The 144179-nt window shown below is 38.3% G+C and overlaps 1 protein-coding gene across 1 annotated transcript; it reads left to right on the top strand.

Annotated features, from left to right (window-relative positions):
- The first annotated feature begins 25807 nt into the window (after positions 1 to 25807).
- Positions 25808 to 26983, top strand: LOC149188420 (uncharacterized). The gene has a single exon (XM_089409946.1). The coding sequence runs from the start codon at positions 25808 to 25810 to the stop codon at positions 26981 to 26983; it is 1176 nt and encodes a 391-aa protein (XP_089266072.1).
- The last annotated feature ends 117196 nt before the right edge of the window (positions 26984 to 144179 follow it).

Raw genomic sequence — 144179 nt, 5'->3', positions numbered from 1 at the left:
GAAGTTCATTGATGTATACCTTTCGCCGGAAGTGAGAAACTTGCCATTGAGGCATGCAAGCTTCAAAGTACTGAAGGGGGTGTTCCTAAATCAACTTCTTGGATAATGAGCTGATGTCGACAAGAAGCGATCCATCAAAGGAGGGCCTTGATGTATCCCACATCAATGACACGGAACAGAGCAAATGATTTTGATGGAGATGAAAACGATCTGATGATATATGGTTCAGGGTGGCGGTCATGAAAGAATGAAGTATAATGTATGGCAGTGGATGGGACACGGGTGACTTCTCTGGATGACTTCTCTTGAACATATCGGCGACACTTATATGATGGATTGGTAGCATTTACCCCAAAGGTGGATGGTATGGCGAGACCATGGTGATGTGACCAGTGAATGAAACAACCCAACCCGACTCAGGCACGGAGTGGAAGTGTCATGTTCAAGAGCGACCTGCTACCAATAAAGGTTCTTTGAGTTTCTTCCCAATTTTTCCCCAGTCATTGCTGACCAGTACCTCTTTATTTTTGTCAAGCTTGAGGAGGATAACATATGCTTGTTCTATAATTTGCCCTTCGGGCAAACCCATCGCTATGTTTTAACGAGCCTAGCGATAGTGAAACTTGTTCTCGTCTAAAGACAAGTTTGTCGCTATTAATGTTTTTAACGAGTTTAACGACAAAGATAACTCGGTCCTTTTCCTTTTTAGGGAGTCTGAAAAGGAACGTAAAGTTAACTCCGAAATTCCTTTTTTGTCATCTAATCCCTTAAGTCCGAAAAAGTATAAAACAATACAGAAGGGGTGAATTTTCGATAGTTTTAATGAGCCGAACAAAACAAGCGCTCGATCTTTTTGTGCAATAATCCCTCAGGTCCAAAAAGATTAAAATCTAGAGGAGGGATAGCACTTCCTGTCGCTTTAACGTGCTAGAAGGCCAAAACTCGGCAATCTTTTCATATTTTACGAGTCAGATGAAAAGAGCTTAAAGAAGACTTGTCTTTTGAGGAACGAGTGATCAAACGGGTAGTAGCTGATTCCAGGTAAGGGTTGGAATTTTCCAAGCACGGCAGTGTCACAAGGATGGCTAGTGAAATCACTCTTCGCAGTTGTTCCTCAAAATGGGTAAACAATCAAATGGAGGTGAATGATTGGCCAATGGAAAAGTGGAGGTGATGGTGCAAACACGACCAAGGCTTTAATGGTTGATAATGTTACATTCACGGTGGTTATTTACCGGAGGATAGTTCATTTTTTAACGAGCTTAAACGCGGGTTGAAACACTTGCTCGATATTATGTTTATTTTTTAACGAGCATGAACTATGTGCTAAAACTGCTTGATAATCCAGTCATATGATAAGAATGTCTCATATAAAACGGTAACATTTAGATTTTTGCCCCACTTCCATTCTTTATGCAAGTTAGGAAACGACTAATCCAAAAAACAGATAAATAATCACTCTTTGCTTGCACTCCAACAAGGTTTGCATGCCCCCGGGTATAAAATAGAGTTTCAAGGTTACCTCTACTTCACTTCCGCCAAAACAATTGTTTTACCGAGAGAGGCCTACCTCTTACAGGTCACCCAAAGATTGTTCCATTAATCTTTCAAACAAAACACTTCTTCGGCGATGTCTACCGAGATAAACAAAGGTGAGCGACGATGCCCGCCAACTCACATAACTTTGACAAAAGAATCTTATTCTAGAATAACCCCTATCTCAATCACGGACGGGGTATAGACTAGTCATATTCTCTCGCGGAAACCTACCCTATACCCGAATTTTTCCTGCCGAAGCAGACCAGGACGCATGCCCCCTGGGTTCCAGTCATATCCCTCCGAATTACTTGTGCTCATAGGGAGGGTGGACCGTGGGTTGAGACATTTCTTGCATGAAGAGACCATTTAGGGATGGTATATGACTATTTGTGATGCATGATCCGGGAAATGAAAGCTGGTCCACGAGCTTGACCACTCTTCCTTCGTGCGGAAAACAAATTACTCTAAAGAGTGAGGAGACGATGGCTCCCATGCAATAAATATAGTCTCGTCCAAGGAGTAGGTTATAATCCAAGGGTCCTTGAACGACCATCACGTTCATTTGAACGGTCTTCCCTTTCAATGTTATGGGCACATTAGGGAGGATCCCTAAAGGTCGACTGGTTCCTTTATCAAAGCCTGTCAGATTTCTCATCTCAGGCAAAAGTGATGGCGAACCAAGCGCTTTCCAAGCAGTAGAGGAAAGGATCTCATAGAAGCCCCCTCATCTATGATGGTACCAACCATGACCATTCTATATATTTGGATGATAATTCTGAATGGTATGCTTGCTGGTAAACGAGGTCTGCCTAGTTGATTCTAGTCGAAGGAGACAACTACGTTGCTTGGAGGTGGGACCGAGTAGACGGCCGGGTACCGCTCTGACGAACTTCCTTCCTGCAATAAAGGAATGGGTAGGTTGCCCCCATGTTCATCGGAGTCTGTGTTGATGAAGAGAATTTGGACAGTGTCATCCTCATTCTCCTCAGTGACTGTATCATTCGAAGATAAAACCTCTGAAGGCAAGACCGAGTCAACTGCCGCCTCGACCTTTTGACTTTCATCGGGTATGGATTCAGCTGGTTCATCTTCAATGACCGGCGCTTCAGCTCACCACTTGAGCGGGCCAGCTGGATTTTCAACTAACGAAGGACTCGGCAAGAGTTTTTTATATCCAGGAGGAAGTCGTAACGGTGAAACCGGACGATCATCCAAAACTCTTTTAGCTTCATCTAAGAAGGGACAACGGTGGATGGCGTGATTGCCTTCGCACAGTTTACAAGGAGATATAGCTCTCCCTTTTTGTCCTGGGACTTCACTTTCGCTAGTTGACGGTGTGTTTTCAACATGGCTATCAGAGGTTGACGCCACCGGATTGTGCAAACGGGGAGACTAGTCCCTTAGTATCCGAGGGAGGCAGGGACAATCTCTGTGAAAGTGATCTCCCTTGCAAATGACACATGGCGATTTAGGCCTGGTTAGTGCAGTGTGTGGATTTTCATTAGACGACACTTGTTTTCCCTTATTTGCCTTTGGCTCCTTCTTCTTTTTCTCTTTCTTCTTCTTTTCCTTCTTCTCCTTAGGAACTTGGTTTTTAGCTTTACCTATCCCGTCAAGCGAAGAGGAAGGAAGAGAGGATGAATTAGAGGAAGTAGAAGGTTGGTGGGAAACTCTGGACTCGTTTAATTGCTGATTTGACTGTTCAGGAATAGTGGTGTTCTGAACGACATTGGTTGAGAAGAGCCAGACTGGCAAACCAATTGTCAGTCCTGGAAGCGAGAATGTGGCCATATGGGGCACACCAACATCTCCCCAAGAGGAGAAGGGACTAGGATTTCCACCAAGGGGAATTCCTTGGTTGGTAGGCTCCATTTTCTCAACCTAAAGATCAATGCAGGGAAAAGGGTATGAATATTCCATTTAAAATAAATTTTAATGACTCTTGGACACAACTTGCTTTTTCAATTTTAAAGAGTCGAGAAAAAGCAAAAGATGACTCTAGTCTCCTTCGATTTTTAATGAGCCTGAAGTGACAAGTGCTCAGATGGACCTTTTCCGTTAAGGAGTTTGAAAAGGAACGAAAGGGACTGCTCTGGAGTTCTAGGTAGAGGGTGTGCCAAACCAATCACAAAACCGCAGAATACTTTTTAGGGTATGGGCGGTCAATCTTCCCGAATGTTGTGTTCAGTGCATTGCGATCAGTAGGGCGGCCGACACGGCTTCCTATGGATAAAGGTTTTATGCCTATAGGGGTCTCCCAATATATACTCAACGGTACGTGGGAGCACAATCCGTACTGGCACTTATCGTCTCACAGTGGAGGAATCACCCAACCAACAGTGAGGACAACAGTTACCAGGCTTTACGACGTCGGAACACGTCTTTAGCCTAGACCACTATGTTGTGCGTTAAGTTACAAAGTGTTGTTAAGTTCATTCAATTTATTTTAGGTTGATATTTCTTAGAATTTTTCCTTTTTGGATCACCACGAGATGTAGATACAATTCCTAAATGCAGTCTAAAGATGATAAGCAAGCTTTTATCTTTGTTCAACAATGAAAATCCTAGCTACAAGGGGGAAAGAAAGACACAATCTTTTCTCAAAGAGCATAGAGCACACTCTAAATGCACTTTTCCTAAATCAAACCATACAAACTGTCAAAATGAAAATGCACTTGTGCATGTATTTGTTTTTCACTTTCTTAATATTGATGCCTAAAAAGAAAGTTGTTGTACAAACTTGAATTCGATTTCAAGTGAAAAACACAAACAAGATTCTTTTCGAAATCAAAAAGACGATTACGACACTTTATGATTTTGAAGTAAACACTTGTTTCAACACTAGAAATTCACAAATTCAAACCAAAAGACAAAAGTAAAAGCGCAATCAACTGTCAACAGCAAACAAATTTACTCCTAAGATCAAAACGACACTTACGACAGGTCTAGATCTAAGGGCGACAGTATGACTAGTTTACTTTTGTAATGGGAAATTGCAAATGATTTAACAAATACACAAAAACAAATACAGTTTCTTTTATACAACTGAGGCGGAATTAAGGAAAAGAAAAGGGGTTTTCAGATAGGTACACACATTGATAACAGGCTGCAAAAATCAGAGATAAAACTGAACAAAATGAAGCAAAGAACCACAGCTACACAGGGCAAAGGCTGATCAGCGCACCTGTTCCACAGAGAAACTGAATTGCAGCGCAGGTAGCCCTCTTGGGACCTACATTGAAATGCAGAACCTCTTCACAGAGCCTGCGCTGAAGCAGAAACGAGAATTTTCTCTGGGTTCTAGGTCACGGTTTGCAGTCTAATCTATGGTTTTTGGCCGGATAAAAGCTATCAGTAAGGTACAATTAGAGGGATGATTTAAAGGAGGACTAAGAGCTATCACAAAGGGAAATTAGAGCATTTGTGGATCAGCTGTTCAGATCATAAATAGGCCCAGTGAATGGACTAGAGTAGCAGATCTCTACTTTGCATTTGTAAATGGCAAATGCAGTTCAATTCGCCACTCCTAAGTTTATGAGAAGAACAAAAATAGAAACACAAATAAACTAACTAGATACGATCCCCAGTGGAGTTGCCAATTTGTTGTTGGGAAAGGTGTTGGCATTATGGCTAAAGTGTTGTCCTTGATGGCAACCCATTCAGGTGATAGATCACAGTACTTCAAGTCAGCAGCAGAGATTGATGATCAGCTATCAAATATTGAAGAAAATAAGGGGTACGTAGGTACACCTTACATAAGGTGCGTACACACAGTTCGGTGTTACATAAAGTGCGTACATACCCACAGTTATCCCGTTCAGGAGGTGCGTACCCCCAGTGCACACATTTCAAGGCAAAGAAAAGCACACGTAGGGTTTCTTATGTTTAACCTTTGGTATTTAGCCGACGGTTTTGTGTTATTATGGTGTCGGCCCATGGTATTGATCCATGATTTAAGGAAGAGCTTTCCTATATAAAGAAAAGGATATCATTTGGCTTGAGCATGTTTTGTGTTGAATATCTTATGAGGGCTAGATCTGAAATATTATGATCTCTTCGGCGCATGTTCAGATCTGTAGATCTGACTGTCTGGGTTATTTATGAAGTCTTGAAATCATCTATGCCCGAAGGTACACAGGTACAGTGAAAGAAAAGTGCGTACATACGCAGGAACGAAGCGTTTCAGGTGCGTCGGTACGCAGGCACAGAAGGGTTGCAGGTGCGGAGGTCCGCAGGCAGTTCAATGGATACAGTGCGTATGTAAGTAGGCGAGCAGTTGAGCAGGGTGCGTACGTAAGCAGGCGAACAGTTGAGCAGGGTGCGTACGTAAGTAGGTGAGCAGTTGAGCAGGGTGCTTACTGTAAGCAGGCAGTACATGGGTGAAGCTGCTTACTTCTCTTAAAATCTTTGTTTATCGTTGTTGTGTTCTGGGTTTGGTTCTATTATTGTTGATCTGGTTACTACAGTTGACTGGGTGATTCTCTTATACTTGATGATCATTTGATGCTTATGGATCCAGTTTGAAAATTTATGAAAAGTGGTCCTCGTAAGAAAAGAAGTAGGGGGTTGTAGCTCCCTTCCAGGAGAGACTGGAAAACGAGAGAGAGTTATAGCTCTCTGTAGGTTGCAGCCTGCGTACTGGTAAAGGACTGCACCAGTACAAAACCATTGTAAAAGGAGTTTCTAATTTGAAAGAAGATAGAGACATATTGCAGCAGGTGGTTTTCACCCACATTGGGTTTCCACCTTACATCTTGTGTTCTTTGGTGTGACTATCTGTTTTCTTTGTTCATGCTCATTATTTTATGGTACTGACATGAAAAACTAATTCAAAGAACAAATAAGGAAGATTTATTAAAAAGAATTAGATAATACTGATTCATCCCCCCCTCTCAGTATTATTTCCAACAATTGGTATCAGAGCAGGTCCTTCAGAGAAGCTTGATCGCTTGAAGGTAGATCGTTCATCATGAGCAACTACGAGAGAGAAGCATCAATCAGGCCACCGGTTTTTGATGGGACAAACTTCAATTATTGGAAGGTAAGAGTTACTGCCTATCTTCAATCTCTTGGTACAGAAGTTTGGGACATCGTAGAGACAGGCTACACCTTTCCTTTAGCTACTCCTACAGATGCAGCCGAGAAAAAGAAGTATGAAACAAATGCGAAAGCAGTCAGTACTCTATTAGGATGTATATCTCAATCAGAATTCATGAAGGTAATGCACTATAAATCCGCAAAAGAGATATGGGACAAAATTGTCACGAGCTATGAAGGAGATGAACAGGTAAAGCATGCTAAACTTCAAACTCTCAGAATTCAGTATGAGACTCTCAAAATGTATAATGATGAAAGTGTGACTAACTATTTTCTTCGGGTAGATGAGGTTGTTAATTGTATGAAAAATTTGGGTGAAGAAATAAAAGAGGCTATTGTGGTTGAAAAGGTTCTAAGATCATTGTCCCCCAAGTTTGAATCTAAAGTATCTGCAATAGAAGAAAAGGAAAATCTACGAATTCTTACTATGTCTCAGCTACATGGAATTCTAACTGCTTATGAAATGAGAAAGGGAGGTCCATCATACAGAAGAGAAGCTGCTTTCAAGGCATCAGGCAAAGGAGATTATTATGAAGCAAGCCACGTCCCAGAAGAAGAGGAAGAAGAATCAAATTTTGTCAGAAATCTTCAAAGGGGTTCTGGAACATTCAAAGGTAAGTTACCTTTTAAATGCTTTGCTTGTGGAAGAGTAGGTCATTATGCTGCAAAATGTCCTTATAAGGATAAAGGAAAGGAACCTACTAGATGGAACAAGAAACAGAACACAAATAAGAAAAGCTACTACACTCATGAAGATAGTGATGGTCTATCAAACAGTGATGAAGATGAACAAGGTAATGAATATAAGTTGTTAATGGAATTTGAAGATGATGATTATATGGATGCTATAGATGTGGATAACCTTTATGATGAAATTACTAGACTCAAGAGATGTATAGAAGAAAAGAACATGATCATTGATACTCTACAATTTCAAATTGATGAAAAGGAAAAACATCTTGAAAAATTAGAAGGTGAAATTGTTGGTCTTAGAAAAGAGATTGAGAAAACAAAAGCTATTAATCTCAATTTATTCAAAGGATCTGAAACTTTGGATGAGATTATCAATGTGCAGCGGTCTCCACTAAACAAGACAGGTCTCGGCTATAATGGAGAAACTTCTCAAGCATCCACCTCAAAAAGTTATCTTGATGCAGCAAGAAGAAATGAGCAAAAGCACAATGAAGATCATCAGGTAAAGCAGGGACGAATTACAAACAGAAACTATCAGGGGCAATCCATCTTAAGGGTGAACAAAAGCTACAACCAGCCACAGGTAAAATCTTCTCAATTTGGTTCAAGAATAGATGACAATAGAAATTACAATCAATTGGCTGGTAGATTCGATAACCGCAGAAGTTTCTTCAATTGACAATGCTTTTCTTGCCATAACTTTGGTCACAAAGCAGCTCAATGTGTTGCATATAAAACAATCATGACTAGGGAAGCTCAAAAACAAAGAAGTATGACCGGGATTACAAAAAGGACCTATAACAACTTTTCGGTTCTTGAAAATGAAGTTGAATGTTCTATTTGCAATAACTTTGGTCATGAAGACTCTGAATGCAGGAGCAGGTTTCAGCAGAAAAAGGAACAAGCCTCAAGCACCAAAACATGGAGAATAAAGGAACCACAAACAGAAAGATGTGTGATAGCATTTTATGCAGAGGGACAGGAAAATCTATGGTACATTGACAGTGGATGTTCGAAGCATATGACAGGTGATAAAGAAAAACTTGAGTCATATTCTGCTCTAGAAAAAGGAAAGAAAGTCTCTTTTGGAAATGATACTCCTGCAACTATAAAAGGAAAAGGCATTGCTCAGTTAAAATAAAAGGTCAAGGCCGGAAATGTTTTGTATGTTGATGGATTGAAGCATAATCTTCTAAGTGTCAGCCAGATGTGTGATCAAAGAACGAGGTTATATTCAGATCAAATGGATGTCTTGTTCGTGATCTTGATACAGGTAAAACAGTGATCAAAGGCAAAAGAACTCCAAATAATCTGTACATTTTTGAAGAAGGACAACAACAATGCTATCTGAGCAAGGATGATGAGCACTGGTTATGGCATCAGAGGTTGGGACATCTAAGCTTTTCACAAATAAGGAAAGCATGCAAATATCAGGCAGTTCGCGATCTTCCAGATATCAAAATTCCTGACAACACCATATGCAAATCATGTCAGTTTGGAAAACAAACCAGAACTAACTTTCCAGAGAAAGAAGGTTCAGCTAGCATGCCTCTTGAGCTAGTACATACATACATGCGGTCCTTTCAGGAAAAGAACACCTCGAGGAGAAGAATACTTGATATTATTCATTGACGATTTCTCCAGGTTTGTCTGGTTAGGACTTATGAAGCACAAAGATGAAGCATTCGAAAAATTCAAATCCTTCAAAGCCTTGGTTGAAAATGAATCAGGTCACAAAATTAAGTGCCTCAAATCCGACAGAGGTGGGGAATTTACTTCAAATGAATTTTTCGATTTCTGTGAAGAACATGGGATAAGAAGAGAATTCTCTACAGCAAGAACTCCTCAGCAAAATGGAGTTGTGGAAAGAATGAACAGAACAGCCCAACAAATGGCTCGTGCTATGCTTGATGAGTCAGGAACTCCCGCAACTTTCTGGGGTGAAGCTGCACATGCTTCAGTTGTTATTCTCAACAAAACAAATGTCTGGGTGAACAGCACTCAAACTCCTCATGAGCTCTGGAGTGGTAGGACTCCTTCGGTAAAGCACTTCAAAATCTTTGGGAGCAAATGCTATATCAAGAATACTGATGAGCAGCTTGGCAAACTTGAACCTAGAGCAGATGAAGGCATTCTTCTTGGTTACTCTCCACATAGCAAAGCATACAAATGCTACAATAAAAGACTTGGCAGAATTGTTGACAACATTGATGTAGTGGTTGATGAGAAGGGATACATTCCTAGGCAAGTACATCATGAAGACATCGAAGAAGATGAAGGCTACCCCCAACGACAAAATGATGAAGAAGAAGAACCTCAAGAAGAACCTCAAGAAGAACCAGAGGAGCAAACAAGAATAGAAGAAAAGACTCCATCCAGATATGTTCAGAAGAATCATCCAGAATCTCAGATTATCAGTTGCAGAAGCTTCAAGCTATATGGCATTACTCTCCTCTACTGAACCACAAAATGTGAAAGAGGCATGCAAAGATGAATGTTGGGTGAAAGCAATGGATGAAGAACTTGAGCAGATCGAAAAGAACAACACTTGGGAGCTGTTTCCTAGACCAAAGGATAAGAATGTTATCGAAACAAAATGGGTCTTCAAAAATAAATTGAATGAAAATGGAGAAGTAATTAGAAACAAAGCCAGACTTGTTTGCAAAGGGTATGCGCAGCAAGAAGGAATAGACTTTGAAGAAACCTTTGCTCCTGTTGCAAGACTTGAGGCCATCCGAATGTTCCTTGCTCTCTCAAGTTTTCAAAACATCAAAGTATTTCAAATGGACGTGAAATCAGCCTTTCTGAATGGAGACTTGGAAGAAGAAGTATACATTGAACAGCCAGATGGGTTTATTCTTGGAAATGATCCAAATCTTGTATGTAGATTGAAAAAGGCTCTCTATGGTCTCAAACAAGCTCCAAGGGCTTGGTACTACCATTTTAACAAATATCTTCATCAACAAGGTTTTTCAAAAGGATCAGCAGATAGCAATCTTTATATAAAAGTTGAAAATGACAAATTGCTAATACTTGTTGTGTATGTAGATGACATTATTTTTGGGAGCAATGAAGAAGCTATGAGTCAAAGCTTTGCCTTGGTCATGCAGAAAGAATTTGAAATGTCCTTGCTAGGAGAACTGACATATTTCCTTGGTTTGCAAATCCAACAAAAAGAAGGAGGAATCTTTTTGTCTCAAACCAAGTATCTCAAACAGATTTTGAAGAAATATGGTATGGAAGATGCAAAACCAGTATGTACACCCATGGTCACAGGATGTAGCCTTAGTGCAAATGATGAATCTGCAGCAGTACATCAACCAACCTACAGATCTATGATTGGAAGTTTACTTTATTTGACAGGTACCCGACCGGAAATCATGCATGCAGTTGGAATAGTTGGAAGATTTCAGGCAAATCCGAAGGAGACTCATCTTCAGGCGGTGAAGAGAATTTTCAAATATCTTCAAGGGACTCAAAATTATGGCTTATGGTATCCTAGAGATACAGATCTTACACTTCATGCTTATACAGATGCAGATTGGGCTGGAAGCGTGGATGACAGGAAAAGCACAAGTGGTGGTGCGTTCTTTATGGGTTCCAGACTAGTATCTTGGTTCAGCAAGAAACAGAGTTCAATTGCCTTGTCTACAGTTGAAGCGGAATATGTTGCTACTGCATCTTGTTGCACCCAACTCCTTTGGATGATGCAGACTTTGCAGGATTTTCAAATCACTTGTACACCACCAATCCCCATCTTATGTGATAACACAAGTGCAATCAGCATCCCAAAGAATCTTGTTATGCATTCAAAAACCAAGCACATAACAATCAAGTACCATTTTCTCCGGGAACAAGTTCTTGAACAGAAGGTCAAGTTGGAGTATGTTCTTTCTAAGGAACAAGTTGTTGATATTCTCACCAAACCATTGCCCAGGGACACTTTTGAATACCTCAGGCAAAAGCTGGGGGTTGTTGATGCATCATCTTATTGTTGAACCTCTTCTGATTGATGGTACAGGTTCAGGGGGAGCATATAATGCATTGTTGGCATTATGGAGGATGTGCAAAAGGAGATCTTGGAAGTAGCTGCAATATGTCTCTATCTCTTTCATGGTGGATTATGGTTCTTTGTTGCAGATTTGGTTCATATTCAGGGGGAGCATGTTCTTAGGGGGAGCATAACCCTTTGCCCTTGATGTCAAAGGGGGAGAATGAAGCTGAAGTTTTGAGGTTGCCATCAAGTCCAAAGGGGGAGATTGTTGGCATTATGGCTAAAGTGTTGTCCTTGATGGCAACCCATTTAGGTGATAGATCACAGTACTTCAAGTCAGCAGCAGAGATTGATGATCAGCTATCAAATATTGAAGAAAATAAGGGGTACGCAGGTACACCTTACATAAGGTGCGTACACGCAGGTCGGTGTTACATAAAGTGCATACATACCCACAGTTATCCCGTTCAGGAGGTGCGTACCCCCAGTGCACACATTTCAAGGCAGAGAAAAGCACACGTGGGGTTTCTTATGTTTAACCTTTGGTATTTAGCCGACGGTTTTGTGTTATTATGGTGTCGGCCCGTGGTATTGATCCATGATTTAAGGAAGAGCTTTCCTATATAAAGCAAAGGAGATCATTTGGCTTGAGCATGTTTTGTGTTGAATATCTTATGAGGGCTAGATCTGAAATATTATGATCTCTTCGACGCATGTTCAGATCTGTAGATCTGATTGTCTAGGTTATTTTTGAAGTCTTGAAATCATCTATGCCCGAAGGTACGTAGGTACAGTGAAAGAAAAGTGCGTACATATGCAGGAACGAAGCGTTTCAGGTGCGCCGGTACGCAGGCACAGAAGGATTGCAGGTGTGGAGGTCCGCAGGCAGTTCAATGGATACAGTGCGTATGTAAGCAGGCGAGCAGTTGAGCAGGGTGCGTACGTAAGCAGGCGAACAGTTGAGCAGGGTGCGTACGTAAGCAGGCGAGCAGTTGAGTAGGGTGCTTACTGTAAGCAAGAAGTACATGGGTGAAGCTGCTTACTTCTCTTAAAATCTCTGTTTATCATTGCTGTGTTCTGGGTTTGGTTCTATTATTGTTGATCTGGTTACTAAAGTTGACTGGGTGATTCTCTTATACTTGATGATCATTTGATGCTTATGGATCCAGTTTGAAAATTTATGAAAAGTGGTCCTTGTAAGAAAAGAAGTAGGAGGTTGTAGCTCCCTTCCAGGAGAGACTGGAAAACGAGAGAGAGTTGTAGCTCTCTGCAGGTTGCAGCCTGCGTACTGGTAAAGGACTGCACCAGTACAAAACCATTGTAAAAGGAGTTTCTAATTTGAAAGAAGATAGAGACATATTGCAGCAGGTGGTTTTCACCCACATTGGGTTTCCACCTTACATCTTGTGTTCTTTGGTGTGACTATCTGTTTTCTTTGTCCATGCTCATTATTTTATGGTACTGACATGAAAAACTAATTCAAATAACAAATAAGGAAGATTTATTAAAAAGAATTAGAAAATACTGATTCACCCCCCCTCTCAGTATTATTTCCAACAAAAAGTATCTATTCAGAACGCCCCTATCCCACTCTAAGGTGTGACAGTGCCTTAGCAACAAACAAGGAAAACTACTTGAGTATTCTTCTTTATGAAATGTAAACGAAGAGGAAGGATAAACTAACCTGTATCTTGTGCTAGTTTGTTGATCCAATCGCTCCTCTCTTCAATAGCTCCCAGCTCCCTGCTCCCTTACTGGCCCAGCTTCACCAAATTCCTGCAAGATCACAGAAGAGAGAAACTACACGAAGATATAGATTTACATTCATAAAAAGCTTAGGATCAGATTAAGCTAAACATGCAAATATAACAAAACATCATTGATACACAGCATGTAGGAGAAACTCAAATGATTTTATTGATGTGATAAGGAAGTCCAAGAGGAGATACAACCAAGTGAGTCCCAATCCAGCATCTACCTCCCAGCAAAGGAATCCCTTCTTCACCTCCAACAAAGCATAAATCACCCAATGCACTAACCTTAATCTCAAACCAACAGCAATTCTCTGCAAAGTACAAAATTCCAGCCTCTGGATCTCTGGGATGAGGGATCCATATATAGATGTAACCAGAGAGGATGAGTCAGCTTATGTTTTGACTTGTGGCTTCTCTATGTCAGTTCTTGCTTCCACTTGGAGGCTGAGAGCCTCTTTCTCATCTTTGGTCGAACTCAGTGAGGCAAGTGTCATTGAGGAAGATTCTGGAAGCTTCCATTGTCTTTACACCTCGCGGAATGACACTCCCATTTGGGATTTCTCGCTCAGCGCACCCTGGTAGTGCATTTAGGTGCGTTGCAACGCACATAGCTAGTGTACTGGGGTGCTTTGCAACGCAAGTAGCTAGTGGAGCACTTGAATTGATCCTGATTTGACTGATTCTGAGTAGTTTTTGGTGGAGAACTTCTGGGAGAAGCTGTCATTGGTTGACCTTGTTCCTTTAGGGGCAGGAACAACACTTTTAGGGACTTTGGATCCCTTGGATTATGGACATTTCATGCTCAAAGCTGTAAGGCACAAAAATGTCTATAACAAAAACCCTTATAGAAGAGGAACATTTTTTTTCAATGGTAAACCATAGAGAACCCAAAGGCCTGCAATAATAACACCAACCGAATGGCTTAGAGCATATGAGATAGAGAAGAAAGAGTTTGTGGAAATGTTAGATTCAAATGGGGAGCCTATGTTCGATGATCCATAATTATTCGACACCTACGTTAAGAAGTTTCCCATTGGGATGAAAAGGAAATTTGTCTTTTATGAGCTCCCATATTGGAAGCATCTTAATATTTCCCACTTACTATATCCCTTGCATATATTTAAAAATGTTTCATCTTCTTTATGGAGGCACATATCATCGAAATAAAGTGACACATTGATTGTTAGGAGATATATTTTTTCTTCAAAAATTAAAAAGAAACATTGGCCAAGACAAGAAACTAGAGGAGAGGCTGGATCCTTTTGGTCTTTCAAAGAAGGTGATGTCTCGTGGATTTTAAAGAAAGTTGATATTTCTTTGGTAAATGAAGTCATAATGAGTGTGGGGGATCCTTATTTATATGGTTATTCACTACGACATTGCTTCACTGTGGAAGAGCATTTGTTGGTATTGAAATTACATGACCATTTGAACCTTCTAAGAGTATGTATGTCAAGAACACGATTCTATTATTTTTTTATTTTTATGTAATGGGATATTTTATAATTAATTTTTGTATAATGTACTATTTACTATGTAGTGTCATTATCCTTTGATCGTGTATAGGTGTGTGAAACATGATTTCCTCCCAGACCTACAATGTGCCATATCTAAATTATATGCATTTGTACATTGGATCACATCAGAGGATATTCATATGGCTAGATTTCCATGGTGTCATCAAGAGATAGATGAAATTGGTTGAATGTTTGAGAAGGAGCTACCAATGAGTTTCATGGACTTGTAGGTTTATCTTCTAATTCACCTAGTAGATGAGGTTGAATTAGTTCGGGTCGTTTCTTCTAGTTGGATTCTTTTCTTAGAGAGGTACATGAAGAAATTGAAAGGTTTTGTTCGACAAAGAGAAAAACATGAGTCTTCTATTATGAGAGTGAGTACATCAAGTAGATGAAAACACACTAGGTGTGATGATTTGGGATGACAAAAGGGATGAAGACAAAAGAGAAGGGGAGCTTCTTGAAATGAATGGAAAGAGGTGCATGATAAAGAGTAAGTGCAGGCTTATCATTTGTCAAATTACTACATAGTAACTATTCACACTGAACTTCATATTAATGCATATTTTGATCTCATATCTATATATCTATATATATATATATATATATATATATATATATATATATATATATATATATATATATATATATATATATATATATATTGGTTTGATATTATCGTCAACGAATTCAGAAATTGAAGGCATTAACAAATTCTTTCTTTACAATATGGAAGTGACACAACCGTGGGTCGCATTGCACAAGAGAAGAGGAGGAAATGAGAGAGTGAAAGGAAATAACTCAAATGGTTTAATGGTAGAAGCATGTCTTATCCTGATCATTTAAAAAAATATATTCAAATTTTCTCTAATAGTTGGGTTGTTGATCAAGTCGAAGAGAAATATGGTGCATATAATCATTACCTACGTGTTGAAAAGGATGTGCTAAACATAGGGATTGGCTGTAATAACTCATTAATTATATTCTCTTTCTCTATAGTTTTAACTTCATAGTGCACCTTTGAATTATAACATTTATATACAATTTTTATTTTAAAATATGTTCAGCTTATTAGGCACAAGCCACTATAATTTTTTCACTTTTTTATAGGTGCATTTGTTCCCATATATGTGGGCATATGGACATCATTTTCACATGGAGGATGTTGATGATGGATGCATGACACAATACTATGGATTCGAAGTTGAGCTCAACCACTCTAGTCATGCTAGCCACCACAAACAAAACCGAATGCAGGGGACATTAGGTTACATCAGAAAGATACGAGAGATCATTCAAGTGGAATTCTCTTCATTCTAATGTGTTATTTTTAGGTGCAAGTGGTGGGACACCTTTGATCAAAATAATGGAAAGGAATAACGTGATAGTGGGCTGATATATATCAACTATATAAAGATGTGGAATGAAGTTAGGGGGGATTATAGCAAATCCCAACTAATACTAACTTCACTTGAAGCTTTATGTTACATTTCTAATAGAGCAAATCCCAACTAAAACTAACTTCACTTGAAGCTTTATGTTACATTTCTTTATCCTCATATTTAGAGAGAGAAATTTATAATTGGTAAGAGTTTCTATAATTAATAAATTTAAATTGCCTAAAATATCATAGCTTTAGTTATAAATTAAATTTTATTAAAATAGAAATTTTTAAGTTATATTAAATCTAAATTAATTGCGCTGAGAGGCGCTATATAGATCAGTATGGGAGAGATGTTGTCGCATAGCATTATATTTAAAAATAGTAAAATAATATTTTAAATTAAAAAAACAAAAATAGTAATAACAAAAGAAATTAATGTCAACCATAATTACAATACTTAAATTTACACTTTAATCTTATATAACTTTATATACAGATATAAAGTAACCAAAAGTTAACAAAAAAAAAAAAATAGCTTTTATTATGAGGAAGAAATGTAATGAGTAAAAGAATATAATTTACTTTTTATTACAAGGAAGAAATGTAATTTTTTCACATGAGAAGAAATAGTATTATTGATATTACATTATGTGTAATTCATTCTATGTTCCATTTACATGTGATATTTAAAACAAAAATATATTTATAACCAAAAATATTTTACGAATAAGTAAAATATTTCAATGTCCATATTAAATAACATAATTCTATAGATACTTTATATAGAGAAAAGTAAAGTAATCTAAATTGAAATTTTTCTTATATTCTCATTTTAGTGAGAAAGATTGAGAGAATTATTATTCCAGTAATAGTTTCTTTCTAATACAATGTATGAGGGACATTTGTAAATATTTCAATGTTTAATATGGATTTGATATGCTTAGAAAATATTAATAATAAAAATAATTAAATGTATACATAAAGGAAAAAATTATGAGGAAGCATATTTTAACATTTTAATATGGAGAACATGAATTATAAATAAAATATTTCATTGTCCATTACATATATATTATACCAGCCTAGATCTGTCTTAACTCCGGATCTACCAAGCACCTAGAGGGATCAAATCTCTGTTCGCTCTAAAATATGTTTGCATCTCAAGATAAGATTTGATCCCTCTCAACGTTCGGTAGCTCATGAGTTGAGATGGATCTAGGTTGCAGGTTAAATTAAATATGACTTAAGTTTTTTCAATTTAACAATAGATTGAATTTCATAAACCAATATTAAATTAGTTAAATTTTATTTTGAATAATTTGATTAATAATATTTTATATTAAAAATTTAATGAGTTACACATTTTCATCTTATTAAGAACTAACTAAATTATTTTACCTTTAATTATTTTTTCCTCGTTAGTATTGAAATAATTTACTAATTATGTTAGATTGAATATCAATGAACTATCGAAGCAATAGAAAAATATTTATCGTAATTCTAAAATCATAGTTTCAACCATACTAAGCATTGTAATTTATAAAAATATCTTTGTATTTTTTTAAAGTAAGTCATTTTGCATGTGTTAAACACACATGGACAGCAAGAGAGATATGAAAGATAAAACATGCAATACAATTTTTATTGACAAATGATATACATTTATAGTACAATACGTGACTCTTGGGTTTCAGATCCCAAGGTCTCTTGGACTGCTTTGGTCTATTCAGCTTCCACACTAACCCATTTAGGATTAGGTTTCCAACATTCCGCCCCTTAATCCGAAGGGTTATGTATGAGTCCAAGAAGAGCGTTGTAATACAAAATGTGCAAAAAATGCATGGCAACACTAGGTTGAATGTGCTCTATGAAATGTTGGTAAAAAGGGCGGTGGTTTAAGGATGACCACCAACACTGGAACGCTTAGTGCAGTTCTCGGAACTCTTCCAAAACTGGCAAGAAACTGAATTTTTCTGCTAGAGGAAGTGATCCTATTGTTTTAAAGAGGGAAACTTTCAACCATAAAAGGGAGGTCTCACCCCACATAAAAGGTAAAGCTTCAAACTGAAAAGGGAAGTCTCAACCTGTGATGGTTTAAGGATAACCAACAACTCTGGAATGCTTAATGCAATTCCTGGAACTCTTCCAAAACTGGCAAGAAGCTGGAGTCTTCTGCTAGAGGAAGTGTTCTCAATTTTGTTACTAGAATTCTTCCAAAGCTGGCAAGAAGCTGAAGTCTTCTGCTAGAGGAAGTGTCCCAGATTGCCAACTGAAGGCATGTTCACGGGCATCTTTGTCTCTGGCTACAACTCTTAAACTGGTGTGGCAGGTTGTGGCTCAGGCTCGCTTGATGTGACTTTGAAGCTTGTAGATGACCATCATTTCCCCCCCTGTCAGATACAAGGTGAGATGATGGAGGAAACTCAACTGCAAGACTGTTCAATATTCTGGAACAAGTTTTGACATGTGTTTGGAATATCTTCTTGGTTGTTGATGTCCATTGCCAAGAAGCGATCCATCGAAGATGAATCTTTATTCTTGCAGGACGTTTGTTTCTGAAGCATCTGTGTGAAGGATGGCTAGTTTTATGACAGTGCTTACATGGATGAAGATCAAAACAGTGATCTTTCAGATGGCCAACTCGATCACAGTGTTGGCATTTCACAATCTGTTGTTGTTGTTGTTGCAGTGGAAGAGGAGTAGAATCTGGAACAGCTGAAGCTGAACTGTCATGAGGAGTAGGTGCACTGTCATGACGAGCAGGTGAACTGTCATGAATGAATCCAGCACTCTGAAACTGAATGGGCTTGGCATAGTCTGGAATATGAAAGGACAAGTCCTTGTCATATCCAAGACCAGTTCTATGCTTGTTGTGGACAAGTTGTTCCCAAGGTCTGATGATGGGCTTGGGAAGTGCAGACTGAGTTTCTGCATCTGCATGTACAATTGCTGCTTTATTTGAATGAACTGTAACATTATTGTCTTGCTGTTTATGGGAGTCTGTTTCAATCTTCTGAACAGAAACAGGTTCAGAATGATGACTCCACTTGTGTAATTCTTCCTGTTGTAGCTTTGTCTCAAGCTGCAAAAACTCTATCTTTTCTTGTGCATTTTGTATACATTCTTGAATGTCAACAATAATGTCTTTATTGATTATGATTGCACTGTCAGCAGTGGATACGATTAGAGTTCTCAATAACTCTAATATTCTTTCAAGCTTAGCCATTTTTCTTAGCAGTGGGCAAATAAAGAATGTGAGCAATTATGCAATATCTTCTTCTACAAACAATATCAAGCCTTAATGGTAGGCTTTGGAGCAACCGTTAAGACCAACTTTCAACATATACCACTTAAAAATTTGGCTAAAAATAGTGAGCTTAAACTGTTGAAGAGAAACTCAAAAGGTAGATTCCCAATGCAAAATGGTGCATGTAAAGACATAAATAAATACTACCTCAACCTGTTTAAAAAATTGAATTCATGTCCTGTTCATGAGAACCTCAACTGGAGCTAATCCTTCCTCGCCCACAAGGCGCAACTAGTATTTTCAGTGCCTTGTTTTTAATTTCTGTCAATCTACAACACTACCTTCTTGGAGCCAGATGCCATCTGTTCTCAGCTGGGTTCATAAAATATTTCAGGGAACACTTACAAATGAAACAAGATGCTTGTGATGTGAAATTGTAACTACTAGGGACGAAACATTTTTGGATCTTAGTCTCGACATAGAACAAAACAGTTCCATCACAAGCTGTACATGCTTAATGCTGACGACAAGTTCTTTTTGTGACAAGTGTTGCAGTTTACAAGAAGCACAAAAAATAATGAAAATTAAGATCCCTCCTCGTATTCTTGTTATCCACTTGAAGCGCTTCAAATACATTGAACAACTTGGGCGATACAAAAAGCTCTCTTATCGTGTGGTCTTCCCCATGGAGCTGAAGTTATGCAATACAACCGATGATGCACCAGGTTCAGATCCAGAGTATTCACTATTTGCAGTCGTTGTTCATGTTGGCAGTGGTCCAAATCATGGGCACTAAGTTCAACAATACATAATCTATAAGAAATATTATTTCATAAAAATAAGCATGATGATGATAACCATATAACAATCATAAACATCATCTAAGATACACATTTGAATTCAGTACCATCATCTAATTATATACACCTCTAGCACATATAAATGCCATTAACTAGTACATAAATCTAATAAGATAACAAGGCATCATCATAATGATAACATCTAAGAAAACACAAACATTTTAATCTAACATCATCACCACAAACATCCTCAAATTAATAAAAATCTCATGTCAAATAATTGATATCACATACACATCTATCTGCAAGCACATTAAATGAACATGTCTAACATGACATAACAATATACACCTCGGAGAAAATACGATGGCTCCGCTAGGGTTTGATCCGGGAACCCTAGGCCTAGGGCCTAGGTGATGCAGCAGGCGCAGGGAGGTCAGCAGGTGTACAGGTACAGGTTTAGCTGGCTTCTCCACCGAGGATAGAGCAGGTGGACTTTTGGAGCAGGTGACAGCTGGTGAACAGGACGGGAAGCGGTTTTGCGTTTCGACAAACGGGGTTCCGCTGCCTTTAGACGTAATACGGGTTCCCTTTCCGTGGCGGATCGTTGTTAGGCAAAAGCCTCAAGACGGTAATCCTTTTTACGGTTTCTTGAAACGGACAACTGAGGCGGTCTTAGTTGTTTCCTATTCGGGCTCTGGAGGAAGGCGGTTGCTGTTGGTTCTTTTTACGGGGAGATAAACTATGGTAAATCACAATGAAACGGTTGATCTGGAGCCCGCCCCTGAGGATATCCTTACTGTCTGGGGAAAGGAGGTCACGGAGAAAAACATAAGTGAGATCATCGCGCACACAAACAGTTTTTCGCCTGCGTTTTTTCCGGGTGGAGTGTCATGGCGCCAGAATCCGGCAAAGGGGCTTTTGGAAGAAAGTCTGGAACTTGCTAGTGGTTTCGGAGGCAGAGGAAGGGCGCTGGAGGTTAAAAGTCCCTTTTCTTTCCCAAGCACGTTGTATAACAAGGTGTGTACTCAACCTGTTGGTAAGTCGCTCTCTCCTGTTAAAAATTTCGTCTCCTCGGGAGGTCTTGAGGAAATCATTCATTTCCCACAATCTCACGGAGTATGGAGGTCTGTGGGCGGAGCTCAGGGTGGTGGGAAAGAAGTGGGAGAGTGGTGCACTCAGCCGGAAAGTCTCGGGAGACCCTCTTCAAATGACATTGAGCAGAATACTTCCAATCGGGTCGAGGGTTTTGGGGGTTTTTGCGATTTTCCGTCCGCGGGGGTTTCTAAAAATTCCCAGGGCATTGTGGATCCGGTGAAAGGCGGCCTTTTAGCTGTGGGAGAGGTGGACAGTCTTGTGGAGGGTTTGGTTGAAACCCCGCCAGCAAAAGATTTTCATAACTGTGTAAATGATGGGAATTTTCATGAGAGGGAAGATGGAGACCCGGCCCAAATCTCAGAAGGAAATGATCCGAAGGCGGCATCATAAAAGTAGGAGACAAAAGGAAGAAGGCGAAGTTGTGGAAGAAGAAGCGGGCCACAAACCTGGTTCTAGGTATGGATGTTCAAGTCGACGAGGCATTGGATGTTGCAGAATGCACACTAGTTGGCAGAGTTAGAGGGAGATATGTTTCCGGGAAATTTCTGAGGCAGTGGGCTGAAGGCCAGTGGTCGGATACTCCGGTAAAGTCTTTCAGAACGGACAGACTGGTTAAAGGATGGTTTATGGTAAAATTTGACTCTAAGGAAGCAATGGAATGGATGGAGGCGAGGAACTGGGCGTTCGGGAGCAGACCTGTATTCTTCAAACGATGGTCGCCTTTGTTCGATGCTTCAAAGGAGAAAGTGGACAAAATCCCTGTCTGGGTCAGGGCACCAAACCTCCTGCCATTCCTCTGGGTGGACTCGGTATTCAAATCCATTGGGAACCATTTGGGCACCTTCCTGGATGTGGATAGATCCTACTTACATACTTATGAGAAAACGGTTGCAAGGATACTGGTAAGACTCAACCCATCGGATGGACTCGTGGAATCTTTTACTTTGCAGTACAGGGACTATGCTTATGAGCAGGCGTTAGACTATGAGCTTTTCCCTTTTAGATGCCACTGCTGCCATGAATACGGGCATTTAGCGAGGGATTGCCCATTGGGGAAAAGAAGAAGGTGGGCACAGCAGAAGGAGGAGGAGTGGGAGATTCGGTCGGCTTTACCCGATACTCAGGAAAAGGATGAGGGCGTGCAGGTTGATACCAAGGACGAGAACTTAAATCCCCAGCCGGAAGATGGATTTCAGCAAAAGGAAGAGACACCGGTACAAGTAGCTGAGGACCAGCCATGCCGGGATGATACTGAAGCAGCGGCCGCCGTCCACTCGGAGGATCCCACTTCTGGTATGCAGTCCTCTCCATTACTATATCAAAAAAATTCTGTACCAATGAATGATGCAATTGAGTCGGATGCTGTTATGATGTCAAATCTAGAAGATCCCATTCAATCTATAGAGTCCCTTTCTGAAGCCATTCCGTCCTTAAATCTGAACTGTGAGGAGGCCCTTAAAAAAGATCAGGGTTCGGGTAGCCTGTCTGTTGCCCGTCATTATAACTTAAGATCCCTCCATAAACAACTTGCTCCCACAATTGATTCCCAGGGTTCGGTGGGCAGACTCAGCCCTGAGACTTCAAAGGGCTTATCTAAGAAGGGTAGAGGTAGGAAATCACTGCTGTCGAAAGCACAAGTCAAGGCAATATTTGATGTGGCAGACGGGAAACAGATGTCGATCCACGGGGCATTTAGAGCTGTGAAAGCCCCTGAGTCGGTTATCAAATGATCTGTATGTCTTGGAATTGCAGGGGGTTAGCTAGTAAACCCAAAAAACTAGCCTTAAAAGACTTCATCTCTCGCCATCATCCGGATGTTGTTTTTCTTCAGGAAACATTGGGAAATAGTATTGAAGTTGAATCGGCCTTGCGAACTATGTTTCCGGGCTGGGTTTTCTTTGCATTGGACGCTGCTGGTCATTCTGGAGGCTTAGCCATAGGTTTCAAGGATGGGAGATTTAAGGTGCAAAGTTGTTGGGGATCATCTCATGCTCTCGGTTTGGAGGTTCTATCGACTGAGTTTGACCAATCTCTGTTGTTTGTCAATGTATATGGTCCTTGTCATGACAGGGTTCCTTTTTGGAATGACCTTCTGACAAAAGAGCTCTTACATAACAAAAACCTCATTCTAGGGGGGGATTTAAATTTCTCTCTGGGGACGGCTGAGGCATGGGGTCCCTCTGCGAGGGAAGATCCTTTGACAGAATACTTCTCAAAAGCCCTCCAGAATGCAAAATTGATTGATGTAAACATTATAAAAGAAAAGCCGACATGGAGGAACCGAAGAGTGGTAGAGGGGAGAATTGCAAAGAGGCTGGACCGCTTCCTCATAAATGAAATTCTAGCGACATATATCCCTCTGTTCCGACAGTGGGTGGGGGATGGGGGAAACTCGGACCATTTCCCAATCTTCCTTGAATTTTCCAAGCCTCCAGCTAAACCGGCCTCGCCCTTTAAATTCAATGCTACTTGGCTACAGGAGGAGTCTTATCAACATCTTTTCAGGAGTACCTGGAGACATATTGGTCCAAATTCTCCGGTAAACAAAGGAGGTCACTTTATGGAGAACCTGAAAAGACTTAAGAAAGCAACCATTGAATGGGCTGCTGAAAGGAGAAGGAAACAATTCGAGGAGCTGGTAGAGATCGAGGAAGCTCTTAGGCTTTTGGAAGATCCAGAAGCGGATGCATATGTCTCTCAGGAATCGAAAGAGAAAATTTTGGCTTTGGAAAAGAAAAAAGCAAAGATTTTGTTGGACAAAGAAGAGGAGTGGAGGCTGAAAAGCAGGGCCATTTGGCTGAGAGCTGGGGATGAAAATACAAAATTTTTCCATAATTTCGCCAAAGGCCGGAAAAATGCAAACACCATTTGGAAGATGAATGATCTTGAAGGTAGGGAGGTGTCATCCTTTGAAGCAATTTCTACTTTGGGGAAGAACCATTTCCAATCCCTCTTTTTGGATCCCGGGGGGATCTCTTTACCTGAAATTATTAGAACAACACAAGCTTTTCCTAGATTCGTGGAAGAGGAGGCTGCAGAATTGTTATTTAGGGAAGTGGGAAAGGCGGAAGTGGAGAGTGTTATAAAGGCAATGCCAAGGGACAAAAGCCTGGGGCCAGATGGATGGACTATTGAGCTCTTTACCCATTTTTTTGAACTTATTGGTGATGAGCTCACTGAGGTGGTGGAGGAATCCAGAAAGAAAGGTGAAATTTTCAGCTCCTTCAATGCTACTTTTATCGCTCTCATCCCAAAGACTGAGAATCCTGTCTCCTTTGAAGACTTTAGGCCTATTTCCCTTTGCAATACAATCTATAAGATTATAGCAAAAATCATAGCGGTGCGGTTGAAGCCTATTCTATCTGAATATATCTCAAATGAGCAATTTGGGTTTCTGGATGGCCGACAAATACATGAAGCAATTGGTGTAGCTCAGGAAACTATCCACAGCATCAGGCTAGCAAAGAAGAAAGGGGCCGTCTTAAAAATTGATCTCTCCAAGGCCTATGATAGGATTAGCTGGTCGTACCTTAGATTACTGCTGACCCATCTTGGTTTTAAAGTGGAATTCATAAACTGGATAATGGGGTGCATTACAAATGTTAGTTTTGCGGTGTTGATAAACGAGGCTGCTTCTCAATTCTTCAAAGGACAACGAGGACTGAGACAAGGATGCCCCTTGTCCCCCCTGCTCTTCCTGCTGGCAGCTGAGGGACTCAGCCGACTGATTCTCAAAGCAAAGCTCTCTGGTTTATTCTCAGGTTTGGAGGTTGCTGTAAACCTGTTTATATCTCACCTTCTCTTTGTAGATGACATTTTGTTATTTTTAAATGGAAATTTAAATGAAGTCAAAGTTCTCAAAGATATTATTGACCTGTTTCTAAAAGCTACAGGACTTCAAATAAATTCCAGAAAGTCTCATTTTATCATGGAGGGTTTCACCAGGCAAGAGGAAGGTGCAATCACATCCATCTTGCCTTTTGAAACTTACCAGATGGACATGCCATTTAAATACTTGGGATTCTGGTTAAAGCCATCCTCTTACAGAAAACAAGATTGGCTTTGGCTAGTGGCAAAAATTGAGCAGCGGATATCGCACTGGAGCTTCAAATGGCTATCAAGAGCTGGGAGATTGACACTGATCAATTCAGTCCTGCAAGCCATTCCGGTCTTTTGGGCAGCACTGACCTGGATCCCCAAAGGGATTATTCATAAAATTAAACAAATCTGTAGCAGATTCTTGTGGTCAGGATCAAAGGAACATTCAGTGCTTCCCTGGGTCGCTTGGGAAAAGATTGCTAGACCAAAGGATTGGGGTGGCTGGGGGGTGAAACAACTATTGGATTTCTGTCAATCGTTGGCGGCAAAATTGGGTTGGCGAATAGTTGTTGCTGAGAACCTGTGGACAAGGGTGGTAAGAAGAAAATATATTGACCCTATTACCCTGGAAGAATGGATTAGGAGCCCAAACAAAAAAGGCAGGAACTACTCGGTTATCTGGAAGGCAACTATTGATGCATTTTACATAATAGAACAAGGCTTAGCTTGGCAAGTAGGGAATGGTGAATGTCTGCGGATTGGTAAAGATCCTTGGGTGGGGTGAAATGAGCGGTACGCTTTATCTCCTGGTCTGATTGAGCATCTTGATTCAAAAGGTATAAAACATCTGCACCAGATAGCAAACATGGGTGGGTCAACCATTTGGGGGCAGGGCTGGAAAACAGCAGTTGATTTGGACCTGGATCTTGCTTGGAGAGATGAATGGGCAGTCTATATTCAGGAACTTGGACGCACAAATGTTAGGATTAAGGACTCACCAGATTCTCTGGTTTGGGCTCATGCGGAAACAGGTCGTTATTCTCCAAAGGCCGGATATGATTTTTTGATTAACAGAAAGGGGTGGGAGTCGCCGGTATGGTGGACGAAGCCACTCTTCAAGCTAAAATGTCCCAAAAAAGCCAGACTCTTTCTTTGGTGCGCTTTAAAAAACAAAATACCAACGTGGGATGTACTTCAAGCTCATTTCCAGCTGGGGCCGAGCAGATGTGTCCTATGCAATTCTGACTCTGAATCTATTTCGCATCTGCTTGTGGGATGTCCTTTCACAAAATCTGTATGGGAGGAAACTAAAAAACTCCTGAATTTTACTGGTAACTGGGAAGGGGTGAATTTATCGGCAGCTTGGGAATATTGGTGGAATCACTATCATGAGAAAAATATGAGAAATCTTCCCCCTATTGTCTGTTGGGGTATATGGTTAGCTCGAAACGAAGGCATCTTTAATGAAAAATTCACTCCTGTGAATGTAATAGCAGTACAAGTTTCAGCCATTCTAGCAAGTATTCCTGAACCGGAGGGACCTCAGTCTTTAAACCAGAGGGTGGATGTTGTAATCAGAGAGGGCACCCCTTGGGCTTTCTTTGATAGGGCAGCCCAAAACAATATAACTGGGGCCGGAATTATTATTTACCTTAACCCCTCGCACTCCCTAAAAGCTTCAGTTGGTCTTGGGTCGGGCACAAATAACTTCGCTGAATTAACAGCTCTAAAACTCCTCCTCTGCTGGCTCATCCACAGGGAAATCTGCATAGTTCAGATTTTTGGCGACTCAGCAAATGTGGTTAATTGGGTTAATGAAAAATTTGTCTGCAGAAATTACATGCTGCTGCCTCTGTTAGATGAAGTTATAAGATTAAAATCACTTTTTAATTCCTTATCCATTGCACATATCTACAGGGATAAAAATGAAGAAGCCGACAGGTTTTCTAAAACAGGTTTGCAGCAGAATTTGGGAATTTGGAGGATAACGGAGCAGATGCATGATCAGATCCGTGTGTCAGATCTGCCTCCATATATATAATATACTTCTCTATATTTTGTTGTTTCTTTTATCAGCTGGATGATCCTGTTTACTCCTGGTATAGGAGAGATATTATGTTTTTATCTTTTTGCATAAAATGACATGGTTTGTATTAGGCTGTTTTCCGTTTAAAAAAGGAGGCCCTGAACGTTTGGTGACTGTTTTGATCTTTAAAATTTTTTGAGGTTGGGCTATTGCTGGCCGTTAACGGGGGAGCTTCCACAGTCCCCTGTATACTAGACTTCGGTAAAAGCGATGCTACAGAGGAGAGCTTCCTATTGGCTTGTGAAAACTCAGTTGAATGTTGACTCATTCATTTTTGTAGCTTTTTTATTCTCTCGTTTAATAGAAAAGCGCGGTATTTTTTCCTCGGAAAAAAAATAACAATATACACCTCAACACCAACATATAAATTAAGTACATAAACATGAACCAAAAAAATGCACCATATATATACAAACAGGTCAAATAACTACATCAAGTCAAACAAGTGCAATCAAATATCCGATAAAACAAACGTAGTGTCGAGCTGATCTATAATAGAAAGTGATGGATGGTCAACTATAGTATGATCAATGTCTAACAAACTCAGCTTAGGTGGAGGAGGAGGTGGTTGGTATGCTTAAGTAGAAGAAAATGGATGGTCAACTATGTTTGCGTCCTCAAAGTGGTCTAGCGAACTTTGAGGTGGAGAAGGAGGTGGTTACTCTACTCTATAAGGAGAAACATGAGGCACATCATCTAGATCTGGAATCTCTTCATTAGGTGACTGAGAAGGTGTGCTTCCAAATGGATTATCGACACCCTAACATCCATGATCTAATGGGGTGGTACTACCAGAAGCATCATGATCGCCACCTTCATCATCATGATCATGATCATCACCACCCTCATCTAATGTATTTTTCGTTGCATGATTCTTGCCTACATCCCTCATTGTTGTCAGTATCCTACTATCTTTGATGATATGCCACATAAGAGGCATCATCTCCTACAGAAAATCCCTATACAAACCCACGAAACTAGGATCGTGATTATATCTCGAGCCCTCGCAAGGCGAACTCACGCATCAAACAAAACTCTGACCAATCTATTGGAGTAGTCCTTCTGAACTTAGAGACCAGCCCTGTGGCCCCAGACACCCACACGCCCCTGAGGATGTGCCCCACCCTCTTGTCGCTTACCCATTCCTCATATCCTCCCACATCAGGTGGGGTAGGAGGAATTTTCGCATCAAATGTGCCAATGTATCCAAAATATATACTATTGAAAAATAATTAGACAATTTCATTAAACTATCTAATAAAACAAGTTAAAGAACGTGGTAGAATAAATTTTATTCCAATTTATTAAAACAATAAAATGAAACTACATTAATTTAAATAAAACACTAATATTACGGTGGTAAAATCATGTTAATGTGTATCACTTTTTCCCTTTTTGTGGCAAAGAAGTTTTATAAAAATAAATGGAGTTGGAATGTTTACTCTTAAAATTACAAAATCATCAGAAACTAGATGGTGGTAAAAGAAGAAAAAACATGTCAATTTAAATTCAATTTCATGTCATATTTTTTCGAAAATTTAATATATAATTTTTATGTAATTCATTCATTTTCTTTAAAAGGTATCATTAATATTATACATAAATTTTTAAGTAGTGACAAAACCGCGACCCCCCATTTCTCTATTGATTTATGTTTTTTAATTCCAATTTCTTTAAGAGATGTGTTGTAAACATTCTAAAGATTGCTAAACAAATTTAAAAATAAAAAATAAGCATATTTTTTAATTATTATTAAAATACTAGTAAAAATGATCATATTTTCGTATATATAAAACCGCGACCCAAGAAACTACCCTTTCAAGTTTATAAAATCAATTTTTTTTAATAGAAATTTGAAAATAACATATAACAAAATGTTAAGATTAGTTTTTGAAAAATTTTAAAATATATTTTATATTTTTTTTAATAAAATTTTTAATTATGATTATAATAACGTATTTTATATTATTCAAAATATAATATAGAAAATTATTTGTTTAGAAATTCTACTTCTATTTTTAAACATATTTTTAAAGAGTTTTAGCATTTCATTAACTTTACATAAAGTTATTTATATTTTGTGAGTGATTAACCATAGTTTTTACCAATATTTACTATCAATTGACTTAGTTGCAAATTTAGTATTTACTTTTTATAACATTATTTATATTTTATAAACCCATTAAATAGGTTCACTATAGCTTTTACCAAAATTTATTGTGAGTTAGCTTTGTTACAAATTTAGCATTTATTTTTTATAATTAACAAGTATGAAACTCAACTCATTTAATTGATATTTTTATATTATTTTTTTATCCTTTTTCATTTGAGTACTTTTTTGCTTTTGCCATATAATGAGACACATTAACATGCTTTTATCATGTGGAGGCTTAGCTACTATGAAGAAGATATTCGGACACCCTGCCTAATAAATCCTGCATACAGAAATGCAAATGTGACAAACGCATAGTCATCCTCACTGCCTAGTAGCACCAGTGCCTCGGGAGAAATCTTGGCCAAAAACTTCCACAAGCCCCTTTTGGGCATCGTCTGCCCCACATACCTATCCAGAACATAGGGATCGTCCTGTTATCACTCAGGTTGTCCTCTTGGTCAGCTCAAAAGGGTACGGCCGAGGTAACCACAGACCAATCTTTGGACTGCAGGTTCTAGCCCACCTGCAATCAGAGAGGGCTCTCTCTTTCTAATTTAGCTTTGTTGACAAGGTTTTTAGGCTAGTTATTGAGTTCAAGGGGTTTTGTTTTGATTTTTGGTGGGAAGGATGATGCTTTCAAGTAAAGAGACAGGAATAGAATGAAAGTTCTAGAACCATTGGGCGTGGAGTCAAGGAGTAGGACTGCTGGTACATTTTCTTGGTCACAAGAAGGAATATGGAGCAAGCTAGTTGCACATGAAACAATGATTCAAGCTTTAAAGGATGGAATGAGGGCTAAGGACTGAGAGGAAATTAAGAATCTCTCGTTCAACTTAGCAGAGGGAAGGTGAATTAGCTCTATCTAGGAGCAATGTAGAATCCCTAGATAACTGTCAAACATGAGTGAATTAGGGGAAACATGAGCCACAGGGAATTCATATTCATTACTAATCCAGATGAAAACATAAGGAAACAACAGAAATTGAGCATAGAGGGCAATTAAACCAGTTCTAAGCTAATCTTTCTTTCTGCTATTTAGACGGTGATACAAGTATGATAAAAAGATATATGAAATTGACACAAAGGTAAGAGACACTTATTGCATCATATTGCAGCACAAGAATTCCACACTCAATTCTTCAAACCATTAGTACACAGCACACAGTCATTCCTCCAAGATTTTCAGCCGTCTTTGATTAAGTAAAACATCAAGTATACAGAGCGAGTCTCTCTTGCTATAAAATCAACCAACCAATGCATTTTACAGTGAATTAGGGTTGCTTTTATAAGTAAAATATCTACAAAAATCAGATCTTAGACAGATCTATTGTAATAAATGTATTTAACCTAACACATGTCTGAAATAAATGCGGGAAAATATCCTCGAGCTGCGCTGGGGCAGTTATATCAAAAAAAGAATTAATGCATTGCCTTTCTGGCTCTGTGCTGATCACTTAGCCATAACTATGCTTTGGGTTCTGATCCATTGTTGTTCGGTGGCTTTAAATGCTTTTAACTATGATGGGAGAGCCTCGATATAACTCCATCATTTTCTTTGACTTTGTTGGAGGCCATTCAATGTTCACCTGCTTAGGGAAATAAAGATTTTCATTTAAAACTTTCAACTGATACTTTTTTCCGCTTCCTTGATCTGCTTTGGCACTGAATGTGTGTCTTTTCTCCACTGCTGATACTCTTTAAAGTGTCCCATCGATCTCTTATGGTTGTTGTTCGGCCCTCTGCTGCTTTAAAAACTATGTCTGCCCTTTTCTGAATGCTTCACAAAGAAATTCATGTCAGTGTGCGCCTTTCGGGCCTGCTGGAGGCCGAGCTATGAAGGGCTTTCCATTTTGGCCTATTTCCTGTAGCCATGCGCTAATCGCGCATGAAAAACTGCCTCAGATTCTGATTCCGGGATTCCTAGGCTGCGATTTGCTCCTTTCGCACTTTTTGACGGTGACGTCAGCATGACATCAGCGGTTGGTCCCAGTACGTCAGTGACGTGGCAGGGTGATGTCATAAGGGTGATGTCAGCAATACGGTGGGTGACGTGGCAGTACGGTGGAGGAGGTGACGTGGCAGTGATATGGCAAGGACACGGTGGCAGGAGGCCGACACAGCATGGTGACGTCAGCATGACGTGGCGCTGACGCAAGAGGGGGGAAGGCGGTATCTAGTTTCGGGCGCACCGCTTTTGAGCAGAAGTCGTTTCAGCAGAGGGGGCTCCGCCACAGTCGAGAGGGTGATGCGTGGCGGGAGTACGACAGGAAAACCACCCATCTCCTGGGCGCTAACCCTCAACGGCTTCGGAGATGACAAGACCCGCCCACCGTAGATCTTGGGCGCGCCAGATCTGACAGCCGACAGGACGGGTAAGGTGGCGGAGGGTTAAAAACGGGGCTCGCGCGCTTTGTATTAATTTTTTTATTCGTACGGCGGGGGGGGGGGAACTTTAGGAAAGTGGGTTTTTGGGTTATTTATAAGCAGGGGAAAAATATTTACAAGTATGACTTTAGGATAAGGGCGGGAAATAAGTGTTGTAGGGTTAGGACTTGGGGGAAATGGTTGTTAGGGTGACCAGATGTCAGACGAACCCTAGGTTAGGACACGGAAGGGTTAGTAGTAGCCCCAAATGGACTGTTATTTCCCTGACTTGATAAATATGGCTATAATGCCAGGGGAGGGGAATATGTATATAGGGTAGTTGTTAACATAGATTTAGTAGGGGAAGGGGAGACAGATAGGGAGCTATATAGTAAAATTAGTAGTTAATATGATAAGTGATAACAAAGCGCCAAGTATGTGAATCTTAGGCTATTTAGGGGGAAAATGATTCATAGAGGAAGTATTAACATTCCTTGAGTAAAGCAGATCTTTACCAAGGAAAATAATATGGAAAATGATGAAACTAAGAGGTATCAAGCAGATCTTGACCTCTTCAGGGAATTTAGTGAGTGACTTTGGAGAATAAGAAGAAGGGGGAGTTAGACACGCCTCGCTTGAGCTCCTCCAAATGAAAACTTCCTTGTACCTATAACCTGAAGTACAATATCACTTTGAAACACAAAATTGATCACAAATCAACATTTTGCAACCTCAAAACTACCTACCCAGCCTACTTACCTAACATTTTTTCTTCTTTTTGGTTTGGGTGCACTTAGACTTGCAGACCCTGCTTTACAATTTTTATTATTTTTTTACTGCCCTCCTATCTAAATCTATTCTTATTTCTGCCAAGGGCCCAGATTAAGCAGTTGGGCTCCTCTGTTTCTCTACCTATCTACAAATCTGCCAAGATTAAGCTGTTTGGACAGATATCAATTCTCTATATTCTAAAACAAGAAATTGAAACCTAGGGAAGCCAAGATTAATTTGTTTGGACTTCCCTTAATAGAACATTCTTCAAAAATGGTTAAGTCATCAAAATTGGAATACAGCGGTGGCATTTAGACTGGCACACTTTCATGTCCTCTTCTTTGGCCTCTTTAGGAAATATGGAGCATTGCAACATGCAAAGTATGACATATTTGGCATGTAAAAATGTCAATCATGAAAGATGAACACCTATTGCAACAGGAGGCTAACAGTTGCTCCACTTGGGGATGGATTTTCCTTGTGAAAAGCCAAGAACAGTAGGTCAGACTGCCTTGATCTTCTGTTGTTGCTGTAGATTGAAAAACTTCTTTATGCTGGCTGCTAAGAGTGTGAAACTTTGAAACATGAACAACCCTCTCCTCAACTGAAATATTGTGAAATACATAGCACTGCCTGATTTCTTCTGCGTGCTTGATATTATATACAATGTTGCTTGAGCATTGCCTTTGAAAATAGATCCAAAATATGGATCAAAACTGATGTATTTCTCTTAGCCTTGATCCAGAAATAGTTGCTGATGTGAAACTAAAAATTGCTCCTCTCTTATTGATACTGTTTGACTGAAGACTGCAAGCTGCAAGCAATTTCTTTTTACTATGAATTGTTGTGATATGACAGCGTTACTTTTGCTGCTTTGCTGAGATTACTACAGAGACAGAGCCTTAAAAATGGAGTACTGGCATTGGTTGTGTCTTCACAAACTTTGCTGCTGCTCCTCTAACACTCAGACTGCTTATACAAAAAAAAAAAAAAACAAAGTGTTGATATATACAAATATTTATGTACAAAGAGACATATACAAAGCTTCATTGTATCCCTTAAAAGGGATCATGGTAATGTTTTAACATTCGGCCATTAACAAGGCCTTCTTTAGCAGTGCTGCCCTCTACAGATTTGAGGAAATATGTGTTATTCCCCTGAACAGCAGAAATAACAAATGGCCCTTTCCATAAAAAATCAAATTTTGCATGTTTTCCCTTGTCTTCTCTTCGTGAGTCCCACCTTAGAACTTTGTCGCCAATGTAGAAATCCTCAGCCTTAGCTCTCTTATCAAACATCTTTTTGAGCTTTTCTTGCAAAATTTGAGCTCTGTCATAAACTTGCTCTCTGGTTTGCTGAAGATGAATTGTCTGATTGATTCTTCGTTGAATGTCATTTGGTTTAGCCTGGATCTCCTGTAACAGTTTGATAGTAGGGATGCCCAAAGATGAAGGAAATCTGGCCTCCATGCCATATACTAGTTCATAAGGGCTCATCCCAATGGATTTCTTTGTTGAAAGTTTGTCTGCCCATAGGGCATTTGTGAGCTTTCTATGCCAGTTCTTCTTGTTTTCTTCTAAGATCTTCTTGATGATATTAATGAGACTTTTATTTGAGGATTCAGCCAAGCCATTACCTTGAGGGTAATAGGCTGTAGAGTGGCCCAAGGTAATGTGAAATTTATGGCAAAAGTTGATCATCCTTTTGGATTTGAAAGCAGCGGCGTTGTCGGTAATGATCTTCTCAGGTCAGCCAAATCTAGAAAGGATATTGCACTCAAGGAATTGGATAATGATGGTGTCATTAGCTTATCTGCATGGGATGGCCTCAACCCACTTGGTGAAATAGTTGGTGGCTGTTAGAATCCACTTGTGCTGGCCCGAGGAAGAGGGATGGATTTCTCCAATGAAGTCAAGACCCCATTGTTGAAAAGGCTTTTCAGTTGAGATGGGTTTAAGGGGCAGGGGCAACAGCTTTATTTTGCCCTCAAATATTTGGCATTTGTGACATGAAATGGAAAACTTCTTTACATCTACAAAAAGAGAGGGCCAATAGAAACCAGCCCTTAAAATTTTATCAACAGTGGACTTCCAATATTGATGTCCTCCACAGTCCCCTGCATGGAATTCTTTCATGACATTGTTAGTTTCATTCATGGTTAAACAATTAAGCAATATACCTTCATGATTTTTCCAAAATAATGCACCATCTATGACACAAAACCTTGAAGCCTTCATCTTCAAAAATCTTTTCTTGGTTCTGGACAATCCTGGGGGAGCAAACAGGTTTAACAATACAAAACATATATCAGTATACCATGGGGATTGCAAAAAGGTTTCACTTATCTGTGGAGTCACCAGCTCCTGTTCATTGTCCAATTGGTTAATGTCTAAGGCTTGAAAGTTTGTTTCGGAAATCAGTTTGGCTAAACCTTGTCCCTTTATGAGCTTGGTTGATTTTATTTCTATGTCATACTCAAGGATGTTTGCAATCCATTTGCCTCTTTTGCCTTCTAATCCCTATTGGGTTAATATGTCTTTTACAATAGCATTTGGGACATAGGCAATCACATGTGAATATAATATGTACACTCTGAAATCTTTGATTGCTTTAACAAGGGCATAGGCCTGCTTTTCCATGATTGGGTACTTCAAAGGGGCATCTCTTAAGGCTCGGCTGAAAAACGCAATTGGCTTTTCATTTCCCTGATCATCCTTTTGCAAAAGGACAGCAGCTATGGTGTGATCAGATGTGAAAGAAAATATGATAAAATCTTTGTCAAATTGTGGACTGGTGAGGACAGGGGCTTGGGTTAAGGCAGATTTTATGCCCTCAAAGGCTTGTTTGGTTTCAAGAGACCATCTTACCTTGGCATCCTTTTTTAACATGTTTCTTAATAGTCTTATCAGCTCACCTAGATTTGGAATAAATCTCCTTAGGAAGTTGATCTTTCGAAGGAATGCTTGCAACTCTTTTATGTTTCTTGGATATGGGATTTGGAGGATGGCTTGGATTCTTTCAGGATTAATTCTAATCCCGTCCTTTGATATGATATGGCCAAGAAGTTTGCCTTCTTCAAGGCCGAAGAGGGACTTCTTGGGGTTCAAGGAAATGCCATATTTCCTACATGTCATGAATATTTGTCTTAAATGTTTTAGGTGCTCTCGATCAGATTTGGAGAAAGGGGTTAAGTCATCGAGGTAGATAACTAGGAAATCATGTATTTCTTTGGAAAATGCAATATCCATTGCCCTTTGAAAGGTAGCACCAGAGTTTTTAAGTCCGAATGGCATCTTCACATACTTAAATGTTCCCCACGGTGTGGTAAAGGCTGTCTTGTCTTGGTCATTCGGGTGAACCAGTATTTGATTGAAACCTGAAAAGCCATCTAGCAAAGAAATTCTACATGACCCCACTACTCTCTGTAGAATATGATCCATTTTTGGCAAGGGGTAGTGGTCCTTTAGGGAGACTTGGTTTAAATTTCTTGGGTCTACACATAGCCTAATCTCACTTGTCTTTTTTCTTGTGGGAACAAGATTGGATACCCATTTAGAAAATCTGATGGGTGCTATGATACCTGCTTCAAACTTCTTTTCACTTCCTTTTCAATCAAAGGGAGAAGCATAGCATTGATTCTCCTCAGTTTCTGTTTGAAGGGCTTTTGGTTTGGTTTTAAGGGAATGGTGTGTTGGATTACTGAGGTGTCATAGGACTTCAAGTCCTCATAACTCCAAGCAAATACATATTGGAATTCTTTGAACAAATCAACATATTTAGGCTTTTGATCGAGTGGCAAATTTTTGGACAATTTGATCATTTTGGGCTTCTCTGTTGTCCCGATGTTATGTTCTTCTATAGCAGCGTTTAAGGGTTGCATTTTTGGCTTCTTGGGGACATCATTAGCATCAAACATATCTTCTAACGGAGTGAGGCCAACAGGGAGAAAGTTATCCTTTAGATCAATGATCTCGGCCTCTGTTTCGGCTATTTCCTCCAAATGCATCAGTTTCAACTCTTCTATGTTTGTATTATCAAAGACTGTTGGGTTTAACATTTGTTTGGCTGTTACAGCAGTTACAGCCTGCTGATTTTCGTTTTTTTGTTGTTGTTCATTTGTCATAGCATCTGTGTCAATGTTAAGATTTGAAAAATCATGCTCAAGAGTAAGGAAATTGTTAATCTGGGCATCGTTTTCGAACACTTGCCAATATTTAACATTATTTGGGACAGCGGGCCTATGTTTTATCTCAGCAGTAAAATGGAGATTTGGCTCAAAGGGAAGCTTGCATGTACTAGCAAAAGTGGCTAGGTTGTGTGCATGAATGTTATGATTTCTTGAAATCTTGGCCAGCTTGGATTCAGTGAATGTATTGAGTATATTAGTGGCAGCAGTCCTATAGGCCCTCATCCTATTGTCATTGGTAACAAAGTTGCCTTTCATTTGTTGTATGATTAAATCAGAGTCACCTAAAATGGACACCTTTGCGGCTCCTAGAGCTTTGAGCAGTTGAAGGCCTAACAGGAGAGCCTCATACTCTGCCATGTTATTGGTGCATTTGAAATTTAGTCTGTAGGCATGGCCTTCTGCATGATTGTTATGTGTATTGTGAATCCAGACACCTGCCCCTGCTCCTAACTTGTTGACAGAGCCATCAAACTCTAAATACCATGTGATTTCTTGCTTGTGGTTAGTGTCAAGAGTTTCAGTCATTCTTGCAGTGGACAGATTTGAATTTTCTGTTTGGGGAGGTTCTTCTTGTAAGCTGGTTGCCTTAATTTTGTTGACAGTTTTATCAGTATGGGCAACCGATTCTTCATTGATGTGGGTGTTCAGTTCTAAAGCCAATGACTTGTCATCAATGGGAGGGCTTGTTTCATCATTAAATAAAATAAAAGAATCCATATCAGAATGGATTGAGTAAATGGGAAAATTTTCAGGCTTGCTCTCACTAGTTACCACATATTTCATCAGTGTTTCTCTATACAGTCTCTTTGGTTGCCCAAAGATAGATATAGTGGCATAAGAGAGATCTAATTGGAGGGATCCTTGGAGTTTTTCTCCCCAAGATCTTGACAATAGCATGCCATACTTTGGTGGAATGTCAGCAACCACCACATCCATGAGGATTGTCTTGTTAGGAAATTGGACTAAGGAGACACACAGGTCTTTGATGAGGCCTAAACACTTGACTTGACTTGAGTCAAAGGAGAATAGATATTTGTAGGGTCTTGTAACATCAAGGTTCAGCTTTTCCATTACAGCTTTGGGCATAAGGTTGTGTGAGGCACCTGAGTCAAACATGGAATTGTGCAGGACTTTGTCATGTATATGTAAACTGACATAAAAGGGTAAGACAGATCCATACGTTGATTTTCCATTAACTTCTGGACCAAACAGCAGCTCGGGCTGATCATCAAGAACATTGACATCATCCTTGACCTCTGGCATTTGAAGTGATCTTTGAATTTGTTGCCTATACACATCATGTTTAGCAAGTTCATATAAGGGGATGGATATCTTCAATTTACCTATCTCTGCCTCTAAGTCAAATGATTTTTCAGATTGGGTTTTAGTATTTGAGAGGCAGGTTTCCCTTTTTCCATTGGAGTATCAACAATTTGGTCTTGTTTACCAACGTTATGGGAAGGGATTGATTGCGGTTTTTCTGTTTTAGGAGGGCTTTTTGGAACACTGTTCGAGTTCTCTTTTGAAGAAGAAGGTGGCAGAGGCTGATCAATAGAAGGTTGCATTTCTGTTATGTCCTCTATAGTCACTTTATGTGGGTTTGGGACAGGTATATCAGCTGGTTCTGTTATGACAGCCTTGCCTTTAATCTTGTTGGGCTGTTTGCCATCCATTGGTTTGCTAGGTTCAGGAATGTCAATGGTCTTAGTTCTCAGCTTATATTGTTTGTGGACCTCATACACAGTAGTATCATAACCTTGTTTAAAATCAAAAGACTCACCAGACTTAGTCTGAAATCGATTAAAGTCATGCTCATCTTGGTCTTGTTGAGTTAGGAAAATTTGTTTCTCAGCTCTCGAATCCACCAAGTTCATGTGAGTGTCCTCTGTGAGCTCACTATATGTAGATGCTTCAGCATAATTTTTGTGAAAAGGAGGCCTTACATCATGGTCTGGGCTAGACCTACCAGCATTTTTGTTCTACGTTTTCTTGAAATTTGGGTTCCTTATGGTATTGGGTTGTTGTCCTTCCCATGATGATTTCCTCTCAACACTTTCTACTCTATCTCCCAGCCTTTGCATGCCACTGATAATAGCATCAAGTTTCTGATCTAAGGCTGAGGTTTCTTCTTTTAATGTGGTTCTTCTCTCCATTCTAGCTCTGTTTCTTTTGGCAATTAGGTTGGCCTCTACGCTAATAGCAACATTTTGCATGTCTGCAAGGGTTTGAGGGGCTCTTTCTTTTAACTGGTAGGCCATATCTGGGTCAAATCCATCAGGGAATTTATACAACGCAAGGTCAGGTGGAGGTCTTAGGTTCTATGGTATTGCATTATAGACATTGTTGAATCTTGCACAGTAATCTAGGAGAGACTCTTGAGGGCCTCTTTTTATTGTATCGTATTCAGCTAGTATGTGCAAGGGGTCTTTCTTTTTCTCCCATCTGTTGGTAAAGGATTGGTAAAGCTCATCTGGATTGGTTATGGAATTTGCAGCAAGTGCTCTGAACCAAGTTCTTACATCACCTGTTAAACTTTGGACAAAAATTTTCATTCTCACGCTATCATCATCTATTTCGTAGTTCTCAAAATAGTCTTGCATTTTCTTTGTATGTTGAAGCGCTGTGCAAGAACCAGTTCCATCAAAATATGTGATTTTAGTTTGATAATCCTGAGGCATAGCCCCTGGATTAGCAGGTAATTGCAAGGGTGCATATCTATTAGCCATGTTTACAGGGATAAGTGGAACAACAGGAACAACAGGGATAGCTGGAACAACAGTAACAACAGTGGTGGTAGTGGTAGTATGTGTAGTGAATGGAGGTGTGGAAGGAGTGCTTTGGGCAGTGGATGATGAACAAGGGGAAGTAGGGGTTGAACGAAATAAAACTTTGACAGGGGTTGGAACACTGCTTGGGTGAACTGCTTCAGGACTATTATCAGCAAAATCTTCTCTTTGTTCTTGCTTCCTAAGGATCTTTGGGATTAAGTTCAGATTTTCAAAAGCAGCTGGGGGATTTGGGTCTAGATTTGTTCTTGTATAACGAGAATTCTTTTTGGGAGCCAGCTTCCGAATTTGTTTACGGTATTTTTATGGGAATGTTTTTAGAATTAGCAAGGAACTGATCAAATTTTTGGAACAACTATCTGCATCTTAAAACTAGCATGAAGATTGACTGAAGCAACGTTTATTTACTCCTATAAATGCAAAGCAAGAATAGTTTCAAAGGCTTCCTGGCCGACATTCAGACTTCATCTGTAGTTTTAAGGAATAGACAGCACTTGAACAATTGATTTTTGTTCCCATGGAGTTTTCTGACTTGTTTTGTGAAATTGACTGAGGATGGTCCCCAGTGGAGTTGCCATTATGTTATCACTCAGGTTGTCCTCCTGGTCAGCTCAAAAGGGTACGGCCGAGGTAACCACAGACCAATCTTTGGACTGCAGGTTCTAGCCCACCTGCAATCAGAGAGGGCTCTCTCTTTCTGATTTAGCTTTGTTGACAAGGTTTTTAGGCTAGTTATTGAGTTCAAGGGGTTTTGTTTTGATTTTTGGTGGGAAGGATGATGCTTTCAAGTAAAGAGGCAGGAATAGCATGAAAGTTTTAGAGCCATTGGGCGTGGGGTCAAGGAGTAGCATTGCTGGTGCGTTTTCTTGGTCACAAGAAGGAATATGGAGCAAGCTAGCTGCACATTAAACAATGATTCAAGCTTTAAAGGATGGAATGAGGGCTAAGGACTGAGAGGCAATTAAGAATCTCTTGTTCAACTTAGCAGAGGGAAGGTGAATGAGCTCTATCTAGGAGCAGTGAAGAATCCCTAGATAACTGTCAAACATGAGTGAATTAGGGGAAACATGAGCCACAGGGAATTCATATTCATTACTAATACAGATGAAAACATAAAGAAACAACATAAATTGAGCATAGAGGGCAATTAAACCAGTTCTAAGCTAATCTTTCTTTCTGCTATTTAGAGGGTGATACAGGTATGATAAAAACATATATGAAATTGAAACAGAGGTAAGAGACACTTATTGCATCATATTTCAGCAAAAGAATTCCACATTCAATTCTTCAGACCATTAGTACACAGCACACAGTCATTCCTCCAATCTTTTCAGCCATCTTTGATTAAGTAAAACATCAGGTATATAGAACAAGTCTCTCTTGCTATAAAATCAACCAACCAACCCATTTTACAGTGAATTAGGGTTGTTTTTATAAGTAAAATATCTACAAAAATTAGATCTTAGACAGATCTGTTGTAATAAATGTCTTTAACCTAACACATGTCTGAAATAAATTCGAGAAAATATCCTCGAGTTGCGCTGGGGCAACTGTATCAAAAAAAGAATTAATGCGTTGTCTTTCTGGCTCTATGCTGATCACTTAGCCATAACTATGCTTTGGGTTCTGATCAATTGCTGTTCGGTGGCTTTAAATGCTTTTAACTGTGATGGGAGAGCCTCGATATAGCTCCACTGTTTTCTTTGACTTTGTTGGAGGCCATTCAATGTTCACCTGCTTTGGGAAATAAAGATTTTCATTTAAAACTTTCAACTGATACTCTTTGTCGCTTCCTTGATCTGCTTTGGCACTGAATGTGCGTCTTTTCTCCGCCACTGATACTCTTTAAACTGTCCCATCGATCTCTTATGGCTGTTGTTCGGCCCTCTGCTGCTTTAAAAACTGTGTTTGCCCATTTCTGAATGCTTCGTGAAGAAATTCATGTTAGTCTGCACCTTTCGGGCCTGCTGGAGGCCGAGCTATGAAGGGCTTTCCATTTTGGCCTATTTCCCATAGCCATGCGCTAATTGCGTATGAAAAACTGCCTAAGATTCTGATTCTGGGCTTCCTAGGCTGCGATTTGCGCCTTTCGCACTTTTTGACGGTGATGTCAGCGGTGGGTCCCAGTACGGTGGTGATGTGGCAGGGTGACGTCATCAGGGTGACATCAGCAGTACGGTGAGTGTCGTGGCAGTACGGTGGAGGAGGTGATGTGGCAGTGATATGGAAAGGACATGGCGGTAGGAGGCTGACGCGGCAGGGTGATGTCAGCATGACGTGGCACTGACGGAGGAAGGGGGAAGGCGGTATCCGGATTCGGGCGCACCATTTTTGTGTAGAAGTGGTTTCGGCAAAGGGGCTTCACCACAGTCGAGAGGGTGACGCGTGGCGGGAGTACGACAGGAAAACCGCCCATCTCCCGGGCGCTAACCCTCGACGGCTTCGGAGATGACAAGACCTGCCCACCGTAGATCTTGGGCGTGCCAGATCTGATGCCCGACGGGATGGGTAAGGCGGCGGAGGGTTAAAAATAGGGCCCGCGCACTTTGTATTAATTGTTTTATTCATACGGCGGGGGGGGGCGGGGGGGGGGGGAACTTTAGGAAAGTGGGTTTTTGGGTTATTTATAAGCGGGGGAAAAATATTTACAAGTATGACTTTAGGATAAGGGTGGGAAATAAGTGTTGTAGGGTTAGGACTTGGGGGAAATGGTTGTTAGGGTGACCAAATATCAGACTAACTCTAGGTTAGGACACGGAAGGGTTAGTAGTAGCCCCAGATGGACTGCTATTTCCCTGACTTGATAAATATGGCTATAATGCCAGGGGAGGGGAATATGTATATGGGGGAGTTATTAACATAGTTTTAGTAGGGGAAGGTGAGACAGATAGGGAGCTATATAGTAAAATTAGTAGTTAATATGATAACTAATAAGAAAGCGCTAAGTATGTGAATCTTAGGCTATTTAGGGGGGAAATGATTCATAGAGGAAGTATTAACATTCCTTGAGTAAAGCAGATCTTTACCAAGGCAAATAATATGGAAAATGATGAAACTAAGAGGTATGAAGCAGATCTTGACCTCTTTAGGGAGGTTACTGAGTGACTTTGTGGAATAAGAAGAAGGGGGAGTTAGACACGCCTCACTTGAGCTCCTCCAAATGAAAACTGCCTTGTACCTGTAACCTGAAGTACAATATCACTTTGAAACACAAAATTGATCACAAATCAACATTCTGCAACCTCAAAACTACCTACCCAGCCTACTTACCTAACATTTTTTCTTCTTTTTGGTTTGGGTGCACTTAGACTTGCAGACCCTGCTTTACAATTTTTTTTTTTTTTTTACTGCCCTCCTATCTAAATCTATCCTTATTTCTGCCAAGGGCCCAGATTAAGCAGTTGGGTTCCTTTGTTTCTCTACCTATCTACAAATCTGCCAAGATTAAGCTGTTTGGACAGATATCAATTCTCTATATTCTAAAACAAGAAATTGAAACCTAGGGAAGCCAAGATTAAGTTGTTTGGACTTCCCTTAACAGAACATTCTTCAAAAATGGTTAAGTCATCAAAATTGGAATACAGCAGTGGAATTTAGACTGGCACACTTTCATGGCCTCTTCTTTGGCCTCTTTAGGAAATATGGAGCATTGCAGCATGCAAAGTATGACATATTTGGCATGTAAAAATGTCAATCATGAAAGATGAACACCTGTTGCAACAGGAGGCTAGCACGTCCTAGGAGGATGATGTTCAAATTTAGGCCTCGTCTCTCGAAACCTCTCAAAAAATAAACAAATATCAGAAGTGAAAGTGAAGGACTCCCTCCCATGTCTCAATGCATGCCATATATCTAATGCCATGCAAAACTGCCTCAAAAAAAGGCAAATCATCTGATGCAACTAGGCATCTGAATCGAAGAATCAACATAATACAAAATAGGGAAACCAATGTGTTATCCATCACTACTAGTGTGCATAATGGTTGTGACTAATAACGAGAGGCACCTAACCTCCTCTGTAGCAAAAGAAGAAATATTTAGTTGTCCTCGATGGACCTGGAAATACAATGGATGGATTACATGAGGCCTGCCATATCTCTAAATGTATGCAAGTTGATTCTCAGTAGCAAAATTATGGGGGACATCAGGGAACTAGAGAAAATCCTCCCCTCTCCTAGATAGGCTAGTGATAAAGTAAATTTCCTCCTCAGTGGGCCTATACCATGATGTAAGACCGACACAGAAAGCCTGCTCCTGGGCACTCCATCGGCAAATCAAATGCGCTAATAAAATAGAGTGTGTATTATGGGATGTATCCTCCTCATAGTAATTGAGGAGACCTACATTCCTCAAGAGTGCTCGGGTCATTGCAGTAATAGGGTGAGGGTATAAATCCCTTTCCCTCTCTCTGGCTTGCCATGTTTGAACCATATTGTATGGGTCTGCCTGTTGCTCCTGCTGCTACTACTCCCTCTATTGATGTCTCTACTACATGATTGACATATAAAATACATCAACCTCATACATTATATATATATATATATATATATATATATATATATATATATTGAATGAAACATGTATTTATAAATATGGAAACATAATTTTCAATTAAAAAAAATCATCGGTGCACACAAAACATAGTCATGGACTATCGTCGGTGCACTTTCAACTGTATCTACACTAATATCGGTGTGCACATAAGTATTATGCACCATTATTAGTTCACAAATTTAACTTTTGATAGTAATGTGACACACTTGTGCACTTGTGCGCATGTATAACATTTTTGCACCGATATGGAATGTTCGGGTTATCGAATGCACTAAGCTACAACTATATTTTTAAATATTATTTTTACTGTGTGTTTGGTAAATATAAACCCACCAGGTGTGATGCACCGATGTACAATATGTAGTATATTTTCTAGTGCATTTTCATTTACAAACACATTGCAACAACTTCAGTGCATTATGTTCACGCATCGACATGTGATGCGCCATGTAAATTTATAGGGAACACTGCACCCAGTGTGAGCCAATCATATCAAGCGCGCCGCATGGTGAAATATTTTTTTTTCAAAAGTAGTGGCAAAATTTAACTGAATTTGCAATTCTAATCTGCTAAAAACTTAAATTAGTAAGAAACATAGACATTACCTACACATTTGGTCATCGGGGAGGCATTGTAGACACGTAATGGAGAAAAACAAATTTTAAGACCGTTTGAAAAATTTGGAAACTCAAATAGTGAGCACGGTACGGAAAGATGGTGAGAAAGAGAAGTACTAATGTCAGGGCACTTACAAGTGGAAAGAGTAGCACTGATGCTTCAAATTTCTCCCACACTATAGATGGTAAAAAAGAAAATTACAGCTGGGAAGTTTTTTTTATTTAACCCTCCTTTGGTGCATTTATTTAACCGCAACGAGGCGGGATATATCCAAAAAAACCTTATTTGTTTTAATTAAAAAAATCATGGTGCATCTCGCAAGATTCCATGGGATATTTCTATACATGTAGCGCATCGGTGTTGTGGTTTTCCTATAGCACCCCTCTATTTTTAGAAATTAAAAAACACCTGGAAATGCTCTCTAGAAAAAGGCCGAGGGCATTTTATTACATTTACTGCACCAGAGTTTCATTGGAAAATATCACCGTAATTTTTTGAAATTTAAAAATACAGTGGCACTCCTTAGTGGTATTCACTAGGTCCTTGTTCTACATGAAGGGAACCAGTGCTCTCTACTATTAATGCGCCAGTGCTATGTGATTTAGCGGACCATGTTTTTTTAGTTTATAAAAATAAATTTTCCATGGTGCACCATGTTATATGAACCACCAGTTCTTGTATGTTTAGTAAAGCATCGGTGCATCTGTACATTATATACGTACCATCCAAAAAACATCCGCTAAAACATATGCTTGCCCACCTCCACTATAAACTGATTTTTGGGCTATTTTTATAGGGGCTTTGGCAAAATCCTCTGCTAGAAGGTCTTTTCATTGTAGTGTATGCTAGGAATGCATTCATTATACTAAGCCATTATGTTAGGGGAATGTGGTAAATTACATTTTTTTTTTACTTTATGCCAAATTTCCAAAACGCAACTTGGATACCATCAACTTATTACTCTCAGCAAGCCTTTTCCAATGGTATAAATTTTGTCCTGATTGGACTCAAGGAATACAAATTATCATCCTTTAAAGTATTATTAATTTAATTTATGACCTCGCCCTTCATACCACATGGCACCCACGTGATGCAACACGACATGTTTGTACAATCATGGTGGCAGGCTCTTAAGGTTTAATATATTACTCATATATATATATATATATATATATATATATATATATATATATATATATATATATATATATATATATATATATATATATATATAAAGAGAGAGAGAGAGAGAGAGAGAGAGAGAGAGAGATATTGATCTAGAAATTACGCATTTAGCCACTAACGCTTACATGCAGTTAATGGTGGCTCACCCCAAGCAACCCTATGCCATTTGAAAGACTAAAGCAATCGACTTCATCAATGCCTACAGTTGAAGTGCGACCCCCCCCTGCCCATTGATGTCAGAGGGTGGGAGGCCCCACCATTACCCTGATCATTGATTTTGGAAGACTCCATTGATGTGCATAATTAAAGCACAACCCACTTCCTATTGTTTGGTAGGGGGGTCATTATCATGGATCTACTTCACAGTTCTGTTGTGTATATATGACAACTCCCCATGATTTAAACCATTCAATGATCTAAGCTCAATAGTGCCACCCCTCCCAGCCTTATTGATGTCATAGGGGGTGTGTCACTATATTTGTCATGACAATCAATTCCATTGGCCAATATTTTTCATCCATTACGAGCTCTCATTTTACTGATTTGAAGAGAAACTCACATAAAATGACTTTTGTTGGTTAGCAGATGCAAAGATGCTTGAAAAACCTTAGTCAATGTATATCATGAAGCACAAAATGCATGAATATATGTATATCTTTTTATGGCAGGGCCTCATTGAGGCTCTTAACATAGCCCCACCATTGATTTCTTGTGTAAATGCATATCTGTACATGGATTTATTGATAGGGATTTAATGCTGAAACCATAAGTTTATTTATAGTAGCCAATCATACCCCTCTTTCTTCCCATAGCCATGAATAGGCTATGTGTACGAATTAAGTGCATAAAGGAACCAAGGGTCTTGAATATGCTCATTTAACCAAACAATAGCATTCCCATTGTCTTAGTGACATATACCCACAATATCATAGGCACTTTACTCATCTTGCATAATATATGGTCTTAGCATTTACATTGTTTCCAAACTTTTAATATCACAAGGGTTTATACAATGGAAAATAGACTTAGTTTCCATGCTCAAGTTAAGAAATAGAGACCTAGACCACTCCATAGGGCTTACACCAAATCAGTTGTACAAGGAATCATACTCCTATTCATAGAGGTAGGTTTTCCTCACATGCTTAACAATATTTACACAGTATAGCCCAAATTCATAATTATATATATGTCAAATGCATAATATCACACAATTAGCCCTCAGTGTGTCTCTTATCATATAGGCTGAATACAATGATTCTAATCATTACATACTTATGCACTCCATAGTGACTATGCCCCTGTCACACGGAATTTGTCAAGGGTGCAGACACGACTAACCTTCCTAGAAGTCTAAGACGTTCTAATGACAAACAAGACAAAATGGAGTGATCTTTCTCTAAATACACCTTTTACAACATGAAAACTACAAGTGTTTAGGCTTACCTTATTCCAAAACGCTGTTGTTGAAGTCCGTTCTTGACGATCCGGATGAGCTCCTCCTTCAAGTCAATTCCTGCAACCACAAACAATCAAACAATTACCAAGCACTTGCATTTCATATAATAAAACATATATTCAACATGCAGACCAAGGAACACATGAAATAACTCATTAACACAAGCTATTGAGAAAAATAAACCAGTTTGTATTAATAACGAAACAAAGAAACTCTTACAACCTGGCCTTGGTGTTGTGCAAGTTCCTCCCAGGGTCCATCAAGGGTTTTCCTCTACTTTGACAAAGCTCACCCTCTCCCAAGTAGAATCAAGTGAAGACAATCTCTCCTCACAAAGGCTCTAATGGAAGACCTAAATCCTGCAGCATTTACCCAAAGAAAATGTATAGCTCCAACCTCTCCTCCTTCTGGCTCAATGCCTTTATTTATAGTGCTGTAAAGAGGTTATTCAGGTCCACTATCAATGGGATCATCCCCCTCTTTGGGTGGGATAGCTCCCTTATTGATGGGATAAGTTCCCCCTTAATAGAGATACATGAACCAACTGGAGGCGCATCCATTTCATCAAACCGACCTCTAGAATGTTCTAGAAGTAACCACAAGTAACTTTTTCAAGATAAAACTCGTGCATTTTGCCTTTTACAGAGGGACGCACCTGTCCCTTAACATACAGAGCGTCCATGGACGCAGATTTTATGAACATGGTCAGCGTCCCCGCAGGTAAGCCTAGAGAGAACCTGCGACCCCAGAGATAAACATAGTTTTTACAAGACTTTCTCTCTTCTTTGAGTTTGAGATGGATAACAGAGGCATGAGACTTGCCTAAGAGGGTAGCATGACTGTTGATTTGAGCCATACTAACTGTAAGTAGTCAAGGTGACATTTTTTAGTGTAACAGATTGCCCCCTAAAGTGCGAAGCCTGGAATAGAGTAGGGTCTTGTAATTCTAGGAAGGGTGAAGCGCTTTATCATTTCAAGGATTGCCTTGTGGATGGCCTGGTTGGAACCTGCAATTTTCAACACAAAATACATGGATAAGATTATAGCATCACTGAGGTAGGCATTCCCATACTCAGATTCAAAACTTTAACTAATGGACTAACTATTCTGATACAGGAATGATCTTGCAGTACATCATTTTAATAGACTTTTGTAGACACAGTATGGACGCAGCCATCTGTTTATGATTAGTCTACATAGATAATGAATACAAAACTCCTCGCAGCCTGGATGGTAGAAACTAGATCCAGGGTCTTCACTTCTACTTCCCGAATTGGTACGATTCTAAGCATGTGATTAAATGATTCGATGTCGAACATGTTAGAAACCACTTGATTACCAGTCAATGATGTGAACTGTTAACAAGCGTGAGAGAAACCACCAGTAATGTCAATGGTTCTCAAAGTACCAAGCACAACCCGTGAAATATGAATAGATGTTTTGATGTCGAACACTTCACGGAATCCTTTGATCGAAAGTCAATGATGTAAACTGACGTCAAAGGCGAGAAACCTGCCATTGATGCATGCAGACTTCAAGGTACTGTCGATTCCTAAGTCATCTTTCTAGATAATGTGTCGATGTCGATAGAAAGCGACCCGTTGCAGGCAAGCCCACAACACGAAATCATTGTTCAAGTTGAAGAAATGTTGCTGTAAGGACTGACTCAGGGATGGTCAAATGGATGACAAGTATTTTGCAGATGAAAGTTTTGCTTGCAGACCTCTTGAACACATAACGACACGACAGATGGCTTGGTGACGAATAACTCAAAGTTAATCCCCGGAACCTGGCTAAAGACTTTCAAAGTGATTTGGTCAACTGTGAGGTAAAAGATTTCCCAACCCAGGTGAATGAAAAGTGTCGTGTTCAAGAGTGGTAATAAAGTTTCTTCTGAGACAAAAGGTGACAAACAGGTTCATTCTTCTCTCTTTTCCCCCACCATTTCTGGCAAGTACCTCTTTATTTTTAACAAGCTTGAGGAGGATAACATATGCTTGATTATAAGCTCATCCTTCGGACGAGTCCAACCTAGTTTAAATTCGAACCCTAGGAAGGAGTGGTTCGTTCCTGTTTGTAATTGAACAGGTCCTCTACTGTAAAAGTTTAACAAGCCCAGTATAGGAGAAACTCGGCGTTTTTCAATTTTAGAGAGTCTGAAAAAACTAAAGGAGACTCCACATTGAACTTTTTCGTATATTTGTGTCCCTCAAGCCCGAAAAAGTATAAAATAATACCTGGGGGAACCGCTTGATCTTGCGACCAAGGAGTACTTTCATAATAGTGTCGTTAACCTGAAAAGTAAAAAGCGATCAAGGACACATCGTTTTATTTCCGTATCGAGTTTGAAACGACAAAAACCCGGCAATCTTTTCCTGATTTTACGGTCAGAAAAGAGCTATAAGGGGACCGTCTTTTAATTCCGTTTTAACGAGTGTAAAAGAAACGCTCGGCAATCTTTTCATGTTTTAGGAGTCTGAAAAGGGCTTAAAAGAGAACTCCAAGGTTTCACTTTTTCGTAAGTTTTAACGAGTTCGAAAAAGGGATAAAAATGTACTCATGGTTTTCACTTTTTCGTAAGTTTTAACGAGTTCGAAAAAATGATAAAAATGTACTCATATGGCCGACTTTCAATTTAATTTACGAGTAGGAAAAGACGGAAAGAACTCGGCATTTTCATTTGTTTTACGAGAATGAAAGATAGCAAAATAATCTCGGTATTTTCATGAGTTTAACGAGTCTTGAAAATAACTGAAATTGACTCGAAATAGGTTTCATTTTTACAAAAGCTTGAAACAGATAAAAACTATGCTTCAAAGTAGTTTCATTTTTACACAAGCTTGAAACAGAGAGAAAACTGTGCTTGATGCCCCCTAAGCATAATTGCTAGAGCGCATGCCCCCCCAGCTTCATTTCATTCAACTAAGGTGGATGAAATGAAGGTTTAGTGACGAGATCATTTAAAAGACTTTGACCTAAAACTGTAAGAAAATTATGCAAAACACCGAAACAACTAACTTAAATATACAACTTAACATTTACGAGATCTAGTCAATCTCTCGACTCAAGTAGAGGAGGATTTGTTTCATTTTTAGCGAGCTTGACACAGGAAAAGAACTATGCTCGGATTCGATTTCATGTTTACACAAGCTTGAAACAAAAAACTATGCTTGTTACAAGTTCACATGCCCCCAGCATAATGATGCAAAACGAGGTACGGCCTTTATTTATAGTGCTGTAAAGAGGTTATTCAGGTCCACTATCAATGGGATCATCCCCCTCTTTGGGTGGGATAGCTCCCTTATTGATGGGATTAGTTCCCCCTTAATAGAGATACATGAACCAACTGGAGGCGCATCCATTTCATCAAACCGACCTCTAGAATGTTCTAGAAGTAACCACAAGTAACTTTTTCAAGATAAAACTCGCGCATTTTGCCTTTTACAGAGGGACGCACCTGTCCCTTAACATACAGAGCGTCCATGGACGCATATTTTGTGAACAAGGTCAGCGTCCCCGCAGGTAAGGGTAGAGAGAACCTGCGACCCCAGAGATAAACATAGTTTTTACAAGACTTTCTCTCTTCTTTGAGTTTGAGATGGATAACAGAGGCATGAGACTTGCCTAAGAGGGTAGCATGACTGTTGATTTGAGCCATACTAACTGTAAGTAGTCAAGGTGACATTTTTTAGTGTAACAGCCCCTACTACAGATATCAACATATTCTCTTTATTACACATTAATTGTGCACTTATCATTAGAGAAATTTTGAGGTAAAAAATGGGCCTCAAAACAAAAAATGTAAAACCAAAATCAAATTTATAAGAACCAATAGGATTCAACATGTTGATGTCAACCATGGGGGATGATTCACCATTTTTTGAGTAAAAAGGTAAAAATATAAAAGAATAAAAGAATAAAAAGCTACTTTTTCAACTCGTATTTTCAACTCATCTCCTCACAATTTTACTCAAATTTCGAGAAGGAGCACTTCATGGATTTGGAATTTACTTCCTCATCTAAGGAGTAACCATATTTCATACTTTCAAGTGACCTGACTACATGAACAACGAAAAATATATGAAAAAATGTGATTGCAATCATGTCTTTCATGTATTTCTCTTTTTTCATGTAGTAGGTGTTGTCACTCAAAAATTACCCTAACTATGGAAGGAAACTCATTGATGAAACCATTAAAACAAAGCTCGCATATTGGAGGCTATCCCCTCAAATCCATAGAGGTCTCTCTCTTAGAACTCAATCTTCCAAAGTCGCTTTAAATATTGGATGTGTACTTCAATAATGGCTAGATCTTGTGTTCAACGAGGTTTCAAAAGATTGTGGTAGGGCAGAGAAGTAGAAATAAATTGGGAATGGAGTAATATGAAAATGTTGAGCTCAGAAATATAAGAGAAAAATTTCAGAGGCAAGATATATAATATTCTTCTAGATTTCAATTGCAATGAGATGATAGTAGAGGGGGAGAAACAACCCCTTAAGACAAAGCACCAGTTAAATGAATTTTGTTCTTAACTTTAGCTTAAATTGGTGATATTTGAATGCATTATAAAGAGCATCAAAATATGAATTCCTTAAGAATATACTTTCATTCAAATAAAATGAAGAGTAACATTCACTGGAAAAACAAAGAAGGAGACATAAACCAAGAAGATTGACTATTGGAATATCATAACGAGAATCTATGAAACAGTTGAGTGCCTTCTACATTAGATTGATAAAACTTGATTACAAATATTAAGAGTTTCTTTCTCAAAGTCCCAACCATTCATTCATTTTCATAAACCTCTTTATAGAAACACTACATAGGCTTCAAATCCACAAACTATGGAAAGTTTTGATTACAATAATTATCAAGATCCAAAAGAAATGGATTTGAAAAACCTCTTCACCCATATTTATTTTTCTACTTGAAAATAATAAACGATGAGACAATATCTAATCCCCAAGTTGAATTTGATGAGGTTGCCTTTAGATGTTGTCTTGGAGTTTTTATAGGAAATAGAGTTTTAAAAAATCTAGAAAAGTAGGCCTCAAAGATACATATGAATCTCTCAAACCATGATATATGTTAGAAAATTGAGGGAGATTTTGTTAATTGGTCTGCTCCCTCCAAAAAATTCTTTTTTTTTTTTTCCAAAATTCATCTCCATATGCCTGGAAACTGTGTTTTAAAATAATGGCTAAAAGAAGGAAAATCTTGTAGGTGTTGGAAAATGATTTTGCAGCACCAGTAAAAAACGAAAACTACAATGCTTCTGGTTATGAAACTTGGTGTGAACATTGTTTAATATTTGAAATGATCATTAATGACCACAAGCTTCAAAATATTACTTTTCTCAAAAAATTTAATGTGCCTTATAGACCGTAGTTATTTAACCTGCCTTAACATAGTTTTCCCTTTATATGGCAAAGTAAGTGGACTGAATAAAGACAGATTCAATTCTTGCAACCAAGTTTGAATTTACTGAGAATGTAAATAAGGTGCTAACAATAGGGTCCATTGAAATTATGCAACATGGGTACTCCTTGGATGATGAATTAAATTCCCCATCCAATGAGTGCTCCAACTCAAAATTTGAGTAAAACAGTGGGGAGATAAGTTGAAAATATGAGTTGAAAAAGTAGTTTTTATTTTTTCCCTCTAAAATTTGATGAAGTAATCCAATATTATTTTATCATTTCCACTATTATTTTATAATATTCCTTAGTAGGCCCATTTTAGACCTCAAAATTTCTCTAATGGATCAAGACTAAATTATATACATATTTATTGCATGCACACAATCACATCAAGACATGAGCAGACTCACTTATCCTTTCCAACCAAGATACATGATTTACATATGGTGTAAAACATTCATTGGTATTACCCGATTCGTAATCTCATTAATCTACCAGGATTCACAATATATTTGAACTAGGTCACCAAATTACAATAGAGGGACGTCTACGCACATTAACAAGTAGTAACATCATAGGATGGCTAAACATTAGCATTCAGGCCATCATGTTGGTTTATTTACCTAACGTTTTGAAGATTTTATGTTTGATAAAATGATCATACCTAAATTCTGTTACACTTTTTCAATATTTATGGAATATCAAATATGATATCGTCATCCAAATAGACATCCATATAAAAATAGAATCTTGCCTCATGAGTTCAATGGTATCATATCATTTCAACAAGTATAACATGTAATTCATTACATAAATCAAACATGAGAGATACTTGTCTCAAGGTAACAGTGGGTGACTGAGTCAGGGATTGCAACTCTCCACCAAACCATAGACAAGTTGCAACCAGTCCTCACTTATAACTATCACCCCCAAGATCGATTCCAGAGACTAAGGTCGTTTTTTCTCAAGGAATTAAAATCAAAACTACTATTTGAAAGAGGGGTTCTAGAGGATCTCCCACCCCCACCCTCCAACTCTTTAATTATTCAATAATACATGATTCCACAAACTTGTTACCTCCACCATTTAAATCACAATAGAGTGGTTCCATCCATCATGCAATATTCAGAACCCACTGTAAAAGCAACCATAGCAAGAAAGAACTTCGAAAATAATCCTTTTAGGAATACAAGGAGAAATCCTCTACCCCAAACATCAAGGGACTTGTGATAAAATCATCTCCATCGTATGGATATCAAGGAATTGAGAGGTCATTGTTCCTCAGATGTGAGTGATTTATTCCTTACTTCTTTCCAAAAAAAAAATTAATTTCTCTTTTTTATACATGTTCCTATCTATCTTGTCCATTCACAGGTTATCCTCCCTTTTCCAACCAACACCAGGCTTCAGAACCATGTTCTCACTTGCATGCCCAAGTTGTTCAAATCCTCCTTGTTTTCTTTTCTTGTGTTCCTTGTGCATTCTAGGCTACTGGAATCATCTTTTCCTCTTTGTCCCTTGCATAGTTTCAGGTTGCTCAAATCATTTTTTACTTTGTGTCCCTTGCATAGCCTTCAGATAGTTACTCTTGTCTACCAAATTTTTTTCTCAGCCTATCAAAATAGTGACACCTTCCTATATGTCCCTCATGATTTTTTATTGTTGTTAGTTTGTTGTAGTGGGTGGCCAACACACCTTATGAGCTAGTATTCTTCCTATTTTCTACTTTTAATTCTCATCCTTGATTCCTTGTATGTTGCTGCAAAGAAGCACAAATTTTGACCTTTGCTTCCTATTGATATGAAAATACAAATCATATGTTATGAAACCAACTCAATAAAATATAGAAAAGAGAGATCAACGCCTTAGAATTCAGCCTCTTCGAGGGGGCAACCTCCTTTACATTACATAAATGAACAATTCTTGGATGATACAAATGACAAAACCTCCTTTCTATATATAGGAGTCAAAGGAGTCACAATATAACCCAGCCGACCTAACAATAATAATATAAAGCCACAAAAATAACAATAGAGGGATTCTATGGGGCACAGTAATAACAATATGGGGATAACAGGGGCACAACAATATTAATAAGGGATGCAACTACAATATTAATGGGGTAATCACTAGTATATAGGGACCCAACATTCCCCTCTCCTTCAAAAAAGTGTTGTCCTCAACACTTGAGTAGTTCTAGATGCTTCTATATAAAATTCTCATCCTCCCATGTGGAATCTTCAACCGATAAGTTCTTCCACTTGATAAGATACTCCGAAATTGATCGATTTCGTAGCTGTCGAGTTCTTGTTTTTGTGACTGCTTCCGGTTCCAATATAATTTTTCCTTCCTCGTCAAGTTCTGGAAATATTGTTTGAACTGGGAGCTTGTCGCCTATAACCTTCTTTAAACATGAAACATGGAAAACTGGGTGCAATCGAGAAGCTGCAGGAAGCTCCAATTTGTATGCCATAGTACCAATCTTTTGCAACACCTTGTATGGACCATAATACTTTGGTGATAATTTATTATCCTTCTTAGCTTGCTTGAGGGACATTTGCTTATATGGTTGTAGCCGTAGGAATACCCAATCACCTACATCAAAACTTCTTTTGCTGCGATGTTGATCTACCTATTGTTTCATTCTATTCTGTGCCAACACGAGGTTATCCTTTAAGAGTTGGAGGACTTGTTGTTGATGTTCGATGTGATGTTCCACTACTTGAACCTTAGAATTTTCTCTTAAATATGATGTGATGGATGGTGTCTGATATCCATAAAGTGCCATAAATGGGGTCATTTTTGTTGCTGTATGGAAGGAAGTGTTATACCACCATTCAGCTAGAGGCAACCATTTGACCCATTGTGTCTGTTTACCAGATACAAAGCAACGAAGATATCCTTCCAAACATTTATTTACTATCTCAGTTTGCCCATCAGATTGAAGATGATAAGATGAGCTATGAGCTAACTGAGTACCAAGACAAGAAAATAATTATGTCCAAAAATTTCTAGTGAAAATGGGATCTCTGTCACTTACAATAATCTTTGGGTTTCCATGTAGCTTTTGAATTGTTTCCATAAATGCAGTAGATACTGTACTGGATTTAAATGGATGTGATAATGCACAAAAGTGTGCATACTTGGTAAGTCTGTCAACTACCACCATGATGACACTCTTTCCCCCAGACTTGGGTAAACCTGTGATAAAATCCATTGAAACCTCCTCCCAACGTTGGCTTGGAATGGATAAAGGTTGTAATAGACCCGGGGTCTTAATTGTTTCAACTTTATTTTGTTGGAAAACCAAACATTCCGCCACAAACTTTTGAATATCTGATTTAAGGCCATCCCAAAAAAATTCCTTCTTAACCCTGTGGTAAGTTTTTAAAAATCCTGAGTGCCCTCCTAAGGGAGAAGTGTGCAATTCCATAAGAATCTTTTGTTTTAGTTGGGAATTCTTACAGAGGTATAAGCGATCTTTGTACCATAAAGAATCATTTTTCCAGCTAAATGTATTAGACGTACTGGAATCTTGTTGTGACTTTCGAATAAGTGCCCACACTTCTTCATCATTCTTCCATTCCTCCCTTGCTTCGTTTATCCAATCTGGTTGGATAATAGAAATGGCACACAACAATGCTTCCATGTCCTCATCCTTTCTTGAGAGTGCATCTGCCACCACATTTTGCTTCCCTCTTTTGTAGATGATTTCAAAGTCATAACCCAACATCTTTGTGACCCACTTTTGTTGCTCTTCAGAGGATAATCTTTGTTCTAAAAAGTATTTAAGGCTATCATGATCTGTTTTTACCTTGAAGTGTCTTCCCATTAGGTAGGGTCGCCATTTCTTAAGTGCATGGAGTATTGCCAACATTTCCTTCTCATAAATAGCTTTGTGTAAAAACTTTCCCTTGATTGGACGAATTTCAAAAGCAATTGGTCTTTCATCTTGCATTAAAACAGCACCAATTCCATTTCCTGAAGCATCACATTCCACAATAAAGGTTTTTGTGAAGTCTAGTGTAGCTAAGACCGGTGCTTGGCACATTGCCTCTTTAAGATGTTCGAAGGCCTTTGTTGCTTCTGGAGTCCATGAAAATGCATCTTTCTTCAAAAATGTTGTTAGAGGTGCTGCTATTCTCCCATAATTCTTAGCAAAATTGCGATAATACCCGGCCAACCCACGAAATCCTCGCAGATGCTTTATGGATGTGGGGATTTTCCATTCCTTAATGGATTTAATTTTGCTAGGGTCTACCTTAACTCCTTCATGAGATACAATATGACCCAGATATTCCACCTCTTGTACTCCAAAGAAACATTTGGATCTTTTTGCATATAATTGTTTCTCCTCCAATAGTTGTAGCACCCTGTCAACATATTCAACATGATCCTTCCAAGACTTGTTGTAGATTAGTATATCATCAAAAAGTACTAACACAAATTTTCTAAGGAATGGTTTGAAAATGGAATTCATCAAACCTTGAAATGTTGAAGGTGCATTGGTAAGGCCAAAAGGCATGACCAAAAATTCATAATGACCCTCATGAGTTCTAAATGATGTTTTCAGAATGTCTTCAGTCTTCATTCTGATTTTATGATATCCTGAACGAAGATCCAACTTGGTGAAGTAAATTGATCCATGCAATTCATCAAGTAATTCATCAATGACAGGAATGGGAAACTTATCTTTAATATTGAGCTTGTTGAGCTCCCTATAATCCGGACACATGCGCCATGATCCATCCTTCTTGTGCACTAATACTACTGGAGCAGAGAAAGAAATTTGACTTGGTTGAATTATACCAGCCTCTAGCATTTCTGCAACCATACGTTCAATTTCACTCTTTTGGGCATAGGGATATCTGTACGGCCTGATGTTTGGAGGAAAACTTCCTGGAATTAGATGAATAGCATGATCATGATCATGAATAGGTGGGAGACCTTTGGGAGTCTCAAATACCTTGGAATGATTGTTCAAGGCTTTTTGGAGATCTGGAGAAATAGATGATTCCAATGTGGAAACATCTAGTGAACATAATTGTGCAATTACACCCCTTTGTTCCTTTTTTAGAAGCTTTGTCATACCATTAGAGCTGATTATCTTTCCCGGTTTCCCTTCAATACCCCTTAATTCAACTTCCTTTCCTTCCACGGAAAATTTCATGAAAAGTTCTTGAAAATTAAAAGCTATTGTACCCAAGGAATGTAGCCATTGGACTCCTAGTACAACATCAGCACCTCCCATTGGAATGGAAAGCATTGGGCTAGTCAATACATATTCTCCCATCAATAGCTTGATATTATGGCACTTTCCAGAGCAATTTATTGTTCCTCCATTTGCAACCATCACTTGACACTCTGGTGCTGGATATAAGAAGCAATTCAATTCTTTTGCTACCTTACAATCAATAAAATTGTGGGTACTTCCTGAATCAATCAACACTATTACCTTTTTCTTCTTGATTTGTCCTTCTATCTTGATGGTTTGAGGAGTGGTAATTCTAGCCAATGCATTACAAGATATGGTCAGATTCATTTTTTCTTTATCTAGGCTTTGTTCCTGGAGTATATCCTCTTCTTTTGACCTTTCTTGCTCCTTTTCTTCTTCCTCTTCGCAATCTATGTAGAATAATTTCTTCTCACCACACTCATGACCTTTAGTGTATTTGCTATCACAACTGTAACAAAGCCCTTTTGCTCTTTTTTCTTCCAATTGTTGTGGTGCCAACCTTATAGGTTGTGGAAGACTAGGGGAAACAACACTTCCATCTTTATAGTTTTGAGTGGTATGCTTCCTGGTTGCCATAATTTTGCTTTCCATTTTTCTTGTTAACCTGAATTCCTTCTCTAATGAATCAGGTTCCCAAAGGCGAACATCATGTTGGATATTATCATTTAAAGACCCTATGAACACATCAATCCTATTTTTTACCCTTATGTTCAATTTTTGGAACTCCTCAATGTGCTCCATTATTGAACCCTTTTGTTCGAGACTTATCAATTGGCTAAAAAAAGTCTTGCTTTTTGTATCCTCATAATGTGTTGTCAATTCTTCCATAAAAATTGCCCAAGTGATAATTTGTTTACAAGAGCAAAGCCATTGATACCACACAAACTGATTTGGTTCCAAATATAAAGTTGCAATATGTACCTTTTGTGTGTTTTGCACATTATTGAGATCAAAAAATTGCTCCATCTGTAATATCCATGTTGTGGGATCCTTGCCATCAAACTTCCTCATATCGATTTTTGGAATATGTTGGGTCTTCGATCCCACATTAGAGTCTATGGAATCATGATTAACATTTTTTTGTTTGCATCATGAGTTTCCTTTACAACCTTTTCACCATCAGTAAGTATTTCTTGTAGAAAATTTGTCAAATCTCTCTTCAAATCTGCCATGTCTGTCTTCAAATCTACCATGTCTCTCTTCAAATCTATCTTCAAATCTATATTCAGATCATCCATATTAGCTTCCATGCCCTTTATCTTATATTCCACGCCATTTATCTTAGCTTCTGTTAGCTTTTGTGAGCGTGACATTTGTTGCACTTGTTCTTGTAATTTTCATATATCATGTAGAATTTATTCCTCTTCTTCATGAGTCATGCTAGGGCTTTCAGGTTGCTTACTAGGTGTTTGAATTTTCTTTCCTCGGGGCATCCGTTACTGATAATAATGCTCTACTATGCCCTTTGAATTCCTTCAAAATAAATTTTAAAACCAATCTTAAGCAAAAATTTAAAAGAATCTACACAACCTTTTTCACCTTTTAGGAGCTCGATATTGCCTCTGATGTATCTCTGTAATTTTGGATCATACAGTTCTGAAATTGTGACCTGTAGTAGCCCTCTGTGTCCTCTTTCCAATGCCACCAGTCTGATCCCAATTGGATTCTCCAAGGAAGAGTTCTGCCAAATTTCCCACAGTGAACTGATTATATACTAGTTCAGTAGAGCGAACTTGTACGACCTGCCACGTATCCCTGTTTCAACCTTTGGCTCTAAAAAAGATATACAAGAAACTAGTCCGTCCTCTTTCTGTACCTTCTTACGAAATTTCAATCCGATGCTCAAAGAGAAAGTTATGACGATTTTCCCCAGTTCACCTGTTTGGAATGTAATTCAGGAGTCTACAAAAATGTTGGAGATCAGAAGCACAGCAAACAATAAAATATATACACAGCAATTAAAATCATGCACAAAGACACAGCTTTTAACGTGGTTCACCCAACCACTCTGGGCTACGTCCACCAAACTAAGGCATCGGCAATTCTCATTAATCAAACAGGAGATTACATCAATTAAAGTCTCACTCTCACACCCAGCTATCCGTATGACCACCTATTTTATAGCAGAGAGAATCTAACTGCCTCTCACATCAAATTTAGGATGCATTAATTTGCTCCCAACAACCTGGAGTTAATCCAGCAACAGATATCTATTGTTGTCTCGCACTGGGATTCTTTCCTATTTTGTCTAAAACAGAAAAAAATCTCAACAATATCCACCTTGACAACAATTAGCCTGATGCCCTGTTTGTTTATTATTTTTATCTTTTCTGCAAGCCAAGAGAAGCCAAACACCAACGTAGCTTCTCTAACAAAACTGGTTTCGTGAACATGTCTGCACAATTTTCCTTTGTATGCACCTTTTCAAGAGAAACTCCCCTTTCAGTGATAACCTGTCTTACAAAATGATACTTGATTGGAATATGCTTTGATTTACTATGATAGGCTGGATTCTTAGCCAAATGTATTGCACTTTGACTATCACAAAGTAACCTGATGTTGTCCTGTAACCTACCAAACTCACCAAGAAAACCTTTCAACCATACCGCCTCTTTGCAAGCATGCGAAGCAGCAATGTATTCTGCTTCAGTAGTGGACAAAGCAACAATGTTTTGTAGCTTTGACATCCAGCTAATAGCTCCACCTGCAAGAGTAAAGACATATCCTGAAGTTGACCTTCTCTTATCCAAATCACCTGCAAAATCAGAATCAACATATCCGCAAACAGATTCACTACTCTTATTGTAAGTAATACAATAACTACTTGTGCCTCTCATATACCGAAGCACCCATTTCACTGCTGACCAGTGCTCTTTACCCGGATTTTCCATGTACCTGCTAACAACCCCAACTGCATGTGAAATATCTGGTCGCGTACATATCATCGCATACATCAAACATCCTACTACATTGGCATATGGAATTCGAGACATATAATCCTTTTCTTCATCTGTATTAGGACATAAACTGGAAGAAAGATTGAAATGGGAAGCTAAAGGGACTGACACAGGCTTCACATTATTCATACCAAACCTAAAAATTATTTTCTCAACATACTTTTGTTGTGATAGCCACAACTTACCATTACTCCTTTCTCTGAAAATCTCCATGCCCAAAATTTGTCTTGCCGCTCCTAGATCTTTCATATCAAACGTCCTTGCCATATGAGTCTTCAACCTGTTGATTTATTCAATGCTTTTGCTTGCTAAAAGCATATCATCAACATACAACACTAAGATAATGAACATGCCATTATTTAACTGCTTAAAGTAAACACAATGATCATATTCACTTCTTACATATTTCTGACTCAACATGAAATAATCAAACTTCTTATACCACTACTGAGGCGACTGCTTCAGGCCATATAATGACTTCTTGAGCCTGCAAACAAATTTCTCATTGTGATGGTGAACAAACCCTTCCGGTTGTTCCATATAAATTTCCTCATCTAAGTCTCCATGTAGAAATGCAGTCTTAACATCGAACTGCTGCAACTCTAAATCAAGCAAAGCCACTAATGCTAACACAATTCTAATTGAAACAATTTTAACCACTGGTGAAAAAATCTCATGAAAATCAATACCGGCTTTCTGAGAAAAACCTTTTGCAACCAGTCTCGCTATGTACCTGTCTTCCGTATCATTCACACCTCGTTTCACCTTGAACACCCACTTGCATCCCACAGTTTTCCTGCCTTTGGGAAGTTCAACCAGATCCCACGTGCCATTCTTACCTAAGGCCATCATTTCTTCCTTCATGGCTGCTTTCCACTTGTCACTATTTGAACCTTCTACAGCCTCCTGATATCACAAAGGTTCATCATCATTAGTGGTCAAAGCAACTGAAGTAACATAATCATCATACCTTCTCGGAGGACGTTTGATCCTTGTAGACCTCCTTAAGGATGTTTCTGGTGCTTCCACAATTGGCTGTCTACTATCTGTAGGAACTTCTTCATGATCGCCATCTAAGACCTGTTCATGTCCTCCATCTGAACCCTGTTCATAATCTGATTCTGAAACCTGTTCATGACTAGAATCTGAACTATGATCATCATGACTATCAGAAGAAGTGTTGTCAAACTGAATGTGCTGAAAATCAGATACATCATCCTGTCTCAATTTATTATCTACATCTAATTGTACAAGAGAGGATTCAGCAAACTTTACATCTCTGTTGATGATGATTTTGCGGGTAGTAGGATCCCACAATCTAAATCCCTTTCTTCCATCACCATACCCAACAAAGACATACCTTTTCGATTTCGGATCTAATTTAGTTCGCTGATGTTTAGGCACTAGAGCATATGCATCACAACCAAACACTTTGAGTTTAGAATAGTCACAAGGGTGTCCTTTCCATACCTCTTGTGGAATCTTGCAGCCTATCGCCGTTGATGGAGATCGGTTTATCACATAACAAGCTGTTGCCACTGCTTCCGTCCACAACTCCTTCTGCAACCCGACGTTACTCAGCATACACCTTGCTCTCTCTAGAAGAGTCCTGTTCATTCGTTTAGCAACTCCATTTTGCTGAGGAGTATAAACTGTGGTCTTATGTCTCTCGATCCCTGCATCCTTGCAATAGCTTTCAAACTCCTTGGAAGTAAACTCACCACCATTGTCAATTCTTAAACATTTTATAGTTCTATCAGTGTTGTTCTCTACCAATGCTCTAAACTGCTTGAAAACTGTAAAAACATCAAACTTCTTTTTCAACATGTAGACCCATACTTTCCGAAAAAAGTCATCAATAAATGACACAAAATACGACGAGCCACCATACGACGCTGTAGGGGCTGGACCCCAAACATCTGAATGAATATAATCAAGTATCCCTTTACTAGTATGTTTGCCTGTTTTAAACTTTTGTTTACTTTTTTTTCCAAACAAGCAATGTTTACAGAAATCTAACTTTCCAGATCTTAGATTAGGAAGTAACTTGCGGTCAGCCAAAATTTTCAACCCTCGTTCGCTCATATGGCCCAACCTTTGATGCCATAGGCGAATGGAACTACTGTCCTGTTCAAACACCGTAGACACATGAATTGACCATGTTCTTCCTTCTAATTGAAAAAGATTTCCTACCTTCTTAGCTTTCATCACTAGTGAGATACCTTATAGATTTTCATAACTCCACCTTGAATTACAGTTTTATATCCATTCGTATCCAGTGCTCCTAATGAAATTAGATTTTTTCTTAGATCTGGTACATGTCTCACATCAGTTAACATTTTGGTTGTGCCATCAAACATTTGTAGTTGTACACTTCCTATTCCAATAATACTGCAAGTGACATCATTACCCATGTACATGACTCCATCATCAACTGATCTATATGTTTTAAACCAATCTTTATGAATACACATGTGGTTAGATACCCCGGAATCTAACAACCAATGTTGATCATGTTTTGACATATTAACAGACAATACCTCATCACTCATACCTGAACCAGATAGTGAACCTGTATCTGTGGTGTTGGCTTCCTTCTTTTCTGTCGACGTGCCTTCTTTAGCAGCCTGCTTTCGCTTCCAGCAATCCTTTTTCAGATGTCCAGCCTTGCCACAATGCCAGCACTTCACCTTTGTCTTATTTCCTTTGGAATTTGAACGAGAGTCGCTATGCTTGTCCCCGGAGTGTCTCTCTCTTGAGCGACCTCTGGCCATCATCACCTCTGATGTAGAGGTGTCTGCATTCGACCTCTTCCTCGTCTCCTCAGCCAACAAGGCTCCAACAACATCGTCAAACTCAAGGATGTCTGTTGTACTAAAACTTATGGAAGTAACAAAGTGATCCCAGGATTCGGGCAATGAACACAATAGAGTTATTGCCTTATCCTCTGAATCAAATTTCACATCTAGACTGTCTAATTGCACCAGTAAGGTATTTAAAACATTCAGGTGATCAGTAATTGAGGTACCTTCTTTCATCCGCAAACCATAAAGCTGTCGTTTCAGGAGAATCCAGTTTGTCAAAGATTTTGTCATATAGAGCTTCTCAAGCTTCGACCATAGGCCTGCGACGGTTTTCTCTGACGCAATGTTGAACAGAACATCATCCGCTAGACATAACCAAATTGCGCTCAGAGCTCTATTGTCCATCTCATCCCATTCATCCTCTGTCATGGAAGGAGGCCTTTTGTTTTTCCCCAATAGTGCTTTCGCCACACCTTGTTGAACCAGCAGATCGTGCATCTTTACCTTCCAGATCTCAAAATTATCTTTCCCATTAAATTTCTCTATTTCAAAACGGGCACTCTGAGTTTTGGCCATCTCGTCTAAAAATAGAGAATCTCCAATTTCAATTTAATTAAAAGACAAAATTGAATGACAACAAATGCCTATGCCTCAGATTATCTTCGCCTTTAAAAAAAAAAAACAAACGCCTGTGCTTTGCTGTATAAAACTCAGATTTCCAAGTAAAAAACAAATGGCGCTGGCTAAGCAGCACCTGAACGCGGCAATTAAAAAACGCTATAAGTGATGACAAATTGGCGCGTTTATACATTTAAAATTTGCGCTAACCCGAGAATTGGCGCATTGGCGCACTTAAATAATACATCTCTGCGCTAATTCTGTTTGTTGGCACGACTACATTTGAATTACCCGCGCTAATCCCAAAAAAAAAATAGTCCTGTTGATTGACCGCACCACGCTGTACACCAGAGAATGGAATATGCACATATATCCATTTTTTAAATGTATATCCGCGCCGGTTTCAAAAAATATACATCCACGCTATTTGTATCACCGTGTTTATATCACTGTATATATATTCATGCTGTTTTAAAAAACAAAACATACCCACGTTGTTTTGATAATATATCAACACCGTTTTAGATATGAATCAACTCCGTTTTTTTAACATACATTCATTTCCACGTATGCAAACATTGAAACACCGTTCACACGGCTCCAGCAATGGTCAACGCAGCAAACAAAAGAATGCACGCCGTTTTTAATATAAAACCATATCCACGCTGTCAGGTTATAGATTTACCTCCACGCAGGGTTATAACAAATCCACACAGGTTGATTGACCGCCGATTCACCACCAGCACCGTTGTGCTCCACCTCTAGTACGCAAGTCCAACTTGCCTCGGTTCTTTGGCCTCCTGCAATCAGTTGATCCACGCAGCACAGCACACTCAGCACCACGCCTCCAACATGCTCTGATACCAATTGTTGGAGATCAGAAGCACAGCAAACAATAAAATATATACACAGCAATTAAAATCATGCACAGAGACAAATCTTTTAACATGGTTCACCCAACCACTCTGGGCTACGTCCACCAAACTAAGGCATCGGCAATTCTCATTAATCAAACAGGAGATTACATCAATTAAAGTCTCACTCTCACAACCAGCTATCCGTATGACCACCTATTTTATAGTAGAGAGAATCTAACTGCCTCTCACATCAAATTTAGGATGCATTAATTTTCTCCCAACAACCTGGAGTTAATCCAGCAACAGATATCTATTGTTGTCACACACTGGGATTCTTTCCTATTTTGTCTAAAACAGAAAAAAATCTCAACAAAAAAGACCAACTTCCTCAGATCATATCTCCGCAAATATAGTGCGAAAAGATCTGAAATTTGGACCCGAGATTCAGTGTGATTTCTTCTCACATGGGTTTTTTTTTAGCTTCTGAAACATCACAGAAAAAATTTATAGTGAAAATTCCACGATGACCTGTTTGGAGCAACGAAACCCTAGAATCCAAAGCTCTAATACCAAATGTTATGAAACCAACTCAAGAAAAGATAGAAAAGATAGATCAACGCCTTAGAATTCAGCCTCTTCGAGGGGGAACCTCCTTTACATTACATAAATGAACAATTCTTGGATGATACAAATGACAAAACCTCCTTTCTATATATAGGAGTCTAAGGAGTCACAATATAACCCAGCCGACCTAACAATAATAATATAAAGCCACAAAAATAACAATAGAGGGATTCTATGGGGCACAATAATAACAATATGGGGATAACAAGGGCACAACAATATTAATAAGGGATGCAACTACAATATTAATGGGGTAATCACTAGTATTATAGGGACCCAACATCATACCTTTTTTTTGCATAGTTGCCAGCTTCCATGAACTAGTTTAGATTTATTGTTGTAAGGAAACCTTGAAATATCCCAAGAAGGTAAGCCCCTTAGCTCTAGAATCCATGTCCGTTAAATCAACCCAATTTTTTAATCAAATATTTATAATGTATACATAAGTGTAAAATAATTGAGTTTTCATATACCCCTCCCCTTTGGGGAAGCATCATCCTTGGTGTTCTTTGTGTGTATACAACACAAAATACATGCTTAAAAATAAACATACTTTTTATGAAGCTTCATATACACAACTTTGTATAATATTTACAAATTTATATACATTTTCTTCAACTAGAAAACAAATAAGGATATGATTTTATTATTTTGGGATTCTTTTTGTAAATTATAAATAATGTTTTGGAGAATGATAAAATGGTTCTTATTTTCTGCAACTTAGAGACTCTAGGAAATTTTGTAAAGGGAATTTTAGTTGTAGATAGGGAGGAAAACTCATATCTGAGGATTTTGGGGGTTTTCATTTCATAATTTAATCTTTGTTAGTGAGGCAGAGTTTGAACTTTTGTAGTTCTTCTTCTTGTTGTGTGATGCAGGAAAGTGTTCCGTCTGCGGACAGAGACAACCCCTCTAGCCCTAGAGTGGGTCTAGTCACAGCAAGGACAAAACAACAATTAATTCCCTTAAATAGTCATCGTTGGAGGCCTACCTCAAACCGGCGGTTGATGGAGTTCCGTTGTACTTCTCCAGCTTCTGTTTCCTTCTCCTTAATGAGCAATCAACCTGAAACACCACAAAGAAAGAACAATAATCTATTTACTCATAAAGTCAAGAAGTCATGAGCCATCAAGTAAATTACATACAAGACATAGGAAATCATCATTGATTGTATTAATAATGAATCAAGAGTAAAGCTAACAACCAAGTCTTGATGTCGCAAGCCTTATCAGAGGGTCCAACCAGTGTGTTTCTTCAAGCATTCACTCTCAAAGATGGGTCTCCCAAATAACAGTATATCTCTCTCTCTCTCTCTTATTCACAAGCTTTACACAAGGTTAATGGCACTCCACACCACCTTGCAAACTACAAAACAATCCCACACTTGTCACACTCACACCAACTATCTATCAAACTCAAAAGCAGCAGCAGCACTATACAACCAAAAAGAACTAGCAACTAAGGAACTAGCAAAGCATAGCAATGGTGAGTGATTTTATAGGAGAAGAAGTTTCCATGAAATGAGGGAGAGGGAGCTTATCCTCAAGGGAAGTTGCACAAGAAGCGGAACCACCATCCTAGAGGCGGAAAAGTGACCCAAACTGACCCAACAACCAGGTCTAGAGACATCCAGAAGGCCGACTGTTTGAACTAATTCACTAAATCTGGATCGTCGCGGGTCATGAACTAGGGACTAGTGACGACGTCGCAACAATACAATGCATGACAGAGAACCGTCTCAGATTCTAATGGTTTACTAGTGACGATGCAAGAACTTAGTCAAAAAGGGTCAATCTTTAGCATCAGAGAGCATTTGCTTAATCTTCTTACATGAGTGGGAAGATATGAACATGTTTACTTGACACATGACACAGCAGAGGGACTGAGATGAGGACAGCGACAAATTACTATTTAACATGTTGGAAAATCTTATTATCTTGAATGGGTTTTTGGAGATTTTTGGAGAAACAAAGAAAAGAGACCAGGTTTTGTCAATTTGTATTTAAATACTTTTATTTGAAATGAAAAATTTATCTTTCAATAGAAGATTTGTGTAAATTTTTCATATTGTGCACTTTTGTTTAATGTGAAAATTATTGTCTTGTATGGTTAGCTATTTGATCTATTAGTCTCATTGATTTGTTGTCATTTTTCTCTTTTCTTATGTGATTAAATCATATTTCTATGTAACTATTTACTCAGAAATTTTCCATTTAAAAATTGTTTTAATTGTTATTAGAGTTAAGTAAAAAAATTCGTAGTTTTAATGGCTAACCATTCACTATTTTAAAATCTCCAAACAAAGCATGTTGCACGCTTTCTACATCAACTATTAGAACTTATTTTGCAGTATGATATACATCTTTAAAAGAACATGTTAAATCCTCAATTTCTATAAGTTAATTTTCTAATGATTTGGGAAAGATCCATATCTTGTTCTAATCAAGATAGGTTAAATTATATTTTCTTTTATTGCTTGCATTTATATTTTAAAAAGAATTTTAGAAGTCTTCTTACACAGGAGCGACCCTAGTTATGACTTGGTTGAGCCCTCAATTCGGATTAATGATTGGTTTCTTGCAAGAGTTTTGCAAGAGAGTGGATTCAATATCTCTCTTCTTGTTTGGTGAGTATTATATATATCACAAATTATCGAGGAGAGAGAGGGGATGACTAGACCCAATAGAAGCATTCAAAGCCATTACTTAAACAAATAAGGGTCTGATTTGGGACTCTGGCGGAGTGGTCTTCCCAAATGTTGATGAGGTAATTTTTGGCCATAAACAAGGTGACAGTTGTAAAATCAATCTCCCAGCTCAAAAATAAGCTCAAGCCAAATCTAGGTCTCTTCTCTTCTCTCCAAGCCTCCTATTTCCTTGTGCCCTTGGTCAAAAAATTTGGATAAATACAATATGCTTTGCTCAACCTTGAGCTTAACATGCACAAGTATTTCCTATCCTCCACTTGATGACTTCCTTTGGCCAATACTTAGCCAAATTTTCAAGCCTCCGAGCTTCTAATTCTTTGGACAATTCCTGAGAGAATTAGCCTGTCTTTAAAGGGAAATTCCTCATCCATAACTACACAGTCCCTTATAGGTTCAGTTCTTGATTGCATGCACCATTTGTACAACTTAGAAAATTATACAACAAATAGTACATTGTCCCTACACTCTAGTCTCAACTGGGTCTTTCTCAAAATCAACATGCATGAGTTTCTGATGAAGGAGTCTTCAGTTAACTAGATTAGCACTATTTTAGTGCACTAATGCATCAACTAACTGTTAACTCACTATTAGTTCCTCAAACAGTTTGGAACTAATTTAACTGGAAATAACTAAGTAAACTGAGCTTACTACCACTCATACTTAACTCATCTTGGACCCCTATAATATAGGGACAACATATACATGACCTCATAAAGACTTCCAACTCGAAATTCCTAAGTTAACTATTACAAGTTTCTATGAGAATAAAATTTTAATTCTCAGTTTAATTCACGAACAAATTAAACTGGAATTTATGGATTTTATTTTTATCATTTATTGTTTCTACATGACCTTGTTCAGTACCCCAGTGGGTTTACTTATGCTTCCCACACATATGTACTTTCATCCCTCTTTTACCACCCTTTTGATAAACTTCATTTAGAGAAATTATTTTTTCGATTGGGTGAAGTGGGTGGGGTGGTACAAGATATTTTAAATAAAATGGATGTAATACTTATAAAAAGTTGACTCACTCATCTTTCCCTACAACTATCAATCTACAGGTTTTTTTTTATGAAGTGGGGGCAATGGATGAGATTCATTGAGTTAGACTCCAGCCAATTATTTCCATGGAAAGATGAACTCTTTTGCTTGGAAAAGATGAATGTTCCTCCATGGGAAAAGAATTAAAGGAATATGACTTTTAGAATTCAATAAATATGTCCATTTAAGGTAAATTATGAAAATCCATAAAATAGAAAGAGCAAAAACTTCCCATGCATTCCGACTAATGTTGGGTAATAAAATTCTTCAATATAAATCTTGGTAATATCATGAAATCTTATCAAAAGCGGAAGTGAAATCAACACTCCCAAAATTGCTAAAAATAAGAAAGGAGATGCAAACTAAAAGCAAAAAGTTGAATGAAAATCCAAAATTGAAAACCTCAACAAGACGATTTGTGAATAATGTCTCAATACAAGAACAAGTATGAGGGACAAAGTGCAAGTTTATCTTTAGTTGAGATCATGTTAAGTTTTCTGGAAAAGTTATAATTTATTAGGCTTTTAATCAAAAAATTTAACTCTAGATAGCAGCTTCGACAGAAAGTGAAGCCACATAAGAAGTTTCTCCTCTTGAAAACTTTCTGGTTTTGAAACTAATCCTAGATGGAAACATCATAATTATTTTATAATAAAAAAAACAAACTAGAGCTTCAAGGACTCCCTAATTTCGTTGATTTACAATTTCATCTACATCATAACTACTTTTCCAAAACTTCAAATCAAGCAAAATAAGGAGAGTGAATTCCAAATCTCAGCGAAGGTGCGAAGTTTTCCAAGCGATCTTTGAAGACCTGCAAAAACAGAGCTTTCAATCAACAAATACTAAAAACAAAAGGAAAAATGGTAACAGATGAAAATGTGCAAGTGAGACTTACCATTGAGGAATTTTTCTAAGTTTTACCTGAAAGATACCAATTTTATCTAATAACGTAACTTCCTCTTTTGATTAAGATAATAAGTATGAAGAAGTTTCATTTTATAAAGTATCATTTTCCCAAAATCATCAATTAAATCAATCTAAACTAGAGAGAGCATCAAGCTTGGAGAATAATGACTCATGTTCAAAAAACTAAAATTAAGAAAATCATTTAAAAAAAAAAGAAAAAAAAAGCATTTCTTTGTTATGAATTATAGCAACAATTGTTCCTCTTGTCACTTTTCATTTTATATTAGCCCCAAAATATCCATAAAATCCCATGGAATCAATCCAAATGTCAAAACCAATGCAATAGTGGTTTATGAGTATATAAATGGAGTGGACTTGTAATCATTAAATTAGAGTGATATATCAAAGATAGGCAAACCACAAGAGATTTGGAAATCAAACATAAACTCACCATGATCCATTATCTTTGTGTATTTTGTATTTTCTTCTAAATTTGTTACATTAACATACTCATTATTGCAGAGTGTACCAAAAATACAAACGGTACACACTACAAATATGGTTGGGATAATGAGGTCAAGGACAGAGAGGAAAGGAGAAAAGGTATGGGCATCCAGTAGAAAATCGAGGATAAAAACACAAGTGAGCCACATGTTATAGCCCTTAAGTTTGGAGACTAGGAGGTAGAGAAATCTTATTAGAGGGATTCAACTGTAGTAGCCCAGAGGAATTTATGCCCGACTTATTCACCAAGGTGAATTAGAATTATTTCCAGGCTCGAAAGGACTAAGTATATCACTAGTGAAAGGCGGGACCCATCCTAGCCTATGGAATTGAATTTCCCAGAAGAGAATTGGAATGAAATTTTATTAATTAGTTGGGATTTTAGGCTTCTGGTATTGTACATGGTAGAAAAGTGAGTGTCCAAGTAGTAGCCTAGAAGGGAGAGCCCAAATACAATTAGAATAACTTTTTGGGTATTAGAGGCATGAGCTTAGTAGAGAAGAGAGGGAAGTGCCCAGAGCCTGAATGCCCAAAAGTTGTTATGAATTGGAATTTGAAAGCAATTGTAGGCTTCTACACACATGGGTAAATGAAGGAGAGAGGGGGCACTACTTTAAAAAAAATAGCACAGTAATATGCAGGAGTGGGGGCCAAACCTTTTATGCGCACAAATATAAACTCGTGATGACATGAAAGTACTTCTCCTTGATGGCATTCTGAAATGAATTCCAAGTGAGTGCATCTAAAAATAGTGAGGTCATACTTTCATCTTTCTGCTCGCAATAGGTTTCCCACCAGTCCTTGATGTGGGGAACGGCTTTGAGAAGAGCGAAAGTAATCTTTTCCCGGCCAAAAAAATCATGAACAGAAAAAAACCCTTCTAGCAGATTTAACCATTTATCTACAGCATCTGCATCTATCTGACCCTCTAATATGGGAATATCAAAGTTAAATTGTACCGTAAAGGATGTGGCACTTCCAGAGTAGCTGCTAGAAGTAGATGTGTCGCCCCTGGGTAGCTGTCGAAGGATCTAGGAAAAGTTGTCCATAATCGCGTTCCTTTGTCGCTCGAGGGCCTACTCGAGCAAGATTTTGATAGGATCTCCTACCCCCTCAACTTTTCTTCATCCGCCATGGGAGGCCATCGGGATTTGCGAGGCTGACCTTGCAAAGGTTCAACCATCTCAAGCTCTAACTCCTTATATCCAGACCTTGTTGGGGACATGCAAAGAAAAATAGAGAAAGAGTAGATCGCTCTGATACCACTGATCCGGATTTAAGCAGGAACGTAACAAATTATAGAGATAACCATAAATAGAGAGATACAACATAAATAAAACTTCATTTCATTAATGTAAAGTACAGAAATATGCTTACAAATAGAAATGGAAATAAACTAGCTCAGGCGATGATAGCTTATCTCTAAGGAGTGATGTGACACCTACATGCTTCTAAATTGTCTTACAATGAGGCTCGAAGGACTATTTATTGTTGAGAAATAATGGAGAACCCTAAACATCCAAAACCCTAACCCTAGGAGATGAAGCGTCAAACTATGGGCCCGGTTTTGGGTAAATTGGTACATCAACTTCCCCGGGTCGTAACTTTGGCATACGATCTCCATTTGACGCACAATACCTCGTTAGAAAGATATATTAGAGGACTACAACTTTGGGATGAGAAACAATGGTCCAAGGACCCATGTTGCTCACAGTTTTCCCAAAAAACATCGTTTAGGGCCTCAAAACGAATCCGGAAGTTCAGGATCGAAAAACTGCCAAAAATAGTAAATTGTGCTACAAATAAGGAAACTGAAAAATTGAAAGAAACAATGGTGGGGGTCCAAGTGGAATTGGTGGGTGGCCACCAATATCCACCTAGATCATTCTCGTGGCAATGTGTCTAAGGAAAAGCTTTCCCTTACTAAAAAACACATCATAGCCATGGTCTTCCAATATTGTGACTGAAACAATATGTTTCTTTAGTCCTAGAACATAAATCACAACTGTGATCCTTAGAGAGGAGCCAGACTCCCTCTGAAAGGTAACTGTATCGATCTCGATAGCTTTATAACTCTCGTCATCTCCAAACCTTGTGCTTTGCTTTAGGTCTTTCTCCTCAAAATCACTAAAGAGATCTTTATTCCCTGTCATATGGAATGAGTCACCGCTATCAAGATACCACTTGCATCCCATGGCAGTGTCATCCATGCATGCAATGAGAGTGAAATCAAGTTCAAATTTTGAAGCTAGAGCCTCACCTACTACCGATACTCTCGGCTCCTTCTTGCTTGCTTTCTTCTGTGGACAATTCTTTGCATAGTGCCCGTGCTTATGATAGTGAAAACACTTGACTTTCATCAAGTCCATCTTCTTTCTGCCCTCCCCACTTCGGACTTATTTCCCTTGGCCCACTTTGACTTACTCACTAAGGAAAAATCCTCTTCCACTTCCTTGCAAGAGGTCCCACCTCTCGTGTTCCTCCTCATCTCATCCTGCATCAAATACAACCACAGTCATTCCCAATCTGGTAGCTTCTCTTGACCATTGACAAAGTCTTGATAACTATGCCAACTCTTTGGGAGTCCAAGAAGAGCGAGTCTCACCATATCTTCCTCTGTCCCGCTTTCACGGAATTTTCTAGAAAAAGAGTTGATTTTAAATTAGTGATATATCCCTCATCCGAATTCCAATTTTGATGATTTCTTTTTGAATTTGGGTGTTTTTTTGCAAGGAATCCATATCTATTATTTGTTTCTGAAACTTTTTCACAAAAGTTTATAGATCTTCTCTGCAAACTCGCGGCCCAAAAAACAACCTCGCTTTGATACCATGTAGAAAATCTTATATATTCACAGGCTCATGTAATCCACTAAAGCAAGAGACAAGAATATACTTCTACGCTTTACAGCGGAAGCCCATAAAGGTCAAGCAAAACAATAATCAACAAGATGAAGGACATCAATGGCACATAACACAATAAATATCCGGGGAAAGCCACAACTCAAAACCCCACTATCTGGATTGAATTAATCAGAAATCCAAGATGATAATACAATGCTAGTTCTCACAAGAACAATCCCAACACTCAGTAAAATCAATCTCCCAGCACTTAGTAAAATCAAGCTCCCAACTCACAAGAAAGCTCAAGCCAAATCCAGGCCTCTTCTCTTCTCTCCAAGCCTCCTATTTCCTTGTGCCCTTGGTCAAAGAATTTGGATAAATACAATATGCTTTGCTCAACCTTGAGCTCAACCTATACATGTATTTCCTATCCTCCACTTGATGACTTCCTTTGGCCAATACTCAGCCAAATTTCCATGATTCCAAGCTTCTAATTCTTTGCATAATTCCTAAGAGAATTAGAACGTATTTAAAGGGAAATTAGTCATCCATGACTAAGCAGTCCCTTATAGGTTCAGTTCCTGATTGCATGCACCATTTGTACAACTCAAAAAATTATACAACAAATAGTACATTGTCCCTACACTCTAGTCTCAACTGGGTCTTTCTCAAAATCAACATGCATGAGTTTTTGATGAGGGAATCTTCAGTTAGATGGAATAGCACTAGTTTAGTGCATTAATGCATCAACTGACAGTTAACTCACTATTAGTTCATCAAATAGTTTGGAACTAATTTAACTGGAATTAACTCAGTAAACTGAGTTTACTAATTACCACTCATACTTAACTCATCCTGGACCCCTATAATATAGGGAGAACATATACATGACTTCAGAAAGACTTCCAACTCGAAATTCCTAAGTTAACTAAGTCAACTCACTATAGTTAACTATTACAAGTTGCTATGAGAATAAAATTCGATTTTAATTCTGATTTTAATTCACGGACAAATTAAACTGGAATTTATGGATTCTATTTTTATCATTTATTGTTTCTATTTTCAAGATGAGCCTGTTCAGTACCACGGCAAGTTTACTTGTGCTTCACACACATATGTACTTTCATCCCTTATTTACCACCCTTTTGATAAACTTCATTTAGAGAAATTATTTTTTCAATTGGGTGAAGAGGGTTGGGTGGTACAAGATGTTTTAAATAAAATGGATGTAATACTTATAAAAAATTGACTCACTCGTCTTTCCCTACAACTATCAATCTAGAGCTTTTTCCCTATGAAGTGGGGGCAATGGATGAGATTCATTGAGTTAGACTCAAACCAATTCTCTCTATGGAAAGATGAACTCTTTTACTTGGAAAAGATGAATGTTCCTCCATGGGAAAAGAATTAAGGGAAGATGACTTTTAGAATTCAATAAAGATGTCCCTTTAAGGTCAATTATGAAAACCCATAAAATAGAAAGAGAAAAAACTTCCCATGCATTCCAACTAATGTTGGATAAGAAAATTCTTCCATATAAATCTTGGTAATATCACTAAATCTTATCCAAAGTGAAAGTGAAATTAGCACTCCAAAAATTGCTAAAAAGAAGGAAGGAGATGCAAACTAAAAGCAAAAAGTTGAATGAAAATCCAAAATTGAAAACCTCAACAAGACAATTTGTGAATAATGTCTCAACAAAAGAACAAGTATGAGGGAGAAAATGCAATTTTATCTTTAGTTGAGATCATGTTAAGTTGTCTTTCAAAGTTATAATTGATTAGGCTTTTAATCAAAATTTTAACCCTAGATAGCAACTTCGACAAAAAGTGAAGCCACATAAGAAGTTTCTCCCCATGAAAATTTTCTGGTTTTGAAATTAATCCTAGATGGAAACATCATAATTATTTTATAAGAACAATAAGGCTTATGAAACAAACTAGAGGTTCAGGGGCTCCCTAATTTAGCAGATTTACAATTTCATCTACATCATAAATATTTTTCCAAAACTTGAAATCAAGCAAAATAAGGAGAGTGAATTCCAAATCTGAGCAAAGGTGCAAAGTTTTCAAAGAAAACCTTCAAGACCTACAAAAACAGAGCTTTCAATCAACAAATAATAAAAACAAATCTGAAACAAAAACAAAAGGAAAAATGATAACAGATGAAACTGTGAATGTGAGACTTACCATTCAGGAATTTTTCGAAGTTTTACTTGAAATATACCGATTTTATGTAATAATGTAACTTCTTATTTTGATTGAGATAAGAGGTATGAAGAAGTTTCATTTTATAAAGTATCATTTTCCCAAAATCATCAATTTATTCAATCTAAACTAGAGAGAGCATCAAGCTTGGAGAATAATGACTCATGTTCAAGAAACTAAAATTAAGCAAATCATTAAAAATAAAAATTAAACATTTCTTTGTTATGAATTATAGAAACAATTGTTCCTCTTGTCACTTTTGATTTTATATCAGCCTCAAAGTATCCATAAAATCCCATGGAATCAATCCAAATGTCAAAACCAATGCAATAGTGGTTTATGGGTATATAAACGGAGAGGACTTGTAATCATTAAATTAGAGTGATATATCCAAGATAAGCAAACCACAAGAGATTTGGAAATCAAACATAAACTGACAATGATCCATTAGCTTTGTGTATTTTGTATTTTATTCTGAATTTGTTGCATTAACATACTCGTTATTGTGGAGTGTACCAAAAAGACAAAGGGTACACACTACAAATATGGTCGAGATAATGATGTCAAGGACAAAGAGAAAAGGAGAAAATGTATGGGCATCCACTAGAAAATCGAGGATAAAAACACAAGTGAGCCACATGTTATATCCCTTAAGGTTAGAGACTAGGAGGTAGAGAAATCTTATTAGAGGGATTCAACTATAGTAGCCCAGATGAATTTATGCTCAACTTATTCACCAAGATGAATTAGATTTATTTCCAGGCTCGAAAGGACTAAGTATATCACTAGTGCAAGGCAGGGCCCATCCTAGCCTATGGAATTGAATTTCCCAGAAGAGAATTGAAATGAAATTTTATTAATTAGTTGGGATTTTAGGCTTCTGGGATTTTGCATGGTAGAAAAGTGAGTGTCCATGTAGTAGCCCAGAAGGGAGAGCCCAAATACAATTAGAATAACATTTTGGGTATTAGAGGCACAAGCTTAGTAGAGAAGAGAGGGAAGTACCCAAAGCCAGAATACCCGAAAATTGTTATGAATTGGAATTTGGAAGGAGTTGTGGGCTTCTAGGCACGTGGGTAATTGAAGCAGAGTGGGGCCACTACTTTAAAAAAATTAGCGCAGTAATATGCAGGAGTGGGGGCCAAACATTTTATGCGCGCAAATATAAACTCGTGATGACATGAAATTACTTCTCCCTGATGGCATTCCAAAATGAATTCCAAGTCGGTGCGGCTGAAAACAGTGAGGTCATACTTTCATCCTTCTACTCGTAGTAAGTTTCCCACCAGTCCTTGACGTTGGGGATGGATTTGAGAAGAGCAAAAATAATCTTTTCCCGACCAGAAAAATCATGAACAGAAAAATACCCTTCTATTATATTTAATCATTTATCTACAGCGTCTGCATCTATCTGACCCTCAAATATGGGAATATCAAAGTTAACTTGTACCTTAAAGGGTGTGGCGCTTCCAAAGTAGCTACTGGAAGTAGATGTGTCGCCCCTAGGTAGCCGTTGAAGGATCTGGGCAAAGTTGTCCATCATCGCGTTCCTTTGTTGCTCGAGGGCCTCTTCAAGCAATATTTTCATAGGATCTCCTACCCCCCATATTTCTTTTCATCTGCCATGCGAGGCTGTCGGGATTTGCGAGGTTGGCCTTGCAAAGGTTCGACCAGTTCAAGCCCTAACTCCTTATATCTTGACCTTGTTAAGGACATGCAAAAAAAATAGAGAAAGAGCAGACCACTCTAATACCACTGATCCATATTTAAATAGGAACACAACAAATTACAGAGATAACCATAAATAGAGAGATACAACATAAATAATACTTCATTTCATTAATGTAAAATACTGAAATATGCTTACAAACAGAAATGGAAATAAACTAGCTCAAGCGATGGTAGCTTATCTCTGAGGAGAGATGTGGTGGCTACATGCCTCTAAATATTCTTACAATGAGGCTCGAAGGCCTATTTATTGTTGAGAAATAATGGAGAACCCTTAACATCCAAAACCCTAACCCTAGGAGATGAAGCGCCAGCTATGGCCCTGTTTTAGGTAAATTGGTACATCAACTTCCCCGGGACATAACTTTGGCGTACGATCTCCGTTTGACACACAATACCTCATAAGAAAGGTCTATCTGAGGACTACAACTTTTGGATGGGAATCATCGGCCCATGGCCCCATGTTTCTCACTGTTTTCCCAAAAAACGTCGTTTAGGGCCTCAAAATGGCTCTGAAAAGTTCAAGACCCAGAAAACTAGCAAAAATAGTATATTGTGCTACAAATAAGGAAACTGAAAAACTTAAAGAAACAATGGTGGGAGTCCAAGTGGAATTAGCGGGTGGCCACCAATATCCACCTAGATCAGTCTCGTGGCGATGTGTCTAAGGAAAACCGTTCCCTTACTAAAAAACACATCATAGCCATGGTCTTCCAATACCGCGACTGAAACAATATTCTTCTTTAGTCCTGGAACATACATCACATCTGTGATCCTGAGAGGGGAGCCAGACTCCCTCTAAAGGGTAACCATATCGATCTAGATACCTCTATACCTCTCGTCATCTCCAAACATTGTGCTCTGCTTGAGGTCTTTCTCCTCAAAATCACTAAAGAGATCTCTATTCCTTGTCATATGTAATGATTCACCGCTATCAAGATACCACATGCATCCCATGGCATTGTCATCCATGCATGCAATGAGAATGAAATCAAGTTCAAATTGTGAAGCTAGAACCTCACCTACTACCGCTACTCTCATCTTCTTCTTGCTTGCTTTCTTCTGTGGGCAGTTCTTGGCACAGTGCCCGTGCTCATGACAATGAAAACACTTGACTTTCATCAAGTCGATCTTCTTTCTACCCTCCTCACCTTCAGACTTATTTCCCTTGGCCCACTTTTCCTTACTCACTTAAGCAAAATCCTCTTCCACTTCCTTGGAAGAGGTCCCATCTCTGGTGTTCCTCCTCATCTCATTTTGCATCAAATATGACCACAGTCATTCCCAATCTGGCAGCTTCTCCCAACCATTGACATAGTCCTGATAACTATTCCAACTCTTTAGGAGACCAAGAAGAGTGAGTCTCACCATATCTTCCTTTGTCGCGCTGTCACGGAATTTTTTAGAAAAAGAGTTGATTTTAAATCAACAATATATCCCTTATCTGAATTCCAATTCGGCCGATTTGTTTTTGAATTTGGGTGATCTTTTGCAAGGAATCCATATCTGTTATTTGTTTCTAAAAATTTTGCACAAAAATTTACAAATCTTCTCTGCAAACTCGCGGCCCAAAAAACAACCTCGCTCTGATACCATGTAGAAAATCTTATAGATTCACAAGCTCATGTAATCTACTAAAACAAGAGACAATAATCTACTTCTATGCTTTACAGCAAAAGCCCATAAAGATAAAGCAAAATAATAATTGACAAGATGAAGAACGTCAATGGAACATAACACAATAAATAACCGGGGAAATCCACAGCTCGAAACCCCACTATCTGTATTGAATTAATCAGAAATCCAAGATGATAATACAATGCTAGTTCTCACAAGAAATATCCCAACACTCAGTAAAATCAATCTCCCAGCACTCAGTAAAATCAATCTCTCTGCTCACAAGCAAGTTCAAGCCAAATCCAGGCCTTGTCTCTTCTCTCCAAGCCTCCTATTTCCTTGTGCCCTTGGTCAAATAATTTGGATAAATGCAATATGTTTTGCTCAACCTTGAGCTTAACCTGCATAAGTATTTCCTATCATCCACTTGATGACTTCCTTTGGCCAATACTTAGCCAAATTTCCAAGCCTCCAAGCTTCTAATTCTTTGCACAATTCTTTAAAGAATTAGCTCATATTTAAAGGGAAATTCATCATCCATAACTACGTAGTCACTTATAGGTTCAGTTCCTAATTGCATGCACCATTTGTACAACTCAGAAAATTATACAACAAATAGTACATTGTCCCTACACTCTAGTCTCAACTGGGTCTTTCTCAAAATCAACATGCATGAATTTCTGATGAGGGAATCTTCAGTTAACTGGAGTAGCACTAGTTGAGTGCACTAATGCAACAACTTACTCTTAACTCACTATTAGTTCCTCAAATAGTTTGGAACTAATTTAACTAGAATTAACTCAGTAAACTAAGTTTACTAATTACCACTCATACTTAACTGATCCTAGACCCCTATAATATAGGGAGAACATATACATGACTTCAGAAAGACTTCCAACTCGAAATTCCTAAGTTAACTAAGTCAACTCACTATAGTTAACTATTACAAGTTTCTATAAGAATAAAATTTGATTTTAATTCTCATTTTAATTCACGGACAAATTAAACAGGAATTTATGGATTCTATTTTTATCATTTATTGTTTCTATTTTCAACAAGAACCTGTTGAGTACCCTGGTAGGTTTATTTGTGCTTCCCACACATATGTACTTTCATCCCTCTTTTACCGCCCTTTTGATAAACTTCATTTAGAGAAATTATTTTTTCAATTGGGTGAAGTGGGTGGGGTGGTACAATATATTTTAAATAAAATGGATGTAATACTTATAAAAATTTGACTCACCCATCTTTCCCTACAACTATCAATATAGAGGTTTTTTTCTTTGAAGTGGGGGCAATGGATGAGATTCATTGAATTAGACTCAAGCCAATTCTTTCCATGGAAAGATGAACTCTTTTACTTGAAAAATATGAATGTTCCTCCATGGGAAAAGAATTAAGGGAAGATGACTTTTAGAATTCAATAAAGATGTCCCTTTAAGGTAAATTATGAAAAACCGTAAAATAGAAAGAGCAAAAACTTCCCATGCAGTCCAACTAATGTTCGGTAAGAAAATTCTTCCATATAAATCTTGGTAATATCACCAAATATTATCCAAAGCGAAAGTGAAATCAGCACTCCAAAAATTTCTACAAATAAGAAAGGAGAGGCAAACTAAAAGCAAAAAGTTGAATGAAAATCCAAAATTGGAAACCTCAACAAGACGATTTGTGAATAATGTCTCAACAAAAGAACAAGTATGAGGCACAAATGCAAGTTTATCTTTAGTTGAGATCATGTTAAGTTTCCTTGCAAAGTTATAACTGATTAGGCTTTTAATAAAAAATTTTAACTCTAGATAGCAACTTCGATAGAAAGTGAAGCCACATAAGAAGTTTCTCCCCTTGAAAATTTTTTGGTTTTGAAACTAATCCAGGATGGAAACATCATGATTATTTTATAATAAAAATAAGGCTTGTGAAACAAACTAGAGCTTCAGGGACTCCCTAATTTAACTGATTTACAATTTCATCTACGTCATAACTATTTTTCCAAAACTTGAAATCAAGCAAAATAAGGAGAGTGAATTCCAAATCTGAACAAAGGTGCAAAATTTTCAAAGTGATTCTTGAAGACCTGCAAAAACAGAGCTTTAAATCAACAAATACTAAAAACAAATCTGAAACAAAAACAAAAGGAAAAATGGTAACAGATGAAAATGTGCATGTGAGACTTACCATTGAGGAATTTTTCTAAGTTTTACCTGAAAGATACAGATTTTATCTAATAACGTAAATTCTTCTTTTGATTGAGATAAGAAGTATGAAGAAGTTTCATTTTATAAAGTATCATTTTCCCAAAATCATCAATTTATTCAATCTAAACTAGAGAGAGCATCAAGCTTGGAGAATAATGACTCATGTTCAAGAAACTAAAATTAAGGAAATCATTAAAAGTAAAAATTAAACATTTCTTTGTTATGAATTATAGCAACAATTGTTCCTCTTGTCACTTTTCATTTTATATCAGCCCCAAAATATCCATAAAATCCCATCAAATCAATCCAAATGTCAAAACCAATGCAATAGTGGTTTATGGGTATATAAATGGAGAGGACTTGTAATCATTAAATTAGAGCGATATATCAAAGATAAGCAAACCACAAGAGATTTGGAAATCAAACATAAACTGACCATGATCCATTAGCTTTGTGTATTTTGTATTTTCTTCTGAATTTATTGCATTAACATACTCATTATTGTGGAGTGTACCAAAAATCCAAAGGGTACACACTACAAATATGGTCGGGATAATGAGGTCAAGGACAAAGAGGAAAGGAGAAAGTGTGTGGACATCCAGTAGAAAATCGAGGATAAAAACACAAGGTTGGAGACTAGGAGGTAGAGAAATCTTATTAGAGGGATTCAGTTGTAGTAGCCCAAAGGAATTTATGCCTGACTTATTCACCAAGGTGAATTAGAATTATTTCCAGGCTCGAAAGGACTAAGTATATCACTAGTGCAAGGCAAGACCCATCCTAGCCTATGCAATTGAATTTCCCAAAAGAGAATTGAAATGAAATTTTATTAATTAGTTGGGATTTTAGGCTTCCGAGCTTGTGCATGGTAGAAAAGTGAGTGTCCATGTAGTAGCCCAGAAGGGAGAGCCCAAAAATAATTAGAATATAATTCTGGGTATTAGAGGCACGAGCTTAGTAGAGAAAAGAGGGAAGTACCCAAAGCCTGAATGCCCAAAAGTTGTTATGAATTGGAATTTTGAAGGAGTTGTGGGCTTCTAGGCACGTGGGTAAATTAAGGATAGTGGGGCAACTACTTTTAAAAAAATACCGCAGTAATATGCAAGAGTGGGAGCCAAAGCTTTTATGCACGCAAATATAAACTTGTGATGACATGAAAGTACTTCTCCTTGATGCCATTCCGAAATGAATTCCAAGTGGATGTGGCTAAAAATAGTGAGTTCATACTTTCATCCTTCTCCTCATGGGGGGTGGCTTTGAGAAGAGCGAAAGTAATCTTTTCCCAGCCTGAAAAATCATGAACAGAAAAATACCCTTCTATCATATTTGACCATTTATCTATGGCGCCTACATCTATCTGACCCTCAAATATGGGAACATCAAAGTTAACTTGTACCTTAAAGGGTGTGTTGTTTCTAGAGTAGCTGCTGGAAGTAGATGTGTCTCCCCTGGGTAGCCGCTGAAGGATTTGGGAAAAGTTTCCCATCATCGCGTTCCTTTGTCGCTCGATAGCCTCTTCGAGCAAGATTTTGATAGGATCTCCTACTCCCTCATATTTCTTTTCATCCGCCATGGGAGGCCGTCGGGATTTGCAAGGCTGCCCTTGCAAAGATTCAACCATTTCAAGCCCTAACTCCTTATATTCGGACCTTGTTGGGGACATGCAAAGAAAAACAGAGAAAGAGCAGACCGCTCTGATACCACTGATCCAGATTTAAGCAGGAACGCAACAAATTATAGATATAACCATAAGTAGAGAGATACAACATAAATAATACTTCATTTCATTAATGTAAAATACTAAAATATGCTTACAAATAGAAATGGAAATAAACTAGCTCAGGCGATGGTAGCTTATCTCTAAGGAGAGATGTGGCGGCTACATGACTCTAAATTGTCTTACAATGAGGCTCGAAGGCCTATTTATTGTTGAGAAACAATGGAGAACCCTAAACATCCAAAACCTTAACCCTAGGAGACGAAACACTAAACTATGGGCCCCGTTTTGGGTAAATTGGTACATCAACTTCCCCTGTTCTTAACTTTGGCATACGATCTCCATTTGACACATAATACCTCGTTAGAAAGATCTATCCTAGGACTACAACTTTGGGATGAGAATCGTCGGTCCATCAACCCATGTTGCTCCTAGTTTTCCCAAAAAACGTCATTTAGGGCCTCAAAACGGCTCTGGAAGTTCAGGACCCAAAAAATTGCCAAAAATAGTAAATTGTGCTACAAATAAGGGAAGTGAAAAATTGAAAGAAACAATGGGGGGGCCCAAGTGGAATTGGTGGGTGGCCACCAATATCCACCTAGATCAGTCTCATGGCGATGTGTCTAAGGAAAACCTTTCCCTTACTAAAAAACACATCATAACCATGGTCTTCCCATACCATGATTGAAACAATATTCTTCTTTAGTCCTAGAACATACATCATATCTATGACCTTGAGAGGGAGCCAAACTTCCTCTGAAAGGTAACCATATCGATCTCAGTAGCTCTATACCTCTCGTCATCACCAAACTTTGTGCTCTGCTTGAGATCTTTCTTCTCAAAATCACTAAAAGAGATCTCTATTCCTCATCATATGGAATGAGTCACCCCTATCAAGATACCACATGCCTCCCATGGCAGTGTCGTCCATGCATGTAATGAGAGTGAAATCAAATTCAAATTGTGAAGCTAGAGCCTCACCTACTACCGCTACTCTCGACTCCTTCTCGCTTGCTTTCTTCTATGGGCAGTTCTTGGCATAGTGCCCATGCTCATGACAGTGAAAACACTTGATTTTCATCAAGTCCATCTTCTTTCTGCCCTCCTCACCTTCGGACTTATTTCCCTTGGCCCACTTTGCCTTACTCGCTAAGGGAAAATCCTCTTCCACTTCCTTAGAAGAGGTCCCACCTCTGGTGTTCCTCATACTCTCATCTTGCATCAAATACGACCACAATCATTCCCAATCTGGCAGCTTGTCCCGACCATTGACAAAGTCTTAATAACTTTGTCAACTCTTTGGGAGTCCAAGAAGAGTGAGTCTCACCATATCTTCCTCTATCCCGCTGTCACGAAATTTTCTAGAAAAGGATTTGATTTTAAATCAGCGATATATCCCTCATCCGAATTCTAATTCGGCCATTTTTTTTTTGAATTTGGGTGTTTTTTTTGCAAGGAATCCATATCTGCTATTTGTTTCTAAAAAAATTTCACCAAAGTTTACATATTTTCTCTGCAAACTCGTGGCCCAAAAAACAACCTCACTCTCATACCATGTAGAAAATATTATAGATTCACAAGCTCATGTAATCTACTAAAACAAGAGACAAGAATCTACTTCTACGCTTTACAGCGGAAACCCATAAAGATCAAGTAAAACAATAATTGACAAGATGAAGAACATCAATGGCACATAACACAATAAATATCTGGGGAAATCCACAGCTCAAAACCCCACTATCTATATTGAATTAATTAGAAATCCAAGATGGTAATACAATGCTAGTTCTCACAGGAACAATCCCAACACTCAGTAAAATCAATCTCCGCACTTAGTAAAATCAATCTCCCAGCTCACAAGCAAGCTCAAGTCAAATCCAAGCCTCTTCTCTTCTCTCCAAACCTCCTATTTCCTTGTTCCCTTGGTCAAAGAATTTGGATAAATACAATATGCTTTGCTCAACCTTGAGCTTAACCTGCACAAGTATTTCCTATCCTCCACTTGATGACTTCCTTTGGTCAATACTTAGCCAAATTTCCAAGCCTCAAAGCTTCTAATTCTTTGCACAATTCCTGAGAGAATTAGCCCATATTTAAAGGGAAATTCCTCATCCATAACTACGCAGTCCCTTATAGGTTCAGTTCCTGATTGCATGCACCATTTGTGCAACTCAAAAAATTATACAACAAATAGTACATTGTCCCTACACTTTAGTCTCAACTAGGTCTTTCTCAAAATCAACATGCATGAGTTTCTGATGAGGGAATCTTCAGTTAACTGGAGTAGCACTAATTCAGTGCACTAATGCATCAACTGACAGTTAACTCACTATTAGTTCCTCAAATAGTTTGGAACTAATTTAACTGGAATTAACTCAGTAAACTAAGTTTACTCATTACCACTCATACTTAACTCATCTTGGACCCCTATAATATAGGGAGAACATATACATGACTTCATAAAGAGTTTCGACTCGAAATTCGTAAGTTAACTAAGTCAACTCACTGTAGTTAACTATTACAAGTTGCTATGAGAATAAAATTTTAATTCTCAGTTTAATTCACGGACAAATTAAACTGGAATTTATGGATTCTATTTTTATCATTTATTGTTTCTATTTTCAGCCGAGCCTCTTCAGTACCCTAGCGGGTTTACTGGTGCTTCCCACACATATGTAATTTCATCCCTCTTTTACCACCCTTTTGATAAACTTCATTTAGAGAAATTATTTTTTCAATTGGGTGAAGAGGGTGGGGTGGTACAAGTTATTTTAAATAGAATGGATGTAATACTTATAAAAATTTGACTCACTCATCTTTCCCTACAACTATCAATCTAGAGGTTTTTTTTCTGTGATGTGGGGGCAATGGATGAGATTCATTGAGTTAGACTCAAGCCAATTCTTTCCATGGAAATATGAACTCTTTTACTTGGAAAAGATGATTGTTCCTCCATGGGAATTAAGAGAAGATGACTTTTAGAATTCAATAAAGATGTCCATTTAAGATAAATTATGAAAACCCGTAAAATAGAAAGAGCAAAAAGTTCCCATGCATTCTCACTAATGTTGGGTAAGAAAATTCTTCCATATAAATCTTGGTAATATCACCAAATCTTATCCAAAACGAAAGGTAAATCAGCACTCTAGAAATTGCTAAAAATAAGAAAGGAGATGAAAACTAAAAGCAAAAAGTTGAAGGAAAATCCAAAATTGAAAACCTCAACAAGACGATTTGTGAATAATGTCTCAACAAAAGAAAAAGTATGAGGGATAAAATGCAAGTTTATCTTTAGTTGAGATCATGTTAAGTTGTCTTGCAAAGTTATAATTGATTAGGGTTTTAATCAAAAATTTTAAATCTAGATAGCAACTTCGACAAAAAGTGAAGCCACATAAGAAGTTTCTCCCCTTGAAAATTTTCTGGTTTTGAAACTAATCTTGGATGGAAACATCATAATTATTTTATAATTAAAATAAGGCTTGTGAAACAAACTAGAGGTTTAGGGACTCCTTGATTTAGTTGATTTACAATTTCATCTACATCATAACTATTTTTCCAAAACTTGAAATCAAGCAAAATAAGGAGAGTGAATTCCAAATCTAAGCAAAGGTGCAAAGTTTTCAAAGTGATCCTTGAAGACCTGCAAAAACAGATCTTTCAATCAACGAATACTAAAAACAAATCTGAAACAAAAACAAAAGGAAAAATGTAACAGATGAAAATGTGCATGTGAGACTTACCATTGAGGAAGTTTTCTAAGTTTTACCTGAAAGATACTGATTTTGTCGAATAACGTAACTTCTTCTTTTGATTTATATAATAAGTATGAAGAATTTTCATTTTATAAAGTATCATTTTCCCAAAATCATCAATTTATTCAATATAAACTAGAGAGAGCATCAAGCTTGGAGAATAATGACTCATGTTCAAGAAACTAAAATTAAGAAAATCATTGAAAAATAAAAATTAAACATTTCTTTGTTATAAACTATAGCAACAATTGTTCCTCTTGTCACTTTTGATTTTATATCAGCCCCAAAATATCCATAAAATCCCATGGAATCGATCAAAATGTCAAAACCAATGCAATAGTTGTTTATGGGTATATAAATGGAGAGGACTTGTAATCATTAAATTAGAGTGATATATCAAAGATAAACAAACCACAAGAGATTTGGAAATCAAACATAAAATGACCATGATCCATTAGCTTTGCGTATTTTATATTTTCTTCTGAATTTGTTGCATTAACATACTCGTTATTGCAGAGTGTATTGTTACCAGGCATCTCCGAGCTGCAACCTAGGAGAGCTGGAAGTGGCGATTGTGATCAGCGATGCAATGTGGACCGTCGATCAAGCATGCAGATCGACGGCCCACATCGTATCACAGCATCGCTATCAGAGATTCTTAAGGAGTGCTAACCATGGGCCAGGTGTGACCCGATGACCGGACCCGACGATATTATAAGTAATATTTCATAATTTTTCAAGTCTGTGGGAAGGTTGGTTTTAATGTATTTTCATTTATTTTCGTTATATAACGAAATACAAAGGGAACCAAGGAGTAGCGCCAACGCGATAAAGCCCGGACCTGAAAGGGTTCAGGAATAAAAATACATAATATTTTCATTTCCACCAAAGGCCATTTTCAATGTATTTTCAATGTTTAATGCATTTCTAAAAAAAACCAAGGGACAGGCCATTTGTGATAGGTGACAGTGATTAAGGGCGGACCCGATAGATGAATAGATCATATTTGAGGACTTTTGAAGTCCGAAAGAAATAGAAATAGGCGGGATTTTACATGTTGCAGTGTTTTCTGTTTAAAATAGAAAACAATCATTGTTAAGCATTTGAAGGGATTTCAAAGGGCCAAAGACCCATTCCATCACAGAGCAGAGGCATTATGCAATAATGTTTACATGCCAGAAAAGGGATTCGGCCGGCAGACAGAGGCCAGAAAGGGAAAAAGACAGTGCAACACAACCAAAACAAACAAAAACGATCATGGAGCAGACATCGCAGCTCATCCAAAACAACCCAAAGAGATCATGGGGTATCTCTGGCACGAGAGAGCTCCCTACCAGCGTGGCAAAAATACCATAATGTGGTTATTCTTCTGTCAGAAGAAGAAACCTTTGAGCCATGCTTGCCTAGTCAGGCCATCAAATAGTTAACAAGATAGGAAGGATAGATTAAGACACTCCGAGCCTCTGAGAGCTCAGAAGCATTGTAAAAGGCCTATAAATGGCTGAAAGTTAGATGTAATAAGGGTTCAGCTTCTGGAGACTGTAGAGACTTTGCTACTCAAGTGTCTCATCTTCATTCTAGAAAATATAAGCTTCTTTTGTTGTTATATGTTCAATATCCATTTTCTCTTCTATTCTAATCTTGCACTTGAACAGGTTGTTCATGATTCTTCTATATCTAATGCTAAATAACTGTCATCTTATCTCTATGTTGATAAATTATATTTTCAAGCTTCTTTTACTGCCTGTAGCTAGCCATTAATATGTGTTTATATATGCATCTGCCGGTTCAGTCAGTGTTCTCATTTACTACCTATAGCTAGCCATTCATATGTGTTTATATATGCATCTGTCGGTATGGTCAGTATTCTCCATTTATCCATTAAATCTACAAACTATTGAGCATTAGTGGTCTAAAGCCTTAGAAAGCTGAGGGTGTTCATGCATGTCTTGAGTAAAAATAGAGTTGAAATGGTTATCTGGCTTGATCCAAACCTTCATCCATTCCAATAGTTCAAAGAACAATATTGAAGATTATATGTTACCAGGCATCTCCGAGCTGCAACCTAGGAGAGTTTCCTGGAGTGATAACATAATTGGCGTCATTGCTGGGGAGAGGAAACTAAAGCTTAGCTTCCCTGGGAGATGACATAGATCCAGCTTTGATGATAAACAAAGTTTGGGCACTTTTCTAGTTGTAATCATCTATCTGGTGACTCTACTGAAGGACGAACCTTTTGGAAACTCCTATTCATAGTTCTGGGTCAGTTTATGAGGCATACTTGGAGAAATCTCAGAAGCCACAAGCTGACCCAGTACCTGACCCTGAAAAAATCATCAAAGAAAGAAAGATATTGCAGAAAGGAGCATCAGGTTCAGGTAAATCTAAACAATCTTCTATATCTCTTCAAGAAAATCCTGCAATAGAACAAATACATGTTGAGAGTATAGCATCTAATACTAGCAGTGAAGAAAAACTCTTAGAAATTCATAAAGCTCCTTATTCTTTAGGTTCTCCTTTTTTTGTGTGCCCAAAGGAAACCTCACCTCCTATCCATCAGATGCCTCTAGTCCTATCAATCACTCCTCAGCCCTCTATCATTCAAACTGCCAGCACCCTTGTAGCCACCACAGCTATGGCAGGACCACAAGCACCTACCAAACTGGAAAGAATCGTAGCTACTAGGTATGGACCTCTAGTACTGCCCACTCCTTTGAATGCCATGCCTACTAGAGAATATCAAAAGTATATGCCTAAGTTCACTGGGACGGAAGGTGTTACAGTTGAAGAACATCTTGAGTCATTCTATAGCTATGCTGATAACATGGACATTAGTGAAGATGATGTGTGGATGAGAGTCTTTGTCCAAGCCTAGATGGAGAGGTTAGAAAATGGTTTAGAGAACTGACCCCAAGATCTATAGCAGATATTGAGGCTTTAGATGATGCATTCCTAAAGCATTGGGGGGATAAGAAGGATCTCCTCTACTACCACACTAAGTTTGGGAACTTAAAGAGGGAAAATGGTGAGTTGTTTTCTGATCTTAATAAGAGGTTTAACCACGTGTATAGCAAGATACCAGTTGAAGTAAAACCCACCTCTACCTCTGCTAAACTCACCTATGCCAGTGCTTTTGATTCCGACTTCTGCCTACTGTTGAGGGAGAGGCGATGTGCTACTTTGGCTGATATGCAGGATGCAGCCTTGAAAGTAGAATCAAACATCATGGCTACAGAAAAGCTCAAAGGTAATGTTGATAAAGGAGACAGAGGGGCGAATCTTCATCATCTTCAGATCCCAAGATAGATAAAATGACTAAGATGATAGAGTCATTAGCCTTTGAAATCTCAAAATTAAAAGTTGAGCAGCACCCTGGGAAAGGAAGAGTTCCTAACACCTTTGCTTCTCCAAATCCAAATCAATATACAAGAGTTAATGAGCAGTTGTAGATTTTGCAAAGAAGAAAAGATGCCCATGAAGACCAAAAGGTGAAAACCCCTTTTCAGAACGCAGTCATGGAGGAAGAGAAATTTGAAGAAGATGATGTGATCCATTGTTTTGAAGACAAAGGAAGTGCCCCTTTTTTGACCAAGGCTGCCTACGAAAAGTCATTATTCAATGACCAGGTCAGCCAAGAGTGGGACGGTGAAGCTATTCTACAAACTGAAGATCAACAAAGATATAATCTGAGGTTGAATATGAATAATTCCAAGGAAACCCATGTTCAAAGAGTTGTTGTCCCTGCAGTACAGCAAGTTAATAAGCAGAAGCAACTAATAGTTGATCCTATCATCCTCAAAGCTCCAGCCCATGAGGTAAGAGGCCTTGACAAGTCTCCTTCTCCTTTCAATTTTCAATCAGAAATTCAGAAGCTAAGAAGACCTATGCCTCTGATTGAACTAGTGAAGAATGAGTCTTGCAAGAAATATATCCTCGAGGCCCTTGAGCCTAAAGCCATCCAAGCCTCTACTGACTATGTAAATCTGCAAGATGACCAACCAACTGTTATTCTCAGCCCAATGATTGAAAATTGTGAAGACAACTCCCCATCATTCTATGTCTCACTGTCTATTCATGATAAAATCCTTCACAACTACCTTCTGGACACTGGAGTCAGCGATAATTTAATGCCCAAGGTTGGCAAGGATAAATTGGGTCGTGACATTACCAAGCCTTATCATGACATGTTTTCTTTTAACTCTAGAAAGGTGAAATGCCTGGGATTAATCAAGGACCTAGCCATCACTTTGTCTCAGCTGCCCATGAAAATCATGATGATGGATATCGTGGTAGCAGATGTACCCCCAAGTCTGGCATGTTGCTTTCTAGGGGCTGGATCAAGAGATTAGGTGGAACATTGCAAACTTATTTGTCCTATGCTACTGTCCCAATTTTTGGAGGTGAAAATACGAGATTGTACAGAGAGGCTCAGTTGGCTTATAGCATTAGTGATGAAAGGAATCCCACTAATCATCCCATCTATGCTGTTGACACTGACTTTGGAGCTTGTTTTCTTTAGATTGAAGAATCTCAGTTCAACTCCACGCAGCTTAAAAAACCAGTTTGCCAAATCACATAGCAAGAAGGCCCACAGATTTGGGACATGTTCTTTGATGGAGCTTGCTCTAAGGAAGCTGCGGGAGCAGGTGTACTCCTTGTGTCCCCCACATAATAAGGCATTCATTTATCTTTCATATTAACTTTTCAGGTCAACAAGACTTTCGAAGCAAAACATCTAGGGCTGAAAGCATACAGAGATGAGGTGAAATATAGACCATCTCTACCTGACAATGTCAAAAACTGGAAAGCTTTTGAAGAGTATGAGAAAATTAATAGGCTTTTACAAGTCTTTAATGAATTTGTTGAAATGCACACTAACCAAGAGAAAGAAACCTTCGATAGAAAGGTAAAATGGGATAATTTTTAGTTTGGTGATTGGTTTCTCAAAAGAGATGCATTAAAGGAAAAGAAGGACAACCATGGTAAATTTGATGCCTTATGGATAGGACCGCTTGTCATTTCTCAAGTTCAAATGGGCAAAATTTTCATTCTACACAATTTAGAGGGGGAAGGTGTTTTTGCTAGTCCAGTCAATGGGCGGTTTTTGAAACTTTATTTCATTTAATGCTTTAAAGCCTTGGAATTGTAAATATGTTTTTTCCAGCTTTTATTTCATTACAAAATAGACTCCATGCCCAATGGAACACTAGGAGGAAGATTTGATTTTGGTCTTATAAGAAAGGCATTGTTTTGCAGTTCTTGAAACCTCACAGGGAGGATTTCATCCCCAGAAGGAGCCAGTGTTAGCCTTGTTGGCAAATGGCCCAAAAATGGATCCAAATATGCCCCAAAGTCTCCAATTTTACTTAAAATCATGCCAAGAATAAAAACCATCGCATGCCAAGAGCCCTTAGATGGGCGGAAAAGCACTATCAGGAGGCTAAAACACTCGAAAACCATGAAAAACCATGTATCAGAGGCTTAAACTAAGGAATGCACAGCAGCCGTCTGATCTGGACGATCAACGGTCCAGATCTGATCGGCGGGTCACAATCGGCGGGTATCGACAGACAGTATGGAAGTGGCAATTGTGATAAGCGATGCAATGTGGATCGTTGATCAAGCACACAAATCGACAGCCCACATCGTGTCGTAGGACCGCTATCGAAGATTCTTAAGGAGTGCTAACCATGGGCTCGGTGAAACCCGATGACCAAACCCGCCGATATTATACGTAATATTTCATAATTTTTCAAGTCTGCAGGAAGGTCGTTTTTAATGTATTTTCGTGTAATTTCATTATATAATGAAATACAAAGGGAACCAAGGAGTAGTGCCAATGCAATAAAGCCCAGACCCAAAAGGGTTCGGGAATAAAAATACATAATATTTTCATGTCCGCCAAAGGCCATTTTCAATGTTTAATGCATTTCTAAAAAAACCAAGGGACATGCCATTTGCGATAGGCAATAGTGATTAAGTGTGGACCCGATAGATGAATAGATCATATTTGAGGACTTTGAAGTCCGAAAGAAACAGAAATAGGTGGGATTTTACATGTTGCAGCATTTTCTGTTTAAAACAGAAAACAATCATTGTTAAGCATTTGAAGGGATTTCAAAGGGCCAAAGACCCATTGCATCACAGAGCAGAGGCGTTATGCAATAATTTTTACATGCCAGAAAAGGGATTCGGCTGACGGACAAAGGCCGGAAGGGAAAAATACAGCGCAACACAGCCAAAACAAACAGAAACGATCATGAAGCAGACAGCGCAGCTCATCCAAAACAACCCAAAGAGATCATGGGGTATCTCTGGCATGAGAGAGCTCCCTACTAGCGTAGCCAAAATACCATAATGTGGTTATTCTTCTGTTAAAAGAAGAAACCTCCGAGCCATGGTTGCTTAGTCAAGGCATCAAACAGTTAACAAGATAGGAAGGATATGTTGAAAATAGCAACAAGAAATGATAAAAATAGCACTGCTATAAATAGCAGTTTCAGTACCAGTGTTGGATTGGGAAATAAGGAATGAAAAATGGAAGTGCTAAAAATTGCATTCTATTTTTAGCAGTTCAGGATGGATTCCTATTTTTAGTCAATCCCTAGACTAAACATAGGAAGTAAAATTCGAATTTGATATTAACAGCAATTTGTAAATTAATTAATTAATTCATCTTGAGTTAATTAGTTAAGGAAAATCAAACTTGAAGTCTATGTGAGGACATGCAATAGTTTCTCTATTAATTGAGGAATTTAACCATTAGTTAAAGAGATAAGGATGAGTTCTATATTGAGTAGTAATTAGTTGGCTCAGTTAACTGAGTCAAGTCCAGTTATATTTGATTTAAACAGTTTGTTTAAATTAAGTAAGTTCAGTTAGTTAATGCATGCTAGCATATAATTGTTGTTCTTCAGATAACTGAATATTCTCTCATGAATAACTCATGCATGTTAGTTCAGACAGAGACCCAGTTGAGATCAGAGAAGGGACAATGTACTATCAGTTAGATGAATATTTTTCCTATAAAGGAAGCTCATCCATGATGAGAATTTATCTCCTTCAAGACTACGTAGTTGGATCAAATGTTAGTGAGTGTGTGAAGAGGCCAATTCACACAAGTGGCTGCACTGGACCCCAATTGGAATTCCGTAAAGAAGTAGGAAGCTTGGAGAGAAAACCAGAGGTTAGATAGAGGCCTTTGATTGTCTATGAGTAGCAGAGGTATCGCAGAGACAGCAGGATAGCTTTTGAGCTGATTCTTTTTGTAATACTAGCTATATTTCCACTTGTATGATAATACAAAGTTGGGGTTTTAGGATGCGGCTTTCCCCGGGTAAATTCTTTTGTGTTATGTGTGATTGATTCCTTCTTATCAGTTATATGTGTTCTTATTAATGTGGCTCATGTTCGATTAAGCTTCCACTAAATTGTTTGTAGAAGTAGATCAAGTGTTTTTCTTTAGTACATTGCATTACCAGGTGATCTACAGTGGAAATTTCTACATGGTATCAGAGCAAAGGTGATCAAAGGAGAGAATAGTATACTGAGAGGAGATTTCAAAGTTTTTAGTTTTGGGCTGATAGGTTGCAGAGAAGATATGAAAATTTTTGTACAAATTTTTCAGAAACAAATAGCAGATTTAGATTCCTTGCGGAAAAAGACTCAAATTCAAAAAAAAAAAATCAGCTGAATCGGAGTTCAGATGAGGGAGATATCGCTGATTTAAAATCAACTCTTTTTCTAGAAAATTTCGTGACGGTGGGAAATATGAAACAGATTGGTGTGCTAGCCAAGAACCTATATGCATATGAGGTACAAGATGCATGCAAAGACTTGAGGAGTAAGGCAAAGGTTATAGACTTGGTGGTTGAGAGGGAGAGTAAATTACCTCTCAACATGCAGCGCCAGGAGAAGTCTCAGACGATTGTGGAGGAGCCACGATTGGTGAAGCAGCTTCAAGAGGTTGTGGAGCAGCCACAACTGGGGAAGTTAAGAGGAGACAAAGTGGAGACATCCACTCATGCAGAGACCTCTAGTAGGGGGAAATTTTGAGCCAAGTGGGCAAAGGGATCACATGCATCCATACCTCCAAGTAGGATGTGGGACGATGAGAAGTGACAGTCCCAAGAAGGCTGGAACGGGGGCAGGATCCTTGAGGTACCCAACCTCTTTGATTTGACTTTGCTACGGGAGCCCTAATGAGGAGTAACAGGACTAACTGAGTGGGTAGAGACAGATGTGGATGGAATGGCAGAAAGAGCTACAGTGCAGGAGTCCCATGACTGTGTAGAGCAAGTAGGCTGCAACGAAGGGAGAGGCACAGGAATGTTGCACTAGTGCAGGATGGCATAGAGAGGTGTGCAATGGTCTGAGATGCATGGAGTGTTGTAGAAGCTTAGAGGTCAGCGAGGTAGCACTTGTCAGCAGCAGGTAGAGCTTCAGCATCAGAGTATGTTTCTCGCTGAACAGAGAGGTCAGTTGGGAGTTTTTTTTGTTCCGAGAGTTGCTGGAGCAACCACACTTGGTAGAAGTGTTGCATGCATAACATTCCAGAGTTACAGGATCGAGTTTGAGTTGAAGTCTTTCTTGTTGAGAGGGAGTGTTGAAAATAGCAACAGGTAATGATAAAAATAGAAGTGCAAAAAATAGCACTGCTACAAATAGTAGTTTGAGTACCATTGTAGGATTGGGCAACAAGGAATGAAAAATGGAAGTGCTAAAAATAGCATTCTATTTTTAGCAGTTTAGGATGGATTCCTATTTTTAATCAGTCCTTGGACTAAACATAGGAAGTAAAATTCGAATTTGATATTAACAGCAGTTTTTAAATTAATTAATTAATTCATCTTGAGTTAATTAGTTAAGGAAAATCAAACTTGAAGTCTATGTGAGGAATGCAACAGTTTCTCTATTAATTAAGGAATTTATCCATCAGTTAAAGAGATAAGGATGAGTTCTATATTGAGTAGTAATTAGTTGGCTCAGTTAACTGAGTCAAGTTCAGTTATATTTGATTTAAACAGTTTGTTTAAATTAAGTAAGTTCAGTTAGTTAATGCATGTTAGCATATAACTGTTGTTCTTCAGATAACTGAATATTCTCTCATGAATAACTCATGCATGTCAGTTCAGACAGAGACCTAGTTGAGATCAGACAGGGACAGTGTACTATCAGTTGGATGAATATTTTTCCTATAAAGGAAACTCATCCATGATGAGGATTTATCTCCTTCAGGACTGCGTAGTTGGATCAGAGGTTAGTGAGTGTGTGAAGAGACGAATTCACACAAGTGATTACACTGGACCCCAATTGGAATTGCACAAATAAATAGGAGGCTTGGAGGGTAGTCCAGAGGTTAGATAGAGGCCTTTGACTGTCTATGAGCAACAGAGGTATTGCAGAGAGAGAAGGATAGATTTTGAGTTGATTCTTTTTGTAATACTGGCTATATTTCCACTTGTATGATAATACAGAGTTGGGGTTTTAGGTTGAAGCTTTCCCCGGGTAAATTCTTCTGTGTTATGTATGATTGATTCCTTCTTATCAATTATATGTGTTTTTATTGATGTTGCTCATGTTCGATTAAGCTTCCGCTAAATTGTTTGTACAAGTAGATCAAGTGTTTTGCTTTAGTACATTGCATTACCAGGTGATCTACAGTGGGAATTTCTATAGGATATATTAAGACAATCAGAGCATCTGAGAGCTCAGGAGCATTGTAAAAGGCCTATAAATAGTTGAAAGTTAGATGTAATAAGGGTTCAACTTCTGGAGAATATAGAGACTTTGCTACTCAAGTGTCTCATCTTCATTCTAGCAAATATAAGCTTCTTTTGTTGTTATATGTTCAATATCCATTTTCTCTTATGTTTTAAGCTTGCACTTGAACAAGTTGTTCATGTTTCTTCTGTATCTAATGCCAGATAATTGTCATCTTATCTCTGCGTTGATAAATTAGATTTGCAAGCTTCTTTTACTGCCTATAGATAGCCATTCATATGTGTTTACGTATGCATCTGTCGGTACAGTCGGTATTCTCATTTACTGCCTATAGCTAGCCATTCATATGTGTTGATATATGCATCTGCCGATATGGTCAGTATTCTCCATTTATCCATTGAATCTACAAACTATTGAGCATTAGTGGTCTAAAGCCTTAGAAAGTTGAGGGTGATCATGCATTTCTTGAGTAAAAACAGATTTGAAATGGTTATCTGGCTTGATCCAAACCTTCATCCATTCCAATAGTTCAGAGAACAATATTGAAGATTATATGTTATCAGGAATCTCTGAGCTGTAACCTAGGAGAGTTTCCTGGAGTGATAACAAGCCTCACTCCATAATCTATTTACTTTAAGTAAAAGCATTGTGTTCCTTGTCTCGGGGTTGTTCTAGGTTATCCACTGACCTAGGGGAGATACCTTTGTCCACAATTGTAAATACTGCATGACAAATTTGTGACTCCACTGGGGAATGGAGTATTCCCTTTGTGGTATCCTTGTCTAGTATGTTTGATTACCTCCTTAATAGACCTTTGTTGTCTCATCCAACCAAGAAAAGACCTAGGAAGTGGTTTCATTGAGCCTTTTGTGCAATTTTTGTGTTGGAAGCCTCTTTCCCAGGCCCAATGCACCCCTTGTGCCTTTGATAGAGCGTTGCACCTCACCCTAGCCCACTTTGCACCAGCGTTATAACGCATTGGTGCCTCTTCTGCACCAGCGTTGGCTGTTATTTTTACATGAATTTTTCCTTGGTTCTGTTGACGATGATGAACCCGCCAACATGTCAAGGGATCTCCTAGTAAGAAGTCCCAACTAGACCTCAAACCGTTTGGAGTAGGAGTCTGAGCAATGGGTATTAAAGTAGTTCCTTTACCATGCTAACATGCAGAGGTAAGTATGATGACTTTGTCAAAAGCAACTGTGTGACCTTGCAGCAAGTCAAGTGAGATGCATGGGGGTTCTAACACACAGAGGGGAAAAGGAAGTGTGTCCCTTAGAAGCCTGTAATAGTACACAACCTAAGAGGAACACACGAGTGGAATGACATCACAAGCTAGAAGCATAATAGTCCACAATCCAAAGTGATGAGTTAATACAAAAACATGTCCCCAACAAGATTCATACAATTTCATACAAAATAGTTCATACACAAATGCGTAAGTTTAATAACATACATTGCTAAAGTAACCAGAATAGTAGAACTACAATAACAACATATGCATGAAAACGTGTTGGCTTAGTTATATTATTAAGTGAAACTTCCCTCCATACATACACCATTGACAGGAACTAGCCCCAATAGTGGAACATTACTGTCAACATTTCTTGCTCCTCCAAAGAGATGTTCTCACTTTACGATGTGGAGAAGTTAAGGCTCGTCATAATACTCTCCAAGCCTTCTCTAAGCAATCCCTAGCCAAAATCTTGGCTCTCAAAATCTTGTTCTATGAGTTATGAAGTTCTATTTATAACAAAGGGTGGGGTGACCCTTGACATTCCCCTTTGACTCTTTGAATACCCTCATTACTTTTCAACTTATTTACAAATAACTCTTTACTTTACCTAGTGAATATTCACATTCCACTAGTGACACTTGGAATTTCACTTACAACATATTACGAATATTATACATTTTGCACATGTACACATGTGAGACAAAATAGGTTAGAGACACCCTAACAAGACAAAACATTATGACCCCAGAGTTTGGGGAAATACCAACTCGACAACCTCCACTTGATGCTACTCAGTCACATACTGATGCCAAGCTTGGTACTATGCGATGATGTCCCCAAACTTCTTGATGGTGTCTTTCTGATAATGGACTCTTGCCTCCATAGCTTTTGGGTATATCATCTTGGAACCTATGTCCAGATCATCTTGAAGCATGTGCAACATGGTCTTGACAATAACCGTACCATCGATGTACTTTTGCATGTTTGGTGCACTCATCTCCAAGTCATCCCTAGTGGCTTCTTGCCTTAGTTATTCCATATACTTGTCGACCTCCAATCTAACTTTGTTCTTGTGCTTAGCTTCGGTAAGAGAACCTACATATGTTCACTCTCTTCCTCACTTGTTGGTTGTTCCATCTTATCAACTGTCATGCGGAAAGAGTCGTTAGTGCGGACACAACCGACCTCCCTAGAAGCAAAAGCTTTCTAGTGACAAACAAGACAAATAAAGCTACCTTTCTCTAAACATGCATTACAAATACAAGTAATCAGGGGATCTTTAACATACCTTTAGTCCAACGCTTTGTAGTAGTCCAGCCTCTTCGATCCGGATGAGATCCTCCTTTTCTTCGAAACCTGCATTCACTAACAAGCCAAAAGATTAAATAGCACCTGATAAACTCATAAAACAATACATATCCATCATACAGACGAAGGAGTATATGAAACAAACCATGAATAACAATATGTTGAGAAAAATAAGTTCATTTGCATTAAAAGGTAACAAAAGGAACCATTACAACCTTAGCCTTGGTGTTGTGCAAGTCCCTCCTAGGGTCCAGCAAGAGTTTTCCTTTACTTTGATCAGCTCACCCACTCTCAAATAAAGCTAGGAAAGGATGGGAATCTCTCCTATCAAGCTTTACAAGGGAGTCCTAATTCCAGCAGCATCTACCCTTAGGAATGTTCAGCTTTCAACCTCTCCTCCCTCTGGCCCAATGCCTGTATTTATAGTGCTCTAGAGGAAGTTATTCAGGTCCACCATCAATGGGATAAGCCCTTTTTGGATGGGATAGCTCCCCTCTTGATGGGATAAGTTCCTCTTTGGTAGGGATACATGAACCATCTAGAGGCGCTTCATACACGTCAAACAAGCTTCTAGAATGCTCTAGAAATGACCACAAGTAACTTTTTTGGAGTGAAACTTGGGCCTTTTGACCTTTACAGGAGTACGCACCCATTGCTTTACAGACAGAGCGTACAAGTACGCATGTATTGTGAACTTGGATTGCGTACACACAGGTAAGGTTAAGAGAAACTGCGTACCAGAGATAATTGATTTTTAATGACTTTCTCTCTTTCTTGAAGTTTGACATGGAGAGCAGAGGTATGAGCCTTGCCAAGGAGGATAGTATGATAGTTGATGGAGCTATACTAACTGCAAATAGTCATGGTGACAAATTTTAGTGTAACAGATTGCCCCCTAAAGTGCAAAGCCTGTAGTAGATTAGGGTTTCATATCATCTAGGAAGGGTGAAGTACTTTATCATTTCAAGGATTATCTTGTGGAGAGCCCAGTCAGAACCTGCAATTATTCAACACAAAATACATATATATGATCATATCATCGCTGAGGTAGGAATTCCCATACTCAGATTGAAAACTTTAACTAACAAACTATCTACTGCTCTGATACAGGAATGATTCTGCAGTACATCATAATCATAGACTTTTGTAGACACGGTATGGACGCAGCCATCTGTTTATAGTTAGTCTACTATATAATGTATACAAAACTCCTCGCAGCCTGGATGGTGGAAACTAGATCCAGGGTCTTCATTTCTACTTCCCGAACAGGTACAATTCTAACCATGCGAATAAATGAGTTGATGTCGAACATGGTAGAAACCACTTGATTACCAGTCAATGATGTAGACTGTCGTCAAAGGCGAGAAACCTGCCATTGATGCATGCAGACTTCAAGGTACTGACGATTCCTAGGTCATCTTTCTAAATAATGTGCTGATGTCGATAGAAAGTGACCCGTTGCAGGCAAGCCCACAACACGAAATCATAGATCAAGTTAAAGAAATGTAGCTGTAAGGACTGACTCAGGGATGGTCAAAATGGATGACGAGTATTTTGTAGATGAATGTTTATTGCAGAGACCTCTTGAACACATAACGACATGACAGATGGCTTGGTGACATTTGACCCAAAGTTAATACCCGGCTAAAGGCTTTCAATGTGGTTTGATCAACTGTGAGGCAAAGGATTTCCCAACCCAGGTGAATGAAAAGTGTTGTGTTAGAGAGTGGTAATAAGGCTTCTTCTGAGACAAAGGATAACAAATGGGCTCATTTTTCTCTCTTTTCCCCCACCATTTCTGGCAAGTACCTCTTTATTTTTTACAAGCTTGAGGAGCATAACATATGCTTGATTATAAGCTCATCCTTCGGATGAGTCCAACTTAGTTTTGATTCGAACCCTAAGAAGGAGTGGTCCGTTCTTGTTTGTAATCGAACAGGTCCTTTACTGTGAAATTTTAACGAGTCCAGTTTAGGATAAACTCAGCGTTTTTCATTTTTAGAGAGTCTGAAGAAACTTAAGAAGACTCTAGGGTTGAACTTTTTCGTAAATTTGTGTCTCCCAAGCCCGAAAAAGTATAAAATAATACTTGAGAGAACCGCTTAGTCTTGTGACCAAGGAGTACTTTCATGATTAGTTTCCTTGACCTGAAAAGTAAAAAGCGATCAAGGGCACGTCATTTTATTTCCAGTATCGAGTTTGAAACGACAAAAACCCGGTAATCTTTTCCTGTTTTTACGGTCAGAAAAGAGCTATAAGGGGACCGTCTTTTAATTCTGTTTTAACGAGTGTAAAAGAAACGCTCGGCAATCTTTTCATATTTTAGGAGTCTGAAAAGGGCTTAAAAGAGAACTCCAAGGTTTCACTTTTTTGTAAGTTTTAACGAGTTCGAAAAAATGATAAAAATGTACTCATGGTTTTCATTTTTTCGTAAGTTTTAATGAGTTCGAAAAAATGATAAAAATGTACTCATAGGGCCGACCTTCAATTTAATTTACGAGCAGGAAAAGACGGAAAGAACTCGGCATTTTCATTTGTTTTACGAGAATGAAAGATAGCAAAATAATCTTGGGATTTTCATGAGTTTAACGAGTCTTGAAAATAACTGAAATTGACTCAAGATAAGTTTCATTTTTACAAAAGCTTGAAACAGAGAAAACTATGCTTCAAAGTAGTTTCTTTTTTACACAAGCTTGAAACAAAGAGAAAACTGTGCTTGCTACCCCCTAAGCATAATTGCTAGAGCGCATGCCCCCCAAGCTTCATTTCATTCAACTAGGTGGATGAAATGAAGGTTCGGTTACGAGATCATTTGAAAGACTCGACCTAAAATGGTAAGAAAATTATGCAAAACACTGAAATAACTAACCTAAATATACAACGTAACATTTGAGATCTAGTCAAACTCTCGACTCAAGTAGAGGAGGATTTGTTTCATTTTTTAACGAGCTTGACACAGGAAAAGAACTATGCTCGGATTCGGTTTCATGTTTACGCAAGCTTGAAACGAAAAACTATGCTTGTTATAAGTTCACATGCCCCCAGCATAATGACGCAAAACGAGGTACATGCCCCCCAAGCTTCATTGCATTCAATGAGGTGGATGGAATGAAGCTTTACTTTCAAGATCATGGAAAGACTTGTGGGAGTTGTTTCATTTTTTAGTGAGGTTGACACAGGAAAAGAACTATCCTCAAAACCCTTGTTTCATTTTTTAAACGAGCTTGACACAAGATAAGGAACTATGCTCATAACTACTCTCTACAATCTACCTAACAAAAACTCTACTCTAAAAACCTTGATTCATTTTTTAACGAGCTTGACACAAGACAAGGAACTATGCTCTAAAATCCTTGATTCATTTTTTAATGAGCTTGACACAAGACAAGGAACTATGCTCATACCTGATTAATTTTTTAACGAGGTTGACTCAGTAACAAGAACTATCCTCAAAACCCTACTTTCTACAATCTACCTACTTATCCTAAAATCTACCTGATTCATTTTTTAATGAGGTTGACTCAGTAAAAGAACTATCCTCATGCTAGCCTGCTTCATTTTTTAACGAGGTTGATACAGGAAAAAACTATCCTCGAAAACACCTGTTTCATTTTTTAATGAGGTTGGCACAGGAAAAGGAACTATCCTCGCACCTGATTCATTTTTTAATGAGGTTGACACAGGAAAAGAACTATCCTCATACTCACTGATTCGTTTTTTAACGAGGTCGACACAGTAAAATGAACTTTCCTCGTCACATCCAATTTCATTTTTTAACGAGGTTGAGAGAGGATCAAACTATCCTCGTACACACTGATTCATTTTTTAACGAGGTTGACACAGTAAAAGGAACTTTCTTCACACACACTGATTCATTTTTTAACGAGGTTGACACAGTAAAAGGAACTTTCCTCACCCACACTGATTCATTTTTTAACGAGGTTGACACAGTAAAAGGAACTTTCCTCACCCTCACTAATTCATTTTTTAACAAGGTCGACACAGTAAAAGGAACTATCCTCGTACTCCTTGTTTCATTTTTTAACAAGGTTGATACAAGAAAAAACTATCCTCGCTCTAGCCTGTTTCATTTTTTAACGAGGTTGATACAGGCAAAAAACTATCCCCGTACACACTGATTCATTTTTTAACGAGGTTGAGACAGTAAAAGGAACTTTCCTCGTACCTGATTCATTTTTTAACGAGGTTGATACAGGAAAAATTATCCTCGTTGCAGCCTGTTTCATTTTTTAACAAGGTTGGTATAGGAAAAAACTATCCTCGCGCAGCCTCTTTCATTTTTTAACGAGGTTGGTACAGGAAAAAACTATCATCGCGCTCACTGATCATGGCTTCCAACTGGAAGAAAGACATGTCAATGGACACACCTTGATCGTGGCTTCCAAGAGGTCTTCATCAGAAGGAAGAATAGTTCTCTGGAAGGAACACACGTCAAGGGACTCAAAAGGGATAAGAACATCGTGTTCAAGTAATCCCATAGAGTTTTCCATGTCAATTACCCGATCTAAATCAAAGGAAGATGAGCAAACAGTGAGAGGCTCACTTACATCGGTAACTGAAAGCATGGGACCAGTTGCCACATAATTAACCCGTGTCAGGGTAGATACCACTTTAGAATCAGGAACATTTAGGGGTGTCATATTATTGGTAGTTGAGACAATACTAGGGAACGAAAGCTGGTCTACAGTCACAATACTGCCATTGTGAGGGAAAGACATCACGCGAAAGAGTGTCGATACGACAACTTTCATTGCATAAACATAGTCTCGCCCAAGGAGTAAATTGAAATCCAAGGGACCTCGAACTACCATAAGATCAATACAGACATTTTTACCTTCCAAGGTAATAGAAAACTTAGGAAGGATCCCTAAAGGTTCACTAATGGGCCTGTTAAAATCTTTCAGATTCTGCGTAATAGGCGCAAGCTGAGGGGAACCCAAAGCTTTCCAAACAGTTGAGGATAAAATACTAACAGAAGCACCTTCATCTACCTGAGTATACTGTATGTCCCTACCACCAGCCTTGACAATGATTTGGAAAGGGATGGAGGAAGGAAGACGAGGTTCTGTCAGTCTATTCCAATCAAAGGAAAAGACCTCAGTACTTGGAGGGGGTTCTGTAGAAATAGGTGAAATGCCCCCCGGCATAGAAGAATCTGATGTAACAAGAAGAACCTGAGCAGTATGAAGTTCACTCTCCAAAGGGAAAGTGGGATCGACCGAATGTGAAATTGAATCGACCACTTGATCAACTAATGGATCATCAACCTGAGTGACATGAGTTTCACTCTCCAATGGGAGAGTGTGATCGACTGTACTTGAATTTAGATCAATCACTCCGTCTGTTGACGGTAGGTTGGGAGAAAGTTTACGGTAACCAGTTGGAAATTCTTGCTGTGAAACAGTAAGGTTTTCCAACAATGTTGAGGCTTCATCCATGTGAGGGAAAATGTGAGTTTGATGACTCCCTTTGCATAACTTACAAGGAAACCTAACTTTACCCTTTTTCCTAGGAACCTGACTATCACTGGTTGATGGATCAATGGAAAGTTGATGAGATTTTTCTGGCCATACTTCCAAGACCTTTGGAATACCAGGACAATTGAAAAGGAAGTGGTCACCCTTACAAAGCCTGCAAGGGTATTTGGGTTTACGATGCATGTCGGAGTTTTCCTCAACACAACTAACACTTACAGTCATGGTTGGTTTGTTGACTTGTTTCTTATCTTGCTTCTTCTTCTTCTTCTTCTTCTTCCCTTTCTTCTTCTTCTTAGCCTCCTGGTTACTAGCATCAAGGCTTTTACCAGGCGAAGAGGAAGAAATGGAGGATGAAAAATTAGGCGAAGAAGATAAAGGGTCAACATAAGGTTGGGGATGTTGAGATGGTGAACTCTGTTGAGGTGAAGCATCCGGTTGAGATGGAACAATTGGAGTATTTTGGACCAACGAAGTTGAAAACAACCATATCGGTAATCCTATTGTAAATCCAGGTAATGACAAAGTAGCCATATAAGGAGGACCAACATTTCCAAAGTAAGGAAAAGTACTAGGATTCTCGTTAGGAGGGGTTCCTAGGTTGGTAAATTCCGGAACATTTGCCATTATATTCAACTTCAGTGAATTTTATTAACAATTTTTCAAAACTAAAATGAACAATTCACAATTCACACCTAACAATTAAAATTCACAATTCACACCTATGGTCTCTAAAAGTAAAAACAAACAAATTAACACGCGCTATCAAATCTAGGAGTCAAACGATACACAAACAGTAACCTTCCGGACCGAAAACACTAATTGGGGATGAAATCCAACATTGCAGAATTCAGTACAAAAGTGGCGGGTGGAACAGTTACCCCGGCAACCTGCTTAATGAATAGACTGGACCAAGTTCCTCCACTTTAACCGTCTCGAGTGAAGTGAACCCCCCAGAAAATCCAAGTGAATCTAGCCGACGTCTGCTCCAGGTACAGTGGGATCTTCCCTCCACTGTCACCTTGGGTAGAACCCAAAAGATAATGGTCACTAAGGTCACCAACAGCAACAAATACACCTGGGGGAACAGTCTACGACCCGATAGCACGCAAGGGCAGAGTAACAAGCTCAATCCTCTTGTCGGCTCCTTGACAATAATCCAAGGTTTACCGACAAGTGACCCCAGGCTCCTCGACAATAATCCGAGGTTTACCGTTTGTAGTACGTGCGTATCTGGCATCTTTCCCAATGAAGGAGGATTGATCCCCTCACTGGTTCGAACACGGTCTCGTGCTTCTCCTTTAAGAGGAGCTTTCCAAGAGCATAAATGTAACAGTTGGATTTACCCTACCACAAGATGAGCTACTTCTTTGGTTTTACTGTCTTGGAGAGTTAATTACTCTCCTACTCCAAGACACTAGCCTAAGCTATGTTGGTGTATCAGAGCCCTAGAAATGTAAAAATTACTAGATGAATTTTAATTAAGCGTTGTGTTATTAAGGCTGTTATTACTCAAATGGGTAAATAGATACGAAACCAATGGTGTTATGACCCGACTCAACTGAATGCAATCGAATATGATAATGTAATCTTTTCAATTCGATGAATCCTAACTAAAGTAAGGAGAGAGTTTCCATTCACTTCCAACAATGCAAAAAACTGATCACTAAGAGAAAATATAACAAATTCTCTAATGCACTAGTTTTATCGAGAAAAACTAATGCAAATCAATTCCAAACCATTTTTTTTATTTTTATTTTTGTGTAATTTCAAATCAAAGAAAACTGATCTAAATCTACGATTGATTTTTCAGAATGTAAACTATGCAATGGTAATCTAAGCACAATTCACTTGAAAAGTATGCAAATGTAATCTATGCACATTTTTCATTCATATTCTGAAAATGAGAATTCTAATTATGTGATCTATGCAAGAGAATTCTCAAACACAAGACGATTCTAATGTAATCTAAGAACCAATCAAGTGCAAGTCGAGAAAATTGGGTGAGAGTTCCAAAGATCATAAAATAAAAACACTCAAAGGCGATTAACACTCATACACAATTTAGCCCCCCCTGGCGAATGAGGGGGAAATTTTTTTTGCAAAAACAAAAGCAAAAAGATGCAAAATTGTGAAAGGACTGAGAGAAACCTCCAAGTAATGACCAAAGGAAAACAAATCAAGAATTTCTCAAGAAAGGGACCCAAAACACCCAATTGATGAAAGCTTAAAGTAGGAATGCTAATGAAACAAGCTTAGATGAAGATTTATGGCAGGTAACCAGTGGATCTGGGCAGTAAAAACAAATTAAAAACAAAATCTAAAAGGCAAAAAGAAGAAAATTGAAATTTTCTTAATTTTGACAGGGTACGCAAGCGACCTGTTAGCACAGGTGCGGGTACGCTCTGTGCACAAAGCTACAGTGCGTACAGGTACGCACTGTGCTTAACGCAGAGGCTACGTACTTCTAGCAAAACAAAGAAAAACTAAAATCTAATTTAACCCTAAGCTAGCCCACCCAAAAACACAGTCAGACAGCCAAAAACTAGAAAACAAACGACTTTTCTCAGATCAAAATTTCATACAAAGGAAAAAACATTCACATCAATGGATTCCCCAGCGGAGTCGCCATTTTGTCATGCGGAAAGAGTCGTTAGTGCGGACACAACCGACCTCCCTAGAAGCAAAATCTTTCTAGTGACAAACAAGACAAATAAAGCTACCTTTCTCTAAACATGCATTGCAAATACAAGTAATCAGGGGATCTTTAACATACCTTTAGTCCAATGCTTTATAGTAGTCCAGCCTCGTCGATCCGGATGAGCTCCTCCTTTTCTTCGAAACCTGCATTCACTAACAAGCCAAAAGATTAAATAGCACCTGATAAACTCATAAAACAATACATATCCATCATACAAACCAAGGAGTATATGAAACAAACCATGAATAACAATCTGTTGAGAAAAATAAGTTCATTTGCATTAAAAGGTAACAAAAGAAACCATTACAACCTGAGCCTTGGTGTTGTGCAAGTCCCTCCTAGGGTCCAGCAAGAGTTTTCCTTTACTTTGATCAGCTCACCCACTCTCAAATAAAGCTAGGAAAGGATGGGAATCTCTCCTCTCAAGCTTTACAAGGGAGTCCTAATTCCAGCAGCATCTACCCTTAGGAATGTTCAGCTTTCAACCTCTCCTCCCTCTGGCCCAATGTCTGTATTTATAGTGCTCTAGAGGAAGTTATTCAGGTCCACCATCAATGGGATAAGCCCTTTTTGGATGGGATAGCTCCCCTCTTGATGGGATAAGTTCCTCTTTGGTAGGGATACATGAACCATCTGGAGGCGCTTCATACACGTCAAACAAGCTTCTAGAATGCTCTAGAAATGACCACAAGTAACTTTTTTGGAGTGAAACTTGGGCCTTTTGACCTTTACAGGAGTACGCACCCATTGCTTTACAGACAGAGCGTACAAGTACTCAATTATTGTGAACTTGGATTGCGTACACGCAGGTAAGGCTAAGAGAAACTGCGTACCAGAGATAATTGATTTTTAATGACTTTCTCTCTTTCTTGAAGTTTGACATGGAGAGCAGAGGTATGAGGCTTGCCAAGGAGGATAGTATGACAGTTGATGGAGCCATACTAACTGCAAATAGTCATGGTGACAAATTTTAGTGTAACATCAACCTATATTGGTGTTGTTTGCCTTTTCATTGCACCTTGCCTTTGTTCTTATTCCCACCTTTGCTTCTCATCTTGTTCTTTCCTCCTTAGCTCTCATCATTCCTTTGGATTTTGTTCTGCTTTTTGCGGTCTCAGTTCTGCTACCTGCAAGCTTTGTGTTTCTTTCTTCCTCTGCTCTAATGTCTGTGTCCTCTACTTCCTTTTGCTTCTACTATCAAAGATCCCTGCATCAAGATTGAATCCGCTTTCACTCTACAACTTTTTTCTCCCTTTATTATGTCAACGATTTTTTCTTTCCCTAATCTTGTATTGGATTGTTGCCTTCTCCCACTATTGTTGGTCTTGTTGCCATGTTAGTGTTGACTCATTTTCTATAAAGAGTTGGGCATCTTCATATAATGGAAAGTAAACTAGCGCTTTCTCAACTGCTTTACTAGTACTACTTTCAGTGGTCACTCTTCAAACAACTCCCTTTAGTGCCAAGGTACAATGACTGTTGGAGAGGAGTGATTCACAAGTATGGTACCTGTGGGACAAAATGGACACTCATGGCAACCAAACATTAGCTCTTACAAATATAACTTCACAATATGATCAAGCAACAACAAGGGCATCTAATGAGAGAAGTTGCGGAATTTTTACAGAGAGGGGTGACTGACTGGCTGTGGGAACTGTGCAATCGCAGCAGTCAGTGTAGAAGCTTGATGACCAGAACTGTGCAATGCACAGTTCAGTCTGGGCTAGGGCCTGCGAGAGACTGCACATTACGTAGTTTCAATGGCTAGGCTAGGACACTGGCTCTTGGAATTGCATGATACGTAGTTGGATCCAGGCCAAGACAAGATCTGCACAATTCCACAAGCCAAGGGAGAGGCCTTGAGCTCCCAGATTTCACAATGCATGCAGTCAAGTGTGAGATCCAGAAAGGGGAGCCCATATCTACCCATGTGGAGTGTGAAAATAAGAAAATCTAAAGGATGATTGTTGAGCTAATTTATGTTCCTAAACTAACACAATTATTTACTATCAATCCGGGTTGTTTATTCTTGGAGGCAAATTCACTATTTGTGAAGATCAAATATAACCAAAATTTGAAAGATAAATGATTAAAAACTAAGAGAAAATATATCTTAAAACTCTTGATTCAATCAGCTTAAAAGAGGAAACATTGAAAGAGTTCTTGACTCAAGAAGTCTACTTCCACCTCAGTTATTACTTAATGAATTAGAGATGATAACCAGAAACTCAAGATGCATAAATCATACATGAAAAAGGCTCTTAGCTTAAGAGACACTTAAGGTTTTCCAACATAATTCATTCATCTCAAGATATAAATCTAAATGGAAACAAACTATTTGCATGTAAACAAAAGAGACTAATTCTAATTCACCATTTCATAGAGAGAGTGCCCAACTTGAACACTTGTTTCCCAACTCAATTAGATGATGAATAAACCATTAAAAAATGAAATCAATCACTATTCATAACCATGATGCAATCTGAAATAAGACTTTGAAAAACTAAAGCTACCATCAACCAGATTTGCAATGAAATAAAACTAGTTTAACTTCGAAGTGTACTTAGCTTGGAGTGGGGGCCCTCCACCCTTGCCTTGCACACTTATGAAGATGATATCAGAAGCTTTATATCAGTCACACATCCATGTATTGAGCAGCAAAAATGAGAGTAACACAAGTCTTCAAATTAAGTCTTCAAACCAAAAATATTACAGCATAAAAGTATCATATGTCAATTGTGTTGAGCCATCAAAGTGTGGCTCTTAAATAAGGATTTCATGAAACCAACTGATCTAAAATCACTCTAACAAACATATCTACTCTAATCCACCTATCCAAGTCTAATCCACCTCCCTCATCCCAAGAAATATGACTAATATCTTGGAATCCCAAAACAACCCTATTTAGATGGGATTTCTGGATGACTAGTCATGATTGACTAGCTCCAAAAAGGCATAATAAAGCTCGTTCTGTTGGAACCAAGCATAGGTGGCTTGGTCCTAATTCGCAAGATTTCTATTCATGCATCCCATTCGTGCTGAAGTGGCCTGCATCCATATCAACCATGAAGTGATTACGGGAATTTCTGAAATTGCCAAAATTGCACTTAAAATCAAACTTTTATAAAAACTTTAGAAATTGACAAATTAAAGCTAAATACCTGATTAGACATCAAATATTCATTAAAATGAAATGGATGAAGTGAAAATGAAGGATAAATGGATAGTTAGGTAAGTTTCTCAAAGCAAAATAAGATCAAAACTGAAGCCCAACATCTCTCCCATGCTTATGATCAAGCATGTCCCCATGCTTGCTTGCTCCTCTTGGACCTTCTGCCCTCTGAAGTGGATGCTGTACATGTAGTTGTTTCCCTGTTCACACAATCAGATTCTGATTCCTATTTTTCCTTTAACATTGCTGCTTTAACCTTTTGTTTTTCATATTTAGCTTTCCACATGTTTTTATCTTTTAACCACTGGAATGCCTGTTTGGAAAGCAATTCATTTCTCCTTTTCAACCTGCTTATTTCTTCTTGTAACTTTTCATTTGTTTTCATTAGTTTTGCATTGTCCTTTTTCTGTGCCTTATTCTCTGATTTTAATTCCTTTTCCACAATTTTGCTTATTTCTATCTGATCTGTTAAGTCTTGGATTTTGGCCAAATGAATTTCCTTTTCAAAATCCTGGGTGGTTTTCATTAATGATTCTCCTGCATCATTATATATGGAATCCCTTTCAAGGGGTTCTTGTGCTATATCCTGTTCTTCTGGTTTCCTAGGAGAATAAGCTTCTACTTCTTTCTCAAGATCAATAGAATTTCTATTCCTATGAACAGACATAAAAGATGTTTCAGTCTCATGCATGGCCATATTTCTAGCTCTTGTTCTTGGATATAGGGGAGAATTCATCATGCTTCTACTTTCCTGTTCTACCTTGTCCTGTATATCAATAAACTGTTCAGTAAAATGATTTTTATGCATGAATTCTTTCCATTCTAGGCCCTTTGATTTCACCTGGTATTCCACTAAGATTTTAATTAACCCCTGATGATAGATCTATGCTGACCTTGGCCTATTTTCTTGTTTCACTGTTTCAATCATTTTTACAAGACTTTTGTACAGGAAATATGGTAAGTTAATTCTATCATCTCCTTTGATATGCTGTAGTAATCTAACATGATATAAATGAGCAATGTTGTATCCACGATCACATGTCAAAAACTTCTGAACAATCAAGACTAGTTCCTTCCATGGTTCATTGAACCACTCCCTGGGTATCCCCTTAGTTCTATCAAATGTCCCCTTTCGGTTCTTTTCAAGGAAGAAAGTCCACCCTTTCTCCTTGAAATGTAAACCTTTGTGATACTTTTCCCCTATCATCGGCAACTCTAAGGCTTTGGACAAGTACTCTTGAGTTACTGGGACACTGATTTCTCCTACTTGAGTTTGGTCTTGACTAAAATTATTGATGAAATCTTTAGTTATCTGATCAGAATAGCCATATGTTCTACATAAGATATCGAATTCAAACATGAATGAATCCGGATCTTCTGTAGACATTCCATAGAAGTTTGGCAACACAGAAGGTAGAATGTTTTTCATCTTTACTTCTTCTCCTAGTATTGCACTTGTATCTATTATTGGGAAACCAAAAGTTGATTCTTGGTCAAGTCCATCTTCTTGTCTTTTCCTGTCATTTTCTTCCTTCCTATCATTTTCGTGCTTCCTTTCTTCCTCTCTCTTCCTCCTCCATTCTCTTTCTTGTCTTTCATTTTCAGCTCTTTGTTCTTCATCATTAAGATGAACGGATCCATGTCCTTCTGCCATTGTTTGAGTTGTTTCAATTTCAGGTGGAGGTTCAAGTTGTGGGAAGATAGGAGGATCGATGGATGGAAAAACAACTTGTTTCCCTTTCTCCCTTGGTTTTCCGGAAGTGGAGAATTTTTGCTTTGCCTCCCAAGCTGACAAAGTTTGCCTTTCAATCAAGGTTAATCTTTGGCCACTTCTTTGTTTTTCAATCAGCTCTTCAATGATTGGATTACCAGTAACAGGTGTATGTGATGATCCTATCTCTACTTGTGGGGGGTTTTTGATAAATCTACCTTGAGGATCTCTAACTCTAGGCATAAAGAAACATAATTAAAGAAGTGAAATGTAACTAATGTTTTTGTGTATTTTGGATTTTATCTCTCTATTGACTATGCCGATATTTGCCTCCCCGGCAACGGCGCCAAAATGTTAAGCTAATTTATGTTCCTAAACTAACACAATTATTTACTATCAATCCGGGTTGTTTATTCTTGGAGGAAAATTCACTATTTGTGAAGATCAAATATAACCAAACTTTGAAAGATAAATGATTGAAAACTAAGAGAAAATATATCTTAAAACTCTTGATTCAATCAGCTTAAAAGAGGAAACATTGAAAGAGTTCTTGACTCAAGAAGTCTACTTCCACCTCAGTTATTACTTAATGAATTAGAGATGATAACCAGAAACTCAAGATGCATAAATCATACATGAAAAAGGCTCTTAACTTAAGAGACACTTAAGGTTTTCCAACATAATTCATTCATCTCAAGATATAAATCTAAATGGAAACAAACTATTTGCATGTAAACAAAAGAGACTAATTCTAATTCACCATTTCATAGAGAGAATGCCCAACTTGAACACTTGTTTCCCAACTCAATTAGATGATGAATAAACCATTAAAAAATGAAATCAATCACTATTCATAACCATGATGCAATCTGAAATAAGACTTTGAAAAACTAAAGCTACCATCAACCAGATTTGCAATGAAATAAAACTAGTTTAACTTCGAAGTGTACTTAGCTTGGAGTGGGGACCCTCCACCCTTGCCTTGCACACTTATGAAGATGATATCAGAAGCTTTATATCAGTCACACATCCATGTATTGAGCAGCAAAAATGAGAGTAACACAAGTCTTCAAATTAAGTCTTCAAACCAAAAATATTACAGCATAAAAGTATCATATGTCAATTGTGTTGAGCCATCAAAGTGTGGCTCTTAAATAAGGAGTTCATGAAACCAACTGATCTAAAATCACTCTAACAAACATATCTACTCTAATCCACCTATCCAAGTCGAATCCACCTCCCTCATCCCAAGAAATATGACTAATATCTTGGAATCCCAAAACAGCCCTATTTAGATGGGATTTCTGGATGACTAGTCATGATTGACTAGCTCCAAAAAGGCATAATAAAGCTCGTTCTGTTGGAACCAAGCATAGGTGGCTTGGTCCTAGTTCCCAAGCTTTCTATTCATGCATCCCATTCGTGCTGAAGTGGCCTGCATCCATATCAACCATGAAGTGATTACGGGAATTTCTGAAATTGCCAAAATTGCACTTAAAATCAAACTTTTATAAAAACTTTAGAAATTGACAAATTAAAGCTAAATACCTGATTAGACATCAAATATTCATTAAAATGAAATGGATGAAGTGAAAATGAAGGATAAATGGATAGTTAGGTAAGTTTCTCAAAGCAAAATATGATCAAAACTGAAGCCCAACAACGATGTGAGGATGAGTCCAGATATGAATAAATGTAGATGTATGCAGGTGAAAAAAGTGCATCAATTGATTAAATTGAAGGAATACAAAGCATGTGAAGGGAGTTTCCACAATGATGACCGTTGATGCAAAAATGGGAAAACTCATGCGACACTTGGGAAAGGCAATCTATAACTTGAACAACACTTCTATAAGCTAAAACAAGTTAAAACACCAGCGGTCATTCAAAAAAATGAGTGAAACAACACTCTCACAAGCTAAACAAACAAAAGCGAAAAAAAAAAGCAGCAAAAGGCGATAAAAGCAAAACTCACCCTGAAAAGCAATGACAATGCTCTGAAGGCTACTTGATCTCCTAGGGAAGATAGAGCTTGATGATTGAATATATAAGTGAGCTCTAGAGGCATCTATTACATAGAGTTGAGCAAAAGTGGAGTTCATGTCGCATGTGCTTGAGATCAAGGACAATAATGACACTTGGAAGAAACTTCTAAATATGGCAACGTGTCACCTTCAGGAAACTAATAATAGATCCCTACTTCCTAGGGATGATTTTCCTCTTAGCTTCTTTCTTTTCAGGAAAACTGCCATGCACTGCTCGGAAATATTGTGCATTTCTGGGAAGGACCCAGCAACTCTCTAGTTCATGCACCAAGCAATTTGTAAGCATGGTATGTTCTGTGCAATTTCTAGGTTGAGTGACCCTGGGCTACCTCTCAAGCTCTACGCAATTTCCTAGCTGAAGATAAGCTATCATCTGGTTCTATGCAATTATGAAGCTGAAGGCTCACTTGCTGGCTTGGACTACTCTACACAGTTTCCCAGCTAAAGACAAGTTGTCAGCTAGGTTTGCACAATTTTGCAGTTGAACCTCACTTGTTGGCTTGGACTACTCTGTGAAGCTTCTTAGCTAAAGGCAAGCTGCTAGCAAGTTCTATGAAATTCTGGATCCGAAGCACACTGTTGGGTTGCACTACTAATTTCCTGAGAGCAAGGTTGGTTTCCCTCAACGATTACGCAGATCATCAAGGCAGTGCTAGAACCGGTTTGCAACCAAGTAAAGATGTCATCTTGTGGTCAAACAAAAAAGAAAGTAAGAAAACACAAGCTATAAAGTGAAAGATACTCAAATGAAAGTACAAGTACCTAGGTCAGTTCGAGACAAGCTGCTGAGATTTTGGTAGGGAGGCTCCAAAACGAAGTGAAGGAAAAAATTTGGAGGGTGGTTGTAGCCACTACAACATTGGTAACATAGTGGAAGAACTCCATCTCTCTGTATGGACCTTGTCTCATGTAAAGCATGTCTAACTCTTCCGGAAGTATTGTTTGATTCTTTGATCACCATGGTTCCTTCACTAGCTTAAGTTAAAGATATAGTCCCTACCATTCTCTTGATCGGTCAGCACACATACCAAGCCAAGTCAGCTGAGTTGTTTCGATTGAGGATGAGGGGTCACTTCAGGAACAAAAGCATCACTCCACTGCCATTTTGCCTAGATAGTACCCCGACACAGTTACTTGCTTCACTTCCCTATGTAGGAAGCCTTTCTCTTCTTTTGCCTTTATTTATTATTATTATTATTATTATTATTACTTTCATTTTTCAAAGAACTGTGCCTAGGCACTTATTTATTTCATGAGGCAGAAAAGGGATCCCAACTTATTGAGAGCAGAAGAGGTTGTCCCTTTATAGAAGGATGTTATATATACCTTTGACATACTTTTTAAGGTTATCCCCCTCACCTTACTCTACTTGACAGAGTTAACAAGGATTAACAAAAAATACGAAACCGGTTAGAGTAGGTGGTACTAGTTAAACTACAAGCATTGTGAATTCACCAAGACTCGCTCTGACAAGAACATATTTTCCATCAGGGTATCGTCAAATAAAAGAATGCAAGATCTTCATGAGGAGATGGAATAGACATATAACCAAATGTTGATAGTTGTACAAGACCTCTTGTATTTCACCCTGCTTGTATCAAGAAGCCAAACATATTTTCATGGGAAGCTAATCCTATAGGTACATAACAAACAAATAAACAAGAAAGCAAAGGATAGAAGTAAAATGAAAGCAAAGCGAGTAAGGAAAGGAAAAACATGAAATAAAAAGCAAAGAAGAAAGAAAACACTACTCCTACTCCTAAGCTAAACAATGCACGGGCCTACTTACATGAAGTGATATTTCCATTGTAGCCACTAGCACATTGGTTGGCCCATGTAGGTGAAGGCATGATTGACAAGAAAGATATTCAGGTAAACCAACAAATGAGAAAGATAAAACAATGAAAACCAACATGCTCAAATTTCAAATGCATACACAGAAAAGAAAAGAGTAAAAGCACAAGATAGACATTCTATGAACGTACCATGGTGTGGCATCACATTGTGTGTAGATGAAAAACACACAAACTCTTTTGATCTTGACAAACGAGCAAACATGCAGAAAGAAGAAAGCTTTTGTTTCGCAACATGACTTGCTAGATATGACTCCTCGAATGCAAGAGCGATAGGATCATGAGATTTTGGTGGAGGATCTGAAATCTATAGACTAGACTGATTTTCAATGCAAACAAGAGAGCGATTAGGAGCCTGGAGTGTTTTAATATATTTCTGACCAGAAGTGGAGTTGTCCTCAGGGCTACGAGAACCTGACATAACCATGAGCTCGAGATGAAGTGTCTTGACAACTTGAGGGGTTTCCACTTCATGAGCAGATGTTTCATCAAATACTGGTGGCTTAGAAAGATCAACAAGTGAATCAGCATCGTGAACGAATGAGCGAGTGAAGAGATTAAGACAACCATGATTATAAAATTCAATATGTACATCGGCATCCTCATGATCTGACGAATCATACAGAGGGGTTGATGAGAAACATAATTTTTCACCCTCTGAATTTCTGGAAAGAAAATATGACATATTGGGTGGATTCGAAAAGAAATATTTGTCCTCACCGCAATCAAATGACGAACTGACATCATGTGTGCCATGTGAATGATCGGACATAAAAACATCCGGGGATGAATTTTCACAAGAAAAATCATAAATGCAAGAATCACAAAAGATGTCAAGACAGAAGGAGGTCATCCTTCACCGCGACTTCTTCTTTAGATTCCCATACATACTCATAAAAAATGACACCGCGGGTTGGCTTTTCAACACCAACTTCGTCGACAACTTGATCCTAGTGAATAATAGATGTGGAATATGCAATGGATGAACACAACATAGTACAATCACGAGGATCAAAGGAACTAGAGGACGGAGGTTGAGAAGACAAGACCACGTGACAACCATTAGGGTTGTAGTCCAGATCTACGTAGATATCTAGAGTAGGTGAGGTGGGAGGAGGTGACAGTTCAACAGATGGGTTCGCAACATCTCCCACCTCGTCCTATGGAGCTAGAACTATTTGATGAGAAGAGTATGTTGGGTCACTTGTGACAGCAACCTTGTCCATCTTAGATTTGGAAGCTCTAACACCGAGGTATGCTAGGAGGGGTTCGAATGATTCCAAATCATGTGGATTTTCATATACGTGAAGAAGATACTTAAACCTTTCTTTGAGAAATTTCCAATAAATTTCATCTTCTGAGATTTGAAAAGTGAGATTACAGAAGCGGTCCCAAAATTGCACAATAGATTCATGAGGTTCTTTCCTAGTGATTTCAGAAATTTTTTATTAAGTGATTTATGGTCATAATGATAGAAAGCATGGATTAACTCTATGATCATGTGATTAAATGAGTGAATAGACGTTGCAGGCAATGTGTGACACCATTGCTCAACATGCCCTTCGAACATGTAAGTGAACATCCCACAGGCAATGTAATCCGAGAGGACTTCATTCTTGTCATAGAACACTGAGAAGGAAAATCCATGTCCTAGCAGGGTTACTCAGCCTTCACCATTGTACTTGATTTGTGACAGTCATCGATGACATCCTCCAACACTTCTAAATCATGTGCATGAGAAAAACATGATAGAGTTGAGATTGTAATGTAAGCCATGAATGAGGTGCAGAGATTCAAAACATAAGTTGAGGGCTCAACTTTTCATCTAGCCCTCCTTCTAGCGCTAGAAATGTTGATGATGCTGGACCCACCAACATGTCAAGGGATCTCCCCGGTAAGAAGTTCCAACTAGACCTTAGATCGTTGGAGCAGGAGTCCTAGTAGTTTGTAGTAAAGTAGTTCCTTGACCTTGGTAGCATGTAGAGGTAAGTATGATAACTTTGTTGGAAGCAAGTGTGTGACCTTGCAGTGAGTCAAATGAGATGCATGGGGGTTCTAACACACAGAGGTGAAAAGGAAGTGTTTCCCTTAGAAAATTGTAATAGTATGCAACTTGAAAGGCACACGCGAGAAGAATGACATCACAGGTTGGAAGCGAAGTAGTCCAAAATCCAAAGTGATGGGCTAATACAATAACATGTCTCCAACAATATCCATACAATTTCATACAAAATATTTCATACACAAATGCGTAAGTTAAATAAAATACATTGCTAAAGTAACCAGAATAGTCGAACTACAATAACAACATATGCATGAAAACATTTTGGCTCAGTTATATTATTAATTGAAAGTTCCATCCATACATACACCATTGGCAGCCACTAGCCTAAATAGTGGAACATTATAGTTAACACCGCCTACTCCTCCAAAGAGATGTACTCACACTACGTTGTAGAGAACCCAAGGCTTGTTACAATACTCGCCAAGCCTTCTCTAAGCAATGCCTAACCAAAATATTGGCTCCCAAAATTATGTTCTATGAGTTAAGAGGTTATATTTATAACAAAGGGTAGGGTGACCCTTGACATTCCCCTTTGACTCTTTGACTACCCTCAACTTCAACTTGGGTAGAGATCGATCTAGTTGGTCTTAGTGATGTCTGGCTATGGAGGTGGAATCACCACAGTTGAGGGTTGAGGTGGTTTGGCCTCTAGAACCCTTGGTCTAGTTTTGTCTTTGTTTATTCCATGAGATCCCATATTCATGCTTGGAATATGGTGCAATGGTGATTGGCTAAAAGAGAGATTTGGTTTAGCCCAAGCTTTGGTCGGGTGCTATGTGGAAGTCCCTGACATGGTTGGTCTTTTCATATGTTAATATGAGACATTTTACTATTATTATATATGATTATTTGTAGTTATTATATTTGTTATATTATGGTTGAATTTTCATGGTTTCTATGAAGGTTATTTTCTAGTTATATACTAGTTATATGATGTGTATTATCTATGGCTCATGTCATGAATTGTTTAGTTATTGGCTAGTTTATGAATATATGAACTAATAATAGTTGTTGTAGCTATGTGGAGAGGGAATAGAGCCTTCTTGGCGATTCTTAGATGAATCTCATATTATTGTGATCATATATACATTCATGACCTGTAGCTTACTTGTTTTCCATGTGTTCGACGAAATGTCTAGTGTGTTCCAGGAAGTCTAGGTCAAGGTTCTGAATTGAGTTTCAATGTTGATATTTTTCCTCATGTCAATAATGATTTTGGAAAGTCTCAGGAAATTCTAGGCAGTGTTCTGGAGGCTGGTATGTAAAAGTGGCTCAGATCACAGGACCACACCCTATGAACTAGAGATTTTTGGCTATAACCACATTGAAGTAGTGTCATGGGTGCGGTTGGAGCCCTATAACTGTAATATTTTTATTTTATTCATGTAGATGAGGCTTAAGATGTGAGAAAAGAAGCCCGAACTTAGGGTTTGTTCACCTGGGGTGGTCCTTTGGTCCCTTAGTGTCCTGTAGCCCTAAGTGATGTTTGTGAGAAGTCAGCTGTCAGCACCACTTTCATAACTAAAGCTTGGAGGTCTAGTCATGTCATAGTAACTCTTCGTCTCATGTTTACCCTGATATTCTGGTAAAAATGAGTAAATGTGGGAGGGGCTCGTTATAGGGTGGTATCAGAGCTTCCAGGTTCAAACAATTAAACTAGATGGGCGGAATGTGTGTGTCGTGCATGCATGTTAGATGTCTATGTTTTTTTATGCATGCATTGTGATAGTCATTTTTGCGGTTGTGTCATCATGTAGAGGTTGATGATGTTGATGTTGAGACGATTGATATTTTGATTTCATTATATATAGATATGTCATGATAATATAGACTAACTTTGCAGATGAGATAGACTCCCCTGAACCACTGAGGTATGTTTGATTATGTTTATATTTGGTTATCTGACATGTTTTGTTTGCAGGAAGTAGAAGACCAAAGATGAAAAGAAAAATGGTGGATTACAGTTCACATGACTCTCCTTATAGATCATATGAGTAGTGCAGAGATACGTACTCTCCTGACATAGTAGATATTTTGAGAAGTTTAAAGCTAAATATTAGGAGTTGAAAAGTAGATAATGACAAAATCGTTCAGCCAAGGGAAAAAATTGTTAGGGCATAGGAAAAACAAGCATAGGTCAATGTAGTGATTCTTCAGATTTTATCATATTTTCAAAGATAGGTGTTGGGTACAATATAGGATATAGGAATGGACCAACATTTAATGTCAGTTTGGGGACCATGGACTTCGAGGCCCAGCAATATAAATTCCAAAGAAATCCCCTAGCAACCTGCAAATCAAATTCTAGTCTAACTTGCACATCAATCTCTTTATAGATTCCTGCAATTAATGATCAAGTCAAATCCTGCACTCAAAAGAATTCATTAGGAACAAACCCTTGGCTATTACTACAACAATATTGTAGATGAAATCATTTAAAAAAATACCTGAGCTATCAATTAACTACAAAGTAAAACTCTAATTGTTGATAATAAAAAAGCGAACCCTAACTAGTGGAACTCTGAATTCTAGTTCTATGTAAACCTTCAAACCAAAAAAAACTACAAATCTAAGAAACCAATTCCTATATCAATTTCTCTATGATAAAATTTAAACTCAATACAAATACCAATTCCAACTCAATATTCCAAGATGTATCTCTTGTCAAAAACTTATGCATATACTAAAATCAATTTCAATAAAAATATGAATGTTGTGCTACATGAAGTTGCCTCCAGTAGAAGAACACAAGATATGGAAAATAACCATGATACCTCAAATCCAAAAAAAATAATGTAATAGGAGAAAAATAAATTATGTGAACACTCTGCATAATTAATTTAACATAATGGTATAATACTTCCTATTCAAATTTGAGGTTCATCCTCTGTATGCACTTTTGGAACAAATATCAAATTTGTAAACATTTCAATAGCTCGAGGATAAACTGGATTTCCACCAAATTGATTTCAACACTTTTGTTTTCCTTTGAAAGAATTTACATTGTAAATATACTTCTTGTGCAAGGAAAGAAATCATGTTCTTCTTTCAAAATAACTCCCTTTAGATCAAATATACATAAAATACAAATCAATTTGAAATAAAATAATGAATTCACAATACAATCAAACCCGCACTTACTTTTTTGTAATCAATTTTTTTAAATAAAGATAGAGGCATACAATTACTTTATGAATTAAATGTAAATTTCATGGAATAATGTGAGAATTCGAATCCTTGGGGACTTAACATAGATTTTGGTAAAAGGTCTTAAATAATTGGTTAAAATTCCTTTGTTCCATGAATTCCAATAAGACATAAGAGCTTACAACGATTTTAACCACTTGTGAACTCAACTTCCAAATGTATACTCCATATTTGCAAAAATACAAAAGCACATTTAGCAGTAGAATATAAAATGTAATGAGTAGATCCAAAATATATGTAAGCAAATAAAATGAAAAAGGGAGGCAACCAGCTTGTTAAAATTTGAGCTACAATAATGACCCTTGTATTTGAAATAAACAACGAAAGTCTCTAAATCTCAAGTAATTTGTCATCATTTTTAACAAAAGTTTTCATAACTTTGAGGACCCATTCAATGACGCATTCCAAACCATATAAAAAATCAGAATTATAAGGGAAAAGTTCATGGAATAGATCGTTGGTTTATTTACTCATGTGGAGTCATGTTGTAACTTCCTAGGTGCACAATTAAATCATCAATCAGTGGCAAAAGATAATAATGTTAAAGAACCAATTCAACTCAAAAGTATTCCAAATATACTTCATAAGGTACTCAATATTACAATGAAATCAATGCTCTAAGGTAAGCAATATACGATATAGGAATGGACCAACATTTAATGTTGGGTACAATATAGTATATAGGAATGGACCAACATTTAATTTCAGTCTGGGAACCATGGACTTCGAGGTACAACACTGGAAATGCCAGAGAGAGCCCCTAAAAACTTCCAAATCAAATTCTAGTCTAACTTGCACATCAATCTCTTTATAGATTCCTACAATAGAAAATTTTTCCATGACCACAAATACACAATCATTACCATGGTTGGTAGAAGGGAGGCCCGACAAATAGTCCATGGAGATGGATTTCCATGGTTGGCTAGGAGTAAGTAGAGAAGGGTATCGGCCTTGCTTCTTGATTGTTAGCTTGAAGATGGCATGGGTAGTGCAAGATCTGATATATTTTCCAACGTCCTATCAAAGTTATCTTCAACATAAATATTTATGTAGTTCAGCCACAGGTTTATGCACATGAAAGTGTCCCGTGACTCGATTGTAGTGCACCTCCCAAATCATCTTGGCACATTCATTTGAAGGAACACAAAGGTGGCCCAAGCAGCATAATAATGCATTCTGTGGGTGGAAATATGGAACTTGCTTGCCATCCACTAGGATCCGGTATGTGGTGGAAAACTGTGGTTAATTCTCGTACAGTTGCGACCATTTGGAGTTCTCGTGGCCACAAGAGTTGAGAACAGTAGTCAGTGCCGTAACTGGGGGCCAACTGAGGTAAACTGCAACATGATTGGTGTTTCCCTTCTTGTATTTAATGTTCAAGTGTAATTACTGCAGATATGTAGACCACTTATGATGTCAATCATTCTGCAACTTCTCTTACGTCTAGATAAACTGAAGAGGTAGGTGATCTGTGTGGATGACCATATCCTTCCCCAAAATGTAATGTTTCCATTCTTGGCACGCATGCACGATGGAATAGATCTATTTATCATGGGTGAAGTATTTCTAAATTGTATTGGAAATTGTCTCACTGTGATAGGCCATGGATGCCCTTGCTTGGTGAAAACTAAACTAATAGCATACTCAGAGGCATCTGTCTCAATTTCAAATGGTTGTTGTAGGGATGGAAATGTGAGTACAAGTGCACAGTAGAAGTGGTGCTTCAGCTCAATGAATGTCTTCTGTTGAGACTTGGACCAAAAAAAAAATTCTTTCACTCCACCCTTGGTAACCTGACTCAAGGGCCACGTGATATGGAAGAATCCCAACGTGAACCTCAGATAAAAATTGGCAAGGCCCAAAAAGCTACGAAGCTCTGTTAGAGTGGATAGGGTTGGTCAATCCCAAATGACCTGGATCTTAGCTAGATCCACATGCATCCCTTGTTCATCAATGATGTAGCCTAGGTATTGGACCTAGGTCATGCCAAAGGTGCATTTCTCCAATTTGGCTCATAGTTTATGTTACTAGATGGTTTAAAGAAGTTTTTGAATGTGTTGCAAATGCTCTTCCCAACTCTTGTTGAAGATGAGGATACCGCCCAGATATATTGTAACAACCCTGGTCAAAATCCATGTAATAAAAGCTAGTAACGGAAAAATAATAACCACGGTTGATGGGAAACCTATTTGAAGTTGAATTTTGGGCAAGACATCCTAGTGTGGGTGTTAATTTGGTTATTAATGGCTAAGAAAATTGGCAAAGGAAATTGCTAAGGCTTTGGAAAGGCAAAACGGCATTTTTGGCACATTTATTTATGAAAATAATAGAAATTAGGAGAAAAGGGAGGTGAAAGGTCCACAGGTTGTATGTGAGGAGGAAAATGAAGGAAAATAATGGAAAATGAAGAAAATAGAGGCCTCATTCATAAAAAGGATTTTGAGGATCAGTATACAGACTTTTTCAATTTAGTTTTGGAGATCTCTCATTATTCTCTCTCTCTCATACTCATTAGATACTTAGAGTTTTCTTGGAGCACTCTTGGAGGGTATGGCACACTTGGATTTTTGGAGCAAGAAGGCAAAGGAAAAGCAGGAAAGCATAAGAGAACATCGAGATCATCATCTACAGCAGGTTTTTCTTGCAGGTACCGAGTTTCATGTATGTTTTCCTCACTAGTTTTGGCATGCATGGCATATGCATGTGGTTTATTGGTAATGATCTATCATTGGCATGGAGGATGGTTGGGATTGACAGTGGAATTGCCTAGCCTTGCCATTTCCTAGATAGCGATGGTGATTCTGGATTTATTTCCTCATTTTGTTTTGGTTGGTTCTCATGTTTCCTTAGCTTGGGTTGAGTTACTAGTCCTGGAAGCCCTAGTTGGACAAATTCTTTGGAAGCCCTATAACAACTTGGGTTTAGTTACTAGTCCTAGAATCCTTGGTTGGACAAACACTTTGGAGCCTTAGAAGGCTTGGATAGAGAACAATCTGATGATGGTTTTGTGATGTCCAACCATGAGGTGGAATCATTGTTTGATGGGTTGAGGTGGATGGCCTCTGGAAGACCTAGATGGTTTTAGATTGATGTGTTCTATGAGATCCCACATTCATACTTGGAATATGGCACGGGGGTGAATGGTTGAAGGGAGATTTGGCTTGGTCATTCTATGGTTGGGTGGAACGTGGAAGTCCCATCCCGGGTTTGGATTTTGCATCATCAATATGAGGTTATTTCTCCTTGTATTTCTATGAGTATTATACTGGTTTATGTGTGGATTATGTGGTTGTGATTTCCTTGGTACTTTTGTTGCTATCATGTTGGTCATGTATATCTTTTATGAAAGTAGCTATATATGGATCTCATCATGTTTCTATTTGTAAATGAATGAACAATGTATCCATGACCTAATGGATGAAATGGCAGTTAATGTGTTGAGGCATCAATTCTTCATAGCGATTCTCAACCAAGTATGAGACCCCTATGCTCAAATTTGTTATTTACACTTATAGATTACATATTCGTGATGTGTTTGACGAAATGCCTATCATGGCTAGTAGGGGTCCAATCAAGGTTTTATTCAAGTATCTGCATTTGTATTGTCATTTCCCTGTTATCTTACTGCTCTAAAGGTCTCATTCAATTCTAGGCAGTGATCTGGTCTCTGGACCTAAAAAAGTGGCTCAAATGCTCGTGACACTAGCACAGCACTAAGCACAATAGTCCCTGGATGTTGGCATGCCTTATCATGAGAGAGTCCAAAGCCTCCTAGATGCTGGCAGGCCTATAGCATGGGAGTGTTCAGGGGTCAAGTGGTCCAAAATCTCAGGGGGACCCAAAGGCTGGTTGGCAAAAAGTTTGGGAGAGTTCCTGAGGGTCCTAATGTTGATGTTGAAGGTCTATATGTTGTGTTTTTGTTGGTTCCACTTCCTTAACATAAATTAGGAGGTCGAAACATATCATAGTGGCCTCTCGTTGCATGTTTACCCCGGTTGGACAGTTACTTGGGTAGATGTGGGAGGAGGGGGTTACAGAGTGGTATCAGAGAATGGTTCACCCCTTGGACTGGATGGGCTAGGTGTTTTGTTCATGAATTCATGTCAGTTGCATGTGTGTCTCTTATGCTTGTATTCCATGTGCTTCTTGCATTTGCATGGTGTTGATCATGGTTGTAGTGATGTCTCCATGTGGAAGTTGATGGTGTTGTTGTGGAATGCATCATTATGAGTGTATGACTGGTTACATGTTGTTATATGTTGCTTACATGTATAGTCCTTGTATTCTTGTTACATGTTGCTACCCTTTGTTATAAGTATTGTTCATTTATGCTTGATTATATGTGTTTATGCGTGTGTGTGGACCATGGTTATGCTTGCGTGTTGTCTGCATGTAAGCTAGTGTATCGTCTACATTTATGGCTGTGCATTGTGCACGTACATTGGTATGGTTGATGTCGTCATGCATGAGGTCATAGTATGTGTGGTTGACACGGTCATGCATCGATGACTAGACTTTATCTAGAATGATGGTTGCATGGTTATATGCTTATGTGTTATGTTTATATATGTTTTCATGATTATGTTATGCATGTATCAGGTTGATTTGTTGATCTTGTAGACGAGGTATCCTCCCGGAACTATAATAAGGTAATTTGGTTTATTGTGATTCGTTTAGCTGACATGATATGCCTTATAGGAAGAAATATTAAATGGCTAGCAAGATGGTAGACTACAAACACTCTCCCTATGAATCAGAGGAGCGGTATGGTGTTGGGAATTCTTCCGATGTGGTAGATACACTAAGGATCTTAAAGGAAGAAATAAATACATGTAAGGCAGATAATGACAGAATGATACAAGCACATGAGAAGCTATAAAAGGTAAATGCAGTGATACTTCAAATTTTCCAGATTTGCAGCGACAAGAACCGTTGCAGATCAACCATGAGCAGGAGGACAAAAATAATGGGGCATATGGCAGTAGGTTGCATGGTGGTCATAGGTCGAATAGAGATGACACGATCAAAGATGGAAGATTGTTGGAAACTCCAAATAGGAGAGGGGATAGACACAGGTACCATTCTAGTTCTGGTTATGACAGGCATGATGATCAATATCGTTATCATCCTTACAGGAGGAGCGATTAGGGGTATTTTCCGAATGAGTTTAAGAAAGAAAAGCCACCTACATTTGATGGAGAGGTGAAGAAATTGTAGAACTCAGAGGCATGGTTGCTTGGTATGAGGAAGTTCTTTAGGTTGCATGATTATTCAGATAATATGAAAGCCAGAGTAGCTACATTCAATCTTAAAGGTAAAGCATAAATTTGGTTTGAAGATGTGGTGTCAGAGGTATACATGAGGAAGAATTGACTTGGAGTAAGTTTGAGCAGCTATTCAACAAGAAGTATCTATCAGAGAGATACTTTGATGACAGGGCAAAATAATTCTATGAGCTAACGATGGGATCGATGGCAGATGAGGAGTACACTAGCAAGTTCTTGGAGCTACTAAGGTATGTGCCTTACCTCAAGGAGGAGAAGGCCAAGATTTAGAGATTCACTAATGGGTTACTGATGGCATTCAAAGAAAGAATTGAGTTCGATGAACCTATATCATTGGACGAGGCCATCTGAAAGCTAAAGCATTGCTATGAACAATCAAAGTGTAGATTCGAGACTAAACCAGGTTGGAAAGGTAATGCAAAGAACAAAGTAAAATGGGACAAGAATCGAGTAAGACCTCAAGGCACAAGTAATAAAAACGAATGCATCACCATCAAATAAGTTCAATGCATCTTCTAGAGGACAGGGGATTTTGATCAAAAGAACATAATAAGGATGCATGCTTGAAGCCTATAGAGTGTTGGACTTGTGGAAAAGATCATCACAGGAGAGATTTTCCACAAAATCGGGGTGGTAGGCCTCAGATATATAATGTGAAGGAGGCACAGACTGTTGGGAATGTTGGTCAGAGCATTCCTCGTATTTATGCAGCATTGGATGAAAAACAGGCAAACCATCAGGAATCTATCATTGAGATGGACAATAAGCTTTGTGATCAAGTTATTTCTATTTTGATTGACCATGGATCTAATTATAGTTATGTTAGTCCTAACTTGGTGGATAAGTGTGGTTTGAGTAAGGAATTGCATGCATAATCTTGGTTAGTGCAGTTGGCTACAAGTATAAAGAAGCAAGTTCATCATTGGGTAAGACCTATTTGATTTGAATGGTATGCCCACCACAACACACTTGAATGTATTACCATTGGGATCATACAATATGTTGTTGGGCATAGATTGGTTGTACCTTCATAGAACCAAGGTGGATTGTTATGAAAAGGCCATTGAGTGCTTGGATGACAATGGTGAAACAAGAGTCTTATAGGGAAATAAGAAAGCGACATTAGTTAGGATCGTGATAGTTGTGCAAGAAAAGTGTAGTCGCAAGAAAGGGTGTGTGTTATTTGCAGTGCACATTTCTAGTGACAAAGGTAAGGAAGTTGAGGATGCAAATGTTTTGAGCAAGTACCCAGTTCTACAGCAATTCCAGGATGTATTTCCTGAGGACATTTCAAAGTTTCCACCTAACAGAGAGGTAGAATTTTCTATTGAGTTAGTGCCAGGGGCAACTCTAGCATCAAAAGCACCTTACAAGATGAGTACACCGAAGTTGGTAGAGTTGAAGCTACAATAGATGGAAATTTTGGACAAGGGATACATTAGGCCAAGTGTATCACCATGGGGTGCACCAATATTGTTTATAAAGAAGAAAGATGGTACTCTCAGACTATGCATTGACTACAGGCAGTTGAATAAAGTAACGATCAAGAACAAGTATCTCTTACCGAGGATTGATGACTTGTTTGATTAGTTGAAGGGAGCAACAGTGTTCTTGAATATTTATTTGAGATCCGAATATCACCAGGTACGCATCAAAGAGGAGGACATTTACAAGGAAACTTTCCAGACCAGGTATGGGCATTATGAGTTTGTTGTAGTTCCATTCAGTTTGACTAATGCCCCAGCTACATTTATGTGTTTGATGAATAGTGTGTTGCATTCATATTTGGATAATTTTGTTAATGTGTTCATTGATGACATATTGGTATATTCTAAAAATGAGGAAGAGAATGTCGAGCATTCAGTAACAATGTTAAGGTTGTTGAGAGAGCATCAGTTCTTTACTAAGCTCAACAAGTGCAATTTCTTTTAGACTAAGGCACATTACTTGGGGCATGTTGTCTCTGAGGAGGGCATTATAGTAGATCTAGAAAAGATAAGGGCAATCATGGAGTGGGTAGCTCCCAAGAATGTAGATGAGGTGAGGTCCTTCATGGGATTGACATGTTATTATCGGAGTTTCATCAGGAACTTCTCACAAACTGCTTATCCTATTACATCATTGCAGAAGAACAATAAGAAGTTCAAATGGATAGAGGAGTGTGATGCTAGTTTTGAGCAGCTTAAGCAGTTGTTGACACATGGACCAATGTTAAAGATTGCATATCCAGACAAAGAATTTGTAGTATGCACAGATGCTTGTAAGAAAGGACTTGGTGGAGTCCTTATGCAGGACGGACAAGTGGTATGCTATGAGTTGCGAAAACGAAATGAGCATGAGAAGAACTACCCCGCACATGACCTTGAGTTGGTAGTGATCATACATGCATTGAATATGTGGATACACTACCTTCTAGTCAGGATATTTATGTTGATGAGTGATCACAATGGGTTACGGTATCTATTTGACCAACCAAATCTGAATGGTGGGTAGGTGCGGTGGTTGGCTATGTTCAGTGAGTTTTATTTCAAGATCAGATATATCAAAGGTAAATAGAACAGGGTGGCAGGTGCTCTTAGCAAGCGGATATATGTGCCAAATAACAATGAGCTGAAGAAGGTGATCTTGAGAGAGTTTTATGCAAAACCATATTCAGGTCACCCAAGTTATCAGAACACACAGACAACAATGAAGAAATTTTAATATTGAATGAATTTGAAGAAGAATGTAGTAGAGTATGTGGCTAGGTGTTTTGATTGTTAGCGTGTGAAGGAAAAATGTAAGCATCCAGGTTTACTGCTACAACCTATTGTGATTCCAAAATGGAAATGGGAAGTCATTTACATGGACTTTATCACAGGTTTGCTGATAACAGTGAGACAACATGATTCCATCATGGTTATTGTGGACAAGTTAACAAAGGTTGTGCACTTCATTCCAGGGAAGTCTACATTCTCAGCTAGCAATATAGCACATGTATTCATCAGATATGTGGTTATATTTCATGATGTTCTGAAGAATATCGAGTCAGACAAGGATGCAAAGTTCACTTCCAAGTTTTGGAAGGAGTTGTTTACAGGTTTGATCACAGAGTTTTCCTTCAGTACAACTTATCATCCGCAGACAGATGGACAAACAAAGAAGGTCAACTGGATATTGGAAGACATGTTGAGGATGTATGTGATGCATCAACAACAAAAGTGGGAAGAGTATCTTCCACTAGTCGAGTTTTCTTACAACAATGGATATCAAGAATCTTTGAGGATGAGTCTATTTGAGGCATTGTATGGCCGGAATTGCAATACTCCTATTAGTTGGAGTGATCCACTTAACAGGGTGTTGATTAGACTGGACATGGAATATGAAATGTAGGTAGAAGATCTATGCAGATCAAAAGAGGTTTTTGAAGGAGTTCCAGGTTAGAGGACAGGTGTACTTGCGCATCAAACCGAAGAAGAGCTCCTTACGAATTGGATCATGTGCCAAGTTGGCACCCCAGTTTTGTGGACCCTTCGATATTATTGAGAGGATTGGGCTAGTAGCCTATCGACTTGCACTACCTTCGACAGTGAAATTCCATGATGTTTTCCATGTGTCATTACTTAAGAAGTATGTTAAAGATGTTGATCATGTGATTGACTGGTCTGTATTGTAGGTGGAACTAGATGGAGAATTCCAGCTGGAGCCTTAGTGTATATTGCATAAAAAGGTGCTCATGCTCTAGAAACAGGTAATCAAGCAAGTTAAAGTGTAATGGAAGCACATTGGGCCCGATGAAGCTACATGGGAGATGATGAATCAGATGCAGGCTATGTATCCTTCATTGTTTTCCAGTTGAGGCAAAGCAGTTTTGGTATGGTGTTTTGGTATATGTCTTTGGTATATGTTTTGGTACATGTTTGGTGATGTTTTGGTATATGTACATATGTATATGGATGTAAATAGCACCATGATATATGTTATAAATCTTAAATAAACGGTATGGGTGTCATGTCATTATGATGTTATGTTTGTTATGTTTTCATGTTGGTTTTCTTCTCACCAGGTTGATCATTGTAAATACTGCAATAAGCTAAGTTATAAAGATTTATCGGCAATATATTTTGCTTACAACAGTCTTGTGTTTATAGGTGTTGTTGAACACCGAGGACAGTGTTCCCCCAAGGGGGAGGGTTCTGTAAAATCCCTTGTGAAAATTCCATATAAGAAAAGTTAATAAAATAAAAATAATAACCACGGTAGATGTGAAACTTATTCCAAGTTGAATGTTGGGAAAGACATCCTAGTGTGGGTATTCATTTTGTTATTAATGGCTAAGTAAATTGGCAAGGGAAATGGCTGAGGCATTGGAAAGGAAAAATGGAATTTTTGGCACGTTTATTTATGAAAATAATGGAAATTAGGAGAAAAGGGAAGATAAAGGTCACAGGTTGCATGTGAAGAGGAAAATAATGGAAAATGAAGAAAATAGAGGCCTCATTCATAAAAATGCTTCTAAGGATCAGTACACAGACTTTTTTTAGTTCAGTTTTGGAGCTCTCCCATTATTTTCTCACTCATACTCTTGGATACTTATAGTTTTATTGGAGCACTCTTGGAGGGTGTGGCACACAAGGATTTTTGGAGCAGGAAGGAAAAGGAAGAGTAGGAAAGCACAAGAGGGCATCAGGACCAACAGCTACAACGGGTTTTTCTTGCAAGTATCGAGTTTCATGTATGTTTTCCTCACTAGTTTTGGCATGCATGGCATATGCATGTGGTTTATTGGTCATGATCTGTCATTAGCATGGAGGATGGTCGAGATTGACAGTGGATTTGCCTAGCCTTTCCATTTCTTGGATAGCCATGGTGATTGTGGATTTATTTCCTTGTTTTGTTTTGGTTGGTTCTCATGTTTCCTTAGCTTGGGTTGAGTTACTAGTCCTAGAAGCCCTGGTTGGACAAATGCTCTGGAAGACTTGTAATAGCTTGGGTTGAGTTACTGGTCCTGGAAACCTTGGTTGGACAAATGCTTTGGAAGCCCTTGCTGGGTTGAGTTACTAGTCTTGGAAGCCCTGGTTGGATAAGCGTTCTAGAAGCCCAGAATAAGTTGTGGGTTGAGTTAGTAGTCCTGGAAGCCTTGGTTGGACAAATGCTCTGGAGCCATGGAAGGCTTGGATAGAGACAAATCTGATGATGGTTTTGTGATGTCCAATCATGATGTGAAATCATTGTTTGATGGGTTGAGGTGGATGGCCTCTAGAAGCCCTGGATGGTTTTGGATTGATGTGCTCTATGAGATCCCATATTCATTCTTGGAATATGGCATGGGGGTGAATCGTTGAATAGAGATTTGGCTCAATTCTTCTATGGTCAGGTGGAACGTGGAAGTCCCATCCCAGGTTTGGATTTCGCATCATCAATATGAGGTTATTTCTCCTTGTATTTATATGAGTATTATATTGGTTTATGTGTGGATTATATGGTTGTGATTTCCTTGGTATTTATGTTTCTATCATGCTAGTTATGTATATGCTTTATGACAGCAGTTGTGTATGGCTCTCATCATGTTTCTACTTGTAAATGAATGAGTAATGTATCTATGGCCTAATGGATGAAATGGAATTCAATGTGTCCAGGCATCAATGCTTCTTAGTGATTCTCAGCTAAGTGTGAGACCCCTATGCTCAGATCTATTCTTTACACCTGTAGATTACATATTCGTGATATGTTTGACGAAGTGACTGTCATGGCTAGTAGGGGTCCAATCATGGTATTATTCAAGTAATTGTGTTTGTACTGTCATTTCCCTATTATCTTACTATTATGAAGGTCTCATTCAGTTATGGGCAGTAACTTAGGCTCCGAACCTAAAAAATTGGCTCAAATACGTGGGATATTGGCACAACATTGAGCAAAATAGTCCCTGGACACTAGCATGTCTTGTCTAAGAGCGTCCATATCCTCCTGGATTCTGATAGGCCTATAGCATGGGAGCGTCCAGGGGTCAAGTGGTCCAAGATCTCAGTGGGACCCAGGGGCTGGTTGGCAGAAAGGTTGGGATAGTCCTTCAGGGCCATAATGTTGATGTTGAAGGTCTGTATGATGTGTTTTTGTCAGTTCCACTTCCTTAACATAAATTAGGAGGTCGAATCATATCATAGTGACCTCTTGTTGCATGTTTACCCCGGTTGGTCGATTACTTAGGTAGATGTGGGAGGAGGGTGTTACGTATAAAACCACAAATGAGTTTTTGAATGGCCACAAGATGTCATCCATCAACCTCATAAAAGTTGCAAGGGAATTTTTCAACCCGAAAGCCATGACCAACCACTTGAAAAGGCCCTCCTTGGATTTGAAGGCGGTCTTCCATACATCTATGGATTCTATTGACACCTGCTGATAACCATACTTCAAATCAATCTTGCTGAAATAATTTGCCCCCTTGAGTTGGTCAAGAAGGTCATCAATCTATGGGATTGGATACCTATTCCTGACAATGACTTTGTTTAGTGCTTGATAATCAATGCAGAGCCTCTAGGCTCCATCGTTCTTATGCACAAGTACAATCAGGCTCCCACAAGGTGAGGAACTTGGTTAGATGTGCCCCCTTTTTAAGCAACTCCTAGATCTATCGCTTCATTTCTTCATTTTCCAGAATGGAGCAGCAGTATATCTACCCATTAGGTATGGGTGCTAGGGGAGTCAAATCAATCAAATATTTGATCTGACATTGCAACGATACCCTTGTGGGTGAGGAGAAGATGTCCTTATTTTCTTCCGCGGCCTTATCCACCTACTTTTGTTGCATGAGGGAACCCTTCTAGGGGACCATGGATGTGCCCATTATATTCGCCTTGCTTTGAGATAGAATCGGAAAGAAAACAAATTTCCCAGTCTAGGAGATGATCTTACTGCATTTCTTAGTAGAGCTCAAAGAGATGGCGGAAAGTCGGCCTACATCCGGTATCCTGTATAACTTATTGCCAAAAGTAATAATAACAGTGTGAGGCCTAGAATCATAGACAACATGACACTTCCATAAGTATTGTTTGCCTAATAACACATCAAAAACTTCAGGAGGAGCAACATCACACAGTACCTCATCTGTGAAGGGCTTTATGCTATAGGGAAGGCAACACTACTAGTTTACGCAGAATCTCATTCTTGGTGGAGCCACGCAATGATGTATGACTATGGGAGTGGTGTGGTCAGTACGACCAACTGCTTCATGACCTCTACTCAAATGAGGTTCTTTTGGCTCTTGCTATTGGAAATAAACTGCAGCAGATAACCTTTCACCCACATCTATGAGTGGAAGAGATGCTTCCCCTCCTTTGGATTTTCAGGCTCAGTCTTCTGGACCTTGGTGGTGGAAATGATGGCACTGGGTTCTACATCAATAATCTGATTCCCCTTATCATTCCCCTTGTCAGGTTCTGGCTTAGAATCAGAACATGCGTCAGATTTTGATGCTTTTAGCTAGACCACCAATGACTGCTTGGCACACCACTCATTTGTGTTGTGAGTGGGACTCTTGTGGAATTCACACCAATTTCATATGTCGTTATTCATCTTCATGGTATCATTCTTTGCTTGTGTCTTTAATGGGTTGTCCTGGGCCACTCCACCTTGGCTCTGTCCTTTATTTTGTAGTTTGGGGGTGCTCTTGCCCTGCTTCTGATTCACATATACGAAGTCGCACTTCTTTTGTTTAATTTTTTGTTCAATCTTCGTAGAATATCGGTATGTTGCACCAAGTGAGGATATGTCTAGGAACTCCATTTCTTTCTAAGTTTATTTGTACAAATAGTCGTGGTACTTGAGCACCAGATGTAAGTCTTTGATACCCAAAATTGTGCATAGAGTATGAAAAATATTTGTGAACTCATGCACATCCTGGTCCCTTTGTTGTCGTAATGTGGTCCATTGTATGTATTTGTCCTCATAGCTCCCTACGAGGTGATATTGTTCCTTGACAGCATCTGAGAAAGAGTTCCAAGTGGGGGGACTACAAATAAAAAAGGTACGTCAACCATTTTTTCACAATAAGTTTCCCACCATTCCTTTACATGGGGGGCGGCCTTAAGTAGTGCAAAATATTTTCCCTATCAGAGAAACTACGGATTAAAAAATAACCTTCCAATAGATTAAACCATTTAGCTACAACATTGTTGGTCAATAGAATTGTCATATTTTTAACCTCTATCCTATCTTAAACACACTACCTAAGCCTCTATTTTAACCTTGGAAGCCTATTTATTCCTGCACTTCTCTTAAACTTGTACTCATTCCTGCACTTCTTTCATGGTTTTCGTATTAAGGGTTATATATGAATTTAATTGTTAATTAAATAGATTTAATATATTATTTGCCTTTGCAACTTATATGTTCTCTTTCCTAAGGTAATTTGATAAGGCAAAAGTATTAATCAATGTGGAAGATGGGTTGGTGCAGGAATGATTCTTGTACCATCTGTCGTTCTTGCACTTCCAAGGCAGCTATCAACTTCAACTTGGTTCACCGCTTATGGCTGAGACAACTTGAAAAACTATGTGGATTCTTTGCCAAAAGATCAGTCATCTTTGTTGGGCTTGGAGCATAGAGGAATACGCGGGATGTGAAGACCAGGGTTTCGACTAAGAGCCCTTCTTTAGTCTTTTGTTAATGGCCGAGAGGCCCAAGTTAAACTCTTGTTTTACTTTCTGTTGCGGCCTTGAGTCGAGACTGTATATTTAATAGGGTTTCTAGTGGAAGTTAGGGAGCGATACGCTGAGGAATTTTTTACAGACATTGTAATATTTTTGTGTCGCCATATTTTCTGGGCTGGATCTGGAATCCACGATGTATATTTGCAACTCTTGAAGTTTAATACAAAGGACTGTGCCAGTTATGCATTTTCCTGTTCTAATGTATTTGTAATGTGTTATTTGAGTACCTGAAGTCCTAGATCTCGTAGCAGGGAAACGAGCTGGTTGGATAGGGCCCAACCAACCCAGCACATTCACCGTTTTCGTAAGGTGTGTTAAATTTATTTTTATGCAAGGTTTAAGCAGATCGTATTTCATTTTTTCATAGTTAATAGGCTTTGGCTGCTATGTAAGTTGTGTGATTTAGATCTGATGTGTGTAGGCTTGAGTATGTTTCTTTCCTGCTTTTTGGGTTAACCCTGCTTTCCTTTGATGTATATTTAATTTCCTTTCTGCAAAACGAGTGCGTTTTGGTTGCTTGCACCGATGCGTTTTCATTTTTGCAAGTGAAGTTTGCTTAGTTTACTTCTCCAAGATCTTTTATTTCCTACAAGATTCATTTGGTTTCTTTTGCAAATTGTGTTTTATTTGTAAGTGAGTTTCCAAGCATTCTCAACATGAAATTTTAGTTTAGAATGAATTTATCTTTATGAGCTCTAATGAAACATTGTTTCATTATATAGATCTGTACTTGCACTTGTTTCCCTTGTGGAAGTAACTCAATTTAACATTGAAATTATTAAAGGGACCTTTAAGCTAAAACTTTTATTTATAACAAGTGAAGATATAATTTACATAATAACAGTCATCTCAAGATTAAGCCTGCTCGTATTTGAATTAGATAGTTATTTTCACATGAAAGAAGTTCCCTATTCTAGAAAGGATTTTCTCTTTAACTTTCGAAGTACCTTTCATTTCTGAATGCATGATTAGTTAAAGGGTCTTTTGCTTATGAGTGTTTACTTTCTCAGCTCTGTTTCACCTTGCAATTTATTCTTAGTTAACACCCTTTTCATTTTCTGCAAGTGGTTTGGAAACCCAGTACAGGAACATTGATTTCTTGGTACAGGAACCTATGTTTCGGTACAGGAATGGATATCCTGGTATAGGAACAGAGTGTTGTGGTATAGGAATCCAGAGCTCTTGTATTAAGGTCAAAATATTCAGTGCAAGCACAATACATACTTCCAGTGTAGGAACATTGCTTTAGTATAGGAACATCATTCTAGTGTAGGAACGTTGTTGCGGTGCAGGAACGATAGTCGAGCGCAGCAATGAAATTCTTTAATGAAGATAAATATTCTTAACAGTTTAATTATTTCTTTTTCCTACGACTGCACTAAACTTAATCTTAGATATTTATCTTTCATTGTGCAGGATTGATTTGAAGTTCCTTTTATTGAGTTTCTACAAAATACTTTCTTTTTCATTCCAACACCAGAATTCTCTTGGTATTATTTGACGTGTGCACGGGGGATTCACTCAGTGAACCTTTAACATATCACGTGCGTTTGTGGTATATTAAACAATACCCTTAATTTGACTTCATATTGGAAAATCCTTCTAAAAATCACATTATTTAACCCTCTACCAATATGAACCCAATACAACTTCCTAACTTAAAAAACCCCTACTTTCACTAGATATTGTAGGTATCCATTTTTAATTAACATTTTTTATACCACTTTATACTTTTTGATTAACTTTAAGCTCCATTTTTTATATTTTCCAATATACAAACCCTTTACCCCCTATATATCCACCAATATATTATGTCATTTTTTCCTCAATAATTTTCCCCAATATGGACCCACGTAGTATGATATTTCTCCCCCAGTGAAGCCCCAGTGGCCATGTGATCTTTTTTATTCTGCAAACTGTAATTAAAAAGATAGGAACAAATTTAGTGAAGGTTCATATAATTTCTTGGCATGTCCTGTGCTACACCTTTAAGCTTACGTAGCCCCGAGTTGACAAATTAAGTGTTGAAGGAGTTTGCTTAACTGAAATTCCTGCACCCAACATTTTGGCGTTGCTTTCGGGGAGGCATTTAAGATTCGTAAGAACTTTCTGATTTTTTTATAGTAGGGGTAAGTCTACTATTATTTTTTTCTGCAGTGTGCTTCTATTGCTTGAAGGATTTTTTCTGCTAATTTTTATTTCGCAGCGTTTGATTTGAGATTTTTTTTTCTTTTTTATATAATTTTAAAAGTTTTGTCATTCTTTTGGTTAATCATTTTAAGATGAATGCCTAAAAAGGGTAGGGGTCTAAAGCCCAATAAGGGCCAAAGAAACACTAATAAATCCAAATATTTTTCTCATTTTGGGCCTTCTTTTGCAGGTAGAAAGTCCAAACAGACACAGACCCACCACGTGGGAACTGTCCACTTGGATTTTGGAAACAACGGTGCAAGTGTGACAGAACCCAAAAAGGGGAAGAAGGAAACTAGTGGTGATCAAAATACTAATTTAAAACATAGTCAACCTTCTAATTCTATTAGGAGTGGTCCGATTGGAGGTACAAAAATGGCAGAAAATGAGGACCATGCTGAAGGAACTGGCGAGAATCAGGTAAATGAGGAACAATCCACCTTTGGGTTTCCAATCGTGAATTCGAGAATAGTTGTACAAATGAAGAATATTCCACCATCAACTCTTCCTCATTTCCATGGTAAGGTACATGAGGATCTAGATTCTTTTCTATTTGAATTTGATATATTATGCAGAAGCTATGATTACTCTACAGATGCCCAGAAATTAAAATTATTTCCTGCAACTCTCAAGGATTCAGTTTTACGCTAGTTCAAGGGATTAAGAGGAGATACTATAAATTATTGGGACCAAATGAAGAGAGTATTTTTGAACAAATATTAGGAATATTGTAAAACTAGAGAAATGCAGGATTAGATCTTCACTATTATGCAAGGTGATGATGAGACATTGGAAGATTATTTAGAGAGGTTTATATACATCCTCCAAAGGTCAAAACACCAATTTGACATAAGTATTATTAGAACCTTGTTCTTACGTGGTCTTACAGAAGATTCTAGACATAATTTGAATTTATTAGGACAAGGGGATATTTTTTTTTTAACAAGGTCGAATAGTGGATATATTACCAAAAGTTGTGATGGAACAAGCTCCTATTACAATCGGTTGTAGCATAAAAAGAAACTAAGCAATGAGATGGGAGCGCAGTCCCTTATCCTATGCATGATTTCAAGACTTAATATATTTTTGTGACTATTCTTGAGTACTACCTAACATACTAACCTACTAATAAAGAAAATTTACATATCATGGATTCTCTGAGACTTTTTCATGGCTTGTAGACTGATTGCTCTTGAGATGGTTGTTTCTTCTTGTCATAGTTGATCGAGTTCTCTCCTTCATTGCTCATAGTATTGTTTTTATAATATGCCACTGCTTCTTCTAAATTCTTGCATTTAGTTTTTAGCACCATGATCTCTTCTTTCTTCATTTCCATGTTCCTTTTCTGGTAGTTATACTCCATTCTCATTTCGCTTCTGATATCCTTAACTGACTCTTGCAGTCGATGAATCATAAATTTGTTCGCTTTGCATGCTGGACATGCATCATTCCTTGCTTCCTTTTCAATGGGGTTGAATTCCATTTGATTTGTTTTCTTCTTCTGCCTCTTATGCTACTTGCTATTCCTTGTATTGTTATGCTTCCTGTATCTTGTTTTGCCTGAGATAATCCTTCCTCTGCTGTTGATGCCTGCTTGTCTTTTGTCCTGCACTTTACTATTTGATGTAGCTTTGTTATCCTGAATATGACAATCAGGAAGAAGGGAGGCCTAATTATGACAATCAAGGAGAAGGGCTGATGTGGAGGGAGGAGTTAAGAGGCGGGGGTGATCGGGTATGAGGAAGAGCGAATGGCAGTTGAAGATTTGCGCAGCGATGGTGGGTGGTAGATTGAAGGAAATGATAGGATTTGGGATTCGTGGACTAAGAAGAGTAGACATGGAGGAGCTTAGGAAAAGCGAAGATGCTTGGCACAAAACAGGGGATATGAGGAGCATTTCAGGCATATGACTTTGCCTTGAGCTGGAGTTGCATGCTATGTTGAATTTCCAACTGTATTTGTAGAGGTTAGGGGCAGCCCGAGGTCTTACGTCGATGGGATGGATTGCTGCCTGGTTCTTGTGACCAAGATTGCGATCGTCCTTGTTGCAATCACTCATGTGATTTTTTGAGCTACTATGATGTTTCCCTTGAGTTTTCGTGACTTTCTACTTGTCATTGCAGAGATATACCTTTTGTTGATTTCTGATTGCTGCTTTTTTCTTTTCTTTTATAAGAGTGCTTTGTTCCTTGTTTTTTATGGACATCATGCTTATGATCTTTTGATGAAGGTTATGGAACAGAGTTGTGATATTCCTCTTGGTTTTCCCGAACACTCCCTTCATTTCTTTTCACTGCTTGATTTGCAAAATAGTCTGCCTGTTGGTTGTGGGTTCGCAAGACATGTCTGAAGGTTACATCTCCAAAACCTTCTAAATTCTTCCTGATTATCTTATATATTCTGCTCATGAACTCATTGCTTGGATTTTTGTGATGGGCCATTGCCTCTATTATTATGGCTGAGTCTCCTATTATTATAGGATCTTGTATCACTCTTTTTTTTATTATTCTTTTTCCCATCAATAGGCTGTAGGCTTCGGCCTTATTATTTGAGACTTCTCCAAGTCCCCATTCATATGTTACATTTTCTTTCCCATCTGGATCAAGAATAATTCACCCTGCCCCTGCCTTTCCAGGATTATGTTTTGAGGCCCCATCAAAGTATAGGAAATGTCTTTTCTGATTTTTTTTTTCCAATTTGTGAGTTCCTCTTCACTCATTCTCATTTTCAAGTTGTTTCCTGATTTTGTCCTCCTTTGTCCTTTTTGTCCATTGTTGTTTATTATGGATTTGTTGAGTCAATCTCGCTCTTCTTGTTTAAGAGTGTTGTAGTCTGTTGATGTTGTTCCCTTGACATTGAGGATTTCATAAGTTAATCCCCAAGTTTTTGAGAGCGTCTTCCCTGTTCTTGGAGTTTGATTTTTGAAGATGCACTTGTTTCTTGTCAACCAAATTTGCCAACAAAGAACTACTGGAACACATTTCCAAATCCTCTGTATTGTGACTTTCTTCTTTGTTGTATATGGATAGGCCTTCTCCAAAGTTTGGAGAAAATCCAGCAAAGTGACGCAGGCGGAAGCAAAACTTACAAAAACCCAATAATCACCCCACAGTTCACCTTTTAGTTATAACCCGACTATTTTATTTTAAACTGAAATGCTTTGAAAAACAAGTCGAAACAATGAATTTTTACTTTTTTTAATCAGCGCGCTCATTGTATGCCAAAATTCAACGCGTTGATTCTCTATGACCGCCAATCTAGTTCTATGAGATCTGAAGGTTGTCGGAGATTTCGGGCGGGACAATAGACCGGGGTTTAACTGCCCGATAAATAGTTTTCTCCCCCTCCTCCTTTGCTACATGTCGAAGGGTGTATGGGATCAGGCGCCTAACCTTCGAAACAGCTTACAACCCTTGGGTCACCCGAAATAATGTCCACTATAGTGAGACCACTTCCACAATCCAATGGTCGCGGTTGATTGCGATTGAATTGCACGATCGCAATCACAATGTCCTCTTGGCCATACTCCTTATGCTTCAATGTGTTGATCCAATATCGGTCTTACGGACCCAATAAAGTATGGATTCCCATCTATAAATTTTTCAGTTCCGGATTCCAATCCCGACTCCGTTTTGCACCGATTTTTAGTGTAACTTGGGTTTTATATTTGTGGGGCCAAAACTATATAACAAACTCATTGATTATTATTTTAGCTCTATGTTATCTATTGTAAAGCGTGAAAATAGAGCAAGCATCAATATCATCCGAATACAAAGAAAACAAGCACTCAAGGATTTCCATGGTTGTATGTATAATCTTCAACTTAGTCACCGGAGAATCCACAATAAGAACCATTTTCTGCCAACGTTTCGAATCCCAACCGGGATCCATCATCAGGACAACTTGAATGCTTGATAGAAGAAGAGCAGACCATTAGGGTTTAAATAGAAATGAGGAGGGAAAAGAGGGGAAGGTTGGCTCTCAACTTTTTTTTTTTTTTTTTTTGAGAAGTCGGATGCCCCATTTATTTATTTATTATTATTATTTTTAATTGAAATGATTATTATAACTTTTAATTATTATTATTAATATAATAATTAGTAATAAGTACTATTAATTAATATATATTATTATTGAAATTAATTGAAATGATTATAATCATATTTAATTATTATTATTAATATAATAATTAGTAATAGAAATATTAATTGTAATGATCAAAATAACGATTATTATTTCTTCAATTATTATTATTATAATGATTAGTAATTAGTAATATTTGTAATATCAAATCAATAATATAAATTATTATTAAAATTAGTTAAAATGATTATAATTATTTTAATTATTATTATTAATATAATAATTAATTATTAATATAATGATTAATATAATAATTAATTATATTAATATAGTAATTAATTATATTAATTATTTATTATTATTTATTATTAATTATTATTAGTTAATATAATTAATTATTATTAATTAATATAATTAATTATTATTAATTAATATAATTAATTATTATTAATTAATATAATTAATTATTATATTAATATATTAATATAATTGATTATTATATTAAAATAATTAATATAATTATAATTATAATTAAAATAATATAAATTTTTTTTTCTCGATAAAGACTAATTCTATTAATTAAAATATAGTACAATCAGGAGAAGCAAGAGACCGGCAGACCGGAAATGATGGATCCATCAACCTCGGTCCCGGAGGAAAGATTCAAACTCATAGCTACAGCAGATGACTTGAGATCACAGACTGACTAACTGACTTTTACCCCATAGGGGCAGAAACTCCAACACATTGTTTTTTCCCCTTCTTTTTGTTGACTTTTGTCCAGCCATCATGGGGAGAATGAGCTAGGACAACTTGAAGACTGGAATTCTCTATCATCGGGAATTCCTTTTCTGATTCAGAGGAGGTCTCATGGGCGCGTTTCTGGGAGATTGTTGTGTCATGGGTGTGCCCCATATTATCCATGGGCGGATCCATCGGCTGAGGCGCCTGGTCCGGTTCTGAGTCGCTTTCCCCATCCTCTGGACTAGGGGAGCTGGAGCTCCCAGCTGGCAGCGGAGGGCAGGGAGCCCAACGCTTCGGTTTGGTTTTTGCAAAGATTCCCTTTTTCAATCTTGCCGTCAGCGATGGGCAGGAGTTCTGAAGGTGCCCTGTCAGGTGACAATGACGGCATCGGAAGGCAGTATTTTCGTAATCTATAAACTGGGTCCAAACAGTGTCATTGATCTTGAGATTGATTTGCTCTGGCAATCCCTTGCTTAAATCTAGCTCCACACAAACTCTGGCATATGTGTAGAGACCTTGCCGTTCCCTCTCGTAATCTCCCATTAAAAAGCAACCCAAAGTGTTGCCTATTTGCCTGTATACTTCTGTTCTCCACAGGTGTATTGGGAGATTTGGAAGTCTGATCCAGACAGGGGCTTTAGTGATAGCTGCAGAGGCTGGGTCAAAGTCTGGGAACCATGGAGTTAAGAAGAGACCTGCCGAACCCATGAACCAAGGGCCTTCCTCTAAGGCCTTTTCGTAGTGCTCGAGATTATCGAACAACACTATAAAATATCCCTTTGCATAGAAGTAAATCTTGCAACGGTGAGTCCAGTTGTCCTTGATCCAGTCATAAAGATCCTTTGAGCGTGGCCAGAGCCCATTGAATCTGCAGATGATGGCCCTTTCAGCAAATTTTTGGGTGTCGTCTGCCAGGTCAGGGTAAGAGATCTCAACAGAAGGAACCTCCTCCGATTTGTCAACCAAAAAAGGCTTGGGTGAAGCCTGAGCCAGTGGAACTGTCTTTTCAGGCTTCCTAGCATGGACTGCATCTTTATATGAAAATGCCTTAGCTGAGGATGACTCTCCAGCAACTCCTCCTCTCAAACGAAGGGTTAAAATAATAGATGCATCTTTCTTAATGCCATAAAAAGAAATAGGATGGAGATCCTCTAGTTGTTTACCTTCGTGGAGAAGTCGTTGAGCTGCAGAGGGGATCCCCAGCTTGATGTTCAGTGTGTGCTTGAGATTCTGCACTAGATCGGTCTGGCTTACCCATTGTAGCATAGTTTTGCCTGTAATGAGCTTGATTTGTATCTGGAATGAAGAAGAAAAGTCTGAATGCCTCTTTCCCCTGCAGATCTGTGAAGAGAGGAGGCATACGCGTTGATTGATTTTCGTTTCCTGGATTTGCCTCATGGGCAGAAGAGGCGTACAGCCAATCGGTGCAAACCCTTCCTTCCCGAAAGCCGAGCTTCCTTGAGCAGATCTGCTGTGGCTATTTCCCATCCGGGGGAGCGGATCTGCAAGATCTTGGCCGATCTGAAGCATCAGAGACATTGAGTTCTGGCGATCCGTCTTATTCCGAAGAATCGATTCCAAGACTTGATGCTCAACCAGAAGCCGCCGAGAAGCTTCAGCTTCCACCTTGACATCTCGTATAACCCTAAGGTTCTTCAGCGGCGAACCCTTCCGGGTAGATAATAATCGGAGAAATAAAGGTTCGCGAGAATACTGGGCCGAGATCGGATAAGGCTTTGTCGCCCAGGAGGGAGATGTATTTGAAGATTTGCTCAGAAGAGCTCCGGAACAGCCTTCGCCTTGCACTCTCTCTGTTCG

This window comes from Pinus tabuliformis, chromosome 3_1, assembly GCF_031772625.1.
Source record: "Pinus tabuliformis cultivar Carrire ecotype Pingquan chromosome 3_1, CPIR1, whole genome shotgun sequence".
NCBI lineage: Eukaryota > Viridiplantae > Streptophyta > Pinopsida > Pinales > Pinaceae > Pinus > Pinus tabuliformis.
Note: the sequence above shows the minus strand (reverse complement) of the source record. Positions and strands in the feature narration are given on the sequence as shown.

Excerpts from the sequence above, each read along its gene's own strand:
- LOC149188420 (XM_089409946.1), top strand. The coding sequence starts at position 25,808 with ATGGGTGGGTCAACCATTTGGGGGCAGGGCTGGAAAACAGCAGTTGAT.